The sequence below is a fragment of the Diospyros lotus genome, chromosome 2, assembly GCF_014633365.1.
Source record: "Diospyros lotus cultivar Yz01 chromosome 2, ASM1463336v1, whole genome shotgun sequence".
NCBI classification, from domain to species: Eukaryota; Viridiplantae; Streptophyta; class Magnoliopsida; order Ericales; family Ebenaceae; genus Diospyros; species Diospyros lotus.
The window spans coordinates 24,825,625-24,933,215 of NC_068339.1; the positions used below are offsets into that span (position 1 = coordinate 24,825,625).

The 107,591-nt window shown below is 36.5% G+C and overlaps 2 protein-coding genes across 22 annotated transcripts; both read left to right on the forward strand.

Annotated features, from left to right (window-relative positions):
* Positions 1-27,072: 27,072 nt before the first annotated feature.
* LOC127794047 (cysteine-rich repeat secretory protein 38-like) lies at positions 27,073-75,142 on the forward strand. 21 transcript variants are annotated; one of them, XR_008021527.1, is made up of 5 exons: positions 27,075-27,915; positions 28,003-28,124; positions 62,131-62,181; positions 74,233-74,367; positions 74,603-75,142. XR_008021527.1 is itself a non-coding variant. In XM_052324925.1 (5 exons), the coding sequence occupies exons 1-5, from the start codon at positions 27,123-27,125 to the stop codon at positions 74,604-74,606; spliced, it is 1,062 nt and encodes a 353-aa protein (XP_052180885.1). In that variant the 5' UTR covers positions 27,076-27,122; the 3' UTR covers positions 74,607-75,125. The 21 variants fall into 21 exon arrangements, 10 of the variants coding, with proteins under 10 accessions (XP_052180882.1, XP_052180883.1, XP_052180884.1 ...); XM_052324925.1 differs by lacking the exon at positions 74,233-74,367 and adding an exon at positions 72,426-72,534 and having other exon boundaries at positions 27,076-27,915; positions 28,020-28,124; positions 74,603-75,125; XR_008021524.1 differs by having other exon boundaries at positions 27,077-27,915; positions 28,020-28,124; positions 74,603-75,127.
* Positions 75,143-76,523: 1,381 nt separating this feature from the next.
* Positions 76,524-80,505, forward strand: LOC127794046 (cysteine-rich receptor-like protein kinase 25). The gene is made up of 8 exons (XM_052324921.1): positions 76,524-77,648; positions 78,048-78,180; positions 78,350-78,454; positions 78,661-78,782; positions 78,885-79,095; positions 79,230-79,467; positions 79,564-79,714; positions 80,045-80,505. Exons 1-8 carry the CDS (start codon positions 76,797-76,799, stop codon positions 80,333-80,335), a joined length of 2,103 nt encoding a protein of 700 aa, XP_052180881.1. The 5' UTR covers positions 76,524-76,796; the 3' UTR covers positions 80,336-80,505.
* The last annotated feature ends 27,086 nt before the right edge of the window (positions 80,506-107,591 follow it).

The window sequence follows — 107,591 nt, forward strand, 5'->3', positions numbered from 1 at the left end:
CCTTGAATAAATATGATGGCTAGGATATGTTGAGGATCTGAATTGAGTACGTTAGAAGTCTGACACGAGAATCAAGATATTATGAGATACATTCGAGATAAATGGTTCGATCTAAAACCCAATTTTATGTAAATAGACTTATCATGTTGTCATGTATTGGTGTGAATATGTCATGTAGATTGCATTTACATGCTATGATGAAATGTGCATACATTTATAAGGATATTATTGGTCATGCATGTTAGACCGAGAGGTGCTATGACACACACCAAGAGAGGGGGTGAATTGGTTATTTTAAAAACTTAATTGATAGAACTTGAAAAACTTTTTGATAGAGATTGAGGTTTTAGAGTTTTAAAGCGTAAAGCATAAAAATGACAAATGAACAAAGATAAATATGTTAACCAAGTGAGGAATAATGAAATGCTTGGAAAGATAAATATATCAAAGAACACAAGTACAAGAAAACACAAGTATTTATAGTGGTTCGGTTTAATCTAAGCCTAATCCACTACCTTAGCTCCTCACTAAGGATTTTTCAAACCATCCACTAAAACCCCCTACTTAAACCAAGTAGGTCCTCTAGTCCAAGACTAGGAATTACAAACCTCCCAATCAAATGGGCCATCTAGCTACACAAGCTAGGAAATTCAACCCCTTGCTTCAGGCAGCAAGTCCTCTAGCATAATAAGCTAGGAAAATAAAAGTGATACAAATGTAAACGAGATGCTAAGAGTTGACACTCTTAGTTACAAGTTCTCTCACAATGAAAACAAGGCTTGAATGAATTAATACAAGTTAAAATCAAAGCCTTGAAGAGAAAAAAAAAAATGAAGCACAATCACTGTAAATACAAATGAGAGTAACAGTAAGCTCAAATTATTTCATTCCCGTCCATTAGCCTTCTCTTGATCTCCTTGATATGTATATATAAGCATCCCAAGAGTCTTGCACAAAACTAGCCGTTATTGAGCCGTTGGAGATTGAAAAACTAGCTGTTGTAAGTTTCTGTGAAACACATAGTCGATAGATCAAATGGGTTACTCGATTATTTCTTCAAATAAAACTAGGCATAGTCGACAGATAAGAAAGCATAGTCGACTATTTCTCAACCAAAACTTCTCATAGTCGACATACCTTTTTACATAGTCAACAGATCAAAAATTCAAGGAAAAATTTGAAATTCATGAACAAAAATAGTCGACAGATAAAAAGTCATAGTCGACTATCTTTACATGATAGTCGATAGATCCAAAAATAGTCGATAGATACAAGATATAGTCGACAAACTGAACAAGTATAGTCGACTATCCGTATGCATAGTCGACAGATTGAAGCACACAGTCGACAGATGAGGAAGATTTTCAACATAATGAAACTTGAAAACATTACAACATATTTACATTTGGATTCAATAAAAATATCAAAAAAAAAAAATGAAAGCTTATTTTCCTCATTTTGTTTAATTTATATTTTACCTTCCATTTACTTTAATACATAAATATAAATAAGAAAGTACCCCTTATTTGGATTCAATAAAAATATCAAAAAAATCAAAATCCATAAGAATAAAAAAGTAGAATTTGGGTTTTAGTAGGAATTTAGGATTTTGCGATTTTACCACCTCCAAGATATACACTTTCTATTTCTTGAAAAATTCATTAAAAATAATTTTATCACTAATGAATGTTAGCTATTGAATTACCGGGAGTTAGTTTTCTAAAAAGGAAACATTTTCATATATGTCTCCTTATAAGGTGCTAGTCTTCCAAACTTAGAAAAAATATTGAAACGTTATCAAAACGAGTTTCAAGACATGATGCATGAACTAAATGATTTTTCATACGTTTAAGTTTCAAGCCAAAACCTTTCATGCACGCTTTAAAATATGAAAGCTTATTTTGAAATATGATATTAACATAAATGATTTTTCATACTTAAGATTGGATTTCATCAAACACATTTATGTTCAAGTTGGTCTTTTGCCTTAGAACAATTTTAGCTCTATGTTGACCAACGACTTCAAAGCTAATTTGAAAATCATTTTAGGAGATTCTTTTAAGACTAAATACTTGACTTTGCAAATCTCCAACTAATATAGAAAATCATAAATCTTTTTGATTTTCATTTTAACAAAGCACTTGAAATTGATTTTTGTTGAAAACCATAGACTTGACTCATGACTTAGGGATAAAACAAGGTATTGTTTTTCATCATCAAAACTAAACATAAGGGTAGAACATCAATGCATTGCACAGGATTTGGGATTATGGATTGACACCGTTACTCTACTAAGGGTGCACCCATACACCTCGTCCTGGTAAGGAGGATGTAAAAATGGGGAGTAATAGTTGGGTGCGATCGACTCAAACTAAAGGAATGGTGACATTTTGTATTCATGCACGAAATATGTTTATTGTTACCTTACTTAGATGATTCATCATCTAACTTGAGTTTTGCCACTTGAATATTCAAACATTTTAGATGGAGATTGTAGTAGAAACGAGAATGAATGAGGCATGAAATGACACTTAACAAAGTGCATGATGAATTGATTGTATTTTTATGTAGCCCATGTATTTAAGTTTTGCTACTTTGAATTCTAAACGTTTTGAGGAAGAATGATGTATAACCTTTTTATTGGTTAATGTTAAAGTCAAGATTCGATTCTAGTTTTCGCATTTGATGTTTATGATAATTCTTATTCGAAATAGATGAAAATTTTGGGAAAGATATAATGAATGATATAGTTCAGCCATAGTTTGAATAGAAAAAAAAATTATTATCCCAAAATTGTCCCAAGTTATAATACGCCCGAGAAAGTGGGGTGTTACATTACCACACAATGCCGTGCATCTTTTCTTGTCATTTGGCTTGAACTTGATTTGCCACCTATTCTTGATAGCCCAACTCCCACAAACTTCTTTGAATTCATCCAATGATTTACACATCATCCCAACCTTCAATATAGGATTTGTCATATCCTTTGAAACAACAAATTTAGGGTATCTAATCCTAGGTTTCATCTCCTCCTTACCCTCACCGTCACTCTCAGTCATACTATGCTATTTATCAGAAAGGGGACAAATTAAAGTCATTGGAATCACACTCAACATTCCAATACCTCTGTCAATAGTAACCTATAATCTATGTTCTCTCCTCAAAACATCCATCTTTATTCCTCTATCCACATGCACATTAAAGAGATCATCATCCCCATTTTCTACATCATAATCACCGTCATTCAACATCATGTCTGGATTAAGATAATCCTTATCCTCCTCATTTCTATCACTATCATCCTCTCCCTCATCCTCATGTTCTATTTCTTCTTCATAAAAGATATTTTTTTCCTTTCAATTCCCTCACATTCACATTCCTCGTGTTACCACTATTGCAAGCCTCAACCATGTCATTAATGCTTCTTACATACACATACATCTTTTTTATACTATCCACACTAAATCCCATATCCGAACACTCTATCATATGCTAATTTACACTAACCCTCGTTGTTTATGTTGTTTGGTTTTTACCAAAAGGTTTATGCTTCCCTAATGATAATATTTACATAACAAAAAATTAATAGCTAATCCTAAATAAAAAATTAATAGAGCCTAAACAAATTAACCAAAAAGTGATACCTCCATGTTTGCAACAGCGATGACCGAAGGTGGCGATGAAGCAGTAGGTGGCGAAGAAAGTAGAGGCGAACAACGATGGAGGTGTTGACGGTAGTAGCGGTGATGGCTACGTTAGAGGCGAACGATAACCATAAGCATTAATTATGGTGATGAACGAGATGAAGGTGTTGATGGCAACGACGGTTGCATTGGAGGTGAGCGATAATGGAGGTGTAGGTGGCTATTGCAACAGTAATGATCGATGACTAGAATTGTTGATAATGGCAACTGTAACCACTGCCAACAATGATTGAGGTTTCTATGTTGACGGAGGCAAACAGTGGTTGGTGCAATGGTTGTAAACGACTACCAAAGGGATAGGAGAAACTGTGACAATAACGAGGAGAGAAAGAAGGGGTTTATGGGGGTTTGGACTAACATGTGGCAACATCTCACTGGCAGCTATTACACAATAAACATGTGGGTTTTACTATTTGCCACATCAGCGCCACGTCACTAACTTCGCAAAGGGCTTGCCAGAAAATTTTAAATGTGACCACAAATTTCGTAACTTCAAACATTTGTGATCACATTGCAAAGAATTAAAGTTAAGTAACCAAAATAGAAAAGGCACCAAAGTTTTGTGATCTTTGGTGTGATTTACCCCCTAAAAGAGATATCAAACTCAATTGTCCTTGTGCTCTAGTGGCTATATGATCGTTTAACACGTAGTAAGTATACTAGTTTGTATCAAGTAATATAATGGATATGAGTCTAAGTATCGATCCCTCAGAGATTAACCTATTTAACTACTAGAATTATGGAATTACTAATTTTAAGTTAAACTTATCAAATATTAATAATTTGATTAAACTAATTAATTCAAATAACAAAATAAAATTAATTTAGATGACAATTTAAACAAAAGAAATCGATATATTTTAATAACTAAAGCACATGTATGAACCTAGCTATAGAGTGCAAATTATGGATTTTATATGAATGAATTGATAAATGCAGTATGTCACGGTGAAATTTCGTAATGCATTTGTTACCCTATCTCTAGGTTATAATAAGTCTATTTCCATTTAATAACTTCCTATATCAGTGAGACTTGTGGGTCACCTTATTGCTAAAAGTTGCACAAAAAAATTGAATTCTATCTCTAGTTGGTTTTACTTTATGGTGTATGGTACATATGATGCAATCTCCAACTTATCTCCTATTGATCTCAAGATTAGGCATCAAATCATGTAAATGATGATCAATTATTCATAAGTATTAAATCCAATACCACAGAGCTCAATATAACCCAAATTATTCAACTACATAAAATTACAAAAAAAAAAATACTCCATCATAGTTTTGGCTATAACATGGCCTTAGTTTAAATAAATTAGTTCATAAGAAAAGATCAATGGTGGGAGCATAAGAAAAGTAATTAAATAAGGAAAAAGAAGAAACAACTCCTGACTTAGATCTGGAATAGATCTGGGTGTCAGATCTGGTTGCTACTTCTCGCCTGCTTGCCCGCGATTGTTGTCGTGCATGGGCTGCTGCCTTGATTGCACCATGGCTGCGTGGGGCTTGGCCTTGCAGCTTGTTGCTTCTTTTGTGAGGCTTTCCAATGCATGGTCTCCCCCGATCAGCCTCGTGCTCTTCCAATTCATCCCCTTTAATTCCAAATTTTCAATTGCTACTTCCTCTTGTTTCGTTCGTCACTTCCAATTTTCTCTTCCCTTGATTCCGTTTATAATATTATATGTATAGATGTGTGGCCGCTTTTGGTACGTTGTCTCTTCTCCAATTCCAATTTGAATTGTGCCACATTCTGCTTATCCATTTATATATTATAATCCCTTTAATCTCTTTAATGTTATAATTAAAGTCCTAATCCTATATAGTAGAAAAGAAATAATCAAAGAAAACACGAAGAACATACAAGGTTTATAGTGGTTTACTCTCAATGTGAGAGCTACGTTTACTGCCGTCGCTGCAAGTTTTTCACTATAACCAAATTGAAGATTACAAGAACGCACACCAACGCTCTCTAATATACGCTAAGGTGATAATTAGGCTTCACACACTAACAATCTCCCACTTGGAGACTAATTCATCATCAAGTGTCTCCATTTGTAGCAGTAGCAACTCCTTAATCCTTAGCAAAGAAGTCCAACTGAAGTTGCACACAACTTTAGTTTCTCAATAGTAACAGTCTTCATCAACATGTCAACTGGATTTTGACTTCCCTCAATCTTCTCAAGTGCTAAAACGTTATCCTCCAAAATAGATCTTATGAAGTGATATTGAACCTGTATATGCTTTGTCCTAGCATGATAAACTGGATTCTTTTCCAAATGAATGGAACTTTAACTTTCACAATGCAACACACTCCACTCATACTTGTAACCCAACTTTTCTAAGAAAGATTGCAACCACATTATCTATGTTATATATATTTCTCGCACCACTACTTATGGGCTAGGCCCAGTTTAGCAAGCCAACCCAATCACTTATGACCCAGGAGGCCCTAGCGAGCACACCAAGGCAAACCCACACATCGCTTAAGTCTGAGCTCATATCGCAGAACTAAGCAAGCTCTTAGCGAGCTCCCAGCGATCGACTCAACAAGCTCCCAATAAAGCCCCTAGTTCGCTGGCTCAACCATTCAGCTCGCGGGTCTAAATCCTCCAGCTCGCATAGACAACAAAACTGCTGAACAGCCAGAGGCAAGGACCCACTTACTTTATTTGAGGCGGGCCATATCCCTGATAATGAGGATCTCACTCCCGATTTTATCCAGACGATAAAGACTGTTTGTCCCCCATTATATCATCTTTATACTTTTTTATCTTATGCAAACTGTAAACACCCCTCATTATATAAATAAAGGTCAGGAATATTGTTAAAATGGGGAACAACAAGAAGAATAATCAGATACTGTCACTCTGGAAGAATAATCAGGGTATAATCGTGGAGTAGGCATCATTCTGGCTGAACCATGAGAAAACTCTTTGTATTCTTCCCATCTTGCTCTTCCTCCTTGCATCTTGGACTCACTCATTATGACCCAAACGAATCACGGTCGGCTAAAATTAAACGTCGACAATCTCCTTATTGGCCTTTGTCACTACAACATACTCTGTCTCAGTGGTAGAAAGTGTAACTATCTTCTACAATTTTGAGACCCAACTAATTGCAATACCACCTAAAGTATAGACAAACCTAGTAATACTCTTTCTTTCATCTGCATCACTGGCCATGTCAGTATTAACATATCTCCGCAAGCCCAAATCTAACTTTCTAAAGCACAAAGCTAAATCTATAGTACTTTTCAAGTACTTGAGAATCTATTCAGTGCTTCCCAGTGTTGTTTTCCCATATTACTCATATATTTGCTCACAACTCTCACTACATGTGTTATATCTGGTCTAGTGCATACCATGGCATACATAAGACTGCCAATGACAGAGGTATAAGGTACCTTAGCCATGTAAGCACGCTCTTCCTTGGAAGAAGGTGACTGATTCTTAAATAGATAGACATGATAGGCCAAATAGGTACTCACAGGCTTCGCTCCATCCATGTTAAATATGCTAAGCACTTTCTTCACATATTCTTCTTGCGATAGCTTTAGGACATTTACGTCCCTAGTAATTCTCATTCCAAGGATTTGTTTTGCAGCACCCAAATCCTTTATCATAAACTCCTCTGACAATTGCTTTTTTAGTCTCTCAATCTTCTACATACTAGCCCCAAAAATTAACATGTCATCAATATATAGTAATAGAATAATATAGGATCCATAAAACCTTTTGATGTAACAATAGTGATTGGCCTAGCATCTCAAGAAACCATTGCTGCTCATAAAACTGTCAAACCTTTTATACCACTATATAGGAGCCTGTTTCAAGTCATATAGACTTTTGTGAAGCTTGCACACCAATTTCTCATTTTCTTGAATCTCAAAACCTTGTGGTTGCTGCATGTAAATCTCTTCCTCCAGGTCACCATGAAGAAAAGCCTTTTTCACATCCATTTGCTGAAGATGCAGATCTTCCTTTGCCACTAACCTAATAACTATTCTGATTGTAGTTAATTTAACAACTAAGGAGAAAATTTTAGTATAATCAATCCCTTCTTTCTGCTGAAAGTCTTTCACCACCAATCTTGCTTTATACCGTTTTCTACCATCATGTTCTTCTTTTATTCGATAAACCCATTTGTTCTACAATGCTTTCTTCTCTTATGGTAGTTCTGCTAGCTGCCATGTGTGATTAGACATCAAGGAATCCATTTTATCTTGCATGGATTACTCCTACTTGATTGATTCATCAACCTGCACTGCCTCTTCATAACTCTCTGGTTCACCTCTATCAGTCAACAAAATGTAGTTAAGTGATGGAGAGAATCTTTGTGGTGGCCTGACTATTCTAAAAGATCTTCTTAAGCCTTGCACTGGAGTGTCTTTTGGGGCTATATTATGTAGATCTGCTGAGGGTATGTTTTCTGGATCATTTGGAGTGTCCTGATGCAAATCATTCACTGGGAAATCTCTAAAGCTAACAGTTTTTAGCCTTTTTACTTTAGAATCTACATTTTCTAATCCTTTGCCCAACTTGTCTTTATACAACACTTGTTCATTGAAAATGATAGCCAAACTTGATGTCACCATAGCCAATAAGAAAACATTTCTTAGATTTCATATCAAGTTTACTTCTAGCAATAGAATCAATTTGAAAATAAGAAAGACAACCAAACACTTTCAAGAAAGAAAGGTTTACCTTTTTACCATTCCAGACCTTCTCCGGTAATCTATAATCTAAAGGAACTAAAGGACCCTTATTAATCTAATAAGCTACTATGCTAACTGCATTTGTCCAGAACACATTTGGTAGTCCTGTGTGAATCCTCATGCTCCTTGCACGCTTATTTAATGCCATTTTCATCCTCTCCACCACACCGTTATGTTGAGGTTTTCCAGGAATTGTTCTGGTCATCTTGATTCCATTCTCAACATAATACTACTTGAAGTCATCAGTAATGTATTCTCCTCCATTATCAGACCTCAAACGCTTCACCTTTAGGTTCGTCTCATTCTCAACAATAGCTCTTCACCTTTTAAGAGTATCAAAGACATTAGATTTATTCTTCATAAAATAAACCCATACCTTCCTAGTTGAATGATCAACGAATGTCACATAATAGTTGGATCCTCTAAGAGAATTGATAGTTGAAGTCCCGCATACATCTATATGCACCAACTCCAATTTTTCTACCTTTGGTTTCCTTTCTGTTTTTGAGAAGCTAACATTTTTTTTGCTTTCCAAGAACACGACTCTCACATAATTGGTGCTCAATAGATTTCAAATCTGGTAGTTTACCATTAGACACTAGCATCTTCGTTCCTTTCTTACTCATATGACCGAGTCTAAAATGCCATAGATTTGACTTAACATAACTAACAACAACAATCATATATATGTAACTGGTAGTCATATAAAGAGTTCCTATTTTATGACCATGCGCTACAATCATGGCACCTTCTGTAATTTTCCATTTACCACCACTTGAGGTCACATGATATCCTTTATCATTAAGATGTCCTATAACAATTAAATTAAGCATCAACTTTGGTATATGCCTCAAATTATGCATCTTCTATACAACCCTGTTTGACATTTTCAGGCGAATGTCTCCTATAATACCCTTAGATATCGTAAATAATAAATCAAAATTTAGTGTTTTGAGACCCTAAAGATATTATTAGAATTTTTAAGTGTTTATCAATAGGGTAAGTATAAATTTATTTTTTTTAAGTTGTATGTAATTTATTTAGTCTAAATCATAGTATATATAGTATAATTAAAATATGCTTATGTACTAGAAATTATATAGTATGTATTTTCTTACTGTTATATGTATATATATATAAGGTATATAGTAAAAATATCATAATTGAAATTGGGATTTTGTATTACTGTATGTATATCTATATATAAACTCGTATGTAAGTATGTATGTATGTATGTATATCATATATATATGTATATATGTATGTATATATGTATATTAAAAAAAAAGCAAAATCTCTGAAAACCTGGAGCAAGCGTGTGGCCATGCTTTAGCCGCGCCTGCAACCAAGAAATCAAAGGTGAGGATGGGCATTAATGCCCCAAAGGACGTCGAGTATGGCTTCCAAAACGCGTAGCGATCGTGATGGGACAAGACACCTTGAGTTTTGGCTATAAATAGCCGATGATCAAGTGATGCCTTCATCAGAAATTGTTTACTTCATAGATCGGTCGATTGGGGGAGTGTTTGAGAGATTTGAGAGTGGGGTTTTGGTCCTTGCACTGTGGGCAAGCTTCCTGGGGCATTTGGTGGCCAACGGAGTAGCGAAGAAGGAGATCCAAGGCTCGCCAAAAAATCGCAGCTTCACCGGAGCCGAGACTTCATCGTACGAATTGAGGTATTTTTGCTACTTTTTTCTCGTTTTTAAGGCTGTTTATGGGTTCGGGAGATCGAATATAAGGGGGAGGCAAGCTTCTTTTGAAGCTTTAGGATCGGGCAACGTCGCCGGCGGCGAGAAGGCCGCCGGAGAAGATGCAGCAGGTCAGGCACATGCATCCACGTGCCCACGAGTAGGAAGAAGGCCGTGGCATGCACGCACGCGACAAAAAAATAGAGAAAAAGAAAAAAAGAAAAGAAAATAAAAAAAAATAAAAATAAAAGAAATAACATTTTGCAAAAATTTCCATTAAAATCGGAATTTTGTTTGTCTTATTTTGTGAAAAATATTTTGAAAAATGCTAAATTTATTATTTATTTAAATAGTTTTGCTATTATGGAAATAGGGAAAAAATAGGAATTCAATTTGAAAAATTCCAAGAAAATTTCAGAAGGCTAGAAATATTATTTAAGGAATATTAGTAAAGAAAAATTAGATTATATGAAAGTTTAGATAATTATTATGTAATTTTGAAGAAATAAGACTTAGAAAATAAAAAACAATCTTAAAAATTATGAGAAATGGTGAATTAATATTCTGAAAATTTATTAAATATTTTAGGAATCATTGGGGCAAGAGGATTAGGAAATAGCCCGTTCGACACAGTTTTCGAGGCCGACACAATTTTCGAGGCCGACACAATTTTCGAGGCAACTTAGTAGTAAGTGTACCATTACAAGTTTAGTACGGTTATAAATGTTTATTTTCGAGAATGCTTTCATCATATTGACATACTCTGATATGTACCAATCATGTAGACTGCATACATGACATGACTATGAAATGCATAAATACACGCTGATATCATTGATCACATGCATTGAGGCCGTAGGGAGTACGAACTGGCACAGCTAGCTTACCAAAGGGTGCCCCCAGACACCCCGACTTCGAAAGAGGTGGCCGTAAGAACGGTAGGAAGCATGAGAGGTGCAGTTGACACCTACAATGAAAGACATTGCATACACACATGATATAATATTATGTACCCTTACTTAGATGATTCATCATCTAACTTGGATTTTACCTCTGGAACATTCTGTTAGATTTGAATAGCAATGACACTAACACCAAGAGGGGGATGAATTGGGTTGTTTTAAAAAATTGATTGAACTTGAAAATCCTTTTGATGAAAAATGAGATTTTAGTGTAAGTAAGGATTAATGAAATGCTTGGAACAATAAATGAAACAAATAGCACAAACAAATAAGAGACACAACGATATATAGTGGTTTAGCTTAACCCAAGCTTAATCCACTACCTTAGCTCCTCACTAAGGATTTTTCAATCAATCCACTAAAACCTCCTATCTCTCCGGATAGGCCCTCTAGTAACAAGCTAGGAAATTACAACCTCTTGCTTAAACAAGCAAGCCCTCTAGCTATCTTGCTAGGAAATACAACCCCTTGCTTCAACAAGCAAGTCCTCTAGCACTCTTGCTAGGAAAACCAAGAATAATACAAAAGAGAGGATCTAAGAGTAGACACTCTTAGTTACAAGATCTCTCAATATAAATACAAGGCTTGAACAAGATAATACAAATGATAATCAAAGCCTTTAGAGAGAAAAATGAAGCACAATTGAAACAATGAAGCTCTTGAAAGAATGAACACTTGTAAGCTTGAAATCAATCCCCTTAGTTGGTTTGAATCACCCATTTGACTTGTATTTATAGTCCTTTGAGAGCCTATTCACGAATCTTGTCGTTGGTAGTGGAAAGAGCACTTTGGGTGAGTGAAAAAACTAGCCGTTAGGGGTTTTTGCAACACAAACGGTTGACATATTAGCAAATATATAAAAATCGATCGACAGCTAAAGAAGAACGGTCGACAAATGGGCTAAAACTAAGAGGCCGGTCGACAGATGATGAGGTATCTGTTGACAGATGAAGCCATCCTTCAGGATATTCATACAGTACAACTTATTTACATAAATGTCCTCATTTTGTTTTATTTATATTTTACCTTCCATTTACTTTAATACATAAATGTAAATAAGAAAGTACCCCCCATTTGGATTCAATAAAAATATCAAGAAAATCAAAATCCATAAGAATAAGAAAGTAGAATTTGGGTTTTAGTACAAACTTAGGATTTTGCGATTTTACCACCTCCAAAATATACACTTTCTATTTCTTGAAAAATTCATTAAAAATCGTTTTAGCACTAATGGATAGAAGATATCAAAATACCGGGAGATAGTTTTCCAAAATGAAATCATTTTCTTATATGTCTTCTTATAATGTGCTAGTCTTCCAGACTTAGAAAAAATATTGAAATGTTATCAAAACGAGTTTCAAGACATAATGCATGAACTAAAGGATTTTACATATGTTTAAATTTCAAGCCAAAACCTTTCATTCACGCTTCAAAATATGAAATCTTATTTTGAAATATGAGATTAACATAAATAAATTTTCATATTTAAGATTGGATTTTCATCAAACACATTTATATTCTAATTGGTCTTTTGCCTTAGAACAATTTTAGCTCTATGTTGACCAACGACTTCAAAGCTAATTTGAAAATCATTTTAGGAGATTCTCTTAAGACTAAATACTTGACTTTGCAAATCTCCAACTAATATAGAAAATCATAAATCTTTTTGGTTTTCATTTTAACAACTTACTTGAAATTGATTTTTGTTGAAAACCATAAACTTGACTCAATACTTGGGGATCAAAAGCAAATGATGTTTTTCATCATCAAAACTAATCACAAGTGTAAAACATCACATTCGACGTTCCAGTCGGGACTTGCAGTGATGGTACAGAGGTTGAAGATGTGTAGTGAGGTGAGTTGTTAAGAAACGAGCAAATGTGCCATGTTATGTTGTAATATGAATAGTTCAAGAATTATGTACATTTTAATTTATCTTCAAAAGCTTATGTATCAACTTTGTAATAAGTGTCATGTTCAGTTATTTATGTATGTAATGCCATGAGCAGGTTCAATTCAGCTTTCGCTTTATAAGATTGTATTTATCTCTAGTGTATAAATTATTTCGTCAAGCACTAGGTAAGTCTTAGGGAATTTCGGGAATAATGTAATTTAGAAAAAAAAAATTAAGACCCAAATTTTCTAAGGCATAACATGCCCAGGGTAAGTGGGGTGTTACAATTGTTATCAGAGCTCAACTAAGTAGAATACCTAGGAAAGAAAACTTAGACTGAACCTAGCACTTATCTAAGAATGTTGGAAGTACCAACTTGAGGACAATTAGGGGTACTAACGGAAGTTGGAAGTTGTGATGACAGGATGGCGGGAAACTTCTCAGAGCAGGTCTTAGTTAATCATTAGGCACATCGTCTGGAGAACCGGAACCCGGAACCAAATGAGGGCATCATGGAACATCTGGTCCAAATGGAAGAAATCCTCGACGACGTACCCCCGAGTTACCGACTCTGGCCTGACCTAGTCCAGCTTCAGATAGACATGCTGGTCGGTGTTTTGGAAGGCAATCTGCAGGATTTCACAGATTGGGTTTAGCAGGGCGAGCAATTCCCTGAATTCCGTCTTTATTGCACACGAATTCGTGATCTACTGGTGGAGCTATATGAGCCGGTGCTAGTGGAGGAGCCTGACAAAGAAATGGGAGACCCGATCGAGGAGGAAGAGGAAGAAGGAATGGGAAACTCGATCGAGGCAGGAGAAGAAGGAGAGATGGGAGATCCAATTGAAGCCGAAGAGGAAGACAATATACCTATATTCTGGGCCGAAGATAACCTTCTCGAGTTTAAGGACACAGACTCCGAGGACGTGGAAGAAAACGAAGAGGTTAGGGACGATCTTGAGGGACTGCCGTACGAGTCCGAAGACGAAGAGAACGTTTGGATATGAAGGTCATCCGGACCAAAGTAAATCTAGCTAGAAATGCTCTAACTATCTACGTGACTTGTGTAGTGTGTTGCCTATGATCTACGTGACTTATGTAATGTTTACCTATGACATTTTGCAGTCGAATGTATAATATCTGTAGAATTAATGAAGGATTAACCTTATCGAATAGTAAGACCCTGTTATCTAATCTAGAATGCTATTTTCTTTTCAGATGGTGAACACTCAAAAGCGGTTAACAGTAGGACCTAGGACACCCAATCAACGAGCTAGCAATGCAGAGGGAAACGTAAGTGGTCACCCGGAAGGTGACTCTAGCCAGGAGACTGGGAGCAGTCGACTGGATCAAATGGAACGAATACTAGGAAGCATGGTGGGATTTATGCAAGGAACTCACTCCCGGGACGGCCATACAGTCAACATGCTTGACCTCTACCATCGACAGAACCCTCCCGTCTTTCAAGGGAAATTTAGCGCAAACCACAGTGAAGGGGAATTCTTGATCGAACAAAAAAAAAAGTTGTTAGACCACTTACATTGTGGAGAAGAAGAGAAAGTCAACTGTGCCACCTTCATGCTTTAAAACAAGGCAGATAGATGGTGGAAAGGAGTTAAACAAGTAATGACCCCTCGAGCTAGGGCACCCTACATCACCTGGGAGCGATTCAAGGAACTCTTCAATGAGAAGTACTTTCCCCTAAATCTAAGAATAAAGAATGAGAGAGAATTTATGGACTTAAAGCAAACCGGGGACATGACTGTCGCCCAGTACTAGGATGCTTTTAGCCAATTAATCAGGTACATGCCCATTTATGAAGGGGATGAAATGATCAAAGCTCAGAAGTTCTTGGGGGGGGGGGGGGGGCTGAATCTGAGGCTTCAGAGGGCCTTGAGCAGTATAAGTACTCAGTCTTATACAGAAGTGGTATTACAAGCCTTTACCACTGAGGCTAACCTAAGCCGGATCGAAGTTATCCAAGGAGAAAGTTAGCAAATGAGCGGTCATAAAGCAGGCAAGAAGCTGGATCTCAAGAGGCCGAAGTTCAAGCCTAGTACTCCGTGCACAAGATGCCACAAGCAACACCTTGGAAGGCCATGTCGGCTTGGAACGAAAGGTTGCTATAACTGCGGAGAAGAGGGACATCTCAACCAGAACTGCCCTAAGAAAGGAATTACTTGTTTCAACTGCCAGCAGACAGGACATTTTGCAAAGGATTGCCCCAAGCCGCGGTAGATGAGTTAACCTCAAGGATCGTCTAGAAATGCCAGGGTGCAACAGGGAAGAGTGTTTCACCTAACTCGACAAGATATGATAGAAGACCCAACAGTAATTGAAGGTACCATGTTTACATCTGGTATTCCTATGCATGTTTTGATAGATTCTAGAACAAGTCATTCATTCATTTCGCATGCATGTGCTGAAGTACTAGGAGAAAAACTGAAAAACTTGAATTGTTATATGATTGTGGCAACCCCAATGGGGAAGTCTCTAGAAACCTCTTCAGGATACAAAAATAGGAAGATTCAGATAGGAGAAGTTGAGTTCCTGATGGATCTGATCCTTCTGGAATTTCAAGATTTTGACGTGATTCTAGGAATGAACTTCCTAACCAAATACAACGCTACTTGGACTGTAAAGCTAAGACAGTCCATCTCAAGAGCGGAGACTCAAATGTCAAGTTTCGAGGGCAAAAGAAAGCAAGTGAATGGAAGTGGATCTCGGCTCTAAAGGCTGAGAAACTATTACGTCAAGGGGTACGGGGATACTTAGCTTGTGTCCAAGGGAAAAACGAGGAACCGTTAAAAATCGAAGAAGTGTGAATCATTGGAGAGTTCGGGGATGTGTTTCCCGAAGAATTGCCTGGATTGCTACCCTAGAGAGAGATCGAGTTTTCGATAGAAATTGTGTCGGGGGCAAGTCCGGTTTCTATGCCCTCGTATAAAATGGCCCCTGCAGAATTAAGAGAATTAAAGATCCAACTTCAAAAGTTGTTGGACAAGGGGTTCATCAGACCAAGCATGTCGCCATGGGGTGCACCAGTGCTCTTTGTTAAGAAAAAGGATAGGAGTCTGAGGATGTGTATAGACTATCGGCAGCTAAACAAAATAACTGTCAAGAATAAGCACCTACTCCCCAGAATAAAGGAGCTGTTTGACCAGTTGCAAGGAGCCAAGGTCTTCTCAAAAATCGACTTGAGATCAGGATATTACCAATTGAGGATCAAGGCAGAAGATGTGCCCAAGACAGTTTTTTGTTCTTAATATGGGCACTACGAATTTTTAGTGATGCCGTTCGGACTAACCAATGCCCCAGTAGCTTTTATGGATACTATGAATTGAGTCTTCAGGCCATTTTTGGATAAGTTTGTGATCATGTTTATAGACGACATACTGATATACTCTCCCTCGAAAGAAGAGCATGAGTCGTATTTAAGGGTAATATTGCAAACGTTGCAAAAACATAAGCTGTATGCCAAATTCTCAAAATGTGAATTCTGGTTATACCAAGTGGCATTTTTAGGGCATGTTATATCGGTCGAAGGAATATCGGTCGACCCGGCTAAGATAGCAGCTGTGAAGAATTGGAAGCAACCTCAGTCGGTTACCGAAGTTAAGAGTTTCTTGGGATTAGCTGGATATTATAGAAAGTTCATGGAAGGATTTTCTAGGATTGCAACGCCCCTCACCAAGTTAACTCAGAAAGGGGTGAAGTTCGATTGGAGTGAGTAGTGCGAAGAAAGCTTTCAGGCGCTTAAGGATAAGCTAACAACCGCTCCACTACTGGCTATGCCAAATGGATCAAGAGGATTTATGGTATACATTGACGCCTCAAGAAACGGTTTGGGGTGTGTGCTGATGCAGCACGGTAGGGTCATTGCCTATGGATCCCGACAGCTCAAGAACCATGAGCGGAATTACCCGACTCATGATTTGGAGTTGGCTGCAGTGGTGTTTGCCTTAAAGATTTGGAGACATTATTTATATGGCGAGAAGTTCAAAATTTTTATTGATCACAAGAGTTTACAATACGTATTCTCGCAGAAAGAATTGAATATGAGTCAATGGAGATGGATGGAGCTGTTAAAAGATTACGACTGCACTATCCAATACCATCCAAGTAAAGCTAACATTGTAGTAGATGCCTTGAGCAGGAAAGAAACCACTTATGTGGCTGGAATTATGGTATCTGAGTGGAAACTGGTTGAGGCTTTTAGTTTGATGACCGTGGGAGTAGTTTCCCGAGGAAACTCTGCCTATACAGCTAGTCTCACGCTACAACCAGAATTAATGAATCAGATACGACAGGCTTACTCAGAAGACTCCCGAATAAAGTTATGGATTGATGAGCATGGACAAGCAAAGAAACAGGAATTTGAGGTAAAAGAAAACATCATTCAGTTTCAAGGAAGAATATATGTACCTCGTGTGAGGGAATTGCAATAGGTAATTTTGGGAGAAGCCCATCGATCCAGATACTCGATACACCCTGGTGCCACTAAGATGTACCAAGATTTGAAGGCAGTGTATTAGTGGCCGGGAATGAAGAAAAGCGTGGCAAGATACGTTAGTCAATGTGACACGTGTCAAAGAATCAAGATTGAGCATCAGAAATTGGGTGGAAGTTTGCAGCCATTAGAAATCCCGGAATGGAAATGGGAACATATTACGATTGATTTCGTGACTGGATTGCCAAGAAGTCCTAAAGGAAATGATGCTATTTGAGTGATAGTTGATAGATTGTCTAAGTCTGCTCATTTTTTGGCTATGAATGTAAGCCAATCAATCAGCAAGCTAGCATAGCAGTATCTGAACGAGATTGTCAGATTGCATGGAGTGCCTGTAAGTATTGTATCAGACCGCGTCCCGAGTTTCACTTCTAGGTTTTGGGGAAGTCTTCAAAAGAGTTTAGGTACTCAGCTTAGGCTAAGTACAGCCTGTCATCCCCAGACTGATAGTCAATCAGAAAGGACCATTCAAATCCTAGAAGATATGTTGTGAGCCTATGTTATTGACTTTCCAGGTAGCTGGGAAGAGCACTTACCATTGGTAGAGTTCGCTTACAATAATAGCTATCATAGCAGCATTATGATGGCTCCATATGAAGCCTTATACGGATAAAAATGTAGATCCCCAATATGCTGGACTGAGGTAGGTGAACGTCAAATCTTGGGACCCAAGATAGTTCAGGAGACAACAGAAAAGATAAAGATCATTCTAGAAAGAATCAAGGAAGCTCAGGATTGTCAGAAATCCTACGTAAATACTAGAAGAAGGAATTTAGAGTTCCAAGTTGGGGATAAAGTGTACCTAAAGATATCTCCACTAAGAATGGTGACCCAAAGCAACAAGAAAAAGGGCAAGTTAAGCCCCAGGTATATAGGTCCGTATGATATAATGGAAAGAATTGCACCCGTCACTTATCAACTTGCTCTACCCTTGGCCCTATCAAACCTCCACAATGTATTTCATGTATTGCAACTCCGTAAGCATGAGCCAGATCCCTCTCAGGTAATGCCAACCGAAGCCATCAAGGTTTAAGAAAATCTTTCGTACGTTGAAAAATCAGTCAAAATTTTGGACCATAGAGATCAAGTTCTAAGGAACAAATCAATTCCCCTTGTGCAAGTTCTGTGGGGAAACCCAGTAAGTGAGGAGATAACCTAGGAATGAGAAGAAGATATGAAGATTAATTTTCTATACCTATTTGAAGACCCTATAGTCAGAATGAGTGAGGAATGATCAAATTTCGATGACGAAATTTTTGTAAGGAGTGAAGAATGTAATACCCTTAGATATCATAAATAATAAATCGAAATTTAGTGTTTTGAGACCCTAAAGAAATTATTAGAATTTTTAAGTGTTTATCAATAGGGTAAGTATAAATTTATTTTTTTTAAGTTGTATGTAATTTATTTAATCTAAATCATAGTATATATAGTATAATTAAAATATGCTTATGTACCAGAAATTATATAGTATGTATTTTCTTACTGTTATATGTATATATGTATATAAGGTATATAGTAAAAAGATCATAATTGAAATTGGGATTTCGTATTATTGTATGTATATTTATATATAAATCGTATGTAAGTATGTATATCTTATATATATATGTATGTATATATGTATATTAAAAAAAAAAAAAAGCAAAATCTCTGAAAATCTGGAGCAGGCGCGCGGCCATGCTCTGGCCGTGCCTGCAACCAAGAAATTAGAGGTAAGGGGGGCATTAATGCCCCAAAGGACGTCGGGTATGGCTTCCAGGACGAGTGGCGATCGTGATGGGACAAGACACGTTCGAGTTTTGGCTATAAATAGCCGATGATCGAGCGAGGCCTTCATCAGAAATTGTTTACTTTATAGATCGGTCGATTGGGGGAGTGTTTGAGAGATTTGAGAGTGGGGTTTTGGTCCTCGCATCGTGGGCAAGCTTTCTGGAGCATTTGGTGGCCAACGGAGCAGCGAAGAAGGAGATCCAAGCCTCGCCGAAAAATCGCAGTTTTGCCGAAGCTGAGGCTTCATCGCACGAATTAAGGTTTTTTTTACTACATTTTTCTCGTTTTTAAGGCTGTTTATGGGTTCGGGAGATCGAATATAGGGTTGCAAGCTTCTTTTGAAGCTTTAGGGCCGAGCATCGTCGTCGGCGGTGAGAAGGCCGCTGGAGAAGATACAGCAGGTCAGGCACATGCATCCACGTGCCCACGAGTAGGAAGAAGGCGCGTGGCATGCACGCGCCCGACAGAAAAATAGAGAAAAAGAAAAAAAGAAAAAAAATAAAGAAAAATAAAAATAAAAGAAATAAAATTTTGTAAAAATTTCCAATAAAACTGGAATTTTGTTTATGTTTTATTTTGTGAAAAATATTCTGAAAAATGCTGAATTTATTATTTATTTAAATAGTTTTGCTATTATGGAAATAGGGAAAAAATAGGAATTCAATTTGAAAAATTCCAAGAAAATTTCAGAAGGCTAGAAATATTATTTAAGGAATATTAATAAAGATAAATTAGATTATATGAAAGTTTAGATAATTATTATGTAATTTTGAAGAAATAAGACTTAGAAAATAAAGAAAAATCTTAGAAATTATGAGAAATAGTGAATTAATATTCTAAAAATTTATTAAATGTTTTAGGAATCATTGGGGAGGATTAGAAAATAGCCCGCTCGACACAGTTTCGAGGCTGACATGCTTTTCAAGGCAACTTAGTAGTAAGTGTACCGTTACAAGCTCAGTACGGTTATAAATATTTATCTTCGAGAATGCTTTCATCATATTAACATACTATGATATATACCCATCATGTAGATTACATACATGACATGACTATGAAATGCATAAATACATGCTGATATCATTGATCACACACATTGAGGCCGTAGGGAGTACGAGCTGGCACCGTTACCTTAACAAAGGGTGCCTCCAGACACCCCGGCTTTGAAAGAGGTGGCCGTAAGAACGGTAGGAAGCATGAGGGGTGCAGTTGACACCTACGATGAAAGACATTGCATACACACATGATATAGCATTATGTACCCTTACTTAGATGGTTCATCATCTAACTTGGGTTTTGCCCCTGGAACATTCGACGTTTCAGTCGGGACTTGTAGTTATGGTACAGAGGTTGAAGATGTGTAGTGACGCGAGTCATTAAAAAACGAGCAAATGTGTCATGTTATGTTGTAATATGAATAGTTCAAGAATTATGTACGTTTTAATTTATCTTCAGAAGCTTATGTATCAACTTTGTAATAAGTGTCATGTTCAGTTATTTATGTATGTAATGCCATGAGCAGGTTCGATTTAGCTTCCGTTTTATAAGATTGTATTTATCTCTAGTGTATAAATTATTTCGTCAAGCACTAGATAGGTCTTAGGGAATTTCAGGAATAATGTAATTTAGAAAAAAAAAATTAAGACCCAAATTTTCTAAGGCATAACACGACCAGGGTAAGTGGTGTAATACCCCATGTTTAGATAAGGTTGCCACGTAATTTTAATAAGTTTAGAATACCAAAAAATTGACTTGATAATAGTTATAAGTACCGAATCGACTGTAGGGAATGCCTCAAAGTGAAATTGTTTAAAAAAAATTACATGGTCTCGATGAGCGTTTCGAGATAGGATTTATGGTATAAAAAGAAATCAGATCGGGAATAGTTTTTGGTACAGCTAAAATACAACTGCCATTTAGGGTGTAAAACCGAATCGTGGTAGGAGACTCCCGAAAAATCAACAGAACCCTAGGAGGGCTCCGATTTTGCGTAATGAGCAACCCTTCAATGGTTTCGGGATAAAACGATAGCCTAGTGAAGACACTGGGGCGAAATCGTCATTTTTAACTAAGCTTTGAATTATTAATTTTGGATTTTCAGTATCTGAATGCAATCTAATTCAGTATTTGAGGGCATATTTACAATTATGGTATTTTATAAGTGAAATAGGGATAAATTTCTAGATTAAAATATGTAATTTTTCTATTATTATAGTTTAATATATGGTTATATATGTAATTATATATATATATGTGTGTGTAGTAGCACGCAAGGGCCATGCCCTCTGCAAATTCAATCAGCCATGCCCTGCAAGCTCCATATCCTGTAATCTGATGGTTGCCACTTGAGTGATCTTCACGCTAAGAGGACTGGCCGTTAGATGCAGTGAGGTGAGGAGCGGCCGAGTGCCTATAAATAGAGAGGAAGCAATTGGCCATTTGCAGCAAGGAGTTGTGGCCGATAGCAGAGAGAGAGAGAGAGAGAGAGAGAGAGAGAGAGAGATAGCTCATGAGAGCTTGGTCGAGAGCTCGAGAGGTGGAGAGATCGGAGGCTGAAGCGGAGGCCAAGCTTGAGATGGCCGAACTCGGCCATGGCAGTGTGGGCTCCAAGCGGCCATGGCTGACCCGCAAGTTCGAGTGAAGCAAGGCGCGATCGACAGCAGCTGGGGCGAGATCCAAACAGCATAAACGAGCAAAGAAGCTCATGGAGGCCGGTAAGGCGAGGCTGAAGGCTAGATGGTTGCAGCCACAAGCTCGAGCAGGGGCTGCCATGGCAGCGCATTCCAGCGAGGAGGGCTGTGGGTAGCAAGCGGCCGGCAGCCGCGAGAAGCTGCCAGAGAGGAGGCGGCGGTCCAGCAAGGCTGAGGGCGTTTGTCAAGGTGAGATGCAGCTGGCAATGGCAGCGGGAGCTGGCGGGCGGCCATGCGCGAGTTGTAGGCAACGCGCAGGTGGGAAGAAGAAGAAGAAGAAAGAAAGAAGGAAAGGAAGGAGAAGAAGAAGAAAAGAAGAAGAAGAAAGAAAGAAAGAGGAAAGAAGGAGTTGCTGGAGCAGGGGTGGAGGAAGAAGAAGAAGACGAAGGAAAAAGAAGAAGAAAAAGAAAAAAAGAAGAGAGAAAAGGGAAAAGAAAAAGAAAAGAAAAGAAAAGGGAAAAAATAGAGGAAAAAAATGCCAAAAAATTCTAAAAATTTATAGAAAAATGGGATTTGAATATTTACTAATATTTCAGAGATTTTGGGAGAGAAAATAGTTCGGGCACGCATTTCGAGAATGTGGCACGCATACCGAGAAAATCGGATAGGCTAAGTCAAGGTAAGTAAAATTTTCTAAAAATTCAAGAATATTATTTTATGAATTGTCGTAGAAGAATATTTGAGAAAATATTTTAGAAATATTTAGTTTGGATTTATTAAGGAAAATTAGGAAGAAATAGAAAGAAAATTAAAGAAAATGCCAGAAATTATGGAAAAATAGGTTTTAATATTTATTTAAATAATTATGGTGATTAGGATACTTTGAGGCTAAATTTGAAGAGATTCGTGCAAATTTTGAGATTGGCACGCAAATCGAGGCAAGGCACGGATATCGAGGTAGCCCGATAAGCTTGAGAAGGTAAGTGATACTCCCCAATTAAAGTTAGTTTTATGAAAAATGCTTGGTTAGTATGTGGTTTATGTTCCTCGAAAATGTTTTCATCATATTGACATGCCCTGATATGAATCAATCACGTAGACTGCATACATGACATGACCATGAAATGCATAAATATACGTTGATATCATTAGATCACTTGCATTTGAGGCCGTAGGGAGTACGAACTGGCACCGGTGCCTTACTAAGGGTGCACCCATACACCTCGGCTTCGAAAGAGGGGGCCGCAAAAATGGTAGGTAGCATGAGGGGTGCAGTTGACACCTATGATGAAAGACATTACATTCATGCACGAAATATATTTTTTGTACCCTTACTTAGATGATTCATCATCTAACTTGAGATTTGCCCCTAGAATATTCAAACTTTCTAGGTGGAGATTGTAGCAGATACGAGGATAAATGAGGCATGAAATGGTACTTAGCAGAGTGCATGAGAAATGAAATGTATGTAACGTAGTCCCTCTATTTAAGTTCTGTTACTTTAAATTCTGAACGTTTTGAGTAATGTTGAAGATGTAAGAATTTATTTAATGTAAGATATCAGGTTTTGATCATTGCTTCCGCATTTGATGTGTATAGTGATTCTCTTTCGAGATTAATGTATGGGAATTCTAGGACCAAGGAATGATGTGGTTTAGAAAAAAAAATAAAATTATTGTCCCGAAATTGTCTCAGTTTTCATAATTTCACATTATGCAGTTGTGTGGAATGACGCCCTTGAGTCTAAAACCTAAGAATCAATAGGACTATCCACAGACAAAAGTAACGCATCCTGAATATCCTTAGTGAGTACGTTTGCAGCATCACCTTTGTTCTTGTCCTTCTTCTTTAATGCCCTGCAATTCTTCTTTAGATGACCTTGTTTGCCCCAGTTTCGACACTCTATAGTTTGCCCAAATCTGAAATTACTTATGCCATTCCTTGACTTCGATTTGCCTTTGTTCTGGTTTGAATTTATGTTATTCCTTCTACCCCTGCCCTCAACATTTAGAGCAAAACTTGATGTCGCAAATTCACCTAAATGAATTCTGCGAACCTCCTTTACAAGAATTCGATCTCTGACATCATTGAAATTCAATTTCGCGCTGCCAACAGAATTGCTAACTGTATCCCTCATGGGTTCCCAACTATTTGGTAGAGACACCAAGAGTATTAAAGCATGGTCCTCATCATCAAAATCAATTTTAACGGAAGATATTTGATTTACAATCGTGTCGAACTCATTTAGATGTGTTGCTACCGAAGCCCATTCTTCCATCTTTAAGTGAAAGAGTTTCTTCATAAGAAATACTTTATTATTTGCAAAAGGCTTTTCGTACATGTCAGACAATACCTTCATCAAACTCATAGTCAATTTCTCTTTCGCCACGTTCTTTGATAGTGTCAATCAGATAAGTCCCAACACCTATCTATTAATGAGATTACAATAGTTATCTGACATCCCTTCTAGTTTCTTTTCTGAAAAGGGTTGATATAGTTTCTTTCCATTTAGATTATCCTCGATCTGCATCTTCTAGAAAGCAAAATCGTTACCATCAAATTTCCTAATTCCATGTCCCAAACCTTCTTCGTTAGCTATGGGCTCTGATACCACTTGTTAGGATTAAAGTCCTAATCCTAAATGGCAGAAAAGAAATAATCAAAACAAGCACGAAGAAACACAAGATTTATAATGGTTCACTCTCAATGTGAGAGTTACGCCTATTGCCGCTGCTACAAGTTTTTCACTATAATCAAATTGAAGATTACAAGAATGCACACCAATGCTCTTTAATAACCACTCTAAGGTCGATCTGAGTACTGACTCTGCATTAGGGTAATATGCGCCAAGATAATAATTAGGTCCACACACTAACACTCAACTATCACTGTTAATTTTTACTCCAATTTAAATTATTTTTTTCTCAATCTCAATCTTCATTTGTTAGTTTTTTATTCCTTTAATCTCCATCTTAATTCATATCTTCATCAGGTTTGATATTATTTAATTTCTTCCTTATCTCATTTGCTTTGATGTCTTCTTGCTTGTCTAGAATTCCTTCTCCTTTTTATCAAATTAATCTTTAAATGTATTATAATATTAATTTTAAAATTAATATTATAATATAATATTAGTTTTAAATTTTATATTAGAAATTAATTTATAATATCTTATTTAAACCTCAATTCTTTAAATTTAATTTCTTTGCTTGTTTATTACAAAAAAATATTCAAAACATATAAAATCCATGCCGGCCATTTGGCAGGAGAGACGTCCGGTCTCAATCAAAGGAATCAGATCAACTACCCCAAGACTGAGTCCAGCATACAATACAATCTAATTAAATTTGATTTGATGCAATTTCCGCTTGCAACGCCATTGCGTCACTACTTCGGTCCCACGCAAGACTCAAGTCTTTGTTTAATTTTTCTGCTTTCTAGCGAAGTGTTCAATTGAAAAGAACTCTCTCTCTCTCTCTCTCTCTTACACACCCAGATCAATAATTACATGAACTACATTAATATAATCATTAAAACATTCATATTATAACTTGTTAACAACAAACACAAACGAGTAATAAGTGAATAAAAACCTACATTTTGTAAGAATCAAACCTGAAACTTCCAAGTTTTGAAGGCCTTGATTTTGTCACTAGGCATGCCCTCTTTATTTTTCGTAAAATTAAAACTAATTTAAATAACATGCATCAATTAGATATTTAAGTACAAGTAAAATTAAATACTTATGTCATTTTCAAAAGACAGTGATAATACAAGTAAAATGAATGAATATAAGGGATATTTTAGAAATAATGAAAAACTTGGAATTCACAAATAAATATAAAAATTACAAGTGTTTTAGTTATTATATATATATATATTCATTTATTTAATAAATATAAATTCCAAATTGATGACTCAATCTCATCTCTTACCAGTTACCATTGACTTTGATATTTTCATTGTCCAATGTAGCACACACCCAATGGTGTGCTGCCAGCTAAGTGTCATGACTGTGTTCAGTCATGACACCTAGCATTATTCGCCCATTTAACATTGACATTGATGACTGTATATATGCATATATTTTTCCCCGTAACCAATTATCTGTATTTTTTAAAAAAATTCTACTATATCCATATGTGATGTGCTGGAACTCAGAGAGCATGAGTCAATAACGGTGTTGCCACCAATCGCTTGAGAAAGCACGTCCCTCTCACGTGACTTTTAATCCATCCCGGCCATTTGCCGTGAATCTTCCAATTGAGAAGGACGTCGCCCTCTGGATGAAATATTAACTAAAAATCATTATTCAAATACTATTTACACATGTAGAGCCAAAAGATGAAATATCAACTAATTAAAAAACTGATCCCTATTACTTGTATTTTTACTTATTTTACATGGCTAGTGGCTACAACAAAATATTTAATAATAAGCAAATACTAATTAAGGCCGGCTTAAGATATAGGCCTTATTTTAAAATATAAGCCACTAACACTTATGTCTACAAACCCCAAAAAGAGGGGGCCTCACAAAAATTTCTGGCCAACTTCAAATTCAAGTGGTAGCTCGCAGCAAAATCAGCAAGAGGAGGCAACGACGAAGACAAGAATGGATAGGGGGGCCCCAAAAAATTTCTTGCCCAACTTTAGGAATCAAGTGGCCATTGACAATTGGCCACCCAGGAGGAGGTGGCAACGAAGATTGGAAGAGATGGCGGGAGGAAGGAGATGGCATGCACGTGATGGTCGTTGGTCGATTCATCGTTCGTGCTGATGCACATGGTTGTCAGTGATAGAGAGAGAAAAGGTCGTCTTGCCTACGTCTCAGTATCATGTTGCTGATTGCTGCTGACCACCGACCTCTCGCTTGCCTCTGGTTGCTGGACTATCATGCCATTTCCTTCTTTCCTGCTGCTGACCACCGACCTCTCGCTTGCCTCTGGTTGCTGGACTATCATGCCATTTCCTTCTTTCTTGCTGCTGGCCAGGGCTTGTTGTCCCTAAATTAAAAATAAATTATAATTAATATGTTAATTTTGTATTAATTTCAAAATAAGACAAAAATACAGGACAAGAAAAATTAAGCTGATTTGTGGAATATGTATGCATGGAAGACTAAATTTTAATTAACAAAAAAAAATGCTGTGGAAATCAATTTCAATGATAATGATGGACTTGCAAATTGCAGTCTTGTTAAAAATCAGAGCCCCAAATTAACCTACCATTTCTTTTCTTAGCTGCATGTATCCCATTCCCAACATGCTCCGCCAGAAACGTCTTCTTCTCCTTTCCCACATTCTGATCGCAACCATCGCCGCCCCGCCTGATTTCTTGCACTACCTCTGCGTAAACACCGGCCATACCACGTTTAACACGGGCCATACCACGTTCCAGAAGAACCTCGACATCCTCCTCCCTTCCCTTTCATCCAACATCGATAAGCATGGGTTTTACAGCTTCTCTAACCGGGGGGCTTACGCAATGGCGCTCTGCAGAGGAGACGTTCCGCTGGAAACTTGCCGCAGTTGTATTGACGACTCCACCATGAAGCTCACTCAAGTCTGTTCAAACCATAAGGAAGCATTCGGATGGTACGATTACTGCATGCTCCGTTACTCAGACAAGTCTATGGATGGAATTCTGATCAGTATGCCAGAAGATCGGATTTTCTACATGTGGAACGTCAGTGATCGATCGAGCGTAGCGGATCATAAATTCAACCAGACGCTGGCAAGCTTGTTGGACAGTCTACGGGGTAAGACAGCTTCTGGTGGCGATCGCCTGAAATTTGCCACGGGGATCGCCGTTGTTCCAGACTTTGGTTGGAGTATCTATGGGCTTATGCAGTGCACGCCAGATTTGTCCGAGCAGGATTGCGTGGATTGCTTGGTTAAGGCTGCCGAGAGACAAGATTGTTGCGCCGGGAAGGTGGGAGGGAGAGTTGTCGGACCCAGCTGTAATTACAGGTTTGAGAGCTACCGGTTCTTCAACGACACTCCGGCGCCGCCGACCGACACACCGTTGTCCTCATCAGGTAGTATACATATATATAGAATAGCGCATGTCTCTTCTGGGTTTCGGTTTGAGATGTAACTGGTATGCAACAATTAATAGAATTTAGTTGCTTTAATTTCTCAGTTGGCAAGACAAAATTATTATATTCAAGAAAAGGAAGAAAGCTTTCTTTGATAGATGCCCATCTCCAGTCACCGCCACCTGCCGGTGCACCGCCGTCCTCGCCAGGTATGTAAACCACAACTTTCTTTTGCCTGTAGTTTTTTTTTTTTTCTTCTAATTGCAATAACCACCCTTAGAGTTTGCTCTAATTACAGAATATACCTTTTATTTTTTTAAAATAACAAAACTCGCCATTGCTCAATGAAAACCTGCGTAGAATCACCAATTACCCTTAATTTCTCTTCTTTTTGTCTCCTAATTCTTTCCTTTCTCTTCTTCTTGTCTCTCTGTCTCTTTCTCTTTCTTTGTACTATATATATAAAAAATATTAACTCTATATTTTTTTCATATAGAGAGTTATACCCAAATTTTAATAATTAAGGTTTGCACATGTAGCCATGGTCGGTTATCAGTTGACCATTACCATTGGTTGGTTGTACCCAATTTGGGTTCTAAAAAATGGTTGAAAAGAAAAGAATGAGAGAAAGAAACATTATTGCCATTGTAAAAATGATGCGAGGAAAAAGATGAAACCTTCTTGAATGATAATAGTTACATTCACTAAGGTTTCGTCCCCAAAATCCCATCGGTCATTAATGAGATTTTGAAGATGAAACTCTGTTGTGATCAATGGAGCTTTTTCAGAAACAATTTTATAGAGATAATGAGATTTCATTTTCAACATTGATCGTGAGGGATGTAGAAATTTGAGAGATTTCCTTAAAAAGAGAAGGGATAGATGAGGTTTTAGTCGGCATAAAAAGTGTACGTGTGAGAGAGATGATGATGAATTGTCTCATAGTGACATGATTTTTTGCATCTTTTCCAAGTTCAACCTTGGTTTCATATGGGTTTTTATCGTTTAAAAATATGATGTCATAATTGACTTGAATGTGAAGATGAAGGCAAAGGTGTTAAGACATTATTTAGAGATAAGAAAACATGTGCTTTGGACTTAAACAAAAAGAACATTAAAATGCAATGGAGAATAATGGTTTGGACCATAATGTTATTAAATAATTCATTTTATTATCGAGGAACTCAATGTCTCTAGTGATTGAAACCTAAACCAATTCCAATCACCAGTACATAACAACATGCTTGGTTTGGAGGTTAGAGGTAAAAGGAGGAATGGAATAAAGGTTATACTCCAAACTAAAGAGAGAAAGGAGGGAAGAAGAGGAAGAAAGAAGAGTGATGGATAAGAAATGACCAGTGTAGGGTATTTTAGTTATTTAAAAAAATTTAACTGAGTTACTAACAATAAGGTGTTAGTGTAACATCTGTAAAAGTTAAGGGACGTGGTTGTTTTTAAAAACCTCAGGAGTATTGCCTATTTTTAGCCAAAACATGAAAGGTATTTGGTGCAATCACTTTTTCCTTTCTTTGAGTATTATAATAAAGAAACAAAAACACCAAAAACTAGGTACAGACTTGGAAACGACAAAAATCTTCAATTCTAGCATGATCTAAATAGTAGAATTCTACAAAAATAAGAGGTAATTACTCCCATAGCCATATTGTGAATTGTTTTATTTGCATTTAGATCCATGTGATTTGTTTTTGTTACTAAAAATGCGTATAGTATACCTATGCTTAGGCACCCCCTATTCCTTTTTGGTATGAATGACGTTAAATAAATTAAATCAAATCACATTAACAACCTTTACTTAGCAATTTTGTGCATGTGGAGTTTTGGTTTCAAATTAGAGACTAACACCAAGGAAAATGAACATAGAAAATACTAAAAGATTAACATGATTCATTGGTTGTATTGTTAAGGTGGATCTTGAGTTTAATCTCCAAAGATGATAGTTTGATTATTTAATGGTCAGAATGACTCATCATCAATCACCAATATAAAATATAAAGGCCTGGATTGTCTAAGTTTAGCCATTAACTATAAGAGATAGCATATTATTTTTATAATTGGGAAGGTTACCTATACTATCTTAGAATGCACAAATTTGTTAAAGGAATAACTCCCATAGAAACCCTTCCTTAAAGGTCAGTATATCAAAAACTCAAAAATATCATAGTTTCCAACTAAAGTGCTAATTAACAATGGAAAGGGATGAGGAGCACGATGAACAAAGAAGGTATGAAAGTGAACAAAGTTAATAAATTAAGCTAAAGAAAGCAGGTGCGAGTTCGAGCTTTTGACAATCTAAATATGAAAAAAAGAGGAAGATGATGCTCACATGGGGGTTAGTAGAAGAAACCCAACAAAGAGTTATGGCTTTTATTCCAACGATGAACTAGGTTAGAAAAGAAGAAGGACAAGAGGAAAGAATGATGACAAAACCAAAACCCATGGTCAAATCTACTAGTGTAAAGCCAAGTTACATTAATAAGATGTGAAATGTGGAGCAACCAACGTCAACTCCTAACCTTGTTATTTCTTTTGGGACTAAGAAAGAGGAAGATGATTTTGAGATTGTTAAATACAAATCCAAAAGCTTAGAAGAAGAGCCTAATATGGTGTGCTTAGCATGGTAGAATGCAACAAATAAGGATCCACAAGAATTACTAAGAGGCTTTTTGTTAATCTACAGATAAGTTAGGAGTATTTATAAAAAGACATGTCTAATCTTCCCAACGGTAGGTGAAGAGAACTACGTCCCCCAAGTCCATTTCGAAAACACAAATAATCCACCAAAGAAGAAATAGAAAGACTGACAAGATTCTTCCCTTCCTTCTCTCAATCCCATTACACCTATAAAAAGAAAAATAGTTAACTTGATAGTGGAGGAAGTTCATAAATATTGCTCAAGGAGAAATTACCCATCCTTGAAATCTAAATGAATACTTATGGAAGATGCGATTAAACACTAAACTAATAAAAAAAAGGGGGGGTGGAATTTGGAGGTGTCAAAGAAAAAAAGCTGCAAGCTTATGAACTAACTCAACTTAATATGGAAAATATGCAAATGGAAACTTGAAAACCAAGAAAGGTTTTCGCATGTTAGGTAATTCGCAAAGAAAAGCTAGGTGGATTGGTCTATGATAATATAGCTTTTGTAGGTCTTGAGGGTTTACCCTTGAAAGGGTAAGCGGTTTAGGTCTTTGTTGCTTGTATGCCTTATGCTAGTTTGTGTTGTTTGCATTGTTCTGTTGTGTTTTGGTTCTTATTTTGATTGGTTATAAGCATTTGTCTAGTGGGTAGTTGGTTGTGGTCCTACCTTTTTGCTCCTTTAGAGTCCTTAGCTTGAGTTGTGTGCTCAATGTTATCATTTTTTAGATTTCATCATCAACCAAAAAAGAAAAGAAAAGAAAAATAAAATAAAATAAATAAATAAAGAACGAAAGAAGAAGAAGAAGAAGAACACTAGGGTTGTTGAATAGGTTAAAGAGAAGAATCCAAATAGGTTGAATCTTGAAAGTTTTTAATAATTGTAGCAGAAGATAAAAGGTAAGATGAAGATTGATAATGATTTTGATGAAGATTCCTTAAAAAGTTTAACTAGGTCATTTATAATGAAGATGTGATATGTGACTATGTTGAGAGTCATTAGCTGATGATTCTATTGCATCCATGCATATTCACAAGGACTAAGGTATGTTTGATGTTTTGCAAACTAATGAAGATTATGGTCACATCAATTTGGAAAATAAAGTAAAACAAAATGTTAAAGGCACGATAGATGTTTTCTAAATATTTCACAATGGAGCCATTAGGAAGATTCTCAATGCGAATTATTTGTCTGCTTTTGGTGCAAATTTATAACATTATGATCTTGGTAGGTGAGCTAGTGTCTCATGGATGCAAATATGTTGATTTTGGGAAGTAGTGCAGAATTTACAAATATAACAACTTAGTATGTAAAGGAAAAAGAACACCTACTATTTATTTAGGCATTCCATGCCTAAAAGGATTGGTTGTAGTGATACAAAGAGGATTTAAAAGATTCCAAGGAGTATATTTTTTGCGAAGTTGAAATATTGTTAAGGTTTTTGAGTTGATAAAGGAATTGTAAGATCAATTTTTAAATTCAAATCAAATAGAGATGAGGAAGGGTAAGCCAATCGTATAGAGATGAAGCTTCTCAATAATATGATTTTGAATAAATATTAAGATAAAGGTAGGACATCCAATCTCATCATGATAATTTCTCATAAAAAGCATTCCCTAGAGATTATGACAAAGAGTGTCATAACTCGATAATTGTGTTAAGTGGCTGATTTTCTAGAGTTATTGGAATTGTTAGTGATATATCATGGCAAAAACACACGTTGAAAAAATTAATTAATAAATAACAATAAATGGGTCAACACAGTAACCTGGGTTAGCCTAGTGGCAGAGGGTCGTAGGATAGAACACTCTCACAACAAAAGGTAACAGCTAGCCGCGAGCCTTTAAAGACAATCGTTGGGGTAGGGGCAGTCCCCTGTCCCGCTAGGGCTACCACAGGCTAACCACGACCAAAGGATGCTGCAAACCGACCGCAACCCAAGAGCTATGGCTCGGGGGTGAAAATTTCACCTTCCCAGAGACGACTTCACTGCCAAAACATTTCCCAGAGTACATGTAGGGTCCCATGAAACACGCAAACTAGGATAACTTCAATATCTAGAAATTTCTCTAAAAAGATAAATGTCATCTATAAGAGATTAATGTTATATGTAGGAATCCTAATCCTAGAGTACATAGAATTACTTCATACCCTTCTATAAATAGACATACACTTATTCCATAAAAGTTAAATCTCTAATACTAGTGAAAATTATGTTCTATAGTCTTTAGCATTCTCAGTGTCTGACTTAAGTATTTGAGTGTTTGCGTAGGGACTTTCCCATACACTCTGATTGTTTTCTTCCTTACAAACTAAGGTGGTCTAACGATAATGTTCCTAATCAAATAAATTTATTGTTGTATCTCAACAACAACAATTAGTGTTGTTTATGGGAACCATGCGAAAAGCTAATGAATCAGCTTGCAATGACTCGAACAAGAAGCACCACTAATCAACAGAGTCAAGAAAGAGCAGCAACTCAGTTCCTAGGGTGCCCATTTGGGGCACAAGAGGCTCTCTCATGCCCCATAAGACTGCCACAGGATTACCCACCTCGTACCACTCGAGATTCTCAGCCTTAGGCCCAACCTGAGTCTCACTCCTAAGGCTAGCTAGGAATTCACTCTCAAGACTAGTTGGGAAGTCACCCTAGGGTTAGCTGGGAGTTCACTCTCAAGCCTAGTTGGGAATCACCCCTAGGGCCGGTAGGAAACTCATCCCACTAGACTCACAAACCCAATTGGGTAGGCTCTTCCCATGGTGCCATGGGTAAAGTATGAAGCCTTGTAGTGCTAACAAGAAGAAGGAATTGAGGCACTTTGAGAAGTTATTGGGTTATTGCAAAATATTATCCCATGTGTGGCATTACCATTAGACTTGAGAAAGTTTGTGTCTAGCTTGATCCCTTTCCAAGGGATATAAGAAAAAAGTTTTGAGACTACACTGGAACCACAAATAACTCGGTCACAATCCACTCCTTCTCGGAGAACCTGTACTTGAGACATTTCTCTTCCTTGGATTCAAGATAAAGAAAATAAAGAGACACCAAAAAGGCGTAAAGGCTCCCAATAGGATTCCCAAAATAGAAAGTATCTCTAGACCTTCTGTTAAGGGATTTTGTTAAAAAAATCAACAAAGTCAAGGACCTATCGAAATTTAGTGCTCGCGAGACAGTGGATATGAAAAGAATTATCAAAGAAGTCTTGGAGTAGAAAAAGCTATTACATGCGTCATAAGATCAACCCCAAAGAAGAATCCCTTTTACCCTAGCCATCATGGATATGTCTTTACCAAAGAAGTTCAAGATGCCCCAAATATCTACATACTTGGGCAAGGGCAACCCTCACGAGAATATTCAAAACTATGAATCCTTCATGATGTTACACGGATGGGAAGATGAAATTATGTTTCGCGCTTTCCCTTTGACTTTGATAGATCACGCTTAAGCATGGTATAATAGTTTACCCGAAAACTCCATATTCACTTTTAAACAAATGAAATCTGAGTTGAAACAATACGTAAACAAGTTCTGCAATGTGGCACTGGAATTATGAGACTTGCAGGTGGGGGTAGTAGTGGCAACCATGCTACAAGGCACCAGGTCCACATCATTACATAAATCTTTGGCCTTCGATCAATCATCTACCTTGGTAGGCTTGTTTGTTATTGCCAATAGGTATATACTTCAATCAAAAGTTATGAGAACTGTCAAGACAAATGAGGAGAAGTACTGGAAGAGGAAGGGATGAGATCTTGATGATTGTGAGGACAAGAAAGAAGACAAGCTCAGGAGAAGTGGCGGCTTGCCAAATTGCAATACAAGAACTACACTTAACTTTCTAAGCCTCAATCCCATATCTTGGCACAACTATTAAAAGAATTGACCTATTAAAATTCCCCAAAGGATAGAGTAGCCCATGGGGAGAGATAGAAATGCCTACTATAGATTCCACAAAACATACGGACATAACACTGACAAGTGCTATGACTTGATGAACCAACTTCAATCCATGATCAAGAATAGAAGACCACAAAGATATGTTCAAACAGAAGATAGAGATAGGAGGAAATGTGAAGAAGAAGTAGAGAGAGGGGACAAGTGAAAGTAAAGCAAGATCACTATGGGGCAAGTAGCGTAGTTCAAAAATTTTGAATCTTACCCCGATCCCGACAATTGGATCAACGTTGAAATCAAAATAATCACATACATAATAAAATAAATCTAACATTTAGATTTCGAGTCGTTTCTAGATTTAAGCCGTCCAAGTGTTCAGCCTCTAACTCGTGATATGCGACACGCGTTCGTTGGCCAGGAGAGTGGAATGAGAGTGCTAGCTCCTTCTCCTTTTTACGGCTTGTGTACGGACAAAAATGACGCCCTCATTTCGAATCGATGCCAAAAGAAACGAGAGAGGGTGAACGATAATTGTTTTTTAACTCTTGAAAAATCGCATAAAACTTCATAAATTAGGCAACCCTTAAAAGGGTATTTATAGAGGAGTCCTAGGGTTTCTTAAACCCTAGTGGATATGAGTCAACCCATTTATCCAATAATAAGTTTAAATAAAATATTTGGTCCAAATCCAATTTAGCCCAAGTATAATATTTAATTTAATATTTGGCCCAAATCGAATTTATCCCAAATATTAATTTAAGGCCAAATGTATTTTATTTCCTATTTATCATTTCAACAAATAGAAAATTCTTAAATTAGAAACTCCTTCCTAATTTAATCAATTGTCATTTTAGGAAACTCTTTTCTTTATGATGACCCCTCGTCATATCGACGTTATTACGTCTATTTGTTCTTTTTTTTTTTCGTGAGAACCTACAACAACATAATTTCTTGTCGAAGTGTCCCACTTAACCATATGCCCGCTCTCCTAGTTTAAGCCAAGGACCGCATCTATTGCATATGACTCATTAGGTTTCTAAATATGTTGGCATGAACACATAAGACAAGATTGGCCTCTAGCAAGACGTCATGTTTAAATGGATTCATAATCCACAAACAACCTTTCACAAGCATGGTTACTGTGTAATTCGATCATCTTTTCAATGTATCTTATGTGATATCAAGTCCGGCGATGTGTTACTTAATTACAATCACATGAGTTTTCTTCGGTCATCTGGATATCCTCACTTAATAGAAAGTGAATCAATAACTCCTTATTGATCTCTTTCACCATGGCCATGGATTTAAAGTGAAGATCCACCGAAGACACCTTAGATACATCATCATCTATCAAGGGATAGACGAGTCTCATCTTGGTTATGCACCCATCTCCATAAGCCTCACGATGTGCCCAACGATTGCCCACATGCAGCCTTTATCTAGACCCATCGAAATGATGTCAAAGCATACCAGTCTTCTTATGAGATGATTGTGAGAACCTCAAGTCCAAGGATTAGTTACACCCACTTTGTATGAGAATTCCATCAACACATAACCAAAATTGACTCTCATGGCGAGTCATGTCCAGTGACACATTCTCCAACATTGATCACCTATGTACTTGTCTAGGTTTCCCTATGCCTATGGGTGTGAGACTCTCATTACTATCACATAGAAAAAACATAGCACATGCAAGTCTTACCGCAATTGTCAATGTTCATTCTTGACATTGCTACGACTTGGGACATTTAATGATATCTAGAAACTATGATGTATTATTTCACATCTTTATAGATTAATCACAATATACATCATATGGACTTTTATCTAGTTTCATCAGGTTATTACAATAATAACAAGAAACTAATAGAACGACTTCTTGTGAAATTGAATAACTCCTTATTTAATAATAAATATGATTGCAATTGTCAGTGTATTGTTCAATCTGATTGGGTATCTCACCTACACTAACAACGTGCAAGTGGATTAAATGTGTGAGTAATAAAAGACATCAAAGAAGGCGTGAATTGGGTTTCTAAAATGCTTCTTGATTTTAAAGAATCTTTGAATGAAACAATTTGGCCTTATTTAAACTAATGTTTCAAATATAATCTTGACAAAAACTGATAAATGAAAAATAAATTTAATACAAGAAAACTTACCCTTTTTAAGTTTTAGAAAGCTTTTGCTGGAGAAATAAAACTGATCTCAAATTTTACTAAAAAATAACCCTTGTTGAAAGAAGAATGACAGTGTTGAAATAAAAGAGAGAAATGAAAAATGCAATACACAAGGATTTAATAGTGGTTCGACTCAACCAGCCTAATCCATTTCCTTGACTCCTCACTATAAGTTTTGCAGGCACATCTATAACCTCAACTTCTAATAGGTGTAGCTATAACCTCTTCTTTTCACTAGCTCAACAATAACCAATTACAAACAGCTTTTATAAGGAGCAGATGAACCTCTTACACTTTTCTTTTTTAAAGGGATCAAACACTAATCCAATAAAATAAGAGAAGTATGTAAATTTATCACCTTGAAAAGCTTTTACAAGATTGAAAACAAATGATGAAAATAACTTCTTATAAATAAAAGACAGATAAAAAGAATATTAAGGTAAAAATACACTCTCTCTCTTTTTCTTATGAATGATGAATGCTTTGAGAGCACTTTCCTTTGAGAATGATTATAGAATAAATTAGCTCTGCATCATCTATTCTTCTTAAAGCTCATGTCCCTTTTATAGCTTTACTTTCTTGATAATCGTTACCTTTATTTACCAATGGGGAAAAACTTAAAAAATAATCAAGATATATTCCATTCTATTTTATCCCAACGGTTAGATATTTAATTTATGCTGAAGGGATGTTTTGAAATCCTTTCTTAAGTTGTTAGAATCAAATCTGGAACTTTTTTGGATGTCTCAAATGGCTAGAATAACAGCTAGTTTTTAAGTTTCTGCACACTCTTTACTCAAGTGAATTTGGCCTTTACTAGACTAACTTTGGTCTCTACTTGAGTAAGCATGGTCTCTACTTGAGCAAGCTTTGATTGCACTCGACAACTCAGGCCATCCTTTCTGCTCTCCCAAATAGCAGATCGAGCCTGACCCTAAGAATTCTACTCTCCTGAACAGCATATCAAGCCATCCTCTAGCTAGGCGCTTACCATCACCCCTTTGTCAACACAAACCATATCCTCCACTTCCTCGCTAATCCCTTTAGAGCTATTTCATAGGACATATAAATTTAATTGTTGTATTCCAATAACAACAATTGCCTGAAGGAATTCCACTCTACTTTATTCAATTTCATGGGAGAATCGGTCCCCATAGCCAGAGCAATACAACTCGCAATCACCTTAGGGACAAAGCCTCAGAATACAACCAAGTAGGATAACTAAATGATAGTCAACACACTTTCATCAACTTATAACATTATATTGGGGTGTCCACTCCTAAATGATATGAGAATAGTAATAACTTTAAGGTACTTGTTAAGGAAATTCTCGATAACCAATGGAATATAGCAAGTCCGATGTGACTAGAGGAAGGCATGAAGCTATTGTATCTCCTCTATGAAGAAAAAAGGTAAGAAGGAAACCCTAATAGATTAAAAAGTTGGAAGTAGTACATTACACCAAGATGACATGGAAACAAGTGGTTTATGTGGGGAGCCAACTACCAGAAAAAAATGAGGGAGAGATAATGAAATACCTAAGGCAAATTGCTGATACCTTCACATGGATGTTGGTATATATGCTTGGGATAAGCTCGAAAGTAATCTCTCTTTGCCTGAATGTAAATCCAAATGTGAGACTCGCCAAAAAAAAAAGAAAAAAAGAAACATCACCCCAAAAAGATAAGAAGGTTTGGATGAGCAAATCAATAAGCTGTTGGCTATCGGATTTATCCAAACTGTGTAGACTTTACCAACTTGAACAAAGCATGCCCAAAGGATTTGTATCTAGTGCCTAGAATTGATAGGTTGGTTGATGAGACATATGGATGAGCTGTTGAGTTTTCCAAACACCTTTTTGGGATGCCTTCAAATCATGATGCAACTTTCAGACACCTAAAAAATAGCCTTTATCATAGAAAGGGACACATACTACTACAAGATAATGCCATTTGAATTGATTGCCGAAACTACATATTAAAAGATGGTGAATAAAGTCTTTAAAGACCTATTGGGGAACACTATGGAAGCATATGCGGATGATATGATAGTAAAGAGTAAAGGCAATGAATCCCATGCTAAAAAGTTTAATGAAAGTCGTCAACATGTTTTGAGAAGATAATATGCGACTAAACCCTAACAAGAGCTCGTTTGGGGTACAATCAAGAAAGTTCTTAAGCTACATGATATATAACACAGGTGGGCATTGAAGCTAACCCAAAAAAAAATATAAGTAATACTTGACATGACACCATTGACCTCAATTAAAGAACTTCAAAGGTTGATAGGAAGACTAGTTACAATTAATAGATTATTTTCAAAGTCAACAAAAAAGAGCTTGCCTTTATTTCAGACCTTAAGGACAGGGAAAAGTTTCAAGTGGATAGATGAATGCTAAAAGGCCTTTGAGGCATTAAAATAGTATATGAAGGAAGTTCCTCTATTAACATGGCTAAAGACTGGGGAGTCATTTTTCATGTATTTGGGGGTAAGTAAAATTATGGTATGTGTTGTCTTTTTGAGTAAGAATAAACAAAAGGATTAACACATGTATTACAATAATAAGGTTCTCCAAGGAGTTGAAACGAGATACCCCCATGCTGAGAGAGTGGCATTAGCGCTAGTAATGGCTTCCCAAAAGTTGTGGGCCTAATTTCCAAGCCCATCTTATAAAGGTCTTAACTGATCATCGATTTTTAGCCTCGACAAAACATCAAGGGCTAAGTCTTGGATGACTTCATAGTAGAATGCTCGCATGAACGACAATCACCAAAGGTGGACCTTGGTGAATGGAAGCTATTGGCAAGCAGGGCATGAAGCACACAAGAAAGTGGAGCTGGGGTGGCACTAATATCTCCTAAGGGGGACTTTTTTGAATAATCACTATGTTTTGATTTTACAAGCTCCAACAACATTATAGAATATGAGGCCTTAATAATCCAAATGAACTTGGCCAAGAAAATGGAAGTCGAGAAGCTGGTGGCACACAGTGATTCTCATCTAGTGGTGTAGCAATTTTAGGAGCAGTACAAAGCTAGAGAGTTATTGATGGTACAATATTTGCGAAGAGTTATGGGTTTAACACAACTTCCCAATGAATTCTAGCCAATATAAATCAATCGGACATTAAATAGTCACCCAGATGCTTTGTTGAAGCTAGCGGTAGCCAAGGAAGCCAATGAGCAAAAAGTTCTAGTGGAAACCCTCAAGAAGATAAAGATGTCCTTGCCATAGAAGTTGGTGATGACTAGAGGAGACCTTTATAGAAATTTCTAAGAACAGGTGAAGTCCACACCGATCTTGTTGCCACGAGACAAATGAAGGTTAGGGGCACCAGGTTCACCATAAATGATGGAACATTGTATAAAAGGGCCTTCACAACACCCTTATTGAAATGCTTGGACCCCCAAGATGTCGAATATGCCTTGAACAAAACACATGAGGGAATTTGTGGAGAACACCTCGAGAAAAAGGCATTAGCAACTAAAGTGCTTCATGCTGGATTCTTCTAGCCTACATTGCAAAGAAATGCTTTCAAAAAAATTAGAAAATGCAACAAATGTCAAAGGCACATGACTATCTAGTTCGTGCCAATCAAAGCCATACAACATATCTACCAACCTATGCCTTTTGAACAATGGGAATTGAAAATCCTAGGACCTTTTCCACAAGTAACAAGCTAAAGGAAATTTCTCTTGGTTGCCACTGATTACTTTACAAAATGGGTTGAGCAGAAATGCTAGCCTTGATCACTAAGAAGAAAGTGGAAGTAATAGTATGAAAAGACATCATATGCCAATTCAACATGCCCTGAATTTTCACACCAATTATAACAAATAGTTCAATTGTGAGGCATTCAGGGCATTTTATAGAAACCTTGGGATCGAGTTGAGAATAGCCTCGATAGCGTACCCATAGACCAATGGACATGCGGAGGTTAGCAACATAACTATTTTTCTTGGACTAAAGATTCGACTTGACAATTCAAAGGGTGTTTATGTAGAAGAGCTATCATCGATCCTATGGGCATACCAAACTACAAGTAGAGTTTCCATAGGGGAGATACCATTTAATCTGGTCTATGGAATAAATGCATTGATTCTTATGGAAATTGGGATTGAATCTCCTTGGTGGAGTGGATTTGATGAGAAGGTAAACGACACGACGCTAGTAGAAAACCTAGATTTGATTGATGAGAAAAGAGAGCAAGCATCCCTCGGAATGGCCACCTACTAATGGGGAATAGCTAATTACTATGACTTGACGATTGTTGTGGCATAGATTTTTTAAGCGTTCACCTAATCATATTTATAATGAATAATTACAATTGAACGCATTTTTTTTCAAAAATAATAATGAATAAATAATAGTGAATGAATGAATGAATAATAATAATAATAATAATAATAATAATAATAATAATAATAATAATAATAATAAATTTGAGGGTAAAATCGTCCAGAGAAAAATGGCAAGACTGACCCTAAAAATAGCAGGTCAAATGAAGCATAAGGGACTTTTTTTGGGCAACTAAAAAATAAAGAAGAGTTGCTTCTGGAAGTTTGATCTTCCTCCCGGTGGAAGGTTCCTTGGGTGGAATTATTCTGCCTAGAAGTCTGATCTTCCCCCGGGTAGAAGGTTAAACTTCCCTAGGTGGAATTCCACCCGAAAGCAATAAGACCCGGAAGGCCGTACTGCTCTACTTAGACGGCCGCATGACCTCTTTCCCGCAGGCCTGTTTGCTGTACATTAATTCCCCTAGGAGGAATTGATTCCTCTGGAACGAATTTCCTAATTCTAGCCGCGCCAAGTAGCATTCTACCCCAGATGATAATTAATTGCTCAGGGTGGAACACATTTCCAATAGGAGAATTGATCCCTCTGAGTGGAACACATTTCCACTCGAAACAAATTTCCTCTAGGTGGAGCACACTTCCACCTGGCGGAAATTCCTCCAGGAAAAGCATCCACCAGGAGGAAATTCCTCCTTGTGGCCATCTCCCTCCTCCAGCGGCAATTAATCCCTCTCGGAAGACTCGTTACATCACCTGCAAATATTTCCTTTACTCGGAAATCTCTTATCTTATTTGATAATATCATATTTACTTGGGATAAACCACATTTTACTACAAAAATTCATACCTTAGACACCAAGAACCTGCTCTTGCAGCTTACTGTAAGGCCCACATTCTCTTAAAGGACTTCCTAAGCCATTAAGTCCTTGAGGAGGGATTCCTCTTAAGCCCAACTAACCATTCTCTCTGTGAGAAATATACCTCTTTTATATTCATTAATTATATTATTTATTTATTATGCACTTACCGGAACCTCTATAAGTGTAATATCCAAAATTCTTTTAAAAGGCTCAAGAGTAATTTTAACTTGGGCTATAGGTAAAATTATTAAAAGATTAGGGGTTTAAATATAATTTCTTACAGTTATAAGTACCGAATCGATTGCAGGGAATGTCCTGGAGTATAAATGTCTAAGAAAAATGATATGGTCTCAATGAGTGTTCCGAGATAGGATTTATGGTATTAAAAGAAATTGGAATCGAAACATTTTTAAGTACAACTTCGATTCTGATAAAAAAAAAAAAAAACTAATCATCGTAGGAGACTCCCGAAAAATCAACGGAACTCTAGGGGGGCTCCGATTTTTCGTAACGATCAACCCTGAAGTGGTTTTGGAATGAAACAAAAGTTCAGTGATGACACATGGACGAAATTGTCCTAATCGAGTAAGTTTAGAATTATTAATTTTGGATTTATTGTATCGTAACGCAAATTAATTTGACGTTTAAGGATATAAATGCAATTAGAGAATTGTATAAGTGAAATAAAGGTGAATTTTGAGACTTAAATGTGTAATTTTTATATATATTGATGTAATATATAATGTTTTATATATATATATGTGTATATGTGTGCCCGTGAGGCGTGGGGAGTATTTTCGCAGCATGTGGGGTTAGCTCTTCAATTGAGGATTTTTGTCTGAAAAATTGCAAAAAGTATGATGGAATAGGTTCTTTTTTTGAGAGCAATTAGAATCGAAAGGTTGAAGAGAGATCGAGAGTTTGGTCGGGGTGGTTGGCCAAGGCAGGCTTAAGGCTACGTGGTTTCTCTATAAATAGGGGAGAAAATTGAAGAGGAAAGAAAGCAAGAAGAAATAAAGAGAAAGAGAGAGGGGGGGGGGGGGCAAAGCATTTGGTCGAATCAGAGAAGCAGAAAGAGAGAGTTCGCAAGAGAGAGATGGCCGAATTGGGCCATTTCAACAATAGCTTGAAAGAAACGGGAAGTAGGGGTGAGCAAGGGTGGCACGCTGGTGGTTGACGGCAACCACAATGGTGACCACAAAAGCAGTTGAAGTTGGCCGCAACAAGCAAACAACAACCATGGCCGCAAGCCGTGACTATGGTAGTGTAGATAGAGGGCAGATGAGCGTGGCCAAGAATGAGAAAGCAAGATCGAGAGGAAGTTGGGTGGCAATCGAAGGCGGCGCATCGATAGTTGAGCGATCGGAGGTGGCTAAATTCGGCCATGGCAGTGACGGGCGCGAGAGTAGTAAGGCGGAGTAGCGGTGGCCATAGCGAGGCCGGTGGGGACTAGTACGATGGCCAACTATGGCGGGCATGCAGTGGTAGGTGGTCGTGGGAGGTGCTGGTCTCACGTTGCAAGAGGCATTGTGCGCATGTGCGTGGAGAAGAAGATGAAGTGAGGAAGAAGAAGAGAATAAAAGAAAAAGAAAAAAAAAAGAAAAGGAAAAGAAAAAAAGAAAAGAGAAGAAAAGAAAAATAGGAAAAATAGAGAAAATTTATGGAAAATGCTAAAATAATTCTGAGGATTATTTTGGGGATTGAGGAGTATGCCCGTAGCTAGAAAATTGATCGGGCTCGCATATCGAGATCAGGGCATGCATACCAAAGAAGCCTGAGATGCTAAGTCAAGGTGAGTAAAATTTTTTAAAAAATTACAGAAACTCAAGAATGTTATTTTATGAATTTTTATAGAGAAGTATTGGATAAAATATTTGAGAAATATTTAGTTTGGATTTATTGAGGAAAAATAGGAAGAAATAGAGAGAAAATAAAGAAAATACAAAAAATTATGGAAAAATAAGTTTTAATACTTATTTAAACAAATATGATGATTAGGGTACTTTGAGGCTTAAGTTGAAACGACTTATGCGAATTTTGAGGTTGGCACACAAATCGAGATGATACAGTATTTCAAGGCAAGACGCGAATATCGAGGTAGGCCGATAAGCTTAAGAAGGTAAGTGGTTCAATCCAAAACCCAGTTTCATGCAAACGTTTTAATATCATGTTTCCATGTCTTGCTCTGCTATGCATCATGTAGAGTGCATTTACATTTTTTGATGATGAAATATGCATATAAGCACGATGAGATTCATGGTCATACGTTACATGGGTTTGGGATTAGGGACTAACATCGTTGCTTTACCAAGGGTGCACCCATACACCTTAGTCTGGCAGGGAGAATGTAAAAATGACGGGCAACAGTTGGGTGCAATCGACCCAAATGTAATAGTAATGATGATATGCACATTGCATTCATACACATGCATTTAATATTGTACCTTACTTAAATGATTCATCATCTAACTTGGTCTTTGCCCCTGGAATGTTCAAGCATTCCAGATGGAGATTGTAACAGAAACGACGATGAATGAGGCATGAAATGGCACTTAGTAAAGTGCATGATGAATTGAATGTATGTTATGTAGCCCGTTTATTTAAGTTCTGCTATTTCAAATTTTGATCGTTTTAAGGAATGATGATGTATAACCTTATTTATAGTTAATGAGGATGTAAGAATTGATTTATGACTAATGTTAAGATGTTAGGTTCGATTCTAGCTTCTGCATTTGATGTTTATGATCATTCTCTTTCGAGATAGATGTATGAAAATTTTGGGATGGATATGAGGAATGATATGGTTTAGCAATAGTTTTAAAGAAAAAAATTATTATCCCAGAATTGTCCTAAGTTGTAACACGCCCGAGAAAGTGGGGTGTTACAGTTGGTATCAAAGTGAACTAACAAAAACCTTGATTGGAGACTCAGGGGTACCAGTGGAAATTGAGAATAATCGAGTTAGGAATAATTTAGTGTAGATCGAGGATCCTAGGAAATAATAAACTTAAGGTGGTTCGATTAATGCTTTTGGAGAATAGAATTTGAAAATTTTGACGTTTGATTTGATGACGGATAATGAGATAGGGTGAAATAGGAATTGGGTTAAAGTTACCTCAAAGGAAACGACTCACGTGAAGGAGTCATGTATGTTTGGTTTAGTATCGACTTATGGGACTCTGAAAAAGTTCGTGTCAAAACGAAATTTTATTTGGAGACTTAGAAGAGTTTGACTTGGAGATTAAGTGTTATTTCAATTGAGGATTCTCATAACTTTACCCTATTTGGAGATTTACGGAATAACAACTTGGAAACTTAAGGTGACCTGATACGGTTAGATCCAGTTAGTAAGAACCCCAAGAGGAGACTAAGGGAAAAAAGAAACTGATAGTTCATAGAATGAAATCCCTACTTGGGAATTCGGGGTTGTCAATTAAAGTCTTAAAGGTTATTGATTTGAGGATTCTAACGTTGTTAAGTGATAGAACAACTAGTTAGAATGACCTAAGCTATGAAAGGTAGGGTCCGATAATTTGGTTCGAACATAAGGATGATTCGGTAATCATGAATATGGATTTATGAGATTTAGAGACTGTTGATTTGAAGTCATTAGTCGGAATCATTATGACGAATGATAGGAAAATTGGTGGTATCAAGATTGATCGAGTCATGGATAGTTTGTCTGATGTGACATAGCTTAGCTGTTGAGTTAGGATCAGATGATAAATATTTTAGGGGTTCATCCAGTAACTTTAGGAAAGAGACGTATAGATTAAGGATCCCAAGAATTGGATTGAGCGAGAGACAGAAGGTGGTCAAGTAATGGCGTGTGAGTTACGCCTGCTAAAGATGCGACAGTGGTGCTACCAAAGTGACTCGTAGAGACGGGACAAGGAACCCTTGTAATGTGCCAACACTACTAGTTTGGTGTTCGCAGTGAACAGATCTAGATCTAGGGACCCACTACAAATGGCTGATGGATGGCTTGTGATAAGGTACGGGAGACCCGTCGACCAAAGCGTTATAGCAAATGACATGGGAGACAATCAGATGTTGAAGATCTGGAACAACAAAATAGGGCTTGTACCTTGTATGGGGTCCAAGTTCCAATGAACTGGAGTGCGAGGTGTACCACTAGCTGGTGGTATGGCTATGGATTATTGTCCCGATAGTTGTGAGAAATCTTTAGGGAAATCATTTAAGGTGATGACAGGAAGTTATGAATATAAGGAGCCTATTACTATGTGGTACAGGCACTTGCGATTACTGAAAAATCGTAAGAAAATTGAGGTGATGAGAGAAATATCAGGATGTATTCTCGGAAGATGTATTGGAATTATTTCTTGATATATAAATTTGTTATTGATAGCTTGAGGTTATTTAATATTTAGTTATGTGTGGCTTGATTGAGGATATAAATTATCAAGTTTTAAATGAGGTGATAATTAAGAATCAGTATCTTTACCTCGATTTGATGAATTATTGCAAGAGGCTAGGATATTTTTAAGATTGATATGCAATCGAGGGTAAGATAAGGGAATGCGACATTAGAGTACCCAAAATATAACATTCATTTTATATGTTCAATACATTTACAAGAGATCAAACCATGAGTAGTACACAAAAAAAAAAAAAAGCCAAACCATAGAACCGATAATGTTGCTGATGCTCAGTGTCGACGATGGTTCCCGAACATGACGGGTCCAAATTCATCGACGTCGTCTCGGAGTGGGTACTGGTTACTACTAGTATCGGCATGAAAACTAAGAAGTGAGGCGTTTTTTAAAAATGGACTTGGTTTGGGTTGTGGGTGAGACCCATTTGGATCAGGTTGAGGATATGCATAATAGTTTGCAAATTCCTGCAATAAAGTTGGATAAGCTTGCAGACCACTAACCTATTGTTAGAGGGTAAGAATATGGGACACACAGCGGTAAAAAGGATCTTGAAGCCGAGCTAGAACTTCAATAGTGAGTGAAACAACTGCCTGAGATCGGTCCCTTGCCAGAACTTGGGCCAGAAGGATGGAGGCATTTCTGGCACTAAAAACTCTGTGGATGGCAAAAAAATCAATAGCTCATTCCTCTTGGTTGAAGTAAGGGGCAAAGAAGCACTGTGGGGTACCTTGGGCATGCAAGACTAAGTAGGCACCGCATCGAAACTGGGGTCTTGGCATGATGGATCTGGGTACTGGCTTAGATTTGGACGGATTAGGTATGGGTCGGATCTAATTGGACCTAATCGGGTCGGGTCAACCCAGATTTGGTAGCAACGAGCAACGGCAGCGGCAGGCCTGATCTAGCGATGGCGGCCGGTGGCGAAGGAGATCTAATGCACGGTAACGCGTGGCGGAAGCGGCTAGGGCTGGTTGCAGGGGTGGGGGCGCTATACGTGCTGGCTTGCGCACGAGAGGCTGGGGCAGAGACCGTAGAGGCATCGGTCAGTGGCGGCGATCGTGGGTCAGGTGTTGTTGGTCGAAGGCAGTCGCAGTGGCGGCAGCGGAGGCTAGGGGTGGCCGGGGTTATGCGCAGATGGTGATTAGTTCGTGCAGGCATTCGCGGAGAAGAAGGAATGAGGAAGGAGAAGGAGAAAAAGAAAGAAGTAAAAGGAGAAAAAGAAAGAATAAAAAGAAAAGAAAAGAACAAAAAAAAAGGAAAAAAAATATTGAAAATTGACCATTTGATAGAAGTCAAGATGTATCTAGATCATGGACTTATGTGCTAAGGTTAGAAAAATACCAAAGCAAGATAAATGACGTCGTGAAAAAAAAAATGGGCAATAGAAAAGTGATATGTAAAAGGATATCGATTGGATGATTTAGTGAATGCAAATTGAAAAAATGATGATATGAGAGCCGCGGGCTGATCGTGATGATGTGTGTACTAGCTGTGATTGGAGCTCAGGTTGAGACTCGTGGTTAAGGACAGGGATATGTGGTTATGGGATTTAAAAGTGAAATTTGAAAGGCATGCGTGATTGACAAGTGTACTTGTCTAGCGATTGATGAGCATGGTTAACCCAAAGATTCTAATTCTGAGATGCGCGATGGCAATCTCAAGTTTCAGATAGGATATACGTGCCAAAGGTCTTGTGGTTAAGAGATGATTATAGACGATGTAGTTTTCCTTGGGATGTGTGATCGCCTGTGAAAAGCTGCAACATGATTATTTGAAATAAGGTGGTAATTAGGTAGGTTCTTCCCTAATTATTTGATCAGTCAAGAGCTAATTTTGAGGGTGGGATTTTGAGATTTAGAATATATGGCAAATTTCGAGGATGAAATTTTTGTAAGGAGGGGAGAATGTAATATCCCAAATTTTTTTAAAGGGTTCAAGAGTAATTTCAACTTAGGCTATAGGTGAAATTATCAAAAGATTAGGGGCTTAAGTATAATTTATTACAGTTATAAGTATCGAATCGACTAAGAGGAATGTCCCGGAGTGTAACTGTCTAAGGAAAATGATATGGTCTCGATGAGTGTTTCGAGATAGGATTTATGGTATTAAAAGAAATCGAAATCGAGACATTTTTCGGTACAGCTTCGATTCTGGTAAAAAAAATTGAATCATCGTAGAGGACTCCCAGGAAATCAACGAAACCCCAGGAGGACTCTGATTTTTCGTAACGATCAGCCCTAAAGTGGTTTTGGGATGAAACAAAGGTCCGGTGATGGAACATGGACGGCATTGTCCTTATCGAGTAAGTTTAGAATTATTAATTTTGGATTTATTGTATCGTAACGCAAATTAATTTGACGTTTGAGGATTTAAATGCAACTAGAGAATTGCATAAGTGAAATAAAGATGAATTTTGGGACTTAAATGTGTAATTTATATATATATTGATGTAATATATAATGTTTTATATATATATGTGTATGCGTGCCCATGAGGCATGGGGTGCATTTCTGTAGCATGTGGGGTTAGCTCTTCAATTTAGGATTTTTATCTGAGAAATTGCAAAAAGTATGATGGAATTGGTTCTTCATTTGAGAGCATTTGGAGCTGAAAGATTTCTCTTCGTTTGAGAGCAATTGGAACCAAAAGGTTGTAAAGAGATCGAGAGTTTGGTTGGGGTGGTTGGCTAAGGCAGGCTTGAGGCTACTGTCGGTTCTCTATAAATAAGGGAGGAAATTGAAGAGGAAAGAAAGCAAGAAGAAATAAAGAGAGAGAGAGAGAGAGAGAGAGAGAGAGAGAGAGAGAGAGAGAGAGAGAAAGGGCAGAGCATTTGGCTGAATCAGAGAAGTAGAGAGAGAGAGAGAGAGAGAGAGAGTTCACGAAAGAGATATGGTCAAATTCGGCCATTTCAACAGCAGTTTGAGAGAAGCGGGAAGCAGGGGCGAGCAAGGGTAGCACGCTGGTGGCTTCAAGAATGTTATTTTGACAACAGCTTCAGGAATGTTATTTTATGAATTGTTATAGAGAAATATTGGATAAAATATTTAGTTTGGATTTATTGAGGAAAAATAGGAAGCAATAGAGAGAAAATAAAGAAAATGCAAGAAATTATGAGAAAATATGTTTTAATACTTATTTAAACAAATATGATGATTAGGGTACTTTGAGGCTTAGTTGAAGCGACTTCTGCGAATTTTGAGGTTGGCACACAAATCGAGTTGATGCATGTATTTTAAGGAAAAGCGTGAATATCGAGGTAGCCCGATAAGCTTGAGAAGGTAAGTGATTCAACCCAAAACCCAGTTTCATGCAAACGTTTTAATATCATGTTGTCATGTCTTGGTATGTTATACATCACGTAGAGTGCATTTACATTTTCTGATGATGAAATATGCATATGAGCACGATGAGATTCATTGTCATACATTGCATAGGTTTGGGATTAGGGACTGGTGCCGTTGCTTTGCCAAGGGTGCCCCCATACACCTCAGTCTAGCAGGGAGATTGTAAAAATGGAAGGCAACAGATAGGTGCAGTCGAACCAAACGTAAGAGTAATGATGATATGTGCATTGCATTCATACATGTGCATTTAATGTTGAATGTATGTTATGTAACCTATGTATTTAAGTTCTGCTACTTCGAATTCGGAACGTTTTGAAGAATGATGTATAATCTTATTTATGGTTAATGAGGATGTAAGAATTAACTTATGATTAATGTTAAGATGTTAGGTTCGATTCTACCTTCTGCACTTGATGTTTATGATGATTCTCTTTCGAGATAGATGTATGGAAATTTTGAGATGGATATGAGGAATGATATGGTTTAGCAATAGTTTTAAGAAAAAAATTTATTATCTTAGAATTGTCTTCACTTACAACACGCCCGAGAAAGTGGGGAGTTACAATAAGTTCCCCCAAATAACCATTTTCTTTCATATATTGACTTAAGTATTGATGGGCATACTTGGGTGAGGAATCTCCACCTTCCTTCTAACTTGTTCTTGTGAGTGTAGTTCCACCCCAAATACGCTGGAAGCTCCTCTCGAAAAAATCAACTTCCTATCATAAGGTACCTAAAGGCTCCTCTGATATCTCACCTAAAAGCTTGTTCGAGGGCTCATTCGAGACTCCAATCGAAGGTTCCCTATAGTTACAACAAGGTAGTTCTCCTGGGTCATGGAATCTGTCCAGACCACCCTTACCAGAAAATCAGAGACTAGAGCCACCCGTTATATATTTTCACAAGTAGACACCTGCCAGTTGTTTGCCTCACTTCGTCGTAACTGCATCATTCTCGCACTACAAATTTCAATTGTTGTATTTTGGAAACAACAATTTTGCGACGTCTATGGGAAACAAACAAAAAGTCAAGATTGATGGTAAGAACAACCAAGCCTGCTTGTGTTAGAAATCAGTCAGGTAATAGACAAAAGAACACTAATCCCAGAACAAAAGCAAGTTTACTCATCAAAAGAATTGGTATCCCCGAACACCGACTAGCACATCCAGTTTAGGGGTTGGGGTCCTGATTGTTGACGATATCCTCTAGTGCAGAGCCATCAAGTGAGTATAACTCCTCAACGTGCCCTAAATCAAGAAGTTCTTTGTTCAGACAACCTTTCTTTGCAATTAGATGTTGTGTATCGATTTCCACAAACTCTAAAGAACCCTAAGAATAAGTCCTCAAGTGGCCACAAGCATCGCCAACTGTGTTGCTCACCGAATATGAGGATTCAAGGAAAAATCATGATGCATTCAAAATGAGACATGATACTTGATCATTTAAGGAACCAGCTTGCATTGCCAATAAGAAGGTCACATCCACCTCCTTAGAACCCTTACTACCCTAAGTGGTCTATGGGAAAGCACTAAGAAACATGACTTGGGGACCTTTAAGAGTCTTCTTATGAGCATAACCCTGAGGATGAGATAGTTAAAAGATATGAGTGGACAAGAAAAATAGATAGCTGAGAAGAATTCAATGAAAATACAACCTCAAGAAGTGAAAATTCGATTTAATGATCATCCACCACTAGGGTTGCAATGTCAAACCCCTAGGTAACCTCTTAAAGAAAGAAAATCATGGAGGAAATCTTGGAAAAAAGGGAAAGCACTAGCTTCTTTTGAGGAGATACATAACAAGAGGGTTTTGTTTTCCATTAATTTGCTCAAGTAACCACCCCGCTAACATTTGAACTTCTACCCTCGCCAACACACCAAAGGAGAAGAAATCTTGTATCCTCTGACACAGGTTAGATAATGAGACCGTGTGCCATGGACTTCACTGTAAATGCTCCAAGGAAATAAGGATCCAACATACCTACTCATTATTCAATAGAGGCTACACGGGTCATTGAAATAGTAAGTTGATTATTTCAGAGAGGCTATTCTAAAAGCATGAGATATGCAAGTTAGGCAGTAGTTTTGGCATTCCACTAAGGAATAACATTTTTACCATGAAGAGAATCTTGGGCTCCTGACCAGTGTCCTCCCTAGTGAATTTACTTGCCTGAGCTAACAAATGTGTTGAGCGGATAGAGATTTTGAATATTTTCAATCCCTCAAATGCCTTAAGTATGAAGAAGGTGAAGAAGAGAGAAAGGCAGGTGAATGAAGGGCCCAATGGATTCTAAAAAAGTGAACCACTAGTATACATCAGGCTGATCAACTTTTCTCCTTATTTCAACAAACCGCAAGGAAAAGACCCTAATATCATTTGCAAATTTCATGAATGTCTACGTTACACCACCAAACAAGGTTTATAACTACACAATCAAATTGAATGACTGATTCTCTATAAGGAAATGGATCTCTTTATGTTGGATAAGCCAAGGTAACAACCCTACCAGTGGAAAGGGAAAAAGCAAAGGCATAGAAGACAACCACTTGAGCCTAGTTATGGAAAAAAAAGTTGTCATGGAAATCAGAATTGGAGGAAGAAAGAGTATAATGATAACAAGAAAAAAAGGGATTCTTCAGTGGCTTGAAAGATGTGTACCCAACAAGCACTACATGTTGGTTCAGTGACCCAAGCTAAGAAGGTTAAAGGCCCAATCACCCTAGAGGACTAAGGCAATGTATTGATGCCTCATGATGACCCCCTCATCATCTCCATCATAATTATCGGGCATCCCATTAAGGGAATCCTGATTGAGAACATTCTACAGAAGAAGTTGTACTTATCATGGGAATCATGTAATTACATATAAAGCTAAGCACGTGCCCCTAGATGTGACTCAGCAAGTTAACTTTATGGCGATCAAAACACATTCTTCCTCCTAATGCGATCTTGGGGGGATCTTTGATTAATGCGTGAGGTACAAGTAAGCGTGGCCAGTCGCGAATGTAGGCGAGACACGCTGAACCATTGAAACAATATATTGATAAAAATATTCTCTAATTGTATATGTAAGCGAGATATGCTGAACCGCCTAAACAAAACTCTAGAACACTAATATCCTTGCTTTCTTACTCTTTGGTATTCTGACACTCTTATGCATGCACATATCATAGAGGTAGGTGGATCCGAATCGCGTTGACAAAAAAATATATATATTTATTAGTGGTTGTCTCTCTATATGGTTATCCACCAAAACATATATACACACTTCTGGTATTCTCATTATGGAATTCTTGATGCAGAAGTAGGCACACCATGCTGGACCATATAAACATAATTATGGTAACCTTAATCGTAAGACCGGCGATCTATAAGACCGAAAACCCAATCTCATTTGGGTGTCACCTTGTAGCAATTTGGAGGCAAGACATCAAGCTAACCCAAATTCCCTATAACAACCAGATTCCATACCTCAAGGAAAACCTGGATCCCTTATTGTAATTCGATGCTAAGCTATTAGGCTAACCTGGTGGCTACGCTTAACCTTGTGCATTTATTTCAAACAAACACGTACAAAATAAAAATAAAAAAAAGAAACAAGCATGCAGGCACAAGGCGTTTATACTCGCTAGTGTACGAGTGTGCGCTGTAGCACAATTTAATTTTCTGGGAAAGTCTAGGTCGATTCACTGAGAGATCATTAATAAAATAAAAATAGAGCCACGATATAAATTGGGTTGTCAGGCCAATTCATTTGATTTTAAGTGAACAAAAATGAAGTACTGTAACTGTAAGAAGTCTTGAGTCAAGGCAATGTTCAGTGCCAATTCCATAACTTCCCAACAGATAGATAGGTACTAGAAACATATGTCTGAATTAATTTGAGGTTTTGATATTAAAATGCATCTCAAGATAATGATAGTTCTTGGTCTAGCAATCTCCATACATGGCATGAGAGATTCTTCATTAAGCAACTACCATAAATTAAAATACAGTTAATATGCAATAATCAGATAACCCATTTGGATTCGGGTATGATAGCATCTCCAGTTTAAGTAACCTCCATACATGGCATGGAGACTCTAAGTTTGGCTTATGCTCCACTCCAAATTCAAAGATTTAATGAATGCACAATACTCAAATTAAATCAGGTTTTTGGTAATGCATTTGAAGTTCGGCTATCCTAGGAAATCTATGGCATTGGACACTGTCCTTGCCTTGGCCCAAGTTTAAGCTTAGCCACACATCTCCAAAGAAAAAATTAAAGAGACAGGAATTAAAGTTCTGGAATGTAAATACTGAAATTGAAATTAGAGAAACGTAGATGAACAATGAATTAAATTTACAGAATGAAAAGAACAGAAAGGAAAACTGCATAATGTAAGTAACTGAAATGAAGAACACTGGAACAACATGAAAAAACAAAAAAACTACTGGAATTTAAGAACAAAAAGAAAGGAATAGAACAGTGTGTTTTTCCCCTTATTCTGGTTAAAATGGCGGATGGGGGCTCTCTTTTGTTGAAGTCGACGATGGATATATATATGTATATATTCTACAAATGGCCCTGGTCAAAGAAGAAATTACGTCGCGTGCCACCACGGTCATTTGCGCGTGCTCTGACAAAATCTTCAAAAAGGGATTCCGATGATGGTGCTTGAAATAGCGTTGAACGGTTTGGAGAGGGCACATCCGAATGAGGGACGAGTCATTCAAATGAGTTTGATCTTCAACAGTACTTGGACTTCATCCATCCGAATGGGTTGTGAAGCATCCAAATGAATGTTGGCTTTATCGGATTGAGCTTCACGCATGGCTGCCAAGACATTATAATATGTTATAATATTATATATATTATATCATATATTATATTATATTTATTTTATTATTATTATTTATTTTATATATATATATTTATATTAATTTTTTAAACCTACATGTAACCACAAATTGCATATAAATATTCAATTAAAACTAATTTTAAGATAAAACTAGGGGTATAAATATAATAAAATTTTGACATTTTTGAGCATTAATCACCTGGATTCCTTGTGATGATCGGATATTAAACCCTTAGGCAAACTTGGGTTCCTTGTAGTAATCTAGTGCTAAGCATTTAGGCAAACCTAGATTCTCTATAGTGACCAAATTCGAGACATAATATATCTTATTTATGTTTTAATTCTTACTGCAAAAATTGGTAAGACATGTCAAACTGCATAAACAAAATTATAACAACTTATAAGACCAAAGACTTATAATGTTAGATTTGAAATGCTATGGCACACACCAAGAGGGGGGTGAATTGGGTAATTTAAAAAACTTAATTGAACTTGAAAAACTTTTTGATACAAATTGAGGTTTTAGTGATTTAAAACATAAAGCATATAAAATGACAAATATAAGTTTACAAAGATAAATATGTGAACCAAGTGAAGAGTAATGAAATACTTAGAAAGATAAATAGATCAAAGGACACAAGCACAAAAAAACACAAGGATTTATAGTGGTTCGGCTTAACCTAAGCCTAATCCACTACCTTAACTCCTCACTAAGAATTTTGCAAACAATCCATTAAAACCTCCTACTTAACCAAGTAGACCCTCTAGTTTAAAACTAGGAAATTACAATCCTCTTTCTTATACAAGCAATCCATCTAGCACCTAGCTAGGAATTTTAACCCCTTGCTTCAAAAAGCAAGTCATCTAACACAACAAGTTAGGAAATACAAGATTTTAACAATAAGAGAGAATCTAAGAGATGAATCTCTTAGTTACAAGATCTCTCAAGATACAAAACAAGGCTTGAATGAATTAATACAAATTTATATCAAAACCTTGAAGAGAGAAAAATTAAGCACAGTCACTGTAAATACAAACGAGTATAAATGTAATCTCAAATCAATTCATTCCCGTCCATTAGCCTCTTCTTGATTTCCTTGATTTGTATTTATAGGTTTCCTAAAAGCTTTGCTCGAAACTAGACCTTTTTGAACCGTTGGAGAATGAGAAACTAGCCTTTGGAGACTGTCAGAGACACAAACTGTCGACAGATTAAAGAGATTAGTCGACTAATTATATGAACACAAATTAGACATAGTTGACAGAACCATACCCATAGTCGACAGATAAAAAAATATAAAGAAAATTGCTTCTAAAATACACAATGATAGTCGATAGATCAATTTTAACAGTCGACAGAACCAACCAAATAGTCGACAGAACAAAACATAGTCGACAGATGCACGGCACATAGTCGACAGATGCAGGAATTTAGTCGACTGAAGCAATAGAGATAGTTCACAAATGCAATGATTTTAGTCGACAAATGAAGAGAAACTTCAATCCAATACATTACAACATATTTACATTTATTTAGTTTAAGTAAATGTCCTCATTTTCTTTAATTTATATTTTGCCTTCTATTTACTTTAATACATAAATGTAAATAAGAAAGTACCCCTATTTGGATTCAATAAAAATATCCAAAAAATCAAAATCCATAACCATAAGAAAATAGAATTTTGGTTTTAATACAAACTCAAGATTTAACAAATTTACCACTCTCAAAATAGATACCTTCTATTTATTAAAAATTATTTTACTAACAATGAATATTAGTTATCAAAATACCGGGAGATAGTTTTTCAAAATGAAAATATTTTCATATATGTCTCCTTATAATGTGTTAATCTTCTAGACTTAGAGACATAACATTTCTTGGTTCATTTTGATACACAAAATACTATAATACTTTTTTTTTTGCTAATCTCCACTAATAGAAAATTATATTCTTGACAAATGACTTAGGGAATAAATTGATTTTATTTTTCATCATCAAAACCAAACACAAGAGTAAAATATCATATAAGACTGACGACTTGTAAAGACCGATGATTTGTAAGATTGTCAAACCACTAAACCATCCACCTAGCCTCGTTGGGGGGCCACCATTTTGAAATCTAGCACCAAGCCTCTAGACTAATCCAGATTCCCCATCGTGATCTGGTGCCATGTCACGAGACTAAACTGGATCCCTTGTCGTAGTCTAGTGTTAAGCTCCTTAGTCTAACATGGACTTCCTAGTGAGGATCTAGTGCTAAGGCTCATGACAAACTTGGTTGCTTGGTTGTAATCCGGTGCAAAGCCCTTAGGAAAACTTGGATTCTCTGAGGTGACTAAAATCTAGGGAAAAAGATAAAAACTTATTTATGTGCCACCCTACAACAATCTGGAGCCAAGCCTCTAGACTGAGATGGATTCCTCGTAGTGATCCAGTGCCATGTCATAAGACTAACTTGGATCTTGTGTCGTAGTCTGATTTTAAGCCCCTGGGCTAACATAGACTCCTTGTAAAGATCCAATGTTAGGTCTCCTAACAAACCTAGATCCCTAGTCAAAATCAGGAGCCAAGTCCCTAGGCAAACCTAGATTCTCTGAGGTGACCAAATTCGAGGCAAAATAATAATAAAAAGAAGTAAAGAAAAACTCATTTATGTGCCTCCTTGTCATCGTCAGAAGGGGACCTAGTCATCAATAAACCATAAGAAACCCCAAAGGCATTAGCTAAACTGCTCGGGATAATGCCCCAACTTGCAGTAGTAATATTTTATTCTAACACGATGTCCCAAAGGAAAATAGGGCCAATGGCTACCAAATGTGAAATCTCAGGCCTATAATCAGCCTAAAGGGCTATAAGGCAACAAAATTTGGTGGCATGTTCCTTCCGATAAGAATTGAAGCACCAATAGCGAGGAGTCACAAAATCATAATAAGGCCCAAGCAAGAACCACTTATCCTCGAAATCATTGACTTTGCGTAGGGAATTAATAAATAATCTCCCAATAGAAAAAACCCGTAGAAAGGTATAAAAATTAACGTGATGGTCGAGCCCCTGCAAGAATTAACGTAATGGGGTGAAATTTGAGTAGGGTGAGGCATGTGAATCCAGCTTCCAAGAATTGAAGCAAAGATTGACTACCACTCCGGTGTCAGCTATCCCTAGGAGTGGGGAGAAATTTACCATATATAGTGATGCCTCACATTCAGGATTAGGATGTGTGCTGACGCAGGATAGTCATGTAATTGCCTATGCCTCGAGACAATTGGAAAAGCACGAAACAAACTACCTAACACACGACTTGGAATTGGCGGCTGTGGTATTCGCACTAAAAATTTGGAGGCACTACCTATATGGTGAAAAGGTGGAGATTTATACGGACCATAAAAGCTTAAAGTATCTTTTCTCCCAGAAGGAATTGAATATGAGGCAACGTCGGTGGATAGAGTTATTTAAGGACTATGATTGTAAAATTTTATATCATCCAAGAAAGGTCAATGTAGTGGCTGATGCTTTGAGTCGACGTGGAGCATCCATTGCAACTATGATGGTGCAAGAATGGTTATTGTTAGAGCAACTGAATGACTTATCTATCTCTCTATCCGAGGAAAGACCAATCAGTGTTTTGTGGTTATATGAAGGTGCAATCGGAATTGATTGAGAGGATTCGGGTCCAATAGTCTTCTGATGAGAAGCTAGCCAAAGTTTTAGTCAACAGGGAGAAATTTGAGCCTATGGGATATAGTCAGAAGGGCGACAAACTATTACTGTTTCAAGGTCGGATTTGTGTACTAGAGAACGAAGAATTGAGACAAGAAATTCTGACTGAAGCATATAAAGTCCGTTATACCATTCACCCGGGTAGGACAAAAATGTATCAGAATTTGCGGCGACAATTTTGGTGGGATGGTATGAAGAAGGACGTGGCCAAGTTTGTCTCGTAATGCTTGGTGTGCCAGCAAGTGAAGGCAGAACATCAGAGGCCGCCGATTTGTTACACTTACTGTCGATTCCAGAATGGAAGTGGGATCACATTGCTATGGATTTTATCACAGGCTTGCCTAGAACTTCGAAAGGGCATGATGCAATATGGGTAATAGTAGACCGATTAACAAAGTCAGCCCACTTCTTGCCAATTAAGAAGACATTTCCCCTAAATCAATTGGCTAAGTTGTACATTGAAGAGGTAGTAAGGTTGCATGGAATCCCAACCAGTATTGTCTCAGATTGCGACCCCAGATTTACTTCTCAGTTCTGGGGAGCCTTACATGAAGCTTTAGGGACTCAACTAAAATTTAGTACTGCATTTCATCCTCAGATAAACAGGCAGACAGAACGGACTATTCGAACCTTGGAAGATATGTTAAGAGCTTGTGTGCTAGATTTCCATGAAAGCTGGGATGATCATTTGCCATTAGTGGAATTCGCTTATAACAATAGTTTCCATTCTAGTATTGGGATGCCACCGTATGAGGCGCTCTATGGTCGGCCGTGTAGATCACCCATTTGCTAGGAAGAAGCAGGAGACAGGACCTTACTCGGACCAGAAGTAATTGAGCAGACCTCTGAGAAGATCCGACTCATTAGGGCTTAAATGAAGATAGCCCAAGATAGGCAGAAAAGTTATGCTGATAGACGACGGCGTGACCTGAATTTGCTGCTAGGGATCATGTATGGCTCAAAGTAATGCCTGTGAAGGGCGTGCGGAGATTTGGGATCTCAAGAAAACTTAGCCCTCGGTATGTAGGACCATACGAAATATTGGAGCAGGTAGGATCATTAGCCTACCGACTAGCCTTACCTCCACAATTATTCAATGTTCATAATGTATTTCATGTGTCCATGCTGCGAAAGTACGTGCCAGACCCTCAACATATTATTGATTATAGTGCTCTTGGAGTCAAGGAAGATGCGACATATAACGAATTGCCAGTAGCCATTCTAGAACGAAAAGAAAAAGTGTTAAGGAGCATATCCATTCCATGTATAAAGGTCCAATGGCAATATCACAGTCTAGAAGAAGCCACATGGGAGCTAAAGGAAGAATGAAGCGTTCATTCCCTCAATTGCTTGAATGACTAGGTACGAATTTGGAGGACCAAATTCTTTTAAGGGGGGGAGGATTTGTAACGACCCATTTATTTATGAATTAATTTGAATTTGGGTGTGAGAAATTAATTGGAGAAAAATTAAAATTTATCAAGAGGGTTTTGGTAATTATTCGAAATTATTGAGGTCGTTATGGAATATTTAGGGATTTAAGGAAAAATAACAGTTCATGGTATTTTAAGGAAATAGATAATTAATTAATGGGTTTGAAAGTATTTCTGGAAAGAATAAAATAAATTAATTGGGATTAATTTTTGAAAGTTATTGGGGTTAAAGGATAATTTTTGGAAACTAGATGCCATCTTAAAAATAAATGATAAGGATTTTTATCCAAGGAGGGCTGTAGGCAAGATGGTTGGAAGTGCCAAGGAAGGAGGGAGAGGTCGCGGGATCAAACCCGCAGCTAAGCAATTAAAGTTGTTCTTTTTGAAAAAAAAAAGAGAGTCAGAAGGCCTAGCAGGCGCTTGCACAGGTACACGCGGCCACATGCGCGCGAGAGGCCATGCCGCCGGCATCCGCATGGCCGCGCGCCTATGCGCTACACGCAAGGCCCCTACGTGGCCCTGCTGCTGCCAAGTGGCTTCCAGCCACTACCACTTGTCCAAAATTTTGTGCCACTTGTCCAGCCCCTTGCCAAGTGTCCAAACATGCTTTTCCACCAGATTTTTTAATGCCCTTTGCCCCCACGTAACCCCTACATTGTCCCTTCCCCTTGGCCTATAAATAGGCCATTAATGCTTAAGAGAAATAGGGGAATTTTGTGATAAATTGGGGAGATTTGGGGGGAAAGTTTTGGGCAAATTAGGGAAAATTTTGGTCAAATTAAGGGAAATTCTTGCCATGTAAGTCTTGGCTATCACATAAGCAACCTTGATTCGCAGTAGAGATTAAAGAAGAATATCTAAGGCAAGTTCCTATTACTATTTTGCAAGTTCTTCTCCTAGTTTACAAGTTAAATTCATCTTTCCTCAAGTTTATGTTTTAAATTGCAAGTATTATATCTATCTTTTGTTATTGTAAGATCCTACTTCTTAATTTTCTAAAATTGAGAGTCATTTCCTATTTTACAAGTTATTTCCTCTTTGCTAGTAAATTATCCCACGATTTACATTTATACTTATTGAGTCTCAAATAGGATTTTGTATCACCCTATCTTTTCTTGGGAATGATGTTTTATTGTGGACAAGCAAGGGTTTGATGTTGTCTTGCAAGAATGTTGTTCCTATTACCTCGTTAATTGCATGCCAGTTATATCTATGAGAAGTTATTGCGAATATGCATGTTATGATAATGCATGAAACATATACATGAAAATGGCTTTTTAAAAAATATGTAAAGGCCTCAAGATGCACGCAACAGACGAGTCCGCAGGATATATCCGTAGAGAAAGTGTTAAGCTCAAAGTTGGACTTCGATTCCAAGGTTTCGGACTTCAGTCGCATGTTTATAGTTCTAAAAAGTACTGCATATGATCATGGATGCATATCATCATTTTATCGTGTGAAAGTACCCTAAATGGCATTCATGTCTCTTTTGCTTCTTGATACCCATGACTTTTATGCTCGCTTTCTTCTAGTTATACTTGCTGGGTCTTGTGGCTCATGTTTTCTTGCATCATTCCAAGTAAGGGTAAGGCTAAAGTAGAGGGCGAGCCAAGTGAGTTAGGATCCATGGGGTAGCAGTGTGTACAGAGTCGTCTCATTCAAAAATCCCTGGGGGTGTTTTATGTTGTGTAATATTAAATTATGCTTGTATATGTTTTAGATTGTACCCTGATGGGATATAGTGGGTTTATGAACCCTGATGTGGTGTGTAATATTGAGTTGCTCTTGTTTATGCCAGCATGTGAACACTATTGTATTTGTCTATGAGTAATAATGTATGAGTGTGGCCTCCGTTGTCAAGGAGGATGTGTAATGTTTTATTTGGTTTTGGCAATTATGTCATCTTGTTGTGGGTCCCTAGCTAGGGGTGCCTACAGTGCATGCATGGCGGGTCTGTCATTCTCCTTATTTTCTTCTTTTTCCATTTGGGCCACCCATAGGGTTTTTCAACTTGGCTCGAGGATCCGAGTGGGGGGTCCCACAGATAATATGGAGGATCACTGTGAAGATGTACTTAGTCACATGCGTTCCTTGTGGAGCAATTGGAGGTCCTCTTTAAATAGAAAATATATCAAGCTGTACAATAATGTACAAGACATTTTGAAAAAAAAAAAAAAAAAAGCCTGAGGAGATTCAACGTCAAGAAGACTAGGAATGGCTTGTCAAAAACCATTTTCAATCTTCATCCTCCAAGATAAACAATCTCGATTTTTTTTTTTTCGCAATTCTACTTCTAGTTTTTTAAGGAGTAGCATTTCTATCTAATTGATATACTTTATGTTATTAAATTCCCTAAATTTTAAAAGGAAAAAAGTTAAAGAAATTCAAAAAAATAGAGAGAAGCTACACATGCCTCATAGGACCGGAAGCAAGCCAATGAGGGAGATTGCATACCAAATGGTACTATAACATATACCTTCAATAATTTTCCTTTATATATATCAATATGTTAGATAGCGATTACCCTAAACTTTTTATTTTATTTAGGCAGGCAAAAATAGTCATGAACCCAATGTAGCAAATATGTGGTTTGCAGCTAGAAAGAAAGGTGAGAAATTGGTGGAGTCGAAAAGAACAAGAAACATATGTAAGTTAAATTGTTAATGACACTTGCTTTAATTTTTTTGTTCAATTTTTCATTAAATTATACCAAGAACATGTTTTGTATGATCAATTAGTTCAAACTATCCAATCGAACCTAAAATGTCTAATCTTGAAATCATTGAGACTTGTTTTACCCCCCAATTAAAGAATCATGTTCTTTTGTATGGTGGTGGGTGAGTCCTAAAGAACTAAGACCTGCATTTTCAAGCAAGAATGAATTGAAAGAAGAGAATAAGAGACTTAAAGACCATGCAAAAGCTCTAGATGTTGCATTTAAGGAATTCATGCAATCTAGTAGTCAAGATCAACCTTTTACATCTCAATCTACTCAGGTAATATATATTTCTTTATTACTAGATTTTGACATGACTTCTTTTGGACCCAATTTGGTAAATATTAATATTGATTATAGTTTCTTAATCGTAGAGAATAGTTTATCGAAGAGAAATGCTGTGAAATTCTAGCAAAACTATTGGGTATGCAATGAATACTAGGCAAAAGAACATGGGAGAGAAAGAAATAAGGGAGCAATTGTTCTTAAGATAGAGAGCACATAGGGAGAAAATTGGTTGTAATTAAATGAGGGAAAGAAATGCAATAAGTACACATGTTAATTATTGTAGTTTTTCTTTTGTTAAATATTCATGAAATTATGCAATGGTTTTATTGTGGACCAATTCTTGGGAAATTTATATGGCAACATCATTTTGCATAAACATTTAACAAGATATTATTGTGAAAGTTATTGATATATATTGTTTCAAATATGACAAAGTTATTTATATAACAAAGGACTTACCACTACAACAAAAACGGGATTTAGCGACGGATTTTTAGCAACAGACATTTTCGTCGCTATTTTGAGACGAAATTGCGATGGATTGCAAAAAAATTTTTTAGAGAATTAGCAACGGAAAAAAAATTTCATTGCTAAAAAAATAAGAAAAAAATTATTTTTTTAACAACGAAAACAATAATTCATCACTAAAATTAGTGATGGAAAATTATTTTGGTAGCTAAATTTTAATAATAATAAGAAAAAGAAATTATATAGCGACGGAATTTATTTCTGTCACTACTTTTAGCGACGAAAAAAAAATTTCGTCGCAAAATTTAAAAATAAAAAATTAATTTTAATAATAAAAAACTTAAAATTAAAATTAATTTAAATAACAAAAATTTAAACATGAGATGAATATAAAAAATTAATTTATAAAATTTAAATAAATATATTAATATTAAAAATCATAATATTATTAAATTCTAACTATATCAATTAATATATTTCATGTGTATAAAATAAAAAAATATATTAAATGTATAATAATTAATTATTTGTAATATTTATTAAATGTGTACAAAATACTACATTTGAAAAATAAATAAAAAATTTAAAAATCATAATATTCTTGAAATTTTCTTTATTTTAAATTTTAGAAATTATAAAAATGAAACAATATTGAGAGATTACATTATATAAAAAGGAGTCTAAGAGCTATTGTCAATCTCTTTTTCTTTATAAATAGGAGAATTTTTCGCTAAGCTAAAAAGTTTAAAAACCATAATATATAGATGACATTGTGTCTTGTACTTGATAATAATATCATCACTATCTAATAAATAGATATTATAACACAATTAAATATACAATTAAGTCATTCATAATAAACAACTAAAAAAGTGACATGTGTTGATCAGGATAACAGAGTATCAAGATAAGTCCGGAATGGTTTTCGGATGAAGATATGGAATGGTTTTCTCCTTTAATAGTTATACTATAAAAAACTATAGGGGTTAATTTTTATTTTTAAAGTTTAAGTGTTATGTATAAAACATTAATGTTGACCTAGAAAAAAATAAATATATCTCTTTATTATTTGTACTCTTTAATTTTGTCTCTGAGTTATAGATGAAATTTAGCAATTTGAAATTCATTTAGTATAATTTTTATTTATAGAAAAAAATAATTTTTTAAGATAACAAACTATCAATAAATAATTCAATATGTCAAATTAATTTATTATAATTATTAGATTTATAATATAATTAAATTTTTAGATAATTACAATAAGATTTTATTTAAATTATTTAATAATAAAATTTTATTTAAATTACATTATTTTTATCAATTAAATAATTATTTCTATTATTTTTATAAATTATATTATTTTTTATTTAATTAATAAATATTGAAAAAATAAATCCAAGAGGCGGGAAACTCCCCGCTTCTTTCTTAACAAAATCCCCCTCCCCCTCTCTTCCCCCCAAAAATCCCTAAGTCAGCCCTCCCCCCAAATCTCTAACCCTCTCTAGCTCTCTCTAGCTTCTTGCCCTCTCATCTCACCCTCGCCCCCACTTTCACTCGCTTCTTGGCCCTCCCCCTACTCTAACTCTTGCTCGCAACCTCGCCCTCGCCCTCGTTGTCTCGCCATCGCTCTCTTGCTCTCGCTCGCTGCTTCGCCTCGCTCCATCTCGCCTCTCGCTTGTTGTCTCACTCTCACTCGCGGCCTCGCCCTCGCCCTCGCTGTTTTGCCATCACTCTCTCGCTCTCTCTCGCTACTTCGCCCTCGCTCGCGGCCTCGCCCTTGCCCTCGCTGTCTCGCTCTCGCTTGCTGCATCACCCTTGCCTCTCTCTGCTCGCCCTCGTCTCTCGCTCTATTGCCCTCGCTCGCTACCCCTCGTCCTAGCCCGCATCTCTTACTTGCAGCCCTTTGCCCTTGCCAAGGTTAAATTTTTTTTTTTTTGGATATTTATTTTACTTTTTATTTTTAAAATTTGTTTATAGCTCATGTTAAATTTAAGTAAATTTGAAGTGTTTTCAGTATTAGTTTATTTTTTTCTGTTTAATTTTTTTTTCTTTCTTTCCAAGCAAAAAGAAAGAATATTTATTTCTTTTATATGTTTTTTCAGTGAAAGAAATGTCTTTTATTTTTTTTTATATGTTTTTGTTTATGTTATTTCATTAAAAAATTATTTATTATGTTGTTTGCTGCTCATATTTTTTATGCTTCTTTTTTTTTGTGTGTGTGTTATTTTATTTATTTATATGTTTTATTTCTTTTCAGTAAATTATTAGAAATGTTTGTTAGGATTCTAATTTTATTCTGTTTTTGATTATATTTAAAATTTAAATATTGAAGTATTAATTAATTATCTTTTTTTAATAATTTTATGTTTTTCAGGATTGTAGTGTAAATATTTTTTTTATTTTTTAATTATTATTATTATTTTTTATTTTTATTTATAAATATGCTTTAGCGGCGGTCGTTAATTTTTTTTAATTTTTAATTTTATATTTTAAAAATAAAAAATATATTTTATAAAAAAGTTTTAAAAATAGCGACGGAATATTTCGTGGCTAAAATAAATTTTAAATTTTTTATAACTTTTTAAAAAAATAGCAATGAAAATTTTCGTTGCTAAATTTAAAAAAAAAAATACATTTAGCTACGAAAATTTTTCGTCGCTGATCTGTCGCTAAATTGGCGACGGATCTGTGGCAAAAAAAGATAGTGACGAATGATTCAGTGACGAAAAAAGTCCGTCGCTAAATTGATTTAGCGATGGGTTTTTGGATTTAGCGACGAAAATATTTTGTCGCTAAAATCCGAAATTCTTGTAGTGTATGTACATAGTGGGAATGTTGTACTTTTTGTTTTTTTGAAAATTATATTACAATAATTGTTATCCTAAGTGTAATTTCTTTTTTTTTTTTGTTTTACTTAGAAGCTTGTGAGTAATTAAGTCTTATACAATTAGTATCGACAATAAAATTTAGAGTGTGTTTGTCAAATTTTGTTGTGTTTTGGTGCATTTTAGTACTTGTATGTTATATAACTTGTGATGGAGACGTTTTGAACTTTGTTAATTCTATTTTTAACATTTTATAAAAAAAAACATGAATATTTTTTTTACTCTAATTTCATGTTTTGTTTTTATTTTTTCTGTAAGTCAACGAAACAACATGACTCTAAAAGAAACAACTTCTATCTTGGACTACATGAGCATATTTCTATGACTATAATTTCAATCAATTCTTTGACTGTAGTGTTTTAGTGTACATTTTTGTATGGTATATACAGTAATGACCCAAATTTATTTATTTATTATTACTATTAGTATTGCTACTGAAAGTAAAGTAAGATCGCTACGGGACAAGCAGCGTAGTTCAAAAATTTTGAACCTTACCCCGATCCCGGCGATTGGATCAACGTCGAAATCAAATCATTCACAAACAAATAAATAAATCTAACCTTTAGATTATCGAGTCATTCGCGGATTCGAGCCGTCCAAGTGTCCGGCCTCTAACTCGTGATACGCGGCACGCGTCCGTTGGCAAGGAGAGTGGAATAGGAGTGCTAGCTCCTTCTCCTTTCCGCGGCTTGTATATGGACGGTAAAAGAACACCCACGTTTCAAATCGATGCCAAAAGAAACGGGGAAGAGTGAACGGCAATGCGTTTTTCAACTCTTGAAAAACGACACCAAAAATCACCTCTATAATGGGCAACCTATAAAATGATATTTATAATGAAATATCCTAGGGTTTCTAAAACCCTAATGGATTGGGCTAGCCCATTAATTCTAATTTAATTAGAATCATAAGTGGGCTTATTCTAGTCCAACTAGAAATATAATTAAATGGCCCAATCCTTTTATAGGTTAAATAAAATATTATGGCCCAAATCTAATTCAAGCCCAAATATATTTTATTTAATATTTGGCCCAAATCTAATTTGGTCCAAATATAATATTTAATATTTGGCCCAAATCTAATTTAGTCCAAATATAATATTTATTTTAATATTTGGCCCAAATCCAATTTAGTCCAAATATAATATTTAATTTAATATTTGGCCCAAATCTAATTTAGTCCAAATATTAACTTAAGCCCAAAAATATTTTATTTCCTATTTGCCACTCCAACAAATAGAAAATCATTAAATTAGAAACTCCTTCCTAATTTAATCAAATGCCATTTTTAGGAAACTCTTTCCATTATGACAACTCCTCGTCATATCGACGTCATTACGTCTATTTGTTCTTTTCCCGTGAGAACCTACGACGGCACAACTTCTTGCCGAAGTGTCCCACTTAACCATACGTCCACTCTCCTGGTTTAAGCCAGGGACCGTGCCTATTGCGTATGACTCATTAGGCTTCCGAATATGTTGGCAATGTGTCGGTACGAACACATAAGACAAGATTGGCCTCTAGCAAGGCGTCATGCCTACCCAATTATTCAGAAGGATTCATAATCCGCAAATAACCTTTCACGAGCATGGTTACCGTGTAATACGATCCTCTCGTCAATGCATCTTATGTGATCTCAAGTATGGCGATGTGTTGCTTGATAATGATCACATGAGTTTTCTTCGGTCTTTCAGATATCTTCACTTAATAGAAAGTGAATCAATAACTCCTTATTGATCTCTTTCACCATGGCCATGGATTTAAAGTGAATATCCACCGAAGGCACCTTAGATACATCATCCTCTATCAAGGGATAGACGAGTCCCATCTTGGCTATGCACCCATCTCCATAAGCCTCATGATATACCCAACGATCGCCCACGTGCAGCCTTTGTCTAGGCCCATCGAAACGATGTCAAAGCATACCAGTCTTCTTATGAGATGACCGTGACAACCTCAGGTCCAAGAATTAGTTACACCCATCTCGTATGAGAATTTCATCAACATATAACCAAAATGGATTCTCATGGCGAGTCATGTCCAGTGACACGTTCTCCAACATTGGTCACCTATGTACTTGTCTAGGCATCCCCATGCCTATGGGTGTGAGACCCCCATTGCTATCACATAGCAAAAACATAGCACATACAAGTCTTACCGCAATTGTCAATGTCCATTCTTGACATTGCTACGACTTGGGACGTTTAATGATGTCTATAAACTGTGATGCATCATGTCACATCTTTATAGATTATTCACAGTATACATCATATGGACTTCTATCTAGTTTCATTCGGTTATTACAATAATAACAAGAAACTAATAGAATGACTTCTTGTGAATTTGAATAACTCTTTATTCAAATAATAACATGATTACAATTGTCAGTGTACAACATGCCCAATCTGATTGGGTCTAGAGCACCTACACTAACAGCTATTGCTGTTATTATTATTCTCGTTATAATTATTATTAGTATTATTATTAATATTATTACTTCTTCTTCTTCTTCTTATTATTATTATTACTATTCTTATTATTATCATTAGCTAGTATCTATAGTTATTATAATATTATATGTATTATGTGTAATAGCTTTAAACGAAGAGGCAGTGCGTGTGTTCGTGTGTGTATCTCAAAGCATGGCTGGGTGAATTCCCAGGCCACATTGTTAGATTTATCCGGAAGGCAGCGGTGGTGGAGAGTCCATTTGCTGCAGCCTCATTATACACACAGCTATAAAGTCGGTGACAGTTGGAGAGAAAGGAGAGTGTTCGGCTGAGTGTGACGAAGAAGAAAAAGCAACGAGGAACAGGGAAGAAGAAGAAGAAGAAGAAGAAGAAGAAGAAGAAGAAATTTCCAAGCAAGCTCTCCTCTCATGTTCCTCTAGTGTGTAAGTTCTTCTCCTTCTAGTTATCTTTGATTTCCAAGCCTCTTTGTTCTTGTTAGGGATGGCAATTGCAACCGAAACCGTGGAGAACCGAACCGAAACTGAACCGGTCAACGCGGTTAAAAACCGTTTGACTGGGTAATGGTCTGGTTCTGGGAAAAACCGAGCACTGTTTCAATGAGTATGGTTTGGTTATGGTTTTCACTAAAACCAAACCAAAACTCGAATCGAAACCGAACTGAATGGTGGGTAACCGAACCGGACCGAATATATATAATATGTTATATATATAATATAATATGTATAATATGTATATATAATATATATTATATACAATCCCGTCCACCTGAGCCCAGCCCACTTAAGGCTAGCCCACCCCAGCCCAATTGCCTTGCTTGCAAACCCTTCTCCCATTTCCTCTTCTCTTTCCTCTCTCAACCTCGCTCTCACTTTCTCTCACCCTCGTTGCCGCTTGCTCGTCCGCCCGCCCCCGCCTTTGCTCTCTGCATGTCTCTTGCTCTCGCTCGCCCTCGCTGGATCTCTCTTGCTCTCGCTAGGGCTCGACCCCTACTCTCGCTTGCCCTCAATCTCTCTCACTCTTTCTGCCTCATTTCTCTTGCTCCTCCGCACGAGCTCGCCAATCGCCCTCGCTTTCTGCATCTCTCTTGCTCTCACTCACCCTCGCTAGATCTCTCTTGTTCTCACTAGAGCTCGGCCCTGTAATACCCCATGTTTAGATAAGGCTGCCACGTAATTTTAATAAGTTTGGAATACCGAAAAATTGGTTACAAGTACCGGATCGACTGCAGGGAATGCCTCGGAGTGAAATTATCTAAGGAAAATCATATGGTCTCGACGAGCGTATCGAGATAGGATTTATGGTATCGAAAGAAATCAGATCGGGAACAGTTTTCAGTACAGCTAAAATACAACTGCCATTTAGGCTGAAAAACCGAATCGTTGTAGGAGACTCCCGAAAAATCAACGGAACCCTAGGGGGACTCCGGTTTTACGTAATAAGCAACCCTTCAGTGGTTTCAGGATTAAACAACAGTTCGGTAAGGACACTGGGGCGGAATCGTCCTTTTCAACTAAAAATTGGATTATTAATTTTGCCCTTGCAGTATTAAAATGCAAATTTAATCGATGTTTGAGGGCATGGTTGCAATAAAAAAAAATTCTCAAGTGAGATTATGAGAAAATTGGAATTTAATACATAATTTTATATATATTAATGTAATATATGATATATAAATATATATATATATGTTCACGCATGGCAGAGGCCTCTGTTAAACGCAAATGGCCATACCTTGCCACTCCAAACTTCAAATCTCCATGCCCTGCAAACGGAACGTGGGTTGGAGTGTCTTAGACGCATTGAGGGACAGCCAGCCAATGAGGAGAGGGGAGGATCGCTTATAAATAGAAGGAGAAGAGAAGGAGGAAAGTAAGAAATGGGAAGCCGCAACCGAGAGAGAAAGCGAGGGCCGAGAGGAAGCTAGAGAGAGAGAGAGAGATCGGATCAGAGTACTAGAGTCGGAGGGTGCGGCTACAGCAGCCGCGGTGCTGCGCGAGCAGCTTTCAGCAAGGCCGGAGACCGGTGCTCGGCCGTCGGGAGGCACCAGCAGTCGGCAAAGGCAGCGGCGGCTCGTGGGCAGCGGCGGGCGCAGGTGCTGGCCGGTTGCAGGCGCAAGGAAGAAGAAGAAGAAAGAAAGAAAGAAGAAAAGAAAGAAATGAAGAAGAGAAGTTGCAGGTGCGTGAAGGGAAGGAGGAAGATGAACAGTAAGAAGAAAAGAGAAAAAGAAAAATAGAAAAGAAAAAGAAAGAAAAGAAAAGGAAGAAAAAGAAAAGAAAATTGGGAAAAATGCTGAAAAGTCCTAGAAAAATCCTGAAAAATAGGAAATGAAGATGTAATGATATCCCAGAGATTTTGGTGAGAAAAACAGCCCGGGCACGCGTTTCAAGGATATGGCACGCATATCGAGGAAATCCGAAATGCTAAGTTAAGGTGAGTAAAATTTTTTTAAAAATTCCAGAAATTCAAGAATATTATTTTATGAATTTTTGTAGTGAGATATTTGAGAAAATATTTTTAGAAATATTTAATTTGGAATTATTGAAGGAAAATAGGAAGAAATAGAGAGAAAATTATAGAAAATGCCAGAAATTATGGAAAAATAGGTTTTAATGTTTATTTAAATAATTATGGTGATTAGAATACTTTGAGGCTGAATTTGAAGAGACTCGCGCAAATTTTGAGGTTGGCACGTAAATCGAGACAAGACACGGATATTGAGGTAACCCGATAAGCTCTAGAAGGTAAGTGGTACTTCCTCGATAATGATTTCATCATATTGACATGCCCTGATATGTATCCATCACGTAGACTGCATACATGACTATGAAATGCATAAATACACGTTGATATCATCGATCACACGCATATGAGGCCGTAGGGGGTACGAACTGGCACCGCTGCCTTACCAAGGGTGCACCCATACACCCCGGCTTCGAAAGAGGTGGCCGCTAAAATGGTAGGTAGCATGAGGGGTGCAGTTGACACCTACGATGAAAGACATTACATACACTCATGACATAGCATTATGTACCCTTACTTAGATGGTTCACAATCTAACTTGGGTTCGCCCCTGGAACATTCAACGTTCCAGTCGGGACTTGCAGAGATGATTCCGAGATTGGTGAGATGTAGTGACGCGAGACGTCGAGAGGCGAGTAAATGTACCATGTTATGTTGTAATATGAGTAGTTTAAGAATTATGTACATTGTATTTATTGTCAGACGCTTATGAATTAACTTTGTAATGAATGTCATGTCTAGTATGAGCAAGTTCGATTTAGCTTCCGCTTTGTAAATCGTATTTATCTCTGGTGTGTAAATTAAACACTAGATAGGCCTTAGGGAATTTCGGGATAATGTAAAGATAAAAATAATAATAATAATAATAATAATAATAATAATAATAATAATAAGACCTAATTTTCCTAAGGTATAACACGCCCGAGAAAGTGGGCTGTTACAGCCCCTCTTGCTCTCGCTCGCCCTCGATCTCTCTCACCCTCCCTGCCTCTCGCTCTCTGCCTCATCTCTCTTCATATTAATTTATTTTTTATATTTATAATTTTGTTAGATGGAGTTGGCTCATTCATTTCAGATGGATATGCATCAATTTACGAAGAATATATTAATGTTGTTGATGAAGGTATTAACTTTTGTAGCTAATTTTTTTTAGCTTAAATTACAATTTAATTATGCACATATTAATTTATTGATCTTAACAATTGTAGGTTTGGAAATGTGATTTTATATCCAATAAGTTTTGTAACTTTATGCAAGAATAAGGTAACTTTATTAGAATTTATCTTTGTTTGTTGTGAAATTATCAAAAAAATTTATGAATGCTATTTGTTTTTGTTTGTTGATATGAATTAAACTAAAAAACCATGGTTAAATCGAAACTGAACCAAAATCGAATGGTTTGGTTATGGTTTTAAATTTTTAAAATCAAATGGGTAATGGTTTGGTTTTAGTTTTAGTAATTTAAGTTTGGTTTGGTTATAATTTTGACAAAAATCAAAACCAAACCGAACCATTGCCAACCCTAACTATAAAGTCGGTGACAGTTGGAGAGAAAGGAGAGTGTTCGGCTGAGTGTGACGAAGAAGAAAAAGCAACGAGGAATAGGGAAGAGGAAGAGGAAGAGGAAGAAGAAGAAGAAGAAGAAATTTCCAGGCAAGCTCTCCTCTCATGTTCCTCTAGTGTGCAAGTTCTTCTCCTTCTAGTTATCTTTGATTTCCAAGCCTCTTTGTTCTTCCTCTTCGCAGCCTGCCTCCTCCCTCTTGTTGTTAGTCGTTTTATATAGCAGTGGTTATATATATATATATATATCTTCGTGTAGCAGTGGGTATCGGTGGTTAAATACGTATGTATATATGGTCCCTGTGGCCTTCATGCAAGTGATTGTGAGGTATGCTAAGGTGTTTGGTAGTTGGGAATGGGAGTTCCAATAGGTTCTCTGGTGGCTACCATGGCTGGGGAGTGCAAGTATATATATATCTATATAAGTACCAGTGGGCAGCAACGTGACTGTGGGTGAGGGACTTTGCTGTGTGCGTGTTTAAGTTTGGATAGTGAGTTGTGAAAAATGGCCTTTGGTCGTGAGTCCACAGGGTGTGTGAGTGAGTATCTCTGTGAGATGTTGTGTGCGTGCGTGTGTGTTCACTGGGGGAGGTTTAAGATAAATAATGGGTGTGGTCACTGGGTGTGATCACTAGGGGAGAGATTGGATTGATATATATATATATATATATTTACTTATATATATATATATTTACTTATATATATATATATATGATGCCTATTGGTGTTCCTTAATAGTATATAATTAATAGTTTACTCAAGTTTAGAATCCTAGTTAATTACTACTCGTTGGAGAAGGGACTTGATATATATATAAATATATATTTATACATGACATTGTAATGGTTGTGTGAAGACGGAAGTGGCAGACAACTCCCCCTAGTTCATTGGATGTTTAAGGGGGTTACATAAATATATATATATATATAAAATTGTGTAAAAATAAGTAAGTAATTTTAGTAATTAATACTAGTAACTATATATATATATTTGTTAATTTACAGTTATTATTATATGTTATAATACTAGTAAATGATACTAGTATTATATATCTTAATTCGTTAATTTTATATTTAATTATGAATAATGCTTTAATTATAGATATGTAGTATAGGTGTTATCTCAATGAGTTATTATAATATAAAAGTATAATTTTATAAGATAATTGGGGCTGTTGTAAGTGTATTCAACGTATCTTGGTTGAGTTTCTAGAGACCTTGTTCACTCTCTACTTTCCAAGCGAAATAAAGGTAGGTTATCATCGGGGTAGTATCCAACCTAGGGTCGAGTATGGTTTCAGGGTTAGCCAAGTCTCTAGGTGTGGTCATGTTCTCCCTCGGAGAGGGCGGTCTATTATGGTGACAAGTTATAAGCTACTGATTGTAGACCGTTGCGTCCTGGTAGATGATGGTTGGTGATATGGGCCCAACTATCGACTATCATGACTGACCACAGACGAGCCAGGGCAGCTAATACTGTCAGTCACCCACCTTTTGACATCTTGCATATCAAGGTATTGTGTGTCAGGATTTGGGCTGTATCCATTGTGGGACTCATGTGACTGAATGTTTGGCCATGTGCATACATTACTGTTTATTTTATCCAATAGTTAGCTAGTCATGAGCACTGCATTGAGTGTATTTGCCTATGTGGGCGAGCATGACTTGATGCTTGATTTTATGGGGGCCTTATATCAGGTTTCTGCCCATGTGCCACTGCATTTTATATGTGTGCATTTACTTGTTGTTTGATGCCGGCTTTTGATTGAGACTGAGACCACAGCTGTGACAGTGTTAGGTACATCGCACTGGTTATATTTCCACACATGCGAGTTCTTTTGGGTTAGCGTGTTGTGACTCGGTGAGGTCGCTCCCACTTGAGGTTTTCTTTACAGGTTGCAAGTTTAGTCTGCACTGGCTCACTCAGGTATATATCATGGGTTTGGGCGCCATTGTTTTCTTTTGTGGGCCCCAAGACCCTGTATGTACGCATTTCTTTTATGCACGAGATACCTGACATTTGTTTGTTGACATGGACATGCTTTGCATGGATACTGTATGTTAGGTGCAGGGTACTCTATAGTGCTTATTCTTGTTGTCCGGTCCTTTTGTATGAGCTTGTTGAGTCTTGTGACTCACTCATTTGTTTCTCTTTATTCTAGGTAAGGGCAAGGGTAAGATTGGGAATGGTCCCAATGAAGTTGAACTTCGTAGATGGTGTACAGGGCAGGTCGAGTTAGCTTTATCTTATGCCTTTTTGTACTTTGAGACTTTGGGGATTATGACGTCTTCTATGGCGGGTTGTGGTTTGTTTTTTGGTTTGGATTTGTCTTTGGCCAGGGATTGTAAATGTAACCTTGTTGGGCCTGTGGTGTTTTGTTATGCATGCCGTGTTTTGGATTTTGTTTCATTTTTTTTTTTTCAGATTCATGATCAGGTATATTTGAATGTGAGGTGCATGCATGACAAGTTTTGTATTCATTATTCGAGGCACCTGCTCGGGTTCTATGGCTAGTTTGGGGGACCTGGGTCGGGGTCCTACATATACAATTATTAAAGTATTGCTTTTAGTTGAACATCGTTTTTGGTGTAACTTATTAGTAATTAACACTTAGATGCCATTTTTGGTGTGTAAATGCTAACGGATAATGATGTTTCTATGGTTGAACATATATTACTTTGGTGTAATTTGAATGACAAGTTTAATTTTATATGAATTTTATTCCAATTTGATATGGATAATAATATATAGGTTTGGTGATTTATATTAAAACAAAATATTCTTCTTATTGATGACTAGTTGTCGTTTTCACACTATTAATGACGAGAAATATTGTCGTCATTGATTTGAATTTTGATAACTTAATAATTTTTTTTTTAAAGACAAAAATTATAGTCGTTAATTGTCTACATTATTAACGATAGAAAATATTATCGTTATTAGTTTGTATTTTGATAGTAAAATAGCTATTTTTAGTGACATAAATCATAAAATCGTTAATTGTTCATACTATTTGTTAGTTCCACAATCAATACAATCATCCAAAAAATGAAACCAAGAACCAAGCCAAGAAATCGAATCGAAAATAAGCCAATCGCACTAAGAACACAACACAAGCCAGAACACACGATATACGTGTTCAAATCCGTAAATGGATCCTAATCACGGTAGGGTTTTTTGCCCCTAGTCAATCCACTATATCAAATAGAGTATAACATGATTACACCAAATCAACAAAAAATATAACATTTACTGTATTACATCAAGAAGATAGAATACAAAATCGAGTACAAGCTGCATTAAAATCATGTAAATACAATACCCACCACTATATCTTAACATTACCTCCCATGACTAAGTGATTTGAACCAAAAATAGAGCAATACATTGAGTGTTCTTATTGATTGGAGGATTCACGAGTTGTGTCATATCTCTCTCATTTGATTTAGGATTTCTTAATGGCAAAAAGTGATGATTAGGGTTTGACAGCAACCCTTATATATCGAGACTAATAAATATAAGCAGCACGATCATCATTAAAATGAAATCAATAGCTGATATAAGACACGGCCAAATAACACAGTAATAACATGCAAATGAAAACCAAATGCACATGAAATGATATATAAACTTCAGCATTATCATGTAATTTTGAATCACAAATCACAACACTATTAATGATGAAAAATATTACCGTTATTAAGTTATGATTCGATCGTTGATAATTATTTTTAATAATAGAAATTATACAATTATTAATATAATTAATGAATGTTAATTATCATTTATGTCGTTAAATACTTTTATTTGTAAAGGTAATAATTACGGATGACGACAGAAAAAATTTCACCATTAAAATGTTTAACGATAAATCAATTTTCAATTATTGATTTTTCCGTGCACACGCGTTCACCTGCACGCGGATGTTCTGGTCGAGGGATCCTTGTGCACACGCGTTTACCTGCACGCGGATGTTCTAGTCCAGAGGTCCTTACTCGCGTCTCGGTCAAGCCTTTCTTTATATGCTGGTGGACAAGTCTTCGAAGTAGGAGGCAAGGACGTTATATTCTGTGATAATTTAGTTACACGTGGAGTTTATAGATTGAATGATTGTGTCACAAAGTTATCCATTTATTTTTTGAAACTATAAACACTTCTAATGGGTCTTAGAAGTGCATACAATTTTTTAAAAATTATTTGATAATTCGTGAAAAATGTTTACAATTTCATCTTACAATGTCTCTCCCCCAACTCGAATGACACGTAAACCGTCAACTTGTGCAAGAATCTGACCCTGTCCATGATTGTCAAGTCCTAGGTCAGCAACCTCATCTCCCTTAATAATTCGGTTCATCATGTTCCAGGATTCAACCTCTGCAATTATGGCGATTTCAACTTTGTTCATCTTCCTCATCTCTTCCATCCTTTTGATCGTTATTCCCTTCAACACTGCTCAGATGTCTTTCGGCGCAGACAACTTCACAGCCAACAACACCTTCTCCCAAAACTGCCGCCAAATACTCTCTTCTCTCGCCTCCAACGTCTCGGCCAACGGTGGCTTTTACTTCAACACCCTCGGGAAGGACAACGCCACCGTCTACGCTCTCGGACTCTGCCGCGGAGACTTTCCAACTGACCGATGCTTCAACTGCATCGACACCTCGAGCCGAAACATCATCGAGAATTGCGCGAGCAAGACGGAAGATGTGGATTGGGGAGACCCTGATCGCTGCACTGTGAGGTATTCCGACAAGTCGTTTTTCAGGGGAATGTCTGACTACCCGAAGATTTGCGTGTATAATACAAACAACATCTCCAACGACGTCGTGGACGAGTTTCAGCGGGCCATCGATGATTTGGTTGACCGCCTTGTGATCAAGGCTTCGAAGGGTTTTTCCAAGCTCAAGTTTGCGACGGGGAAGACGAACTTCACGGTGTATGATGATAATATCTATGGTCTTATGCAGTGTACGCCGGATTTGTCGTCGGCCGACTGCGATAAATGTTTAAGAGGAGCTGTACAGTACTACCGAAAATGCAGTAGGAGGGCGACAGCAAATAATATTCTTAGTCCCAGTTGTATTTTTGAGTATGATTTGAGGCCGTTCTATGAATCTACAGCTTATGATATTTCCCTGGCGCCGCCCCCTGCGGTTGCTTCTGCTCCGGTCCCGCCTCCTCATCAAACGCCACCGCCGCCAGGGAAGGTAAGCCCATTATCAAACATGCAACTGATTAACACCCCGGTTTAGTGCTAAGTACGAAGATTTGTAATTAAGGGTGAGCCCAAAGCTAAAACGCATCTCCTTAGGTTAATGTGTGATTCTCACTATTAATTGCTAGCTAGTTGGATTTAAAAAGTAAACGGATTAATAAGACTATCACCAACTAGCTAGTATTACCTCGATGCCCGACTGACACCGTTATTTAAAAATAAAACAAAAAAATGTAATTGATCATGCAAGTGATTAAACACTGTTTTATCATGATAAATGGGGATAAGATTCCTTAGTAGTTTATTACACAAACTAGCGAGATAATGAAGGAAAAAAAGAGAAGAAAATTTCACAGCTTAATCAATCTTATAACAAAGATTATTCTGGCAGGGCGAGAAAAACAGTACAAACACATTGCGGATTGCTATCATCGTTGTTGTTGTTCTGACGAGTATCTGTTTGATACTTATCACCCTCGCTTGTGGCTTTTTCTATATGTGGAAAAAAGAATCTGCAGTCAACAGTGAGTTATTCTTTTTATCGTTAACGGTATTCTTGTTGTCTTGATAATTTTTCTTGTTTATTCTTGAGAACTTTCATCCCAATTCTTATGAAGCGGAGAGTCTTGTTCAACAAGTGTGTCTATTTTAGTGTTACATTTTGCGTATTCATCTTACTTGTCATTGTGGTAGTTGCAGGAAGGGGCCGACGATCTGGTTCACCGAAAACCATGGCTTGGTTAAGAGCTGCTACAAAATTGTTTAGCCAGTCGAGACAGGGCAGTGTGAATCATGCTGGTACATATTCAATCTATAATAGAAGAATTTTGAACTTAATTTCTATTTCAGGAAAATAGAACTTTACTCTATGTATTCATCTCTAAGAAAGGCAATTTAATGTTTATATATTTCTACAAGATGTTCGACTACAAAGTTAGTAGTACTATCACAGGCTCAAATGTCCTCTTTCAGTTTGTTTAGTTAACAATCTAATTTCTTGGAAGGTGGGGATGATTCTGAAAATGTGGATTCGTTGCAATACGACTTCGACTCAATAAGGGTGGCAACGAATGACTTCTCCAACGCCAACAAGCTTGGAGAGGGTGGATTTGGTCCTGTATACAAGGTAACAGAACATCAATCTCGATCGTGTTAACACCATTCTCGTAGCCATTTTAGCCACAATTAAGGCCCAAATGGAGGAAACTGATCGATTCATGTTGAACAGGCAAGGCTAGCAAATGGACAAGAAGTAGCCGTTAAACGATTGGCCAGTCATTCTGAACAAGGCGAAGCACAATTCAAGAATGAGATTGTTCTAATGGCCAATCTCCAACACAAGAATTTAGTAAGGCTCCTCGGCTTCTGCCTGCACAACAAAGAGAGGCTTCTCATCTACGAGTTGCTGCCCAATGCTAGTCTTGATCGCTTCATTTTTGGTATAACTATATCACCTATTAATCCCCTTTTTGTTTATGTCAACATCAATTGTCAGGTCAATTTACAATCAATCGCACATTAATATCATAGTCGACGATTAATTTAGTTGTGACTCGAGTGAATATGTTTGTAGATCCAATCAAGCGGCTGTTACTAAGTTGGGAAACACGTCACAAGATCATAGTTGGCATTGCACGAGGAATTCTCTATTTTCACCAAGACTCTCAGCTCAAGATTATCCACCATGATCTCAAAGCTGGTAATGTTTTGCTAGACAGTGAGATGAACGCCAAAATCTCAGATTTTGGCATGGCAAGGTTGTTTGCTGCTGAGATGAGCAAAGGCAATACTAAAAGAATTGCTGGGACCTTGTAAGCAGAATCAATGACTCCAATTAGCAATTAAATGCAAATACTCTATAATTAAGCACCATAACTCACTCAGTTGACTTGATGATTGTCATGCAGGGGCTACATGCCTCCGGAGTACGCAAAATACGGTCAATTCTCCATTAAGACTGATGTTTTTAGTTTCGGTGTCATAATCCTTGAGATCATCACTGGCTTGAAGAACAAGGATTGCAGCAACCCGGAGTCTGCCGAGCATCTCATAAGCTATGTTAGTTTGCTAAATTTTGGATAAATGACCTTATTTTCACTCAATATGAATTTTTGCATATAAATTTTCTATTTGTATGGCACAACCCAGTAAAGGTGCTCAGGATCTAAGTAAACCCAAAAACTAACTTGAATCCAAGTGATTAGTTCAGTTTGGTTTGTGTTATTCTTCTCAACTTGTTCAATCTGGATCTCTAATTTCTTTGACCTAGTCAACATCGGATTTGATCTAAGTTAGACTATTGGGTCCAGGGACTCAATTTGACTCGACTTACGTAAACAATAACAAAATCCCGTTGTTTATTAAATGACCTCTAAACAAATGTTGCAGGCATGGAAAAAATGGAGAGAGGGGAAAGCCTCAATGCTGATTGATGGAGCAATAAGAGGGGGCTCAGAGGCAGACATGCTTAGGTGCATCCACATTGGGCTGCTCTGTGTGCAAGAGAATGCGGCCAGGAGACCAACAATGGCTTCGATTGTTCTCATGCTCAATAGCTTCAGCACCAACCTGCCGACACCTACAAGGCCTGCATTTCTCATGGAGGCTAGCCATTTGCATGACCAATCTCAACTATCCTCCATTAATGAAGTTTCAGTTTCACAGCCAGGCCCCCGATAGTAGTTGACATTTCTAACTCCAAGGCTTATCCATTTCTTTTTCTTTCCAAGCATGTATACCGATCCATTACTAGCATTTGAATTTGCTTTTGTTTTTTGAGTATAGGTACCATTATTTTAAACTCTAAACCTTAAATACCAATTACCCATAATACATTAAGGAAACGCCAACTATTGGAGTATCAATGTAAGGGTTTTACCATTTTCAAAACATTTTTGAAAACATATGATAAACGCAACAGAAATGAATATACAATAACCTTGTGAAACCCAGTATCAACAATCATATGCAATGCAAAACAAAACCATTCCATAGGGTGGTAGAAATGTATACCTCAATAATGGAGAGTTTCGTTACTGATGAAGTGGTTGGAAGTTAACCTGATACAACTCCCGCTCCTCACCGAATAACACCTTTGAGTAGTCCAACTATTCCCTTCAAATTTTGGATGACTAATCTGACCCTAAAAAATACAAAAGCCTTAGTCAGTCCACGCTCTAGGTAAAGGCTGAGTCTTGCAAGCTAGCTTATGTGCTAACCAAGCTGTTTGCAAGAAGATGAAGCTGTTGGGTTTAGAAGAAATGGGTTATAAATCCAATTCGACTTTCTATCTTGGATTGGATTGCTACTTTAGGAAATGAATAATAAAATGAGCAAATGGGAGCTGGGTCAAGAACGGATTGAAAGGCTTTGGAAGAGAAGAAAAATGCTCACAACCGAGAGAGAATGGAGCATCAAATGCAAATGGCCAATGCTTAAGCATTTCTTTTCATATTGCCTTATATATTAACCCTCAAACCCTAAAACGCCCCAAATCGGACAAATGACAAGGATAGAGACAAAGGGGACAGGGGAGAGGCGTGTTGGACGCACGTCGTCCTCCCCATCATCCTTCTGTCATCCTTCCTCAGCCACACGTCTAAAAACCATTGCAGAAACAACAAGAGACTATGCCAAAAGCGACTCTCAGTGTAAGAAACTATCGAATGTTTTTGAGGAGACGGTCAACCAATTCTGCCATAGTTCGATTGACCAAACCTAAGAGCCAATCGATTGAAATTGTCTCTTGTACCAATTTTTACAAATTTGCATCTAGGCCCGCCATTAACACTTAATAGCCCTTTTATTATCTCATAATGAAACTAAGGCCCCTATTAACTCTTAACGACTTGCCTACCTACTCTTGACATTTGCTCTGGTTAATTTAAACAAGATTTGTTAACTTTTAGTGATGACATCATTAATAGTTAATGACGATCATCAATTATAGTTTTCACCACTTAGTTAACCATTACACTCGGATATGCGTGTGACCTTCTAGGTTCCATTAAGTAGCAATCAAAACACATCGAACTCTTTGAGGTCGACCAAACACTTTGGTTTATAACGAGCATCTCTCAATCTCCTCAAAAGACTCTAAGTGACAACTAGTATTATGTCAGGATGATTCTACCAGCAATGAAGTCTCACTTCAAAAAGAATCTATTTGGGCTTTCGATTCTTGTGTATTATAATCCCTCAATCGATCAACATCTCGATCAAGTGAAAGTCAATGACTGATCAAACTCACTAACTCGATAACTATGCCAAGATCTAGTGTGGTGTGATTGAGATGACACATCAGAACTCCTTCAGATATTGGAAACAACTTTCCAATCATATGCACATTGGCTAGGGGTTTATACAACCACAGCCACCATTGATCGCATAGGGTGTTCACCTCACAGTGGAGGACAATGGATTCTATTAGCAATCACTTGCCTCCATAAGTTACTGCACAGAGACCACATAATGCATCTCTCACCTAGTAACTAAATGATTCTTAGCTAAGACAAATCTCAAGCACTAACATACAAGACGATTGTGTTACCTCCAATCTAAGAACTAGTAACACATTGAAATCAGTGACATATCATAGATCCTCCAGCCATATGATTTATATCACTTGTGTCACATTCAGTTAATGTTCAACTAACACCTATCTGCATATCTACCATATCCATCATATGAATTATGGTATGTGACTCATCATCCTTTATCATTAATATTTCATACTAATCAAAGGTAGTAACTTATGTGTCAATCTAGACTTAATTAATCATAACCCTCTTATGGATTATGGTATGTAACTCATCATCCTTTATGGTCGGGATATTGCAAAACATGGTCCCCCACAGTGTGTTTCCATCTATCGCAAGGAAGTTTTTTTCAAAATCGCTCCACCACTAGGGACCTTGCAAGGGGCACCAGAAGACAGTTCTTATCGGGAGCCAACCTCGGAGACTCAATCTTAATCCTCCCCTTATTGAAGAAATCAATCAAGGTCTCCTCCATAAAGGACCCACTCATGGGCTTCTCCTTTTCCCAAAGATCAAAACTAGAAAAGAAATGAGGACTGTTGAAGTCTAAGAGATGATAAGTGAAGCCATTGAAAAGGGAAACACCAAGAAATTGTGGTAAGCACATCCACAGATGAAAACCAAAGTTTGACAAAAGGCCTATCTGGAAGAAACAATAAATATGATAACCCACTAATGTTCAGTGCCCAAGAAACGATGGACATGAGAAGTATGATTGAAGGGGTTCTAGAATATAAAAAGCTATTGCCTGCCTCGGAGGAGGATCCCATTTGCCTTGGGCATAATGGATAGATCTGTTGTTATTGTAATACAACAATCAAAACTTGTTTGTTTTGAGGAAGCTTAGTAGAAAGTCATTAGGGCCATGCAGAAGAGCATGGTTTGCACGAAAGAGGTCATCTGAAAGGTACCTGCAAAAGGTCGACCTTGGAAGGAGAAGGGTTTTTGAGTGGGAGGTGCTGCGAAAGGGTCCTTCGAAGACAGTGGAAAGGGCTTCCAAATTGCAAGACAATGGATAGTCAAAAGGCACGCAGGGATCTCTTCAGTATAGGCCCTCTAATACTTAAGTCAGATATGGTTATGCTACTAAATGTTGTAGGTGCAATGCAGATGAATCTCGAATGGTGTCTCTCGAACATTAGAAGTCCTTCAGAAGGCTGCATGCGGAAGAGTTGGAGGGGGGGTCTTCGAATTCGCCCAGAAGGATCCAAAAGACAAGGCTTTAAGGGGTATTTATACCCGTCGAAGGACTAGGACACATAGCACACAAGCATAGGGCATGTGGCACAACACTTCAGATGAGGGTGTTCGACTGTCCTTGGGTTAGGCCTTGAGAGGACCAAGCCTTTAGGGAAGCTAATCCTTTAAGGTTCTTTGGAAGACTGTCTAGGCCTTCGAGAAAGCTGGTCCCCGAATGGTCTTCTGAAGCCTACCTAAGTCTTCAGGGAACTGACCCTCGAAGAGTCTTTGGAAGGCTACTCAAGTCTTTAGGGAATGGGGCCCCAAAGACCTTTTAGGGAGAAGGCATTCTCCCGAATTTGGACTGGTTATTCTGAGGAGAACTCCCCTTGAGGCCCTCTGGAAAAATATCCTGGAGGGTATGTTACAACAAGATCCCTACTAGGAAAATTTAAAATGCAACAGCCATTTCCATATTTAGGCAGGGGCAACCCTCATGATCACATTCAAAACTACGGGTCCCTGACGTTGTTTCATGCATGGTATGATGCAATCATATGTCAGGCTTTTCCTCCTACCTTGACAAATCATGCTTACACTTGGTATAATGGCCTTACTAAAGGATTTATCTCCTCCTTCGACTTATTGAGTGCATAATTCATCATTGCTTTCATTGTTAACGACCACAAAAAGGACTGCACCTATCTACTTAGTATTCGACAAGGTAGCAAATAAACCCTCAGACAATATGTTAATCATTTTAGAAATGCAACATTGGAGGTACAAGATCTACAAATTGGTGTGGCAACTGCTGAAATGCTCCAAGGGACGACATCGATACCAGTACAAGAATCCTTAGACCTTGATTAGCCAACAACCTTGGTTAACTTATTAGTAAGGTCTAACAAATACATATTCCAAGCTGTGGTGATAAGGACAGTTGGAGTGAAAAAGATAGGGACCAAAAAAGGAAAGGAAAAGACTCCGATGAAGGGGAAAGCCAGGGGAAAGAGAAATCCACAAGACATGATGATACTGCTCAACTCCAATTCAAGGATTACACCCTACTCAATGAGTCACATTCCAATATCTTGGAAGCTATTGAAGGATTAGGCCTCATTAAATTCCCCAAGAAGACTGACAAGCTTATGAGGAGGAAAATGAATGCCTTTTGCCAGTTCCATAGTACTCATGATGGCTCTACTGAGAAATGCTAAGACTTGAAGAATCAAATAGAAGCTTTGCTGCAGGAAGAGGAACTGGAAGATTTTGTGGACTACCTTGGAGGACAAGGGCATAATTCAAGATAAGAAGAGCAATGAAAGAACAAAAGCTTCTTCAAGAAGCATGTTTTATCTCTCAAACCGAAATCACACAAAAGAATTAAGAATCCATATGCCTGCTTTGGGAAAGTATCATAGGGAGAATTAAATGTCCTAACAATTATATATGTCATTCAATGATGCATGAATAACGTAACTTACATCTTGTTGTAGTCTCTTTCTGTGTATTTTTTTATTTAGGACAATGAATGCATTAAAAAGAGCCAAAACTCCAGTAAAAAAATAAGAAAAATGAAGCCTAGTATCGTAGCATAGAATATGCGAGAACGATCTAGGGCTTATCAATTAAAAACCTAGTATCGAAGTGTGGAATATATGAGAATGATCTAGGGCTCATTATCTAGAAACCAAAGCCTGGAAGCATGAGAAATATTCAAAAATCGAAATGCAAAAGTGTGAGAATGGCCCAAAAAGCTCAAAAACGTGAGAACAGTTAAAAATCGAAGTGAAAAAGTGTTAGAACGGTCTAAAAATTGAAATGAAAAAAAGTGAGATTGGTTTAAAAATCGAAGCACAAAAATGTGAGAATGGTCCAAAAATCAAAATGCAAATAGAAGCGCAAAAGCATGAGAATAACCTAAAGCTGAAGCGCAAAGGCGTAAGAATGGTCTAAAAACTAAAAAGTGAAATCAGAAGAAGGATCCAAGAATTAAAAAAATTCAAGAATTGCTATAATGATAAAGGAAAAACCTAAGACTAGGAGTGCAAAATGCATGAGAATGGGTAAAAATTAAAATGCTAAAGCATAAAAAAGATCTAAGATAACCCAAAATAAGAAAACGGTAGATGCGTAAGAAGGATCAAGCATAACCTAGAGTTAAGAGAGCAAAATGCATGAGAACAGATTGAAACAAAAAATGTAGAAGCACAAGGGTGATTTAGGGTGTATTGTCAACAAAGAGCCGGGGTGCATGCATAATGCCTGTCCATCATTCACAAAGGACGAGGGACCAAGCTCGACACCCCCTTTTAAGCGAAAGCAAAGTGTTAGTGATAAAAGTTTTTAATGATTTATGATTCAAAAACTAAAACTACAAAAAATTTATATATTATGTGAGATGTTAACATGTTATACAGAGAAACAAACACAAGCCTAGAATTTGGAGCGTATGAAGCATGAGAACCACATAGAAATTCAATACGTGAAATTGCAAGAATGATCTGAGGTTAACCTAACATCAAAAGTGCACGAATGCACGAACATGATCCAGGGATTATTGTCTAAGACAAAAGGAGTCAGAAGGACCGATGGGTTATAAAAAGCAAGGACCCTAAAAAAGCATAAAATTTGAGGATTCTTCAATAGAATGAGGTCATCCCAAATGATTGGGGAGAAAAAACCCAACTAAAGAAGAGAATGATGTAAGAAGAAATAACATTTTCTTACAACATCCAAAAGAATTTCAGTTGGGTAAGAATTTCAAGGAGCAGTCACTACGGTGTTCCCCTAGCCACTTGGATGAGGCTTTAAAAGACTAAAGAAGTAGAAGAGATAGGGAAAATTCACACGACATAAAAGATTGCAAGAACCCTTGAGAAGGTATGTCGACCGTTACTCTTCCCAATGGGAAACCCAAAGGAAAGAGTGGAGAGCAATTGTTACGCCCAAAGTAAATAAGCTCAAGTATAACAAGGTGGGTCCACAACACGTTAAGTCAACCCATCTAAAGACTCATTAAAAGGGATTGTAAATGGGTTAAGGAGGCTGACCAAACATGGTCCAAAAGGATAGGGTCCTCATGCCAAGTGGACTGTTAAAAGTTAAGGTCGAGTAGGTCACAAAACACATGAAAACAATCTAGGGCCACCTAATCGAGAGTCTCACGGTTATAATAGATTGATTTGTTACATGAAAAAGCGTTGCCTAGCCATGCAACAAAGTAGAAAATAGGCACTGCATGCAGAAACAGTAACCAAGTACAACAGGCATGTAAGGCGCAATCGCACGCCTAATTGAGTGACCACTACACGCGAGGCCGTGGGGTATCGAGTGACCCCTGTGTGTATACGGGGCATTAAATGACCCTTACACTAGTGACCATAGGTCATCAAGTGACCCTCGCATGCGTAGATGCGAGGCATCAAGTAACCCTCACCCATGTGGCTGTAAGGTATCGAGTGACCCTCATGGTGTTAAGAGGCCATGCCCGTGCTACTGGGATGCAACTTGATGAGGCAAAAGGTCAAGGTTGAATCGGTCAAGTCCAACCAAGATGCCCACTGAAAAGAGCAGGTCTCCTACCACTTAAGCTCTATTTTTACTCTCAACTAATTCAGAGACTAACTTAAGCATTAGAAGGGGTCCGCAGGTGGCCTCACCCACTTCCATAACATCCTTCTTTCTTTGTAGGTCTCTTGTTACTCTAGGACTATCTCGTTGCTTTAGGACTTTCTCATCACTCTAGGACTCTCTCGTCATTTTAGGACTTTCTCATCAGTCTAGGACCCTCTCATCACTTCCAGACTCTCTAGTCACCCAAGTTGTTAGGTACTCGGTTTAGAAGACTCATACCCAACTTGTTAGGTTACCCACATCTCACCTGCACTATAAATTTATTATTGTAATTTAGCAGCAACAGTACCCAACATATTGTTAGCATTGAAGTAAAATCCTATGATATTAGAGTATCTCGTTACCCTTTTTGAGTAGAGCTTTCTAAGTAATTAAGTGAATATAATAGGAACATTAGTTTTTACCAACTTTCACAACACTCAAGTATTCAATTTCATCAATAGAATATATCAGTCTTTGGGCTTTTTTCTTGTCAAAGAAGAGAAATTATTTGAGTGACATGTTCATCATACTCAACTATCATTGATAGTTTAATCAAGTATTTCTTATATCTCCTAAGGTTAAATCTAGTATATATGTCCGTTAAACTCAATATTCAATTGAGTGATTAACATTGTATTCGAGTTGACCAATTAGTAATCAAGTGAGTTATTTTTCCAATCAAGTGAAAAGAGTGAACTTAAATATCAAGTATTTGAACTTGTATATTCAATCGATTGAAATCATTTTTCTGTTGACTGGTAATTAAGTTATATGAAGTTAGGTCTCTGAATCTTGTTAGTAATTGACTATGAGCTATGCTTAATCGAGTATTGTGCTTTTTTTAGTCGAATAAACTTATGTATCAATCGAGTAGATTGTGCTAAACAAAGAGTGATTCTCTATACTTGTTTTAGTAAATGACTGATAAGGTAATTATACACTCAAGTTATGGCTCATGGAAATAAAAAAATCCTTAATTGGGAAGCTAAATCTGAAAACAATCATGATAAATCTTTATTTGAGCAAGGACATAGCTTGAATAAAGTGTCAAAAGTGATTAGATCAAATATCTAAGTTAAAGTTGTCATTGGTTGAGATGTTAAGTTTTTTAATAGAGTATTCAATGTGCCAATCGAGTGAGAAGTATTGGATAGAGTATTAATCTTTGTATTTAGAACGATATTCAACTAGGAGGGATAAATAATCGAGTGGTGTATGCTAGACTCGAGTATCAAATAGTGTGTGATCTAGTATTATTCGTTCACAATCAAATCAGTAAAAGGCCTACTCGAGTATGTTTGAGCTGACATAAATTAGGTCTTTGTTTCTGCAAAAGTAATCAACTATCATGAATATGCTAAATGATTGTTTTCATAAATAGTCGAGGATTGTCAAAATCCAGTCGAGTGGCAGTATATTGAAATAAAAAATTATAGCCCTTATAGACAACCGAAAGTACACAATATTGTTTATAGCCATTTCCAAAAGGCCTTCTAAACATTCTTTAGGATAATTTATATATCTAACCATTGAGAAAAAAAAAAGAATAGAATATATTTTGTAAATATTACAGGTTTTACCCAATGGACAAAACGCTAATGGTTATAAAGAAATAAACACTATATATAAAAGGCAAATAGGATTCAAGAAGAATCAATTAATATTGTGCTAAATTTTTCCACTATCATTCTCAAGTAAAAACAAAACCCTCAAAGCATACGCTTTATGTCAAAAAAAGAGAGAAAGTGTTATTATTTTCTCATACTTTTTAAATCTCTTTTTTCTTTGTAAGAAGCTACTTTCATTGTTTGAATTCAATCTTATAAAAGATTCTCTAATTGCTTGATTTGTATCCTTCTCTTATCTTGTTGTGATTAGTGCTTAAGCCCATAAAAAACACTATGTAAGAGGTTCCAACTGTCATCCTCTCAAAAATTATGAAGAACTGCTATTATAGCTAAACTTGTAAAAGCTAAGTAGATTGTTAAAATCTTTAGTGAGAAGCCAAGGGAGTGGACTAGGTTGGTTAAGTCGAACCACTATAAAATTTCTATGTGCTATAGTGTTTATTTCAAATTTTCATTTCAACATTTATATTTTACATCTTACTGCTTCTTCATTGTTTTTAAAATTAATAAAAATGTATAAGTTTTCAATTTATAACTTACAACATTTGATTTCAAAAGCATAATTTGTTTAAAAGTATTTTTGATGCAAATAATTTATAAAACCAAAAAATTTCTAAACACACAATTCATCCCCCTATTGGTGTATATTTATTTTTACAAAAATGAAAAAAAAAAAAATCATCTCACAACACAAATTCATTATCTGCCTGCATTGCCACCATCACTACCACCCAATCAATTAGACCTTCCCCTGTACCACCATCATCACCACCAATCAAAAAAACCACCCACCACTCCATCTACACCAAAAGCCACTTACTAGAAAAATGTAAGATTAAATAAATTTCAACACAACACAATTGCAATTAAATAGCAAATTACAACAAAAAAATTAAAAAAAACTACAAAAATTCAAAATTATGTATTTTGCTTAATTTTCTTGAGAATCAAACAAAGAGGTAACAAAAACCAAAGTTCATTAATCAATGGCAACAACCTCCACAAGTACAAGAACTATGCTCTAAAAAAAAAAACCCAACCTCATAAAAAAAAAATGAGAAATCAAAAACAAGGAACACAAATTTAATCAAGATCATAAGTAATTGTCTAGGCACCTTGACTTATTTGTTGGAGAGAGAGAGAGAGACTGGTTGCGAAGGTTTTGGTTGTTTGAGATGTAGTGGAGGTTTTGGTTGTTTGAGATGTAGTGGCTAGTTGCACTAGTGGTGGTGGTTACAATGGTTGCCCTAGGATTAGTAGTGGTGATTGTAGTGATTTTGGTGTTTGAATGTTAGGGAGAGAGGGAAAGATAGTGTGTGAGAGAAAGAGATAAGGTCGTTGAAAGTGAAAAAAGATGAAAAAATGGTTGTTGATTTTTTTGTTAGAGTTAGAGTTTTAGTTATGGTGGCAATGAAATCTAGTGATAGTTGATGCAAATGAGAAGTTCATGGAGGCAAGCGGGACAAAAACCAATGATAGGCTTGGAGGGATGGCAATGGCAAGTAACAAGTAAAAAAGTGATGGTGGGTAGAGTCATGAGTTTGAGAGTTCATGTTTCTTTTTTTTTTTTTTAATTTTCAATCCATGTCGATTAAAATTTACTTATTTGTTTATTATCTGTTCCATTCACATACTTGTAATGCACGTGTAGTTTATACTTCAACGGATACTAACGCTAACTACATAGGTGATGAAAGAAATAATTACAAAATGTAATAAAATTTTAATTAAAAAACTAAAAACTACAACTCCGTTCTCTTTACTTTTCAATTTTCAGTTTTGAGTTTTGAATTTATTTTCAGTTTTCTGTTTTAATAATCTGTTTTTAAAAAATTGAAAATGAGTTCTCTTTGTCATTTTGAAAAACTATTTCTCAAAACAGAAAATTAGAAAATGCATTCTCTTTAAAATTTTAAAAATAATTTTTTAATGATATTTTTTTTAATAAATTTGATTATTTAGTAAATTAGAAATATTAATATTAATATATTATTAAAAAAATATACATTTTAAAGTTAATGAATTGTGTAATATCTTTTTCCATTATAATAATAAAATATGAATAAATAAATATATTTTGAGTTTAGAGTTTGTTTTGAATGAAAACACTCAAAAGAACTTTTTGTTGTTTTGATTTTTCTTTATAATTTTTTTTTAAAAAAATATATTTTTAAAAATAATAAAAAATACGTTTTTATTATTTTAAAAAATTAAAAATTAAAAATTAAAAATTAAAAATGATTTGAAAACAGGAAACGCAACCACATTTCTTACTTATTCGAAACTACTCCATCTATTAAGCATTTTGGAAAACCTGGACCCCCTGCTTATGTCGAGTGGGCCGACTCAACTAAAGGCGAATGCGTTGACCTGCACAGGGATGTTCTGATCCACTGGTCCTTACTCGCATATCAGTCAAGCCTTTCTTTAAATGCCGGTGTGCAAGTCTTCGAAGTAGCAGGCACGGACGTTATCTTCTGTGCTAATGTTAGTTACACGTGGAGTTTATAGATTGAATAGAAGTGCATACAATTTTTAAAAATTATTTGATAATTTGTGAAAAATGTTTACAATTTCATCTTACAATGTCTCTCCCCCAACTCGAATGACGCGTAAACCGTCAACTTGTGCAAGAATCTGATCCTGTCCATGATCGTTAACTCCTCAGCAACCTCATCTCCCTTAATAATTCGGTTCATCATGTTCCAGGATTCAAGCTGTGCAACTATGGCCATTTCAACTTTGTTCATCTTCCAAATCTCTTCACTGCTCAGATGTCTTACGGCGCAGACAACTTCACAGCCAACAGCACCTTCGCCCAAAACTGCTGCCAAATACTCTCTTCTCTCGCCTCCAACGTCTCCGCCAACGGGGGCTTTTACGTCAACACCCTCGGGAAGGATAACGCCACCGTCTACGCTCTCGGACTCTGCCGCGGAGACTTTCCGACTGACCGATGCTTCAACTGCATCAACACCTCGAGCCGAACCATCATCCAGAATTGCGCGAACAAGACGGAAGATGTCGGATGGGGGAGACCCTGATCGCTGCACTGTCAGGTATTCTAACAAGTCAATTTTCAGGGGAATGTCTGACCAGCCGGAGCGTTCCGTGTATAATACAAACAACATCGCCGACGACGTCGTCGACGAGTTTAAGCGGGCCATCGATGATTTGATTGGCCGCCTTGTGATCAAGGCCTCGAAGGGTTTTTCCAAGCTCAAGTTTGCGACGGGGAAGACGAACTTCACGGTGTATGATGATAATATCTATGGTCTTATGCAGTGTACGCCGGATTTGTCGTCGGCCGACTGCGAGAGATATTTAAGAGGAGTTGTAGAGTACTACCGAGAAAGCAGTAGGAGGGCGATAGCAGATACTATTTTAGTGTTACATTTTGCGTATTCATCTTGCTTGTCATTGTGGTAGTTGCAGGAAGGGACCTGCGATCTGGTCATGGGAAACCATGGCTTGGTTAAGAGCTGCTACAAAATTGTTCAGCCAGTCGAGACAGGGCAGTGTGAATCATGCTGGTACATATTCAATCTATAATAGAAGAATTTTGAGCTTAATTTCTATTTCAGAAAAATAGAACTTTACTCTTGTATTCATCTCTATGAAAGGCAATTTAATGTTTATATATTTCTACAAGATGTTCGACTACAAAGTTAGTAGTACTATCATAGGCTCAAATGTCCTCTTTCAGTTTGTTTAGTTAACAGTCTAACTTCTTGGAAGGTGGGGATGATTCTGAAAATGTGGATTCGTTGCAGTACGACTTCGACTCGATAAGGGTGGCAACAAATTACTTCTCCAACGCAAACAAGCTTGGAGAGGTTGGATTTGGCCCTGTGTACAAGGTAACAGAACATCAATCTCAATCGTGTTAACACCATTGATGGTGCTGTGACAAGCTTGCTGTTACTGTAGGAAAAATCCTTTTGATTAAACTAGATGTATCTAGATATTTTTGACAAGTTGTGAAGCTTGATTTAAGCTTATTTTTTTTGTAAAATGAGTGAATGAGCTTAATTTAAGCTACATGTCTGCAGATCGGAGTTGGTAGAGTTGGTAATGTATTTGAAAGTCTTGGTTGTAATCTCTATAAGTATGGTTTTGAATCAAAAGAAATCAACTTCTTCCAGCCATTGTGTTATGTTTTCTCTCTACGTCAAAACCAACATTTGGTATCAGAGCCCTCTGATCTTAGAAGGGTTGTGAGAGAAAGAAAGAAAACAAGTAAGGTCCTCCCCCCTTCAGAAAACCGAAACACACAACCTCTTTACAAAAAAAAAAATTCCAGAAGTGAAACCATGACAGCCAATAGTCTTTCCATTTCACTACCACCACAATTTGCAGGAGAGAACTACCAAATCTAGAGTGTTAAAATGGTGGCCTATTAAAGGCATATGACTTGTGGGAAGTGGTCGAGACAGGTAAGGATCCACCACCATTGCCAGACAATCCAACAATAGCTCAAGTGAAGCATCATAGTGACCAAGTGGCTAAGAAATTTAAGGCTCTATCATGCATTCATCAAGCAATCTCAGAGAGCATTTTCACAAGAATTATGGCTTGTGAAACGGCTAAAGAAGCCTGGGACAAATTGAAAGAGGAGTTCCAAGGAACTGATAAGAATAAGCAGATGCAGCTACTAAACTTGAGAAGAGAGTTCGAAACTCTCAAAATGAAGGATTCTGAATCTGTAAAGGAATACATGAATAGAGTAGTAAAGGTAGTGAATCAGATTAGGCTGCTTGGAGATGAGTTTCCTGAATCAAGGATAGTGGAGAAGGTTCTTATCACTCTTCCTGAGAGATTTGAATAAAAAATCTCTTCATTGGAGGATTCCAAAGACCTTTCAAAACTAACTCTCTTAGAGTTAGCTAATGCTCTTCAAGGAGTTGAACAAAGAAGAACTCTAAGGCAAGAAGCGACTTCTGAAGGTGCATTTAGGGCTGCTCATAAAGGAGGAATGCAGTCCAATAAAGGGGGATGGAAGCAAGTCAATGATAGAAAAGAGAAAGAGAAGAAATAATCAGAAGGAAGCAAAGGAAAAGGAAGAAGAAAATATCCTCCATGCTCACATTGCAAGGGAACTAGTCATGCTGAGAGATATTGCTGGTACAGACTAAGAATTCAGTGCAAATCTTGCAAACAATTTAGTCACATGGAAAGAGTTTGTAAGAACAAAACTCAGCAGCAGCAACAACAGAGCCAATAAGCTCAAGTAGCTGAAAGCCAACAACAACAACAACAAGAGCAACTTTTTGTTGCCTGTTATAACAACAAATTTAATACAAATGTTTGGTTGGTAGACAGTGGATCCATGCATCATATGAGTTCAAATTCAGCAGCATTGAAGGAGTTGGATAGGTCTTATGTGTCCTCTGTTAAAATTGGCAATGGTGAGTTGGTGGATGTTAAAGGCAAAGGAACAGTAGCAGTGGAGACAAAATTAGGTACTAAACTCATTCCTAATGTTCTTTTTGTACCCAGAATATATCAGAGTTTGCTTAGTGTGGGTCAACTGCTGGAAAAAAATTATACTTTGTTGTTCAAAGATAAATCATGCACTATCATTGATCCTGCTGGCTGTGAACTTATCACAGTAAAAATGAAAGATAAAAGTTTTCCATTAGATTGGAAAACGACAAAAATGCATGCGCTCACTGGTGTTGTTGATGAATCTGTCCTATGGCATAAAAAATTTGGTCATTTCAATTATGCTTCACTTAAACACATGCATCAAGAAGGTTTAGCTGTAAATATGCCTGCAATTCATGAATGTGTTGGTGTGTGTGAGGTGTGTCAGTTAGGCAAGCAAAGCAAGCTGCCTTTTCAATTAATAAAGCCTGGAGAGCAACTGAAAAATTGCAATTGATTCATACTAATGTTTGTGGTCCTATGAGGACACCTTCTCTGAGTGGTAGCAAGTACTTCATTCTTTTCATAGATGACTTTTCAAGGATGTGCTGGGTTTTCTTTCTAAAGGAAAAGTCAGAAGTTGCTGCTGTGTTTGTGAAATTCAAAGTATTAGTGGAGAATCAAAGTGGTAGCAAGATTAAAGTGTTGAGATCAGATAATGGGACTGAATACACCTCCAACAAATTCAATCAATTTTGCGAGGAAGCTGGCATTCATCATCAACTTATAGTTAGCTACTCTCCTCAACAAAATGGTGTGAGTGAGAGAAAGAACATAACTATTATGGAGATGGCAAGATGCTTGTTGTTTGAAAAAAAACTTCCCAAGGAGTTTTGGGCAAAGGCAGTCAACACCTCTGTGTACCTCTTGAACAAGCTTCCAACTAAGGCACTTAAAGGAAAAACTCCATTTGAAGTCTGGAATGGAGTTAAACCAAATGTGGAGCATCTTAGAATTTTTGGTTGTCTATGTTATTCTCTTGGTCCAGAGGTAAAGAGGAACAAGTTAGATCAAAAGGCAATTCCTGGTGTCTTCTTGGGATATAGCAGCATTGCCAAGGGTTATAGAATTTATGATGTCCAGACAAGGAAGGTTATCACCAGGAGAAATGTGAAATTCGATGAGTTTGGAGCTTGGAATTAGGACAAAAATGTTGTTGAAACTTCACAGCAGATTCTTTTTGAAGGGAGTTCTCCCAACGAACAAGATGCAACTATAATTCAAGAGGAATTAAAGTCTGATGAAGAGTTTTCAGTGAGAGGAGACAGATCACTTGCTGACATTTATGTGAGATGCAATGTTGTAGAAATTGAACCCAATAGCTTTCATGAAGCAGTTAATTCAAGTGAATGGAAGAAGGCCATGGAAGAAGAACTGAAGATGATTGAGAAAAATCAAACATGGCAGTTGGTGGAGAGGCCAAAACACAAGAAAGTTATTGGAGTTAAATGGGTGTATAGAACCAAACTAAATTCAGATGGCTCTATTAACAAGCTTAAAGCTAGATTGGTGGTGAAGGGATACTCTTAACAATTTGGAGTGGATTTCTCAGATACTTTTGCACCAGTGGCAAGGTATGATACTATTAGACTTTTGCTTGCTCTAGCTGCTCAAAGAAATTGGAAAATATTCCAATTAGATGTAAAATCTGCTTTTCTAAATGGTTATTTGGAGGAGGAGATCTTTGTTGAACAACCTGAAGGATTTGTTGTTAAAAGGAAAGAAAATAAAGTATATCTACTCAAGAAAGCTTTATATAGCTTAAAGCAAGCCCCAAGGGCTTGGTATAGCAGAATCAATGATTACCTTTTGAAGTTGGGGTTCAACAATAGCAATAGTGAAGCAACTTTGTATGTGAACAGGAAGATAAAGAAACTTTGATAGTTTCCTTATATGTTGATGATCTCTTGGTGATAGGGAGTTGCATCCCTTTAGTACAAAAATTCAAGAAGCAAATATGTGAGATGTTTGAGGTGACTGACTTAGGAGTTATGACTTATTTCCTTGGCATGGAAATTCATCAAAGCCAACAAGGAATTTTCATTTTCCAAAGGAAATATGCTAGAGAAGTTCTTAAGAAGTTTGGAATGTTGAATTGTAAACCTATTAGCACTCCTCTGGCAGTAAATGAAAAATTACTTAAAGAAGATGGAGCTAAAAAAGTTGATGAGGGAATCTATAGGAGTATGATAGGTTGTTTGTTGTATTTAACGACAACAAGGCCAAATATTATGTTTGCAGCAAGCTTATTATCCAGATTCATGTCGGCACCAAGTGAGGTGCATTTAAGAGCTGCAAAAAGGCTGTTAAGGTATGTGAAAGCAACTGAAGATCATGGAGTTTGGTTCAGAAAAGCTTCAGAATTAAAACTGGTTGGCTACACTGATAGTGACTGGGTAGGCTCAAATGAAGATATGAAGAACACATATGGTTTCGTATTCCTATTTGGTTCGAGTGTGTTCAGTTGGAGCTCGAGGAAGCAAGATACTATAGCGCAATCCACAGCCGAAGCTGAGTATATTGCAGCTACATCAGCAGTAAATCAAGCTATTTGGTTAAGAAAGTTATTGGTTGACTTGAAGCAAGAACAGAAGAACTCTACTGAGATTTATTGTGATAACAAGTCAGCAGTTGCAATTGCTAAGAATCCAGTCTTTCATGGAAAAACCAAGCATATAAAAATCAAATATCATTTCATAAAAGAAACAGAGAAGGAGAAAGAAGTTGATCTGATGCATTGCAGCTCTGAAGTTCAAATGGCTGATATAATGACCAAGGCACTACCAAGAACCAGATTTGAACAGCTAAGATTGATGCTTGGAGTTAGCAGCAAACTTGCCAAGGAGGAGTGATGGTGCTGTGATAAGCTTGCTGTCACTGTAGGAAAAATCTTTTTGATTAAACTAGATGTATCTAGATACTTTTGATAAGTTGTGAAGCTTGATTTAAGCTCTCTTTTTTTTGTAAAAGGAGTGAATGAGCTTAATTTAAGCTGCATGTCTGCAGATAGGAGTTGGTAATGTATTTGAAAGTCTTGGCTGTAATCTCTATAGGTATGGTTTTGAATCAAAAGAAATTACGTTTTTCCAGCCATTGTGTTCTGTTTTCTCTCTACATCAAAACCAACAACCATTCTCCTAGCCATTTTAGACACAATTAAGGCCCAAATGGAGGAAGATGATCGATTCATGTTGAACAGGCAAGGCTAGCAAATGGACAGGAAGTAGCTGTTAAACGACTGGCCAGGCATTCTGAACAAGGCGAAGCACAATTCAATAATGAGATTGTTCTAATGGTTAATCTCCAGCACAAGAATTTAGTAAGGCTCCTCGACTTCTGCCTACACAATAAGGAGAGGCTTCTCATCTAAGAGCTGCTGCCCAATGCTAGTCTTGATAGCTTCATTTTTGGTATAATTATATCACCTATTAATCTCGATTTCGTTTATGTCAACATCAATTGTCAAGTTAATTTACGATAAATCACATGTTAATCTCTTAGTTGACAATTAATTTAGCTGTGATTCGGGTGCATATGTTTGTAGATCCAATCAAGCGGCTGTTATTAAGTTGGGAAACACGTCACAAGATCATAGTTGGGATTACACGAGGAATTCTCTATTTTCACCAAGACTCTCAGCTCAATATTATCCACCATGATCTCAAAGCTGGTAATGTTTTGTTAGATAGTGAGATGAATGCTAAAATCTCAGATTTTGGCATGGCAAGGCTGTTTGCTGCTGAGATAAGCAAAGGTAATACTAAAAGAATTGCTGGGACCTTATAAGTAGAATCAATGACTCCAATTAGCAATTAAATACAAATACTCTATAATTAAGCACCAGTAATGAAAGACAATTCTACCAGTAATAAAATCTCACCTCAAAGAGAATCTATCTGGGCTTTCAATTTTTGTGTACTATAATCCCTCCATCGATTAACATCTCGATCTAATGAAAGTGTAATTAACATCCCGCATCGAGCAATAGGAAGGACTAGAACAACTTACCCTGATGGGCTTATGTAACACCCATTCTTGCTGGTGTTAAGAGAATGAGAAAGGAAGTAAGAAACTTTCAAAAATTCCCTTGAAAATGTGATGGATCATTGAGAAGAATGGTGCCCTGTGAGAGGGGCATTTTGGTAATTTGGATAATGAAGTCCAATAAAAGGTAATTTGATAAATTGGAAATGATTCCTAGGTGGAATTGAGTATGGAAGTAAATTAATTCCCCATTTTTGTATTTATGTGGAGATAACTAAGATTAATAATTCACAAAGGGCATTTTAATAATTTGGAGTGAAATTTCATAAAGGAATTAAATTATGAAAAATTGAAAAAATTGAGAATATTCAATTATGTGAGGAAATAATTGATTATTCCTAAATTGGTGAATTAATGTGGTGATGCCACATGGATGGTTTGGATGGAAACTTGGAAGCCAAGGTTAGTGTCTGGAGATGACACTTGGCAAAGTCTTGTTCAAGTAAAATGGTGGGATTAAATAAATTCAAATGTTAATGGGAATTAGTCATTTATATAATGATGGTGTTGTATTAAAAGAAAATCCAAATGAAATGGAAAATTGTCTCTCATTAATGTTTTGAAAATATGAGATTTATTATATATATGATGACATATATTTATTTCTTTCAAGATGATGGGCTTGAAAATGGTCCAAATTAAATAAATAGAAAAAAGAATCTATTTATGGGATTGAAAGAATTGATCCAAGGGTGTGGATTTATTCTTGAAGAGCACATGGATTGTGCTTTCTTTGGATGGCTAAGATCTTGTCTTGTAAAATGAGATATAATCCAATGGTTGATATTTAAGAAGACTAAAGGCTATGGATTGTGTTGCTTTTAATCGCTAAGATTTATTCTTTAAAGAGAAGTGAATGTCCAAGATTTATTTTTATCAAAGCACATGGATTGTGCTTTTGGTGAAGAGCTAGGATTTATTCTCTTAAATTCATAAAGGTCCAAAGGCTAGAATTTGTTCTTGTAAGATGGGGAGCTAATATAAATAGGCAAGTGTAAAGAAGACTTGTCTTCTTTGGCTATTTGAAGAGAGAAAGAAAGAAAAGAAAGAATGGAGAAGAAGAAGAAAGGAAAAAGAAAATAATCAAAAAAGGTAAGCTTTCTTTTGTATTGATTTATGCTATGTAATGGGAAGAAGAAAAGAAAGAAGAGTCTTCTTACTCCTTTATTTTCTAGTCTTCAAGAGAGTAATTAATGATCAAAAGATTTATTTTTAAGAGATTGGAAGCATAAAAAGTCTTGAAAGCAAATTTGGTGAAGCTTTTAAAAGAAAAGAGATAAGAGATAGCCCCATGGGATGGTGGCTAACAAGGCTGTAAGTATGGTTCATGAATTTATAAGTGTGCATTGGCATGTTGTTTGTGTTCAAGGACCTATAGCCATGAGATTGTGTGGGGTAGGGTAGGTTAAAGGCTCAAACCAAGGTGGTTGTGAGAATGTGGAAGCCTTAACTTTGTTGCATTGTATGCATTGGCATTATATTTTATATTCATATTCATACTTATTGTCATTGCACCCTTACTGAGCTTAATAGCTCATGAGGTTTTACCCTCACATATAGGTTGTCAAGGCATGAGAAAGTCAAGGCAAAGATAGGATAGCATGTTGATGCATAAGAATGAAGGTTCAAGATCATTGTATAGCTTATGGAAGCCTATTTTTGTTATTTTTTTTATTTATGTTGTAAGAAGCACCATGAGTGGGTGTAAGGAATATTTTTTTTCTTTTTGTTGTGTAAGCTTTGTGGAATAAGAAAGTGGGTACTTTTGATATATGTTGTGGAAACATCAAGAGTTTTGTGTAAGCCTTATTTGCCAGAAAATGGAGGCAAAATTGAATAATTGTGAAGTATATTTATTGTATTTGAATTCTGGAAATTTTGGATTAGCAGACCCAAAAGAAAAGAAATTGGGGGTAAAATAGTGGAAGACAGCAGTAGTGGGGCCATTAGGTGGCCCATAGGGGGCTTTTGGGGCTTTTCTTGGTTGATTTTAGGCCTCGGAGGAATTCTCAAAAATAAAGGGATTTTGGGTATTTTTAGAGAAAATGCTAAAATTTTTGGAAATTTAAATTATATGAGTTTTTCCTCGAAATTGGTAAAAAAAACCAATGGGTTATTTGGAATTTTGAAAGATACGGAGCCCGGTGGAATTCTTGAAAAGAAGAAGAATTAAATTAATAAAATGATGAATGGGAAAATTTAATGAAAATTAATTAGTCAGGTGTGGTATGGTTAAAGCCCAAGTCTGCTAGTAGATCCTAGGATTGCGGGAAGGGAAGGACGAAGCTTAATTCCCACCTAGGGTTTTTCATGTCTGAACACAGTTCACCCTTCACAAATGGCCGGGCATGTGAGCAATTCTGATGATTGTTCACGAGTAGCACCCCTAAGTGGGAGCAGGGCGTCACAGCTTATGCGAACTTTCCAAGGGGTCACCGATCCTTAAGCTATCTTAGTTTAATCATGCTTAATCCGAGAGTTCTTTGCCTCATTCAGCTCAAAAGGTATCCAGCTGGTGTTGTTTCATTCCTTACTTATCATCGATATATACTACTTTTCTCTCGGCACTTGGGATATTACATTCTCTCCCCTTTGAGCACATAACGTCCTCATTATGCAACCTTAAAATTGATTCCAGATCTTTTCCCCTACGGGCGTTGCCATCCTAGAAACCTGGCAGGAGCCGCTCATTGTTCAGGCCCTCGTGCCCCGCGCCACTCCCCTCCCTCATCGGACCTCATTCACCAAGGGTCGACTCTGATACCACCTGTAACATCCCGCATCGAGCGATAGGAATGACCGGAATAACTTAGACTGATGGGTCTATGCGAACTTCCTAGGGGGTCACCCATCCTTAAGCTACCCTAGCTCAAGCACGCTTGACACGGGTGACCCCCGAGAAGTTTTTTGCCTATATTCAGCTCAAAAGGTATCCAACTAGTGTTGTTTCCTTCCTTACTTATCCTCGATATATACTACCCTTCTTTAGACTCTTGGGGTATTACATTCTACCCCCTTGAGCACATGACATCTTCTTCTTACGACCTTACAACTGGTCCCAGATCTTCTCCCCTTTGGGGGCTGCCATCCTAGAAGCCTGCCAGGAGCCGCTCTTTATTCAAGCTCTCGCGCCTCGGAGCCATTTCCCGCCCTCATCGAACCACCTTCACCAAGGGTCAGCTCTGACACCACTTGCAACATCTCGCATTGAGCGATAGTAAGGACAAGAACAACTTATCCTAATTGGCCTACATGAACTTCCTAAGGGTCACCCATCCTTGAGCTACCCTAGCTCAAGCACGCTTAACCCTAGAGTTCTTTGCTTACATTCAGTCCAAAAGGTATCTAGCTGGTGTTGTTTCCTTCCTTACTTATCTTCGATATATATTGTTTTTCTCTGGGCTTTTGGGGTATTACAGAAAGTCATGGACTGATTAAACTCATTAACTCGATAACTATGTCAAGATTTAGGGTGGTGTGATTGAGATGACACATTGAAACTCCTTTAGATATTGAAAACAACTTTCCAATCATGTGCACCTTGGCTAGGAGTTTTTACAACCACAACCACCATTAATCGCATAGGATGTTCACCTCACATTGGAGGTTGATGGATACCATTAGCAATCACCTGCTTATATAAATTACTACACAGAGACCACATAGTGCATCTCCCACCTAGTAATTGGACGATTCTTAGCAAAGGAAAATCTCAAGCACTAACATACAAGACAACTATATTACCTCTGATCTAAAGACTAGTAACACAATTGAACCCAGTGACATATCATAGATCCTCCAACCATGTGATCTATATCACTAGTGTCATATTTAGTAGATGTTCAACTAACACCTACCCACATATCTACCATATCCACCTTAAGAATTATGGTATGGACTCATCATCATTTATCATTAGTATCTCATACTAATTAAAGGTAGTAACTCATGTGTCAGTCTGTACTTGATTAATCATAACCCTCTTTTTAGAAATATGCGGATTGATAAAACCTTTAAGAAATTCTTAATCTAGAAGTTTTTGTCACATATTCTTAACATTTAAGAATAAGACTTTCATCAGGAAATCTAAATGCTTATTCATATATATAATAATATTTTCAATCCAATAATAGTATTTATATACTCTAAAAATTATTCAGTTCAATTTTAGTATATTTTTAACATTAAACAAAATATAATTCATATACTATTTTTTTTTAAATGCAAAAATGCCCATTTTTCTCTATTCTCTTCTTCTTCTTCTTTTTTTTTTATCATTTTGTGTACATTTAATAAATATTACCAATAGTAAATTATTATACATTTAATATATATTTTAATTTATAAATTTTTATATATTTAGTTTACATTTTTATATAATCTTTTCAATCTACAAATAGTATTTATATATTCTTTAAATATTATTCAATTCAATTTTAGTATACTTTTCATATTAAACAAAATATAATTCATATAATCATTTTTTTTAAAATGCAAAAAATTCCCCTTTTTTACCTTTCACTCCTTTTTTTCCATTTTGTATACATTTAATAAATATTATCAATAGTAAATTATTATAAATTGAATATATATTTTAATTTATAAATTTTTATATATTTATCTTACATTTATATATATTTCATTTTATATTTTATGCATATGAAATATATATATAGAATTTAATTTAAATAAATATATTTAATTTAGGGATATATTTAATTGCAATATTTATAAATCAAAATTTGAAACGAATAATTTTCTATCTCAAAATTCATCTAAAATTTGAGACGAATAATTTTTTGTCTCAAAATTCGTCTCTAATTTGAGACAGATAATATGTGTTTAAAAATTCATCTTTAATTTGAGGCAAAAAAAAATTTGACTCAAAATTCGTCTGAAATTTAAGACGAATAATTTTTTGTCTCAATATCCATCTCTAATCTGAGACGAAAAATTTTCATCATAAAATGCATCTCAAATTTGAGACATAATATTTTTCATTTCAAAATCCGTCTCTAATTTTTCCAGCATCTTCCCCTTCCCCCAGACTCGAACTCGAAATCTCTCATGTGCGCGTACGCGCGCGAAACCAATTGAGCTGCCAAACCTTATTATTAAATGTTCACGCTTATAAATTATATACTAACATATAAAACCACTATTTTTCGTAATTATAATTTATATTCTTTATTATAAATTGAAAAACATAAATTAATTGAATTAAATTAAATAAATTAATTGGTTAAAAAATAAAAAGAATATTTTATATATTTTTTAAATTTATTAAAAAATTTTATATTAAAATTTTGTTAAATTTATTTTTATTTTCTTAAAATTAAAATTTGTAATGAATTTTGCTGTGATTTTTTAAAATTATTTAATTTTATTTTTTAATTATTTAATTTTTTCTAAATTAAAATTAATTATTTAATTTTTTAAAAAAATTAAATTTTTTAATTAATTTTGCGGTGGTTTTGAAAAACCGCCACAAATGTTATTTAATTTTAATTTTAAATTATTAAATTATTTTTTTAAATTTAGCGACAATTTTCAAAAAATCGTCGCAAAATTAAATTTTTAATGAATTTTGCGATGTTTTTGGGAAATCGCCGCAAAATATTAAATAAATCGCCACAAAGAATGTATTTTGTGGCAGTTTGTAAACCGCCCTAAAACACGGTCTTTTGCGGCGATTTTAAAAAATCGTCGCAAAAAATCAAATTTTTTGTAGTGTAATTTCTTTCAATTGGATAATAATAAAAGTATTAGTGTTAAAACCAAACTAAAAAAAGAAATTAAGTTTTTTCATTATAAAAATCCAATAGAATTGAAATAAAAAATTAAACATATTTAATCAAAATTATTTGGCTTGACTAAAATTTTTAGTTTGAATCAAATAATGTTTCCACTTCACAGGTCTAGGTATAGACCTAAGAACCAACACCAAGAGCCACGATGATTGAGTCTATGGGTGGACCTGCGTTGGCCGGGGTGGTTAGATTTTTGAAAAGTATACTTGGACAACATCAATTTGGTCCACAGAGACATACACGACCCAAACTCATCACTATCTATAAAAGACCCTTGAATTTCTAATCACACCTAACACCAATATAAATATTCACCCAACTTCTCTCTCTCTCTCTTTTTCTCTCTCTGTGGAGAGGAAAGATTTGGTTCCAAACAGCGTTTGAATTTTCAATGCAAAGCAAATTAAGCTTCTTTCAGGATCAATAAAATCCCCAACAGGTTTCAGCAGAACAATGAAGTAAATCAAAGTACCAATAGTTTTGTACATTCATGAAGCTGCAAATTAAGTTTCCAATGATGACTGTTCCACTATTTGAAGAATTAAAATAAAATCACAGGACTCATCTAAGAGGCAGGATTTGTACTAGTGTGCAACATCTAAAAGGTAGAATTGTATCATGTAAAATTAAAGTAGGGTGTGTACCATGTCAGCATGATATAGTATTCAATAGAGAGTTAATTTATGATAAGAGGTGAAATTTATCCCATCTCATTTTTCATTAATATGTTATGAGAAAACTTTATCCAATAATCTTATTGAGCTTGCGGTTGACAGAATGTTACATTTTTGGGATTACATGACTCTGGCTCAACATTGATATCAATGGTTATGGTATGAATAATATCGTGTTCCATCACCTGATATTTATATATGAAAACATACTAATTTCAATTGGTCAAATACATGTGAGCAATCAAGTTCGTATTAAGAACTAATTAAACAACACCAACACGAGACAGAGCTATGCTGTGCAAATATGGAAGTGATGGGAAGGAAAAGAATTGATTGAAAGGATCGACAACTTTAGCTGATACTTATGTCTTAGTATAGACCTCTTGCGTAACATCTCGCTCGAGCGATAGGAAGGACCGAAATAATTTATCCTGATGGATCTATATGAATTTCCCAGGGGTCACCCATCTTTGGATTTCTCCAGGTCAAGCACACTTAACTTGAAAGTTCCTTGCCTGCATTCAGCTCAAAAGGTATCCAATTAGTGTTGTTTCATTTCTTACACTATCCTCGATATATACTAACTTCTATGAGCTCTCGGGATATTACATTCTACCCCCCTTAAGCACATGACGTCCTCGTCATGCGACGTTATAACTGGTCCCAGATCTCCCCCTTTGTATGGCCGATGTGGGATTCGCCTAAGGTACCTACACGCACCTCCTTAGGGACTCAGCGTCCTCACTGAGGTTTGCCCCACCACCGCGCAGAGAGGCTCGGGGGTCAGCTCTGATACCACCTGCAACATCTCGCTCGAGCAACAGGAAGGACCGGAATAACTTACCTTGATAGGACTATACGAACTTTCGAGGGGGTCTTCCATCCTTAGATTTCCCCAGGTTAAGCACGTTGAACTTGAGAGTTCCTTGCCTGTATTCAGCGCAAAATATATTCAGTTAATGTTATTTTTTTTTTTTTTACACTATCATCGATATATACTAATTTCTATGAAGTCAGTTATTACATCTTACGTGTATGAATTGCATTTGAAGTAGAAGGAAGACCACGATAGAAACAGTGACGTGATTGAAACATCTAAGGTGCCTCATTTTATCATTTTCAAAAGCACAGGGTGAAAGGATCTTTACTTGTTTCTTTATTTTTTATTTGAGAAAGTACTTAATTCATTCTCTCCCAATTATCTTTCTGTTGTCCATAGATGATTCACATTTTTTAAATAAAAGTTTTATTCATTAAATAGTAACATCTCTCTTTTCCCCTTCCATTTTATAGGACATATATAGCTTTGAAAAGTTCAACAATAACGCTGACTACCCTGACCAAACAACCACAAAAAAATCCACCAATTGCAATAGGAAATCAATTATGACCAGCCCAAGTTGTTATTTTTAGATCATTACAATTGCAGTGTGTATGGTTATATCAAAAAAATTTCTTCCCTCTTTTGACATAAAGAGCAGCGAGAATTACAGTCTTTTGACACAATTATTTATTTAATAAAAAGAAATGAAGGACACTAAGGTTATGAATTTTAACTCTTTTGCATATTAGTTTTTATTGTGCATGCATGTTTATTTTAATATATGTTACTAATTTATTTTTGGTTGTGCTTTATAGTAATATAAAAGAGACAAAAGACAAGGAAGGCTCAAAGAGTGATAAATATGTCTTCATACCTCTACTTTACAAGGGGAAGGGGTTTGTCAACTTCAAAGTCAACATATTCTTCTATTAGAGGATCAAAAGTCCCAATCAAAGAGAAAAATAAAAAATGAGCTAGCAAAAGTTCACATCGTTGTTTTTTTAGGCAACAAAGGGTTGGTGTTGGGGAACCCAGGTTTGTATTATGTATGCTTTTTTGGCCCTTGAATTTGTTCAATTAATAGCATTTTTTAATGATCTAACTAAAGAGTTTTCTAATAGGTAAAATGATGCTACACAATTTGCTTTTCTACTTTGAGAGTGACAAAATAGAATTGGAAACAGAAGTAAGACAAATATACTTATATGGACATTCAAGAGACGTGCTCAAAACATCTAGATATATATATTATAGGGATGCACATCATATATGGAGATGAGATGTGGGTCACATGTGATGTTATTTGCTTCAAATGTTTAAAGAAAGTTATAAAGAAATGAACATTCATATCTTTGCGCGAGGAATAAGTCAACATGCCCAGTTCCCTTTAAGTTATCAAAACATGTCGAAGAATCAGATTTGGAGATATTATTTCTTCTTAGTTGAATGATTTTAGATCTTTTAAGATATTACTAGGTCTTTAAATTTTGTTTTTTGTTGCTTCGCATAAAAAGAAATAGGAAATGAAGGTCATGATGATTCAATTTGTATTGGACGCATAGGTTTGAAATTGCTTCTTCTCATTTAATTTTACTTCTTAATTGAATTATTATAGGTCATTTAAGATATTTATTTGGATCTAAGAAGTATATGTAGTTCATTGTGTTTTTTTGTTGCTTCACAAAGAAAAAAATAGAAAATCAAAGTGATGATAGTTCAGTCTGTATTTGATGCCTGGTTTGATATTATTTTCTTCTTAAGTTCTAATGTTATTTTTAATTGAATGATTCTAGATTTCTAAGGTATTTATTTAGAATTTAATAATTTAAATTTTGCTATTTGTTGCTTCATAGGGAAAGAAAGACAAAACCAATCAAATGATGATTCACAATGTCTTCCAAACAAACCACTAATTGATGAAATTGCACTACAACCTAATGAAGTCGGACTACATCCACATCAATCACCAAGAAAAAAGAAAGCACGAGTGAAAAATGATGGTATTTATTTATCATAATTTTGGTATTATTACACATTAATACATAATTATGTAACTTTAACAAATTTATGTAGACAATGAGAAAAGAGTTCGAGGAATGAACAAGAATAAAAGAATTGTTGATCTAAAAATGATAATCAACTAGAAGTAACTTTCTATCAAAATCGAGTTATTTGACCTAAAATCTGAGTTGCA

Bases quoted from the DNA above. Each gene is read 5' to 3' on its own strand.
- LOC127794047 (XM_052324922.1), top strand. From the start codon at position 27,123: ATGTATCCCATTCCCAACATGCTCCGCCAGAAACGTCTTCTTCTCCTT. The intron at 27,916-28,019 runs GTAGTATACATA...TTAATTTCTCAG, and splicing joins CACACCGTTGTCCTCATCAG to TTGGCAAGACAAAATTATTA. The intron at 62,182-74,602 runs GTAAGTTAAATT...TCTTTATTCTAG, and splicing joins GAAAAGAACAAGAAACATAT to GTAAGGGCAAGGGTAAGATT.
- LOC127794046 (XM_052324921.1), top strand. From the start codon at position 76,797: ATGTTCCAGGATTCAACCTCTGCAATTATGGCGATTTCAACTTTGTTC. The intron at 77,649-78,047 runs GTAAGCCCATTA...TTATTCTGGCAG, and splicing joins CGCCACCGCCGCCAGGGAAG to GGCGAGAAAAACAGTACAAA. The intron at 79,096-79,229 runs GTATAACTATAT...ATATGTTTGTAG, and splicing joins TCTTGATCGCTTCATTTTTG to ATCCAATCAAGCGGCTGTTA.